The sequence below is a fragment of the Erpetoichthys calabaricus genome, chromosome 2 (assembly GCF_900747795.2).
Source record: "Erpetoichthys calabaricus chromosome 2, fErpCal1.3, whole genome shotgun sequence".
Taxonomy (NCBI): Eukaryota; Metazoa; Chordata; class Cladistia; order Polypteriformes; family Polypteridae; genus Erpetoichthys; species Erpetoichthys calabaricus.
In genome coordinates, this window is record NC_041395.2 from 38,549,235 (window position 1) to 38,658,250 (window position 109,016).

Consider the following 109,016-nt stretch of genomic DNA (forward strand, 5'->3'; position numbering starts at 1 on the left):
TGCACAGAAACATTTCATCCATCCATCCATCCATCCATTTTCCAACCCGCTGAATCCGAACACAGGGTCACGGGGGTCTGCTGGAGCCAATCCCAGCCAACACAGGGCACAAGGCAGGGAACCAATCCTGGGCAGGGTGCCAACCCACCGCAGGACACACACAAACACACACACACACCAAGCACACACTAGGGCCAATTTAGAATCGCGAATCCACCTAACCTGCATGTCTTTGGACTGTGGGAGGAAACCGGAGCGCCTGGAGGAAACCCACGCAGACACGGGGAGAACATGCAAACTCCACAAAGGGAGGACCCGGGAAGCGAACCCGGGTCTCCTAACTGCGAGGCAGCAGCGCTACCACTGCGCCACCGTGCCGCCCAGAAACATTTCAAATCCCCATAAAAACAATTACATATGTAAAGAAGCCTTCCCAGAATGAAAAGGTTCTTTGTAAAGCAATGGTTCTACATGGAACTGCTTGACAAAGTACCACTAAGGAGCAGCATGATTTCTTACAAGTGTACAAAAAGTCTGTGTTTATAATCCTGCAAATTCAAGTGGCGAAACTGTACCAGCAGGTTAATGTTTTATACACCATATAGTGGGTGCCACCATGGTGGAGTGGTGGCACTGCTGCATCACCGTAAGGAGACTGTAGGGATTGTGTCCAGGTTCCCCCTTGTGTGGAGTTCGCATGTTTTTTCCTATGTCAGCATGGGTTTCCTCCCACGGTCCAAAGACTTACTGGTTAGGTAGATTGACGTTTACTAAATTAGCCCTAGTGTGTGGTCGGGGTTTTTGTGTGTATGTGTGGTTTTGCCCTGGAATGGACTGGATCCCTGCCCAGGGTTTGTTCCTGCCTTGTGCCCTATGCTAGCTGGGACAGGCTCCAGCAGAATCCTGTGACACTGTTCAGCACTAGGCAGGATAGAAAATGGCTGACACTGTATAGACAGCAGCCATCTTATCATTTAAACTATCCTTATAATTCTTATTTTATTTGGTAAAATTTTGCCAAATCAAAAGTTAAATAGCTCATGTCTTAGGCTGCAGACACAAAATCTGAAATGCTGTTTTTCGCATGTCGTTCTGCTTTTATGTCCACATTCCAATGATGTGCAGTTATCTTCATTGGCAGGATCAGCTCTGAAAAAAGTTGGGAGTGTGAACAGGTTGATGGAAGGATGCTGTTGGCTTAGACTACAGCTCCCATAACCACACAGTTGGATTAAGCAGGTACTGGTAATACATGGAATTTTAAATTCGGTTTAGAAGTTTGTAGGGATAGTGCATAATTGGATGTATTTATTTTCCCAAGCCTCTTTTTCTAGCAGAGTGCAACGGGTTGTTGGAACTAATCCCAGTACCAAGGGGCACAAAACGAGAGCATAATAACCTGGACAGGACACCAGTTACATTCATTGACTTTTGACATGAAGATGCCAATGAATAGGTGCTGTTGTGTTGTAATATACTGTAGGAAAATTAGACTTAATTTTGTTTTGTGTTAGTTGTTTTCAATGATTTCTAACTTGATCAGTTTAAGATAGACTTTACCCAGGGGTAAATTTGGCTTTTAGGTAGATAAATAAAAAACATCCAAACAATGGTCTGAACACACACCAGAATGAATAAAAAGCAAGAAAAATTAAAAAATGAAAATATCTGACTTGGCTGTCCCTGTCCCAAGTGAGGCATTTTGTGGGAGTATTGCTGCTGGCATATAGGAGCCCCTGTCGCACATTTCTGCTGAATAATAGGTTGGCTGAAAGTTAGAGAGATGTGCAGCGTTGTTCATAATGGCACTGAATTTTGTTTAAATTCTCTCTTTCGCTATTACCTTCAGCAGGTTCCATTACTGAGTCTGCCCTTTTAAATTAGCTTGTTGATTCAGTAGGCCTTTCCTTAAGTGATGTTACCAGCCCAGCACATCACAATGTAGAAATTCACACTGGCCATCATGGCAATATTCAAGCACATTCTGTATGTAGAAATCTGATCTTCTTGTATTTTGAGATCATTTCATTTAAACTGCAAAAGCAGTTTAAAAATGGATGGACAGTGAAGCAGGGTGTTGGCTACTTTTGAATTTTTATTTTCTTTTGGGCATGGGTGATATTACAAAGCTGTGGTGAGCCGAAACATGTTCTGGTTATACCTTTTGCACTTTGAACGAATTAACATTATTGAATATAGTAGTAATACTTCAATATACAATACTGTAGTGGAACTACTCCCTCTTGTTCGTTTTTAGTCTTGGTTTCTGCGCTTCTGATGCTTGCACCTTATATATAGTCTTACTCCAATGTATTATAACTTGCTTTGTAAGTCCATTTTGATGCAGACGTCTGCCTAATAAATAAATAAATAATAGAAATACTTAGATCAGTCGAGGGGAAATAATCTAATGTACTGTTGAGTTAATTCTTACTGACGACATAACATTCTTACAGCAAGTGCTGTTCTTAGAAACACAACGCTTTTCAGCGGGTGGCGAATTCGGCACAGAATGTTACTAGAGTACAGATCCTTCTCTTGATATCATTTATGACACACTCTGCTACGGAAATGGAAACAATGCCATTAAATATCTTAACTTTTCTTGCGCCTCTCTGTCAAATGACTTGGCATCATCATTAGCTCAGGCTCCACTAGATAGACAGTGACAGGTTCATCCTCGGGTCACAAGGCATCTTAAAAGCCGCTCATAGTGACCGCTGTATGTGCGCATTTGATGCATGTTCCTGATATTTATTTATCATTTAACGATGCATTTAATATTATCTACTCTTTGTATTATAATAGGCTACGGTCGTAGTAGGAAATGTTAAAGTTAGAATATAATTAAGTCAAATGAAGTTTATTGTCAGATGTAAATAATTTAATACAATTCTTAAATACTTTAATGAAACTTAAAACTACTGTTAACGGCAATGCGCTGCAGTAAATATCAGGGATTGGAAGAGACATTTATCAACAGTGATGATTAAAAGGACGACAGATTTTGTTTGAGATAATTGTATTGAGATTAGTCTCGAAGGATAAAAACTCCTGCGATCAATTTCATCGGATAAAAGACTTGTACATACTTGTGAAGTATCACAAGTAATTATTTACAACTGTAGAAGAGGGGACTTTTTATTTTTATTTAACTGTTTAATACTGATTATTTTTCATTTATCGTGATATGTATCCCTGTACCACTTCGACTATAGAAGGTTTTTTCATTTCCGATTATGGGCGACGTCAGAGGTTCTGAATTCTGCGCATGCTCAGAGCCATAACTAGCTAATAACTTCATTTCCCAGAAGCCAGTGTTGCGGCTTTCGTTTTGGATCACGTCTTCGACTGAGCGGTGCTGTTTCAACAAAACCCGCCAACCTTGCCCTTTTTTTTTAGTTTGACAGCGTGACAGCAGCGTTTTTTTTATTTTATTGTAAATTAGTGTCTGAGTGTCTGGGCTTGCGAGTGTCCTGGATAAAAAGACAACATCCAGGCTTTTAATGACCTCTTGGGCACAGCCATCAGCAGTGTCTCTGTCTGCGGAGAAAGTTTCGACCTTGTCGAGAGGTTTACTTACCTTGGCAGTGACATTCATGTCTCTGGTGACTCTTCCTATGAAGTCAGTAGACGGATTGGGAGAGCATGGGGGGGGGGGGTCATGTGGTCGCTGGAAAGGGGTGTGTGGCGCTCCCGATATCTATGCAAAAGGACGAAGGTCCAAGTCTTTAGAGTCCTGGTGCTTCCTGTCTTGCTATATGGTTGCGAGACATGGACGCTATCCAGTGACCTGAGACGAAGACTGGACTCCTTTGGTACTGTGTCTCCCCGGAAAATCCTTGGGTACCGTTGGTTTGACTTTGTGTTGCTCATGGAGTCCCGAATGAGGCACATTACCTGCATTGTGAGGGAGCGTCAGTTACGGCACTACGGCATCCGGCTTTAAGATACTCATTGCTGGGGACCCGAGTGGCTGGACCAGGCCAAGGGGTCGCCTACGTAATACCTGGCTGCGGCAGATAGAGGGTCATTTCTAGAGGGTGGGATTGGACTGGGGGCTGCCAACCGGGATCTCCAGCTGTTTCGTCGTGTAGTGGGTACGGCAACGCACTTTACCAGTGCATGCACCCCAACTTGACTTGACTTGTATACTTAAAATAATTTACTGTTAGTACATTGTAGTTGTAAATGTGTGAGCGTATTGTACTCTGTGAAGAGTGCTATAAAACCAAATTGAACAGATGGACCATTGCAGGTAAATTAACACTGTGTTTATTTGTGTCTGTTCTCGAAAGAAAACTTGTGTGAATACCATAAGAACGTACAAATTCCATACAGGCTTTAATTGGGTCCAAGATGGCACCCCAATACGCTGCCTCACACAGTAGTGTTAAATTTAAAATTTTGTTTATATAGGCTAAGTCTTGAAATAACGACTTCCATAAAGAATGTAGCAATATTTTTGTTTTGAACGTTCTGAACACATTTACTGCAATTAACATAGATAGTTGTAAGAATATTAAATAAATATTTATGAATATCATTACCTCCATATGAATTACATTTCAATTACTTGTCAAATCAGATAATTAGTAAACAGAGGTACTGTAGTTCTAAGTCCAGCTTAGCTCAGATGTTAATCTCCGAGCTGTCATTGCCTCATTATTGTAGTCTGTGAACAGAGCTGTTCTGCACTGCTTTTTAAAAAATGTATTTAAAGATGTAATTCTACTAATATAGCGCTGCTGCCTTGCAGTTAGGAGACCGGTGTTCGCTTCCCAGGTTCTCCCTGCATGGAGTTTGCATGTTCTCCCCATGTCTGCGTGGGTTTCCTCCAGGTACTCCAGTTTCCTCCCACAGTCCAAAGACATGTAGGTTAGGTGCATTGGCTATCCTAAATTGTCCCTAGTGTGTGCTCAGTGTGTTTGTGTGTGCCCTGCGGTGGGCTGGCACCCTGCCCGGGGTTTGTTTCCTGCCTTGCGCCCTGTGTTGACTGGGATTGGCTCCAGCAGACCTCCGTGACCCTAAAGTTAAGATATAGCGGGTTGGTTAATGGATGGATGGAATTCTACTAATAGACATGGAGAGGCAAAATTTGGTGTATGTGCAGCATTTGTTTAATTTTCTGAGATTACATTCATTCCCAATGTGAACACTCATAAAATTATAACGGCTGGGGACTTGTGTTTTAAATCCACTCTTAGATAGGACTCCTGTCACAGGGGGGACGACATCTAACACTGCTAAGACAATTACACAGTTTGTAACCGACCACAACTTATCAGACCCCTGGAGGTTTCTAAACCCAAACTCAAGAACATATTCGTTCTACTCACCAGTGCATCATAGCTACTCAAGAATTGATTATTTCTTTATAGAAAATAATTTCTTGCCTACGATTAAATCTTGCAAATACGACACAATTGTTATCTCCAACCATGCACCTCTGGTCTTGGAGCTAAAATCATTATGCCCCCCACACTCACCTCGCTGATTGCGTCTTAACCCACTTCTATTAGCAGACAAGAACTGTACAGAATTTATATCCTCGCTGATTGCGTCTTAACCCACTTCTATTAGCAGACAAGAACTGTACAGAATTTATATCCAAACAAATCAGTTTTTTCCTAGAGACAAATACACCCTCCGAGGTCTCTACAGGAACACTCTGGGAAACTCTAAAGGCCTTCTTAAGAGGACAGATTATTTCATATATTTCCCACAGAAATAAACTAGAAACCAAGAAAGTATCAGTGCTAAGAAGCGAAATTACTAGGATAGATGAAGAACAAGCCAGGTGCCCAAGTGAGGCTCTTCATAGGAAAAGGCAGGCTCTGCATGCAGAACTCAACATCTTGACAACTAAAGAAACTGAACAACTTATTTATAAATCAAGACATCATTACTATGAACACGGAGAGAAAGCTAATAATCTTTTAGCTCAACAAATCCACAAGCAAGAAATTCGCAATGCAATCCCAGTAATCACCAACACGAACGGAGACGAAATCATTGACCATAAAAATATAATGCACACATTTAGAAACTACTATAAAACCTTATATTCTATTGAGTTTAATTTTCTGAGATTACTAGACCCACTCATGCTTGCAGGCAAAATGAAAACCATTTATTAAATCAGATTGAATTAATTTTTTGATGTTTATGCAGGTTTGTCTACTCTGCTAAAGATGTTTTCTTTGACCTGGAGGAATCCACTTCTACAGTTATGGGTTTCTACAAACTCTATTAATATGACAAACAAGGACTGCAAAATACAAGGAAAGAAAGGTAAATGTGTCAAGAGTGTGTAACAAACAATTTTTGGGCATATTGTACAAGGCAATACTCTGAAAGAATCAATGTGTGTCCGTGTCTGCAATATCATGTTACAGCAGACTTTGATGACCAAGGTCAGCTGGACCCCCTCACCTCCTGGACAATATAAATTATCATAAACAAAAACTGTAATTCACAACTGTGTTAACTGAAGTAATATAAAAACCTATAGCATTGTGTCAGTAATTGCTGAATCCTAAAGTTATCGAGTACTGTGACAGCATGATACTGAAAAAGGAAACAGAAAATAACACTTCATAATGATTTCCAAATTTTTGTTTTTAAATGAATTATAAAAAAAAAAGCTGTTGCAATATGAACAGCATTAACAACAATTCTATTTGTTATTCTAAACTAAATAAATTGGTATTTAACTTGGATTAAAATGCTCAAATGAATGGAGCACACTATAAGCAATGACAGTTTTAGGGGCCTTGTAGGTAAATATTGAATCATCCACAGTGGTTATAACTGTTCTTGCAAATTTTAGAAGATAGATAGATAGATAGATAGATAGATAGATAGATAGATAGATAGATAGATAGATAGATAGATAGATAGATAGATAGATAGATAGATAGATAGATAATTTATTAATCCCAAGGGGAAATTCACAGAAGAAGTTCACATAGAAGAAAATTCACATAGAAGGCCAGAATCTTGTCTTCATAATGATCACTCAAGGATGTATTTCTTGATAAGTTCTGTAAAGCAAAGCCAATTGAGGCTTTTGTTAATAATTAATTAGACATACTGAAATTAACAAATACGCTGAAGAAAATTATACAATAGCTTTAAAACATTACCTTCTAATTAAAATTATATTTTTCAGTTAATTTGTTATCTTTACATTTTTTTTCTGAAGTTTTCAATGGCCAAAACTCAGTTATCAAATCAATCACTCTTTTGGCAAAACCTTTTGTGTTCAAGTTAGAGTCCTGTTTGCAGTCATTTTGCCTGAAGCTGAACTCCTGTGGTCTGACGCAGCCCAAAGACAAATGCTGAGGCAGAATGAATTTCTCTTTAACCTTTGACTTTTACATTGACATTTTTGGTGTCCAGAGTACTGCATATACTGCTTACTGATTATGGCAATGTTTCTGAGTTGTAAACAAACAATGTTAAACAATACCTTTTTCTTCACTCTAGTCTTTTGTGAGTTTAGTATATAGCAAGTTTCCTATACTATAACTGTACATGCAGAGGACAATATTCACAACAAACCATTTTCTCCAATGCCATGAACACTTTTTTACTGGCAGTGTTTTCAGTTTTTTTTTTTTTTTTTGGTCAGTAGTGTTTATGTATTAACTGGTTTGTTCATCTGATAGTGCCATGTTTCAATTTGAGCAAAGATAAGTAATTTTTGAGTCCATTGTTTTATTTTGCCAGACAATTTACAGGTTTTGTGAATGTGGTGTGAAGATTTGGTTTTGTGTTTAGAGTTCTGAGAAAAGGGTGACATGTTTCAGTAAATGTGTAATTGTGAAATAATACAAATTTAAATTAAAAAAAATTATTGACACTTGAGGCTGAGCAATAACACAATATAGAAAATTATTGAATATTTTAAACTCCTTGTTAACCATAATCATATCAGTCTAGAAGGTTGCATGGGAATGATTACTTTTTTTTATTTAAAACTCCTTTCTGCCTATGTTGAAGTTTCATCCTAGCTGCTTCAACACTTCAGTTTCACTCAAAAGAATCCATTTGAAAACCTTGTGTCTCTTTCCAGAAAGTTGCTAAGTTGGTTTCTCCATCACCCAATGGAATTCAGCTAAATTAGGAGCCTATAAATGTAATTCAGATGCTGCATAAATTCAGTAAAAAAAAAACTTGGACAGAAGCAGCTATCATACAGTCAGATATTTTGACAAATAAAATACACACAGGCATATTTTTATCTGTCATTTTTGTTTTTACTGTAAATGTCACCTTGTTTTACAGAAGTGCAAGAGTGAAGTAACTTACCTATGGCTTATTGCATGCTGAAACTTAAATAGACATCACAGCACCTAAAGGACAGCTGGGTTCTTGTGTTATCAGTGGCTGATTTAAAAATACTGCCTTAAGACTGTTTTTACTTTTTATATTTTAATGGAATTAAATAGAGAGTCTGAGAGTCATTTCAAAGTTAGGTATACTTTTGATCAACCTTTGGCAACAGGCAACATCCCTCTAATCCAAATACAAGTTTCAGCAAGCCCTGAAGTCTTCTTTCTCATTTGCTGTAGTGATGCAAGATACCGAAAGCAAAGGACTGTAGTTTGAACACAGTGTTTAAGATTTATGTATCAAGTGGAAAATAGTCGGATTATTTCAACCTGGCATCTTATTTGTCATACACCTACGCCCTGTGTCGCAAAGAATTAAGCTGGGCTCAGTGAGAAGGCAGGTCCGTACCTCAGTCCATATGTATTAACAGTCAGAGTTGGTTGACAGATACTGATTATTTCAGTCTTGTGCAACACACATGGAACAAAGTAAGTAAAGAACTAAATACATCCAGTTTGGTTAACCGCATTGACTAGCAACAGAGGAGAAGTAAAGACTAAGTGCAAGCTAATTCGCTTTGTGGCACAATGTGCCCAGCCAGGAAATAAGAGTGGTGGAAAGAAAAAACTTTTAGTATCATTCATATTTCAGTAATGGCACTTTATAGTTTTGTTTCATCACACTGCATTCATTGTACTTGCAGAAAATGCACACACTATGGATTTAAAATTGCCTAGAAGTAAGGACATTTCAGATCTAGGAGAAAAAAAGGAGGTAAACCCGAAAAGCTTGACGCCTTGCATAACTAGATATCCAGACAAGTCAAAATGGGGGGGGTTTGGGGGGGTTGAGGGGAATGGGAAGAAAACTGAAATGTTTCCAAAGCATTCATAAGTAATTCTTCCAAATACAAGTTCTTCTCCCTAGTGCCTTGATTAATGAGTGTGCTGTGAATATACATCTGCTGATGTCTCTGGACAGCGACATTCCTGAGATTATCGAGTGTTTCAGGTCTTTCAACATCATATACTGTCCTCCATGTGGCCCCACCAGGGTTGATCAGACCCCAGGCTGTGGTTAGATACTACTAGCTACTCTGATCCCAAGCCTCTTCTCTCCTGAGCCATAGCCATCTTGAGGCTCTATCTGCCCTGTCGATGGTACTGTGGATGGCTCTCCTCTTCCTTTCTCCTTTGATGCCCAAACTGTTGTAGGCTCTGACCAAAGAACAGGCTGCAAATCCCCTGCACACAACCTCCACTGGGAGACACCTAGGTCTTCATCCTGACTGTTGAGACATGCTGACCAGTTCCACGTACTTGGAGGGCTTCCTTTTGAAGGTTTTGTCCAAATGATCTTCCCACGGGACTGTTAACTCCAGAAGAACGACTTGCTTGGTGAACTCAGATACTATGGGGCTCATGTATAAAGCTGTGTATAGAAATCACACTAAACATGGCGGATGGATATAAGTGGAAATGTGCATACGCTCAAAAAAATTCAGATGCACAAAAGCGTGCGTAAACCAACTTCCACGGACTCCTGTTCCATAAATCCCAGTCAGCGTGAAATGTAACGCATGTGCACGTGCCTGCTGTCCCACCACGACTCCTCACAGAATTACACCCTTTTGAATATGCAAATCAATATAAATAATCTTTTTAAGTTCAGTGTTTTGTGAAAAGACTGGCAAAAGCATGGGGGAAGAGGGAGAAGTGGAGGCAAGGAAAAACATACTATTTGTTAGCTTAAGCAGTAGTATAAACAACAAAAGGAAGTTGTTCAAGTGATAACAGAGTGGTATAGACACTCGAAAGATCAGGTTCAGAAAAGCACAGTGATATCTGACCACTTGTTTTTTATTTCGGGCACAGTCTTCTTGAAAAGGCAAGTTGTAGCCCATCGCCTGAATGTCATACGGAAGCGTATGAGGGTACAGAGAAAAGAGAAAAAATAGGAAGGGACACAGTGAAGAAACAAAAGGTTGAAATGTTGACTTTAATCTCAATTTCCACCTTAATCTCGTAGTTTATTTTGTCATTAATGTAGAACATTGTAAACTTCATTCTTAGAATCAATGTTTAATTTACTAGAGTTTCTCAAATCCCATCATAGCTAAAGTAGCACGTTAAATGCTTCATATTCTATGTGTGTGAATCACTACAGACTTTTCTTTTGTAGACAGAAGCCAGCAGGCATACAGAATACATTACATTTTATGATATTACAGCTCTCTGAACATTTTAGAATACTAAGATGTATACTTGATGTCATTTTCATGATGAAATGCATTAATTAAACCATGTATTAAAACCTGGGAGTATGGTGGCACAGTGGTAGCGATGATCAGGAGCCCCATCCAGGGATTGTTCCTGCCTCCCGCAAGATGCTTTCTGGGACGTGTGCGACCCTTGATTAAATAATTTATTGCAGCAGTACTGTCTCTGTCAAACATACCAACCCCCAATTTCTGTTCTTCTGTTTTCTTTCTCCACATAACCAATTGCCACAATATACGCTCTGTAATAATTGTCAAACCTGCTGTAAGCTTACAACGCCAATCCTCTAAAACTTTTAAGGAAGGAAAAAATCTTCATAATATGTGTTTTATTATTCCATCCATCTATCCATCCAGGGTCACACCAATCCCAGCAAGCATATAGAGCAAGACAGGAGCAATCCTGGAGCAGGGTGCCAGGTCATTGCTACCGCTGCGCCCCTACATGTTTAATTATTAACAATATACATTATTTAAATGAAGTTAACAATTTATCTGTATAATATGCATACTTTAATGGATTTCATCTTAAAAGTGATATAAAGTATAAATTCTAGTATCCAAAAAGCACACAGCTCCAAGAGGATAGCTCTTGGAAATCTAAATTAACTTAGAAGCCAGTCATCAATTCTACTGAATTGAATTTAATTCCTTTATTGTAATTGTATGTATGGTACAATGAGATTCAATATGTAAATCATCTATAACCGTATTTTCCAGTAAAATGGTAAAATAATAATAATACAATAAAAATAATGAAAAATATACAGTATGAAAGCATAAGTACAATATACATGTTCATATAGTGCAGGTCGTGCAAATGGTTTATGAAGTGGCTCAGGTTGTGCTATATTACAGCTGTAGTGCAAGTTTACAATGAGGTAATTCTAAATACAAACAGTTCTACCAGGAGCACTTGATGCACTGATTGAGTGTTTTATAGCTCTTGGAATGAAACTGTTTCTGAGTCTCGAGGTCCATGCAGGAAAGGCTCTGAAGCATTTGCCAGATGGGAGACGTTCAAATAGACTGTGTGCATGGCTGAGTGGAATCCATGTAGATGCTGGTGGCTTTCTTACACAGCATGTGCTATAAATGTCCTCAAGAGCAGGAAGATGTATGCTGATAATCCGCAGATCTTTCGACACAACCCACCGTAAAGCTTACCGATCAGCTGCTGTAGGGCTGTAATTCCACACTCTGATGCAATGGGGGATGCTCTGAGAGTAACAATGCTAAAGCAGCTGTGGTATTTGGAATAGCTTGGCCATTCTGTGCACCATTATGCTGTTACAGGTTGATTACAATCCACACAAACAGTAGCACTGCTTTGATGCTGGGTGCCACCAGTTTGCAAAACTGAGCAGAAATGTGCGAATGCAATGGGGGCGTGGGGGGTTGCGCTGCCGTGAGAATGTGTGTGGCTCTTTGCCAAATTTAGTTTTTATACATCGCGATGTGAGCATGGAAACGGGCGTACATAACATTTTTATGCATACACACAGTTTATACATGAGACACCCAGAACTATGTCTGGTCACAGGGTGGAGGCTGCAATGTGGCTGGGTCCACCAATAACTGCCAGTCACTTGCTGATTCCAGGATGCCTACAGATGATGATCTCTTGGTGGGATTTGGCTGCTTTCCAGCTCTTACAAAGGTAATGGTCATCTTGGAGGGTTGGCACCACTTCAACCCTTCAGGTCCTGTGCTGATTGCTTCAGTGATTCTCTCCAGGACCTAATCATGCCTCCATCGATACATTCCCTCTCCAAGTGCCCTTGTACAGCTGCTGAGGATGTGTTCTAAGGTTCTTCGCTTGGAACACAATGGGCATGCTGTTGACTCTGCTATGCCCAGTGTGTGCAGATTTGACAGGCTTGGTAGTACATCATATACTGCCTGGATGAGAAAACGAATGTGGTATGGCTCGGCCTTCCAGAGCTCAGACCTAGTCACTTTCCTCTCCACTGTGTTTTCCCATCTTGTCCAAGCTCCCTGCTGTTTCATTCCAATAGCCTTGCATGAGCTTATCTCCTCATGCACTAGACGGCACCCATCCTTCCCTCTGGTGGTATCTGATTCAGGAGTGGGAAAGGATCCTAATCCGGCTCGACCTCAAGCGACCACTCTGACCAGCCTCCTGTGATGTAGCCTTACCTCTGCTTCTTGAACTTCATTCTCTGCCCTCCACTTCCTGCCAGTCCTCACTTGGATCACTGTGTTGGCCACCATCGGATCAATTGAGTCTTTGTACTGTGTCACTTCTCTGGCTTTTGATATCTTAAATTCTTCCTCCATGAATTTGAAGGGCAGTTGAAGTTTGTTATTGTCATAGAATGTAATGCTGCTCAGGCACTTTGGCAGCCCCAGATATCTCCTGAGATGGCTGCTGACCTTTTCCCTCCAAGGTCTCAACAGTTGAGAGTGGGACCTCTTAGTCAAGGAGTGGCCACAGGATTCTGGGTAGAATGCTGTGCTGGTAGATCCAGGCTTTGAACTTCCATCAAATTCAGTACGAGTTGACTGGATTAATGCTGTATCCCCAATGAGCTGTTAAAAACTTTGCCCAAGCTCTTGATTGGTTTCTCTGTGATGGCTGGGATGGCTGTGCCTGTGATGGTAAACCAGAACCTGTCCTCCACCGTACCCTTTCTCAGCACCATGGATCTTGATTTGGCTGGTTTGAAACGCATACTGGCCCACTCCACCAGCTTTTCCAGCCCCTTCAGAACCCACCGGCAGCCTGGGACCAATTCTCTGGTGATTGTTAAGACTTCCATGAATGCCCAAATGGGTTGTTGCCTTTGAGCGAATTTCATTCTTGGTCCTCTGCACTCTGGTCCAGCAGACTTTGTGAGCATGTTCATCGCCAGGGAAAATAGCATCTATTATGATGACAATCTCTACTTTGTGCCAGCTTGATGTTATTGTTCCTGAAGTGGCCCTTGTTGCTGATTATTACAATAATTTCAGGATGAGTTCTCATTAAGATGTTGCTCTCTCCCAACTCCTGCTTTCTTTTCGTGTTGCTGTATGTCTGCCTCAGAAGTTGATCTATTTCTTTCTGCGAGCAGACCAGCTTCCCACTGCACTTTTGCCCTAGCAGCTCTTTGGTGACCTTGAAAGGGTTGGCAGTAAAGGTTAAATATTTAAGGTTGCTTTCGTGCTGTCGTCTCTGATACCAGTCAGTCCAACGGATGACCTTGATCTTCTTGCAAAGGCTGTGCATTGGCTGGGCCAAGCCAATGAGCTTCTGCTGCCCTGCCTCTTTGTACTGGATCTTCAGTACCTTCATCTCCTGCCTGATGTTGTGGATCTTCACTGTTCTTTTGCTCTTTCTGGAACCTTTTTTGCCCTGCAGCTATGCTGACAATAATGGTGGTCGTGGCTTGTAGCTTACCATTGGCCTTTCCCTTCACTTTTGCTTTTAGAATTTTGTTGACCTTGTTATCAAATTGTTCCCACAGTGTTGTCATGTTTGCTGCAGGATATTTGATCTGCCTCCTGTTAGACTTGATGCTAGAGGGGTTGATTCGCAACACTTCTGGGCAGTATGGGGTGACCCTAGGCCTGGCTCCTCCTGCGTCTCACTGGGTTGGACACCAGTGCGTTGCGCTGCTGCTGCTCCCACCAGACACTTCATCCTTACTTGGTGGGTCTTCAAGCTGTGATTTTTCTTGCAGACCACATACATACTGCTTGCTTGTAATCATTTGTCCATTGCTTGGGTCTACTGCTATTGTATCCATCTAACTGGGGTGCTCATCCTCCCCCTCTCTCAGGCACCCCTGGGGAGGGTATCTCTTCTTGGGTTCGTCGGTGCTTTGTTGGGGGTCCTACTCTCCAAGCTGTCACTGCCTTTCCAGTTGTCACCACACTTTTTGTGGTTGTCATCTATTCTTTCCTAGCTGTCACTAATAACTCGGGGTGTAAGCTGTGAAAATACATCTGCTGATGCCTCCGACTGAATATTTAATAAGTGATATACAAGTACCTCACCTTTAAACTTTTGCCTTTAAATGTCTGAAGTAACTGCATTACCTCAAAACATTTGACATTAACAGTGTACAATGGTGTGAGAAAAAAGGGGACACACTCTTGAATTGGATTGCATTTGTTTTGTTTGCATATGAATATTATAAATGGTTTTGTTGTACATAATATATATTTTCATTTATTTGATTAAAATAAAATGTATTCTTTTGGTGGACCTTTCTAATTCTTAATGCATTCCATTGCATTGTATTTTAATTGAAAATACATCATATTTGCTCCAGCAGACCCCCGTGAGCATGTAGTTAGGATATAGCGGGTTGGATAATGGGTGGATGGAAAAACATCTTTCTGTTTTAGTGTACAGTCATACATTATTTACTATATACTGCAATAATGATCACTTTTGTCCAAAACACTTTTCTCTTCACACTAGTTATTTTTAGCTATATGTAGCTATATTTTTCAGGGTGAGAATCCTGGCAAAATGGTGCCTAGGCATTCTTTCCACCTGATGCCCCCACAGATAGTATGAGGGTAATTAAAAAGTACAATTTTAAAATTATAGTTTGGCCATACAACATGTTCAGAATGGCTTATGGGTAGTTCAAAAATGCACCATACATCACTCTGCTGTTAGTGTAGTTCAAGCCAAGATAAAATGAACATGAACACTCGACTGTGGGATTGCACCTTCATTGAATAATAACTGTAGTGAGATTTCTTTGGGTAGAGGGAATGAAAACTGTTGAAATTCACTGAAGGATGTTGGCTCAGTAAAGAAGAGAAAACAGTACGGCTCAACAAAAAGTTGAGTACAGTATTCGCTGTTGATCGTGGTGGTGGCTGCATTTTGTTATGGTGTTGCTGCATTTCATTAGTACAGGGGTGCTGGTCAGGGCAGAGATGGGAAGATGAATAACTTTTTATAAATACATTTTTTAATGATTTTTTGGCCTAAAAAGTAAGTAAAGAATTTTGTCTTTGAAAATGACCATTATGTAGGACACATGGCCACCTCGACTAAAGGAATGCCCCAGTTGCAAGGTGAATAATCTTGAACTACCTAGTAATGAAAGTGGGATTACATTGTAAAATCCAGTTGTTCTAGTAGGTGATGGTTTGCTCTCAATTAAGGAAAAGTTGCTTCCACAAAGTATTAGTTAAGCAGTGTATACTGTGTATACTTACACTGTGAAAACATTTACTTTGTTTATTCCTAATAATGCTGATTAATTTGGTTTTGACATTAATATAGTTTGGTACAAAAGTATTATTAAAAGTGAAAATAGGTCTGACATTTTCCTAGATTCAGTATTTACATCAAGAAAAACTGTAATTTCAATTAAAAAAAAAAAAACCTGAAGTTTATATTCTAACTCATTCCACTTTGCTATTCTGCTAGTCTCTCGCTCTTTTTCCTCATGATTCCTTTTAGTTCTTGAACAAAATTAGCATAAATCTTTTTTTAGTTCCTTGTTTCTCTTCTCATCTATGGCCCTTGCCCAAAATTAGATTATTCTGGTAATTGTAAATTAGCTTTTTATGGTAGTTTAGATAACAATTTTATATACTTGTGTGTATATATACAATATACTATTAATCATGTATACATGCTTCTATATAATTACTATAACAAATAGAACCAATTGTGAATTTCTACTGTAACAATACATATAACTCTTGGAATATGTATTACCTTATATTTTTGGAATTTTTGTGTTTTGATTTATATACTGTAGCTTCTTTTGGTATTTTCTGTTTGGAATTTCTCAGATATATTCCCAAGCTTCATTTGCCTTTTGTTAGTGGCATATTTTGTTATATTTGTGTTGATTTTATTGTACTTATCATCCATCCATCCATTATCCAACCCGCTGTATCCTAACTACTGGGTCACGGGGGTCTGCTGGAGCCAATCCCAGCCAACACAGGGTGCAAGGCAGGAAACAAACCCCGGGCAGGGCACACACACCCACACACCAGGGACAATTTAGGATCGCCAATGCACCTAACCTGCTTGTCTTTGGACTGTGGGAGGAAACCGGAGCACCTGGAGGAAACCCACGCAGACGCGGGGAGAACATGCAAACTCCATGCAGGGAGGACCCGGGAAGCAAACCCTGTGAGGCAGCAGCACTACCCACTGCGCCACCATGCCGCCCTTGTACTTATCAGTTTGTGCATTTTAATACTGTACAGTATTGTAATTTTTTTTGCTCTGCAAAGCACCTTGTCAAAGTCAATGCTGTTAATGGTGCTTTGCAAAGTAGATATGTTGTTTTATATGCTTATTTTATAGGCAGTTCAGAATGTACTCAGCTTATTGATTTTGTTATTTTATGTAAAGATTTGTTTGAAGTAGTGTTTTATGATTATGTACAGCTTGGTATATCCTTTATAAAGATGGATTTGTCTGTTTTAGTGTTAGAGGCATATAATCAACAGTGTTGAAAAACTGTTCCTTAATTTTTAAAGATGCTTTAAGTTAATTGTTACAGACTAAAAGACAAATGACTTGACTTATCTGGTTACGTTTGGTCATTAAACAATAGCCTTTGTTTTAGACATCATAAAAAGTTGTCAAAGATAATTAAAATGTGGTTCCTTAGTTTACACATGCCACATATTAAAATATTTCATTTGTGTGTAGCTTAGGAAATACATATTTAGTTGTTTCTGGAGTCTTTGTATTAAAAAAAAAACACACAGTACCCTCTCAAGGAGCAAACCTTTTATATTACAGTATCTTCAATAATACTAAACAAATAAAAACTTATGTACCTATGTTTATGTCCAGTGAAAACACAAAACAATGTATTTGTTTATTCATTTAAGTTCCTAGGAAAATAACAAAAGGACCCACTGCTGTTACAACCTCCATTACATCAATGCCTGTGGAGGCCGCTGAGGAGTATTTCAGAAACATGGAGGAGCTAGTGGGCAGATCAGGGAATGAAGTGGAATTCAAGAAGCCTCCTGAAGAGAATGATAGCGAGTTTTTGAAATATCTTGATAGACTGTGTGGTGACAAAGAGTTTGTCATGCAAGTAAGTATCTGTGTAGTAAAGTAAATATTTTTGGAAAAGTAATAGTTTAAGAGACACTAAAATTTTGGATGTCTAAAGTCACTGGGTGTACATCTAGAAGAAACATTTGTGTAGTTTTGGTTTCAAATTTCAAAGGGAACGATTTCCCATTTGGTGGTTACCTTCCTTTCTAATGTAACTTTGGTGTCTTCTTCACTTGCAGGCCATTGGTGTGCTTTATCATACGTTCACTTTTAACTGCTCACCTTATGGGCTGTTGGTTGGCAGTTTAATACATCCTTGCCCCCAAAGTCTTCAAAATTAAACTAGGAAACCTTATTAAAGTCCACTCCATAGTCCATTAAAATTCTACCCTTCTTTTCTTGAACTTAATTCTTTCTCTAGATAACTTGTCCTTCCCTTGGTTTAATATGGAAGATGATCATGTTAGATTCTAAAATTGCGTTGTTTGAGCTGAAGGAGGCTCAGTACTCTGAGTTCCAGAAAATCTCTGGATTCTGATGACATGCCTGCAGAGCATCTTTGTACTTTCCAGAAACAAAAGTGCCCCTTCTACCTGCTAATGATGAGTTCCAACATCTTCTCTATCAAACTGAACCCCAAAATAAATTTGGCCAACATCATCCTCCTCAATAAGTGAGCAAAAAGCTGTAGGTTGTTCTAATTATTACTCCATATCATTGGTGAATGCTGATGTGAAGTTTCTGGCAAAGATTTACCAACATATCTGCAACTGGTGATATGCAAGTTAATGTGCCCAGGCTGGTTTCAATTGCTTCCATTATACAGCAGATAATGTCTCATCTCCTGCAGATCATAAATGTAACCCAAGCAAAGTCCCATCTGGTAGCTGTTTTATTACTTTCTTTTAATTAGTTTGCATCCCAGCCACCCCAGTTGGTACCTATTTGGACACCCAAGCCCTGTTCCATCGTCCTACTACCATCTTTCAGTATTTATAGCACGATCCCACAAAGCCCTGCATTTGCTCCTTCTCCTCGATCATGGAACAGGAGCAACATATCCCTGGAGTGCTCTTCACCTCCCCTCCCAACTGCCAAGCCTTCATCCTCCTCACTGTTTACTCACCCAATTCTCTTCACTTGCACTCTCTTGCCAGCCAGCTCTGTTCTGATTCTGCCACCGTTGTCTCTCACAGATCCCTTTTATCCTAAGTGTGAGGACAGGTGTGTCAAACAAACCAGTGCATTATACATCCTTCTCATAAGGTGTACTCTTGATTTTTCTGACCACCCATTGTGTATTCAAACCTAACATATATACTGTATATATAAAAAATAGCAGCGACCCTAGCACTGACCCCTGCTGGTCACCACTCTTAACATCAGCCAATTCTGATGAAGTTCCTTGCACCATCACCCTCTGCTTCCAGTGTCTGAGCCAATTCTGCACCCATCTAAAAACATCACCCTGAACTCCCACTTCTTTTAGTTTGATGCCCAACCTCTCATGTGGCACCTTATCAAATGCTTCCTGGAAGTCCAGATAAATAATTCCAAGGCTAAGGATCTGTGCTGGTATCCAGAAGGTTGCCGATTCGAATCCCCATCACTGCCAAAAGAGATCCTACTCTGCTGGGCCCTTGAGCAAGACACTTAACCTGTAATTGCTCCAGGGGCGCTATACAATGGCTGACCCTGTGCTCTGACCCCAAGGGGTATGCGAAAACTAACAAATTCCTAATACAAGAAATTGTAAAAGGCAAAATAAAGAGCAAAAAATAAATAAATAATATCATGAGCTCCACTTTGATCGTATCCTTTTGTTGCCTCCTCATAGAATTCCAGCATGTTAGTAAAACACGACCTCCCTCTTCTGACCCCATGCTGACTGTTCCTAATAACTCCTGGCCTTGCTAGGTGTTGCTCAATCTTATCCTTCCATTAATTTTCCTGTGTTGCATGTTAAGCTTACTGGCCTATAGTTGCTTGGATCTGCCCTGCCACCCTTTTTATATAATGGGATGATATTTGCCATTTTCCAGTACTTTGGAATATCTCCAGTGCACAGTGACTTCCTAAAAATATGTGTCAAGGGTTTATATCTGTACTCGCTAGCCTCCTTAAGAACACGAGGGTAAATATGATCTGGTCCTGGTGATTTGTGTACACTTTAATAACATGTCTAAAATCCCATACACCTAACTCCGTGATCTGGTACTTTAGCACTTCCTCCCCACTTCCCTTCTACACATGTGACCTCAGACAATTGGACAGAGAAAAGAAGCAGGCAGAAGTTAACAAATTTCGTTATGTATGTTTAATTATGTATCCTTGATAAAATGCCCAAAAATATTAAGGAAGCAGAATACTAGGTGAATATTGGCAAACCATACCATTACAGCCTAAGCAGCAGTGCATCTTGCATCCATTGGCTGCTCATGGCTTATCTTCTTCAGTCTAGCTTGCTTTGCTACCACATGTCATTTAAATGGACATGCCTGTCTCAGTATGTCTGCTGAGACAGAATTATCTTCATCATGGCCTTCTCTTCATGGCCAGATGGTGAGAGAGAGAGGTATAGGTGAGGTGACCAACTTTATACCATTCTTAAATTAAGGATGTTGTATTACGGAATGGCCTCTGATTCAAAATCAAACAGCCATACTTTAGGCCGATAGAATTAATTTTCCAGTCCTTTCTAGACCACTTATCAATGAAAGCGCTCAGGTACAACTCATCCTTCAGTTGCTTTGTTTAGTCAGTTTATGGCCTTCCTTAAGTGGATGGCTTAAATGATCATGTAAGTCCAACACAGTCACCCTTGCCTAGCTGGTCTAATGCTTCATCCCTCTTGCCATAAATTTCCCATCCTGATTCAGTCCTAAAGAAATGGGCAGTGGGGGGGTCGGGGGGTCGTAAGCAATCTGTTTAAGCAACCCTACAAACCCTTACCAATATTGTCAGTTTCTCTGTCTATCCTTCTATTGTATCCAATTTAAATATGTACAGTAGTTAATACTTTACCACCCTCCTCCTTAATTACACTGTCGTGGTGTACATTAATTTTCCACAGAAAATTTGGGGTTTTTAAGAAAAGTGTTTTGTTTTTAAATGAAAAATACTGTGGTAGTTTTTGTGGTTGTAAATGGGGTCTATGTGGCATCTGTGCAAGTGTGAAAACAAAAGCCTTAAAATTTGTCAAAAGTCTGTTTTCAAGACAAGAATGTTCTCAAGTATTGATCCTGATCTTAAGAATTTGCACATATTGAAAAAAGTTTTTTTGGTGATATTCTGCAGTTTCAAAAGACATCCAGCTGTGTGCTCTTTGCCCCATTTTTTGTCTCTTTCAACCAGGAACCGTTCACCCCCAGGGGTGTTGCTTTCTGCAGCTCATATTGTGAATGCTACATTTGCCATTGTTAAAGTAAGATTGGACTTAAATTAATAAATTGTTAATTTATCCTGACTTGTGAATTCACACAATACCAATTCTCTAAACTGTATGTCTTTTGAGATGTGGAAGGAAGCCTTGTGCTAATTTAGGAAGAATATAGAAACTCCACAGAGACCGTGCCACAGTGCCCAGGCCCAAGATTCAAACCCAGGATGCTGTATTCATGACACAGCAGTGCTATAGGCTGTGCTAACATGCTGCCATACATAAGAACAGCACATCTGTCCAATATTCAATTTGCTAGTAAACAACATGTCCAATGTTAATAATATATGGCTATATTTCACACCCGCTTCACTTTCAGCTACAGTGTAATGGATTACCTGAAAAATGTTTGGAATGGCAAAAGCTTTTAGAGAGAGGCAATTAATAACATTTTATTCTTTTCTTCTCAGGAATGTCTTCTGTAATAATTCTTTGCATTTATATAGCGCTTTTCTCACTACTCAAAGCACTCAGCAATAGCAGGTTAAGGGCCTTGCTCAAGGGCCCAACAGAGCAGATTCCCTTTTGGCATTTACAGGATTCGAACTGGCAACCTTCCGATTGCCAGTGCATATCCCTAGCCTCAGAGCCACCACTCCTTCTGTAGGTATTCATTTGGGGTGTTCACATCTCACCTAAGCCCTACAAGCCATAACTTCAAACTGGTTGATCATTTGGGGGCTCTCTTAGCTCTAGTCTGAGGAGTCTACCTGCTGTGAATCAAAAATGATGGGTTTTAGATATATTGTAATAATGTATCACTTCTCAAAAAACACAAATTTTGATGCTGGTGACCCTGATTTCAAGGCATCATGGTTGGCATAAGAGGATCTATGGAAACTGTTTCACTTAACGCTTGTTTTCATTTCATTTTCATATATCTGATATGCATATTTTCAAAGCTTTTTAGTAGAATGGGAATCAAAAGATAAGCGGCTTTAGACACGTGTGTAGTTATGCTATTGCACTTCCTTATTTATATGAAAACTCCACTCATGATGGTTGCTAAGAACAGACAAGTGAATATTGTTACCTCAAGGAAAAATACTGCCAAGAATCTCTGATAAAATCACTACTTAATATTTCCTTTTGTCATAAACATGGTTCAAATGAATGAAAGGCATATTTTCTGAAAGTGGGTGTATTTAAGTATTAAATCCTTTGTTTTCAGACTTGCACTGATGTCTGCTTAATCCCATTTTATTCTGCAAGAACAAGCAGAGTATTGTTAAAAATGTATTAAAAAATGACTTCATGTAAGAACACAATTTCCTTTGTTAAATTATTGAATACCATGACTGTGAAAAATAACTTGGATTTGAAAAATACTGAACATGCAGTATGTCTGTAGTCTGTAGTTAGAGTATGTAAAAGAAAACAGGCAGGTACACTTGTGCAGTTGTGAGAAAGATTATAATGTAAGCAATTGGCAGTGCAGTGTGGTGTAGTGGTTAAGGCTTTGGATGTCAAACCCTGAGGTTGTTGGTTTAAATCCCCCTGCTGACACTGTGTGACAATGAGCAAGTCACTTGACCTACCTGTGCTCCAACTGGAAAAACAAAAGAAATGTTGAGTAGCATTTGTGATTTCCAGGGAGAACATGGTAAGTATTGGGTCCTGTTGGTGATTTTGGAGAGAACATGTGCATGACTATGTGCTAATTAGCAGTGCTCACTTGACAGTTTTATATGATGACTTTTTAAACAGTTACAGTTTTCAGTGAGTTGTGGGAACATGTCACTGTTTTCCATATTATACATTACTCGCATGAAGAAAAAGGGTCAAATTCAGTTTTATGATAAAGTTTGAATATCTGTAGATAAGCTTCACATGCAGTAATTCTGCTCTTCTCCCTATTATCCAGATATAAAACACCTACTGTACTGTACTTCTACTTACTTACTTAAACATCTACTTACTGTACAAAATGGTATTGTTATATTTAAAGCATTTATGAACAATAAAAATTGCTCTCATTTTATGTTTCAATGAATACAGTATAATTTTATAGACATTTTACTGCCACTCAAACTTACAGACAGTACATTAAAAATACTTCTCTGTTAACTATGCAGAAGTTAATTCTGCAGTATATGTGGATAAAGAATGGTGTGTTCCACAGCAGCACAACTGTTTTTATAATGCAATATTGTGTCCAAGTATATGTATATGTGTGTGTGTGTGTGTGTGTGTATATGTATATACAGTCATATGAAAAAGTTTGGGAACCCCTCTTAATTCTTTGGATTTTTGTTTATCATTGGCTGAGCTTTCAAAGTAGCAACTTCCTTTTAATATATGACATGCCTTACAGAAACAGTACTATTTCAGCAGTGACATTAAGTTTATTGGATTAACAGAAAATATGCAATATAATAAAATTAGACAGGTGCATAAATCTGGGCACCCCAACAGAGATATTACATAAATACTTAGTTGAGCCTCCTTTTGCAAATATAACAGCCTCTAGACGCTGTCCTCCTGTAGCCTTTGATGAGTGTCTGGATTCTGGATGGACCATTCTTCCATACAAAATCTCTCCAGTTCAGTTCAATTTGATGCATGGACAGCCTGCTTCAAATCATCCCATAGATTTTCGACGATATTCAAGTCGGGGGACTGTGACAGCCATTCCAGAACATTGTACTTCTCCCTCTCTGTGTTTTGGGTCATTGTCTTGTTGGAATATCCAACCCCTGCGTAACTTTGTGACTGATGCCTGAACATTATCCTGAAGAATTTGTTGATATTGGGTTGAATTCATCTGACCCTCGACTTTAAAAAGGGCCCCAGTCCCTGAACTAGCCACACAGCCCCACAGCATGATGGAACCTCCACCAAATTTGACAGTAGATAGCAGGAGTTTTCCTAGGAATGCAGTGTTCTTTTTCTGCCATGCAAAGCACTTTTTGTTATGACCAAATAACTCAATTTTTGTCTCATCAGTTCAAAGCACTTTGTTCCAAAATGAATCTGGCTTGTCTAAATGAGCATTTGCATACAACAAGCGACTCTGTTTGTGGCTTGAGTGCAGAAAGGGCTTCTTTCTCATCACCCTGCCATACAGATGTTCTTTATGCAAATTGCTCTGAATTGTAGAACGATGTACACATACACCATCTGCAGCAAGATGTTCTTGCAGGTCTTTGGAGGTGATCTGTGGGTTGTCTGTAACCATTCTCACAATCCTGCTCATATGCCGCTCCTGTATTTTTCTTGGCCTGCCAGACATGCTGGGTTTAACAGCAACTGTGCCTGTGGCCTTCCATTTCCTGATTCCATTCCTTACAGTTGAAACTGACAGTTGAAACCTCGGAGATAGCTTTTTGTAGCCTCCCCCTAAACCATGAGATGGAACAATCTTTGTTTTCAGATCTTTTGAGAGTTGCTTTGAGGATCCCATGCTGTCACTCTTCAGAGGAGAGTCAAAGGAAGCACAACTTGCAATTGACCACCTTAAATACCTTTATATCTCATGATTGGACACACCTGTCTATGAAGTTCAAGGTTTAATGAGCTAATCCAACTAATTTGGTGTTGCAAGTAATCAGTATTGAGCAGTGACAGGCATTCAAATCAGCAAAATTACAAGGGACCCACATTTTTGCACAGCCAGTTTTTCACATTTGATTTAATTTCATAAAACTAAATACTGCTTCACTAAAAATCTTTGTTCGGAAAACACCGCAGTACTCAGATGTTCTTAGGAAATGAAAGACATACCACGGTTATCTTTTTTGTTGAAAGGAGAGTCAATTATTATGCAGGCTGAGAGGGGTTCCCAAACTTTTTCATATGACTAATATATATATATATAATAATATATGTGTATCTATCTCAGTATCATCTGAAAGATTAAGATGATTTTACATAATGCACAAGATTCATTAACTGTTAAATCTATTCATCATATTCAGTTCTGCTGGATTTTATTACAGTTTAGAGGAATTATTCAAACAGTGTAAATTACTTGAAATACTGCAGTTTAATATGAAAGAACTTCGATGTAGCATAGTAAAAAAATAGGAGAATGTAAACACATTATTTTCACACCTGATACTTAAACATTCTATATATCTTACAGAATATGTGGGCAACTCCCAGAGAAAATCAGAATCAGAAACTCAGAATATCTTTATTGTCATTGTAACAAATACAACAAAATTAGGTGCAGTTCCTGCAGTGTCAAAATATAAATAAATATAATTACAAAAGGATTAGAAGAAATAAGGTAGAACACAAACATTCAACATAAGACCTTTTTGCACAAGATGTCATCTATTGCACTGCTGCATTGGAGGTGATTAGGTGGCAATTCAGTGCCCTAATAGCAACAGGGTAGAAACTGTTATTCAGTCTATGAGTCTTTGTTTTGATAAACTCCCATTTGTGTTTGTGAACTTGAATGCACGTATTTGTATCAATCATTTCATCACAGTCACCACCAGGTCATTTATGTGGTAAATATGCCATGGCTCTGAATTCCACTGAATTGTTGTATAATCTGAGACTGAAGGAAATATTCAAAGATTATTTAAGCGCAAAAAGCTTTGCTTGGCTAGTATTGTATTCACTTTCATATTAATTCAGTCTTGGAAACATTCTTGCTCTTCATATCACATAATGTACAGTACATTTTGAGCAAGCTGTTTTTTTTTTCTGCTGATCTGATTTTCAAGACATTCTTGGAGCTGACAGAAGCCAAAGATGACTTGCAGGTTTGCTGTTTTAAACAAAATGCCCAGATTGCACTTGTTAAATGCATCTGTATAAACTCAGTTGACCTAAATAGGCAGAAAGTGTATTATTACCTTTTATTCATTAATTTAGTAACTTTTCTGAAATTGGATTTTGCCTTGCAAATTTTAGTAAGGCATCGTTTTGCTTAATGCTTTGAGAATAGTGAGTGGCTGCGTTTGTGCTACAAGCTTATTTTTATTTGATTTATATTTTGTGCTTTAAACATTTTATTTAACTCAACATAATGAGTTTTTAACCACCCCGATTAGTGCAACTCTTTAACTAAGACATTTTAGATTTTTCAAAACAGTTTTGAACATGCACTCTTAACATTTTTAACTGTGTTGGTTCTCTCTGCGTAAAGAAACAGCAGGTGTGGTGAGTTAAATGGCTGGTTACAACAACATTACGCAAAGACATTTTCTGGAATGGATTGCAAATATTCTTGAAGAGTAAACTTTTATAATGGCAGTTAAACTGTGGTGGCTGTTATTCTTGTACTGAAATGTTGATGTATTTGGCGATTCAAGTATTATGGTTATTTGAGCATATTATCTCAACATTGTAATTTTGTTTATCCCTTTTTAAGTATATTGAAAAATAAAAGATTTTCCCTAAATGAATTTCATAGCAACATAATTCTTCCATTTTGTGCAATGATTATTTTGGAACTTGGATGAAAAAAAAAATAATTATGAAAATGTCAGCCATGTTTTACATGCAGTAATACTGTCTTAATGTATGCTGAATAATACAGACTTATTATCTCAATAATATAGAAAAAATAATGCTTTAATACTTATCTAACCATGATTCTATTGTGCAATTTTTTAACATCATTATTCTTGCATTTCTGTATTTGTTACCCATCTCTAATCTTAGGTGGAAGCTGTCATTAACCCGCAGTTTGTCGATGAGCTTTTGTCCTTAGATGACAACTGTGACTTAAGTTATCTGCTGCAAGAATGGGAGCGGAAAGTGGGACTGTCTCCATATGAGGTAGTAAGAGCTTGAGTAGGAAATTTATAGAAGAAGCTTTTTCTTTTTCTGGGTTTAATATTCCTTGAAATTTGAAACTTGGGTCTAAGCATAACTAACTAAATCATGTTTAAACAATATATGTTTGAACTGAAGTCCAGTGTAATTGAAAATTTACAAAATCTCTACAGACAATAATTCCCGTGAGTGCTGAAATAATTTTTATAATGTAAGACTTTTTTTCTATAGGGCAGTATAATTAATTAAAAAATTTATAAATATTACTTTCATACATAAATACAAAGTATTAAATACTGGCATTTTTATTCCTTTGTTTTATATTTAAATTAAAACAGTAATTACTTGATTGCAATATGTAATTTACATTTATCTTTTTGTTTTAGATAGGTCCATGTATCAATAGTTTCTCTATAAAATGGTTTTGTAAGATTTTTGTATATTTTAGTCAGCTTTTAAATTTATGACCTGTATGATTTTAAAAAAAAGTGCAACGTGCTGAATGTAATTTAAAGAGTAGAAAACGAATGCCTATCACTTTATCAAATATTGTCAAATTCCTCCTTATAAGCAACTTATAGTACCCTCCCAACCCTTAATTTCTGAAAAGAATGCCCGTCTGCCCATTGAAGAGATTGTTTAAAACATTTCTTTGCACTGACAGTATCACTGAAAAATTTGACAGTGAAAATGCACTCTGAACCTTGACCTGTTGGAAAAAAAGGTAACACATAAGCAGATTGTGAGTTTCTTCCACTTTTGTTTGATACTCTGAATGTTCCCTGACATTTTAGAACTAAAAGTCATAAGTCTCAGGAGACCAGTTTGGCATTTTCTGTGCTTTCCTATACAAACTGGGCCATGCCAAGATATACAGTAAATCAATTGCATAGGTGAGCTGTGAACTGTCACTGGGCTCATTAGCCTTGTAGTGAAGGAGTGTGTGTGTGCGTGTGCATGTGTGTGTGTGTTTTAATAAACTTAGTCGTAAAGTCCTTGTGTAGATTATACCCTTTGGTCATTGCTTTGTTTCATAGGCTTTCTCACAATTTACTGTGTGGGTGTTTAAAATGTAATTGGTCAAACTGTTGAAAGCATTTGAAATACCACTGGGCTAGAAATATTAAAATGGCATTAGAACAGTGCCAAAGACATCTCAGTCCTTGAAGTGATCCTGTAAAGAAAATGTAATGACATTCAGCGTTCCCTTTTTCTAGGTTAGAGCAGGCTGAATAAAACAGTATATTGCTCTGTACTCAAATTTCCTAAAGCCTAAAAGAACATTTCCTAGCTTCTTCTGTCTTGACCCACAAAAGTCCCATTGCTGTATGAAATGACAATTCTGCATATTTATGAAATGTTCACATAACGAAAATCATCTATGGTGAAATACATTTTAAGACTAATTTCTACTTAAATTAGTAGCAATTGATATTTATAATTTTTTAACACATTTTACTGAAATATTTTAAAGTAGGCATATTCTGTGGAGAATATACCAATGTACACAAATGTTACATTTTAATAATGCACATGGCTGTACAGATGACATTATTAAATTATTTTGCTTTGTTGCTTGTAGAAAGTGACGTTGCCAATTTTAGCTGAATATAAAAAGTCTTGAATATTTTTGTTTTTATGTGAAAAAGGATATAAGGATGTCAAAATATATTGCATTTTTATTCGATATCCTAAGTTTATTTCATACAGTAATTGGTTTTAGGGATTTTATTTTGAAAATTGTAGCTCTAGAATTATTTAAGAAATACAGATTCATATGTTTTAGGTGAATTTGAGATGCTAAATTGGCCCTGTGTCAGTGTGAGTTTGTCCATGAGTGAGCCCTGCGTTCCCTCCAGAGCTGCTCCCTGACTTGCACCCAGTACTGCCAGACTAGTCTGTGGCATTTTGCAGCACTGATTTGGATTTAGCAGGCTTCAGAATGTAATGTTCGGTTATTGACTGGTGGCATAAAGCGGATTGATACATAAAGTAATATTTTAATAAAAAGCTAGACTAAAAGTATTTCCTGTAAATCGATGCATTCTAGCACATGTAATTTCAAAAAATTAATTGGCACCTTTTTTTTTTTCTTTTGTGCTAGAGAAGAAACATAGACAACAATAAGGCCTTCGCCCTTCATGAACTTTTTTACATTATGTATTGTCCCAATATGAAATCTTGATTGGTTTAACAGATCGTAGCACAAACAAAAACTTATATATTACTTTGACATCAATATATATATATATATATTTTTCCAAATATTTCAAAATGAAATTACCAGTTCTCCGAGCATGCATCCCCTTGAGTTAGTACAGTGGTGAGAAAAAATAAGTACAACCCATAAGAAGTTTCTTTTTATTTTACATTTTTAGAGAAAAGATATGTGGTGCCCATTTCAACAATATTCATAGATAAAGATTATCAAGTTTAAAAAAAATAACATTGTGAAATCACATTTTGCTCTCATTAGTAAAGTGAATATAAATACAGTTTCCTTACGTGTTTTTTTAAAACACCCTTATCTTTACTGTTACCTCAAATAATAATCCAGTGCATTGAAACAGACGCCAAAGATTACTATGTCATTGGAGACTAACTCTTTATGTAAAAACTGATCGAAAATTATGAAAAATGGAGATAAGAAGTGATCTTTGTCAAAGCGGGATAACACCAGGTTATAAGGTTCGAAGTGTGCATATTTTCCACAGTACAGTTGCATTTTAGACATTTTTATGTTGAATATATGATTGCAAAGTATGTTTATCATGGGCGGCACGGTGGCGCAGTGGGTAGTGCTGCTGCCTTGCAGTTAGGTTCACTTCCCAGGTCCTCCCAGTGTGGTGTTTGCATGTTCTCCCTGTGTCTGCGTGGGTTTCCTCCGGGTGCTCCGGTTTCCTCCCACAGTCCAAAGACGTGCAGGTTAGGTGCATTGGTGATCCTAAATTGTCCCTAATGTGTGGGTGGGTGTGTGTGTGTGTGTGTGCCCTGCGGTGGGCTGGCCCGGGGTTTGTTTCCTGCCTTGCGCCCATGACCCTATGTTAGGAGACCCTGTGTTAGGATATAGCGGGATGGATGGATGTTCATCATTATTAGATCACTTTTATTGATCAATATTGTTAAATAAAGATTATATATCTATGCATGCTAATATTTTAAAGAACATGCACTTTTTCTGAATGTGCCTACCCTTTCCTAGAATTGTATTTAGAGGATGTAGCAGATCCACATTTCACCTCGGATATCTTTTACTATGTGACGCATCCCTTCCAGCATTTAACATCCAGACCACACTAATAACCATCAATCTTCTTTTCAAAATTCAACTCTTGCTGTATAATGATGATATATTTACTGTATAGTGCCTGCCTGCAACCACATATCTTTGCTATTTTTTTGCTGGTTAATTAGTTTTCTTCCAAGGCCCAGAGTGGTTGCATACTATAGAAAATTCTCCTGAAGAATTTTTGTACAGATGTAAACAAAATGCTGATATTGCCACAGAACCTATTGTTACTTGGTCGTATAGTCTCCCGTGTGATTTTAGACAAATAATTGGTGAAAATTTATATTGGCCATCCTGAAAAAAATAATTTTATTTTGCCATTTTCTCTACACATTTATCCATTTCACAATAGTTTCCCACATCTTGGCTGTAGAGGATTTAAGTTTAATTAGAACCACAATAGACCTTACAAGAGTCCTTAGCTTGTGGCTTATGCCTTTAAGTGCCCACTTTTGGAGGACCCTTAGGTCACATCTGTACAGTATTTTCTTCATTTATTTATTATACTTTGAGAAGTTTTCAGTGCCACAGTACTTTTAATTCATTCTCCTTCTGACTGGTGGTTTCCAATAATATTATAACATATTTGTCTTCATTCTTTCACGAAGCATATTTTACTTGTGTTGAGCTACCTGTTTTATTAGAAGATCTAGATATTAAAGTTTTGTGTTCTTAACTAACAGCTGGTAAGGATGAAGAAGCAATCAGACATGTGAATAGACCTGGTAGAGGATGTTTTCTTTGGATCTACAGCAGATGAAGAAGAATTTCCCTCACGTAGAAGCCAGCTTGTGCTTCTGTCCTATTCTCTAGAGAGAGCGACCCATGAGCTGATACCATTTAAAGGAGGACTACCTCAGAGCATTCCAGAAAATGTAGTACTGATGACGTGAACCAATTACTTGGGTGGTCAAGATTACTGTTTGGAGTGCATATTATATGTGTCATTCCGTGGTCATTTTTCTGTTCTGCATAACACAGCTTATTTCTTATTTCTTTTACTGAATTGAAACTATAGGTATATAGTTTATCATTAGAGATGCAAAGAAAAACCACGAAAGGAAAACACAAGCTTGTTCCTTATGCCTGATTTAGGATTGTGATAATATCTATTGTTCATACAAGAGGCATGGGGAAAAAAGTGTACTTGCTTAAAATGACGAGGTAGGCCAGTTCAGTGCATTGGCTCCCAAGGAATGTGGAAGGATGTCTGCTTGTACTTTTACCTTCTCTTTTTTTACTTAACAGCAGAACTGGCTGTCATTTGAAGATAAATGCAAAAAGCATGACTGCAGCAAGAAAAATGAGATGGGATAATTAGTAGGCACTTTGCAGATTCCTCTGCCTACTCCTTGTAGCTTGCACAGTGCAGAGAGCTACAAATGACTTTAATAGCAGTGTCAAGTTCTCACTGAATTAATATAAAACAGAAGTCCATGTTGTAAGCATCCGTGTCTGCTCGTGAGGACTGGAGCCTGGTGTGGTAACATTTGAGCAAGGATGAAATCAAGCATGGTCAATCATAACATCAACCCACCACAGGACACACGGCCACACTCGCTAATATGGGGACCGATATTGAATTGTCAATTAACTGACAACTCGTGTTTGGGGTATAGCAGAACACCCCGAGTCTTGAGAAGAACAACTCCTGCAGGTGTGGTTGGTTCCTGTCATATGCCCAATGCTGTGCAGTGTAGACTCAAGCCCCTACCACCCTAAATCCAGCAAAATTTTGCAGAAAAAATGAATCTTTACATAAAGAATTTTCAGAGCAAAATTGTAAAACAGCACACTGACTTGAGCTGTCGCGTCTTTTTTGTTATTTGGCTGGCTGCCACCTCTTTCAGTCTGCTATGGTTGATTGTTTTTTTGATTGTAAGCTAAAAATACGGATGAAGCACAACTGGACAGGTGGTGTGACTTTGGGCAGTGGTGCTGTTTCGGCTGTTGTCTTTTTTTTTTTGTATTCTTTAACAAGTATGGGTATTTAGAATAATGTAATTTTTGCTTAGATGAATGCAGTGAATAATCATTTTGCTGTTGATTTAATAGATTGGTAGGTTAATTTTTGCCATTACAATTGGCATGACTGACTACAGAGAGTTTAAAGTTGCCTCTGCATTTTGCCTTCTGGTCTAAAGTAAGTTATGGTTGACCTACAGGAGCATTGCTGTGATATTCTGAAATGTGCTTTTGTTACTCTGATGATCGTTTACAGTAACTAATGGCAGTGAAACAACCAAAGATGGCTCTCCATAAACAAGGAGAGGCCTTCTAATGTGGCTAAACATGTTTAAATGGAGTCAATAATTTTACTTTGGCTGCTTAAATATAAGAGGACATAGGACGTGGGCAGAAAACCAGGGAGGATCTTGGGTAGCACCAAATGGTTGGAAAGGTGAGACACTGCTGTGTATTACGGAGGAAAGGCAGAGTCTAACCATTTAATAATGCCCTGAGAATATCTATAACTACCAGAAACAGTTCTGGACAGAGGTCCCCATTGTGTGGTTTAAATGTCAGACCTGCCTAGCCTTGACCCACTGAGCCAGGAGGCAGGAGGGGAGTTGTGGCAAAAGCCTGACTCGTCAGCTTGGAGGTAAGTGCGCCCAGAGTGGTGAGAATGCTGTGTTGCTTGAGGCATTGAATCTCTTTGACGGTGCGTAGGTGGGAGAGCCCACCCCTGTTATAGTAAGGGATCTAACCCACTGAGGCAGATAAGGTATGTTTTCAATGTGTTTATTTGTTAAATGTTGTATTTTCAATGTGTTTGTTAAATTTTGTCCTCTCTCTTTAATCATCTCCCCTTGTATATGTTTCTATAATGTTATCATTATTTTTTAGTAAACTTGCTCCCAGTTTGGACAGTGGTGCCCCCCATTATAACAGTTCATGATCATTATTTATTCCTGTTTTGTATTGATTCAAACATTTTCAACTGTGGTCACATAGCAGCAGCATTGTGGGAAATATAAAATATCTGAGAATATTATTCTTGAAGTAAAGCATACATCACAATCGTGTGCCAACGACATTATCTTATTTCTCATTTGTAAAAGGGTGGAATTGTTGTCCACAGTTAAATGTTTGAGACATTGCTGGCATGGTGAAGCCTGAATCCCAGCATCATATCTGTGCTGCAGCGATTATGGAAGGTGTTATATGTTGGTTACAAGGGGGCTCCGCCCCCTGTTCGCTTCGCTCGCCTACCCCCGGTGTTGGGTATCCTGAAATACATTAGTCAAGCTCGTTCGTTTTGGAGCCATGCCCGCTTTGCCCGCGGCATTTCAGACGCGCGTTGTAGGCGCCTGCGTTCATTGATTTTATCCAGGCGGGCTCGTGTTTGTATATCCGTCAGTCGAGGTCGTTCATTGATTTTATCCAGGTGGGCTCGTGTTTGTATCGTTGAGCTGTATTGTGTTTGAATTTGGTGTAAAGCGTTCAGCGGTTTGTACAATCCCAAGCAGCACATTATTCTTAACTTCATTCCACAGCAGTGCCACTCACAACATGGCGGCGACGCCTGCACCTTCACTCCGCAGTAGTGCCACTCACAATATGGCGGTGACGCCTGCGCTTTTCATACTATCTTTATGGACCTGTGGGGCCTCCGTAGCCTGTCACATTGGACTCTGGGGTGCAGCGCAGAATCCTCTTTTCTGTGTGGTTGTGTCGTTAGTGGTAACTATGGGCGCGTTGTTGCTTCATTTCTCATCCACGTTAGTTGAGCTCTTTCGTTCTTGGGCCGTGACTCCTTTGTTCGCAGTGGATACGACTTTGCTTGCGGGTTATGGAACGCGCGCCTGCGCAGTACATCTCATGGTCCCATTGCCGTGTCCCTGCGTCCATATCCGGTGTATTCTCGGTTAGTAATATGGATATGGATTATTGCGGAGTTGTTCCATCAAGAGTCACCCAATTTTGAAAAAGTAGTTGTTTGCATAATTCTGAAAAAATGTGAAACTTTGCCCAATCAGTAATATGGTTGATTGATGGCTAAAAATAATAATAAAAAAAAAAATTCCCCTGCTCTGCTCCCTGCCCTCTTCAAAGATGGTAGCCGTCACCTTTTCAGAATTTGGATTCCTTTGCAAGATGTCAACTGTTTTAACATGTGATGAATACAATTTAAAAAATGTAACGTGGCATTACAATTTAAAACAGTGTTCTGTATACAGGAGGTCCTCGGGTTACAACGTCTCGACGTATGACGTTTCTAGTTTATAACGCTCACTCCCATAAAAACTTTAAAAAATTGAGACGTGAGAAGGAATAAAGATAAGGATTTTTTTTTACACTCATTTTTTCTGTTACTACAGTACAGTGTACAGTACAGTATATTTATGTCCTTTTCCTTTTTCTGTGGCTTAGTTGTGTTTTTATGTTCTAGATTATGATTTTGCAATTGTGTTAGGATAGGTAAGTGACTTAGGCTAGGGTGTGTTTCGACTTACACCAAAATTTGGGTTACATCACTGTTGTAGGAATGGAACTGTGTTGTAACCCGATCCAGTATTTTTTCACTGACCTGTCAGGTCCCATATCTTAAAATCTGGGATGAACACAATATCCATTTTTGCGGGTGGGCTACTATCATATATGTGATGTTGAATCTTACCCCACCAGAGATTTTAGACCTCAAACCTGCAAAAATTAGATTTTTGTCAGCTTTGGAATCCATGAAGGAGTAATCATTTTCAAGATTTCAGTTGTTTTATATTTTTCATGTAACAAGGTGTAGGGCGGCACAGTGGCGCAGTGGTCGCTTCCTGGGTCCTCCCTGCGTGGAGTTTGCATGTTCTCCCTGTGTCTGCGTGGGTTTTCTCCCACAGTCCAAAGACATGCAGGTTAGGTGCATTGGCGATCCTAAATTGTTCCTAGTGTGTGCTTGGTGTGTGGGAGTGTGTGCCCTGTGGTGGGCTGGTGCCTTGCCCGGGGTTTGTTTCCTGCCTTGCGCCCTGTGCTGGCTGGGATTGGCTCCAGCAGACCCCTGTGACCCTGTAGTTAGGATATGGAGGGTTGGATAATGGATGGATGAATGTAACAAGGGTTTCCTCCCACAGTCCAAAGACATGCAGGTTAGGTGGATTGGCGATTCTCAATTGGCCCTAGTGTGTGCTTGGTGTGTGGGTGTGTTTGTGTGTGTCCTGTGGTGGGTTGGCACCCTGCCTGGGATTGGTTCCTGCCTTGTGCCCTGTGTTGGCTGGGATTGGCTCCAGCAGACCCCCATGACCCTGTGTTTGGATTCAGCGGGTTGGAAAATGGATGGATGGATGAATGTAACAAGGTCACTACAGTATGAATAACAAGTTTGTGTAGTTTTCTCTAATGCATAAAAAAAAAATCACAAAAATTGATAGCCACATATTTATTTTCTTTAAAGTGCTATAAAGAAAAATACTATTTTAGAGCATGTGATAGAATCCTCAGTTTATGCTGAGAAAAGCCTTTTTTGAATACAGTAATTTATATACTATTATTGGTTCAGGTGATATTTAACATCTTTCAAAGGCTTCTGAATGCCAAAAATGAGGAAGGCTGCCATCTTGAAGTGGGCTAGCAGCATGTAAGGAAGGGGAAGAACATTAAAAAATCAAGGAACACAAAAACAATCATGCAGCCACTACCTATGTGAAGCTCCACAGTGTGGCCCTAATAATAGAGACGTGATCATTACAAGATCAAAGTGTTCACAATGGTTTACAGACTACTTTTTAATTATTTTATTTTTAAAGTTGGAGTTGAGGTGAGTTGATCAGGATCACACAGGCAGGAATTAAGCTGATATTTGTGAGGTTTAAATGAATAAAACAAATCTGAAGCAGATTTAAATCAAAGGATTCGGCTTGCTTTAAAAATGTGAGCCACTTTATATGATCCAAGCTTAAATTATTGTCTTTAGTTATTAGCTTCCAATAAAATAAGATCAAACTTTCACAAACAAGAGGAGACTATTTATTTTGGAGGTTGGTCAGTATTGTGTCTACCAGTTCATGTTTTGTGTGTTCTTTTTATGCATCTTTTTTGTAAAGTTTATAATGGTTATTTGTTTTCTGTTCTTAAAATATATTTTTTGTGTAATTATGTTTCTAAGTGCGTATTCATGTCCTGTTTAGTGCCTTGTGCTTTGTCGGTGGTTCCACAAGAGACAGGGCCACCCGTCTGTCTGTTCTGAACTGCTATAAAGACCCACTGGTCAGACCCACTGGTCTGATGTGGTTCATTGTGGTCTGAGCTTGGTGTCAGCGAGTTCTCTTTGTGATTATTGACGCATTGTGCTTTATTCGATTCTCTGGATTTCTGACCTCTGCTCTGTTTTTTAACCATGACTCTTGGATTCTGATTTGGTTGTTTGTGTTGCTGTCAGATTGTCTTCTGGTTTATCCACTTGTTCCGTCTGTGCACTTTGGAGTATTTTGGATTTATAGAGTATTTTCAAAAATAAATCTTCTATTTTACTAGGGGGCTCAACCCCCTGCTCGCTTTGCTAGCCCACCCCCGGGTTTGGTTTACCGGATATACAATGGGAATTGTCACATATGCATTATTTTCACTTTTACTTTAAAACTTTTGTAAAAACAATACTTGTCCTTTATTTCTGGCCCCAGGCGTGGTAACATCTCTTTCTCGCAGGACGTATAACGCTGCTCGTGTTGTGAAGGGAGGGCGGCTGAACGCACGCTAAGGAGATCCAGTTGGATCATGTTGTCTTGCTGCTGCTGCTGGCGGGCTGCCTGTTATGTTTGTCACGCTGCGTGTCGATCATTTAAAAGCCTGTACAGCAGCTGTCCTTTTGCCACTTTGTGTCTCTGCCACTTGCGTTGTGAAGGGGGGTGGGGGGGGGCTGAACGCACGCTAAGGAGTTGCAGTCGGAACATCTGCTGCCTTCCTGCTGCTGGCAAGCTGCGTGTTCTGCTTGTCGCTTGTCGTTGTTTTAAGAGCTGGGAGCACATGATGTCTGACTACCAAAAGCATTCCAACAACTGCCTGGTTAGATGTCCGTGAACTTGTTTTAAATGTTGTCTCACTGCCTTGTCTCGCGTGACGTTACAGTGTCTCTCGCGGGATGTCAGATTGCAATCTCTTGGCACCAAGTCTCATGTTTAAGCTCCGTGGCCAATCTCTTTCATCTTGTGGATCTTTTAAGTGTCTTCCGAGAGAGAAGATCACGTCTCGTCTCCCTTACACTAAGACTTTTTTTTATAATAGAGAGATGACGATTCTTTGTCTGCCACTTACATACAGTCAAAGTTTGATGGTTACCCTCTCCCTGCTAATGTACTTTGGGACTTATAGCTACTGTCTGTGGCCAGTTTCTCATTTTGAAGTCTGTCAACCCCTGATGCCACTGGGTGAGATTTGGGAGCTGGCTGGATTAAGTGTGTCTCTGCTGGGTGCACCAGTGAGGATACTGGACTGCTCCCCAGCTAGTGTGGAGGTCCCAGATGAATTTGTGGTGCATCATAACAGTTAGTGTAGCTGGTTAGTTGAGTTGCCTTCACCCAGACGTATTTAGGATACTCATCTCGCTTACTTGACTCAATAGCTTGTTCCACATTCTGTGGTGTTGTGATTCAGGTTGAAGTAAATGTTTCCTTCTCTATAAAAAACTGTTATCATTAGTAATTGAGATCACTTTGTGTTGTTTGACCTTAACATCGTGTTTTTTGCATTGGTGTTGACAGTTTTTCTACATAGACCCCCTTTCAGGGCACCATAATGTTTGGGACAATTGGCGTCACAGGTGTTTGTGATCACTCGGGTGTGTTACGATGCTTCATAAGATACCCCGGCTTGATTCTGCTGCTTGAAATCTGTAGTTGCCATTGTCAAAAAGTATTGTCATTTCTGCATGGTGTGACTAATGTATGAACTACTTTTAAATGAAAATCTACAATGTGCATTTTAATCACGTCTGACTTGTTTGATTTCTAAATTTAAACTGTGGAGCAGAGGGCTAAATCAAGGGAAAATGTGTCTTTGTCCCAAATATTGTGGAGGGCCACTGTATGTGTAGCAGAAATCGGAACATTTAAAAGTATTTGGACAAGATATTGGGACAGCTCAGCTGTTAGCTAAGCAAAAAAAGTTGGATGGGCCAGATGACCTCCTCTCATTTATCAGACTTCAAACGTTTTTAATGTGTGCCGTTGTAGTTGCTGTCCCTAGTTGACATCGTACTGCTGCCACTAATCTGTGGGCGACACACAAGTAAGACCTTCATTGTATTGTGTGTACAGGACCAGAAACACGAATGACAAAAGTGTGCTTGAGAAAGTGTGGCAGGAAGAGGACTATTGTGTTGTGGTTTAGGGTTACACGTGGACCTCATCCTGAAGGAATGTAAGGTAGCAGTGAAAAACGTGGATATTCACAGTTGGATTTCACAGCAGCAGCGGTTTGTAGTTCATTGTTCTGTCTCCTTGATTATAATGGACATGCTGGATTGCTCTCGATTCCTTCTGTTTGTGCTTCAACTGTGAATGACTGAGAAGTGGTCTGTCACTTGATCACCCAAGAGCTAACACCAGGTGGCTGCAAGCCTGTAATACCCAGCGCTGTACGCCGGATCCTCCGAATTCTAGTAACTGCCTTACTTGTGCATAGTGTAGCATCTCCTACTATGCTTTGATGTTGTCGCTCATCTGCGCCCGTCTCACGTACTCCACTGTGCTACGCTGCTTCTCTGCTTCTGTCAGATAAGCATTGCTCTACACTATGCTAAAATACTCTTGTGATAAACTCCTTCACATTAAACAGTTTGTTCAGAGCAAGTGGTCAGACTGGAATGTTCTAAAATACACTGGCATTGTGCAGCACACAAACTTTGTACTTTGTGGGTCGGGTTCACCGGTAACATCTGTTAAGGAATACGCCATCCTACTAATGGCTTTGGAAGTAAGAGTGTCAGTGTGCTGAAATGACCTGTGGCTATGGATCTGTGCACAATGAGCCCTCATCAGCTAATACTGCGTTGTTTAACTCAAGATCTCTTAATGGTAAAGCATTGGCGATATCAGAATTCATTGCAGACTCCAAACTTGATGTGACCTGCTTACCAGAAGCCTGCCAAAAACCGTCTCTTACAGAAGTACCACCACCCAGCTACGTTAACTTCTCAGAGGCTCGTAGCTCAAGACGAGGCGGAGGAGTCTCAGTAATTGTTAGATACAGTACGAGTTAAACATCAAAAGAATCCCAATTAACTGCCCATTGTCTTCTTTTGAGTGTCTGGCTCTTAAATGCAAAGAATTACTAGAATTAGTTTATATAGCGTTTTTCTCACTACTCAAAGCGCTCAGCAATTGCAGGTTAAGGGCCTTGCTCAAGGGCCCAACAGAGCAGAGTCCCTATTGGCATTTACGGGATTCGAACCGGCAACCTTCCGATTGCCAGTGCAGATCTCTAACCTCAGAGCCACCACTCTGCCTGAAGTCTGGTCCTGACTTACTTATTGTTGTCTGTCGTCCTCCAGAATGCAATGTGTCTTTCTTAACTGATCTGACTGAACTTTTAACCCACTTAAGTTTGCTTTCCCGGAGACTGACTCTTCTTAGCAACTTCCAACATCCATATTGACAAATAAACTGAGGAATGAATTCCTGGACTGTTTTGACTTGGTTTGCGGTGGGTTGGCACCCTGCCCAGGATTGGTTCATGCCTTGCACCCTGTGTTGGCTGGGATTCGCTCCAGCAGACCCCCGTAACCCGGTGTTCGGATTCAGCGGGTTGGATAATGGATGGATGGATGTTCTGACTTGGTGCAGCATGTTGATTTTCCCACACTGGACCTGATCTGCACATCTGGATTATCTGTCACCAACACTTCTAGGACTGATTTAGGACACTCTGACCATAAAGCAGTGCTTTTCAGTGTCTCATCACCTCTCCCATCTCATAAAGAGCAAACAACAAATTTCTTTCAGAAACCTTAATTTTAATACTTACTAATTGCATTTCTGATCTTTTTCTGTCTTCCCCTATTCCATCAACACTAAATAGTTTTGTCGACTATTATAACTCCGCTCTTCATTCACCACTCGATAAAACAGCTCCTTTAAAACATAAGGAGGTTTCTTTGAAGCACTCAGCTCTGTGGTACAATTCAGAATGACGGTCTATGAAAGCAGCTGCCGACGCTGTGAGAGACTGGCTGGCCTCACTGGGCATCGCCAGGCTTTGTCTGACCATCAAAGGGCTGCACTAACAGACACACATTATGGCAGAATAATAGAAAGTGGCCATGAAAACCCAAGGGTTTTGTTCTCTGTAGTTAATTACTTCATCCTGCATCTGGCCCAACTACCTCCTCTACTGAAGTCTGTGATATGTCCTCCACTTTTTCCATAATTGTGGTGGGCTGGCGGCCAGCCCGGGGATTTGTTCCTGCCTTGTGCCCCGTGCTGGCTGGGATTGGCTCCAGCAGACCCCTGTGACCCTGTGTTAGGATATGGCGGGTTGGACAATGACTGACTGACTGACTGACTGACTGACTTTTTCCATAATAACATAAAAGATCTAAATAATTCAACTAACAAAAATCTGCCATCTGTTTATACCTTTCCCTGTCTTCCCACTCTATCCAGCTCCTTTTCTAAATTTTCACCAGTCACATCGGCATTTGTAAAGTGAGGCGGACTACTTGTGTACAGGACCTCAACCCCACCACACTTCTTAAATCCTGCCTTCGTGCCAAAATCCCGACTGTTACGACAATAATCAGTACATCACTCGACACTGGGTTTGTGCCAGCTACTTTGTGTGGTACATCACAAATGATGTCATTTCTTTTAGGGTTGAATTTAGTATTTTACTCTGATTTATTGTCTTTAATTCTTTGTATATCCTGTACTGTATACATCTGTTTTAGTGTTCTATTCAGGAGACGTCTCGATCTAATGTTACATATACCCTCCTGTTTAAATAAGCGCCTTGAGCATGGCGCTTATTTATTATATAAATAATATGTATTATTATTATATTACTATTATTATTATTGGTGAATAAGCCCCCTCTCTACATTTGTAGTTTGGATTAAGCCTGTTCACAACCTTTTGACAGTCCCTTTATTTAATTCTCGATGACTAGGAGTAAGTGACAAGCTTATTGAGTTGTGTTTTTTTAGTATAGCGACAACTCAAGCAAAATGAGACCTTTTATTGGCTAACTAAAAAGATTACAATATGCAGGCTTAAGAGGGCCTCTACATTTTGCCTGATGAAGGGGCCTGAGTCGCCCTCTTAAGCCTGCATATTGTAATCTTTTTAGTTAGCCAATAAAAGGTCTCATTTTGCTTGACTTCTCGCTACATTCATAATGGTTAACACGGTACAACACCCAGTACTACATACTCTTCCATCCATCCATTATCCAACCCGCTATATCCTAACTACAGGGTCACGGGGGTCTGCTGGAGCCAATCCCAGCCAACACAGGGTGCAAGGCAGGAAACAAACCCCGGGCAGGGCGCCAGCCCACCACAGGGCACACACACACACACCAAGCACACAGTAGGGACAATTTTAGAATGGCCAGTGCACCTAACCTGCATGTCTTTGGACTGTAGGAGGAAACTCATGCAGACACGGGGAGAACATGCAAACTCCATGCAGGGAGGACCTGGGAAGCGAACCCAGGTCTCCTAACTGCGAGGCAGCAGCACTACCACTGTGCCACCGTGCCGCCCCACTACATACTCTTAGTACAGTAAAATATGAAAGTCCCATAAAACATTTCAGTGTCTTTAACATTAAAAATGCGTTTCTCAACCTATATTTGCGACCCGAGTTTTAATCGCGCCCCCCTAATGTTTTTTTTGAAACCCTAATAAAATGTATTCCTATTTTTTTTGCTGCCGATACCCCGCTACAAGTTTAAAATTTTCCTACGAATAGTGAAATTACGCCATATATGGCAACATGCAGCGCCCCCTTTTTTGTTAGTTTGAGAACCGCTGTGCTTAACCTTTCGCTGACTTTTACAAAATTCACCGTGTTTTTTCCACAGAGTAATCTTGCCATCCATTGTCTGGCAGCGTGGGGTTCAAGGCAGGGACCCCCCCAGATGGCACGCCAGTTAGCAAAATGTTTTCACTGATCATTTCCAGTGGGATTCCATGTGCTTCTGTGAGTTTGACTCTGCAGGGTTGCGTGTGCACTGACCGTGGTTGCTCATATCTTCCTCACTTCCTCCTCTGTGGTCAGCTGTCATGTGCCTTCAGATTTGGCTTCTCTTCTTTATTTTGTAGCCCATGTTTGTGTAGTTCTGAAGAGTACAAATCACGGCACATTTCAGTTCATGACGGCCGATCCCTGCCTTGAGTCAGACCGCAGTCCCTCGGAGTCTCTGAAGTGGACTTGTGGCTTTGAGAACAGTTGCAGAGTTCGACTTCGTTCTTAGTAAAAATTCAAATTGCACAAGATTTTATTTTCCACATCTTCTCCTTCTGCCATGTTTCACACCGTGGTGCGCCTGAACAGGTTTTCCTCTCTTTACCAAAGAAACGCTGCTTTGATTGACTGGCGATGCCACTTTGTCACGCGCGTGTGTGCCAGGAGGACTTCATGACATCATGGTGTGTGATGTTTCCAGTAATCTGGTACTTTGTCACTTTGATACACACTTTTGCCCCTCACAGTTTCCTTAGCTCTGCCCCACTTTTGTTTTCTCCTCTTCACGTTGTCTCTCCAGAGATGTATTGGCTTATCCACCTCGGCTCAATCTCTGACATTCTGAAATGATATTTTTATGGATTTAGGCCTGAATGATAATAACCTGCAGGCAGTCTCGCCATTGATCCACCACTTACTGGGTCATTTTTTAAAGAGCTGATTCCCCAGACTGCCGCCTCCCTCCACTCCGAGTCAAGTCATTTCACAGATCGTAATCCATCACCTTGTGGGCATTCAGCCGTCCACCCTGCTCATCAAGAGCGGAGGCTGTTGGTGGATATCACGTTTGCAGCTGTGACCAATGATCAATGCCAAGTGCCATCGTGTGATGATGACTGTCACTGAACCCACAATGCCAAGGAAGGCCAATGTAGCAGTCTGCTCAGACTCACCTCAGAATGAAAGCCGCTGTGATGGATGGATTTCATTTTTACATTTTTTGACTGTGTGTCTTCTGTGTGCCCTCACAATCTGTAATCGTGTTTTCACCCTGTGGTCATGGACTGACTGGTAAACTTGACACATTGCACTAATTGGCCCCATCTGGGCTGATTGGCATCCCACCCAGGGTTAAGCCCAATGTTGTGGGGAGAGTCTTTGAACCCCTGTAACCCTGAATTGGACTAAGCAGGTTTGTCTCCAGTCCTGCTCATGATTTTTGCTAGGCACAGCCAAAGGGTGGAGAGGGTCCAGTTGAGTGACTTGGGGGAGTCACATGTCTGCGTAGATGATGTGGTCTTGTTGGCTCAGGTGGTGACCTCAGGGGTGCACTGGGATGGTGTCCATCAGAGTGTGAAGTTGGTTGGGCTGAGGATCAGCACCTCCCAGTCTGAGGTCATGCTTTTCAGACAGAAATGGCCCTCTCCGCGTTGGGAAGGAGGTGCCACCTCAAGCAGAGGAGTTTAGGTATCTTGGATTCTTGTTCACAACTGAGGGAAGAAGGGAGTGGGAGATTGACATGAGAACGCTGCACCCATCAATCACGTCAAAAAGAACTGGAGCTAAAAGGCAAAGTTCTCGAGTCATCAGTCAGTCTGTGTTTGTACCCACAGCTATGGCCACAAAAAAAAAAAAAAAAACAGGTCATGGGTACAAGTGGCAGAAATGAGCTTCTTTTGCACAGTGGCTGGGCTCAGCCTTAGAGATTGGGTGAGGAGTGCAGACATTCAGGAGGAGCTCCATATTGAATGGAGTCAGTTGAGGTGATTGGAGCATCTGATTAGGATTGCTCCTCTGTGCCTCCCTGCTGAGGTGTTTTGGGCATGGGAGGAGACCTCAGGGTGGACCCTAAACATGCAGGAGAGATCGCTCAGCTGGCCTGGGAACACCATAATATCCCCAATAGACGAGTCGGTGGGGAAAAGGGACTTAAGCCCCCCTCAACCGATAAACTGGATGAGCAGCAGAAAATGGATGGAAGGTAAGATGGACAGTGTAGTGGTTAGTGCTGCTGCACAGCTTCAGAGTCCAGGCCTGGGCACTACGGGTGTGCAGTGTACAGGTTGTCTTCATGCGAGTTTCCTCCAGCACCTGATGCCGCCGGTGACCGACTCCAGTCCCATATCTGAATTACAGTGGCTTGATGTATAAATTAGATAAGTCCAGTTTCCTATCTTTGAAGAAACTAATAGTGTCAGCTTGCCATGTCTTCATTATTGGATCAGAGCTACGTCCTGCCCAGAGGCCAGTGCTTAGTGTGGACTGTCCTCATGCTTCATATGACCCATCAGGAAAGCATCAATACTGACCACAAGTTCTCAAGCCAAGTAAGTCAATTGCCTGGTGTGATGGGGTGGTGATGCCCACACTGCCAAGAGTGTGCCACAACCTCAGGACGCTGGTCTGCTGAGCACAATACAAGCAGGCAGAGCCTCAACTAGAGGGGACCTCAGAATTTTAGGGCACTGTGGCACAGTGGTTAAGGCTTTGGCCTTCAAACACTGAGGTGGTGGGTTCAAATCCCACTACTGCCACTGTCTGTGCTCTAACTAGCAAAACAAATGTAACCAACTGCTTTGGATAAAGGGGTCAAGTAAATGTAGACAGCCCCAAAGCCTGGGTTGCTGCATCTACCTGATAATGGAGAAGTCCTGCGGTTAGTGCAGCACACTCTTTCATCACTGAGACGGTTTTACTATTTAATAACCAGTTAAGTTTTCCTGTTGTCTTTCTCTCATCAGCGTCCTATGATGCCACTCCCCGGCCCTTGGATTGCCAGCAATGGACCCATTGCCAGACCTCTGGAGGATCCGCTCAGACCGCCACCCGTTACCTATGCTGCGACACACTGCAGGGTCCTCATCGTGAAGCTGAGCAGCAACATGGCCTCAGACCACTGAGATCTGGATGCTTCAGAAAGTGTGACTACATGAACATACTGGGCTCCTGGACATGTGCGGTTTTTCTTTCTCATATACAATGCTGATGATTAATGTGTGATTGCATCTGGATATACAAACTTTTTTTTTTTGCTGAACCTTCCCCAAAAGTGTGACAGTAGTTAAAAAAAAAAATAAAATATGAGAACTAAATGTTATGGATACAAATGTAAAGATTACACCAACAGGTACAGTAAAATAAGGTTAACTCGGTGCCACACGAGGGTGAAGCTTTACACATGGCTTCTCAGTCAGCAATACTGGGGGCAGGTGATGAAAATCCTAATTACTCCTCCATTTAAACGACTGTCCAAAGTAAACCTTACTGCTAAACCAGCAAGACCAGCCTTTGTACTGTGGAGACAAACCCACGCCAACTCCACAGTGCCAGCTGAGGCTTTGAGCTCAGGAAGGTGCTAACCACGTGGAGGGCACTGGGCTGGCTACCTGTTAAAAACAAGCGTTGTAGGCAGAAGGTGCAACAAGCAGGAAGCTGGAGTTGGAGACGTGGATATGGTGTGCTGTGAATGTCTTTCAAAACACATTTACTATGTCAAGAGATGCTAGAACTGGAAGAAATCTCCGCAACTATCATGAATTTAAACTTCATACTGCAATAACACAGCGGTCACATGACCCCTTTAGTGTAAATACAGTAATCCCTCCTCCATCGCGGGGGTTGCGTTCCAGAGCCACCCGCGAAATAAGAAAATCCACGAAGTAGAAACCATATGTGTATATAGTTATTTTTATATTGTCATGCTTGGGTCACAGATTTGCGCAGAAACACAGGAGGTTGTAGAGAGACAGGAACGTTATTCAAACACTGCAAACAAACATTTGTCTCTTTTTCAAAAGTTTAAACTGTGCTCCATGACAAGACAGAGATGACAGTTCAGTCTCACAATTAAAAGAATGCAAACATATCTTCCTCTTCAAAGGAGTGCGCGTCAGGAGCAGTGACTGTCAGAGAGATAGAGAGGAAAGCAAACAAATCAATAGGGCTGTTTGGCTTTTTAGTATGAGAAGCACCGCGGCACAAAGCTGTTGAAGGCGACAGCTCACACCCCCTCCGTCAGGAGCAGACAGAGAGAGAGAAAAACAAACAAAATCAATACGTGCCCTTCGAGCTTTTAAGTATGCGAAGCACCGTGCAGCATGTCGTTTCACGAAGCAGCTGCACAGAAGGTAGCAACGTGAAGATAATCTTTCAGCATTTTTAGACGAGCGTCTGTATCGTCTAGGTGTGTGAACAGCCCCCCTGCTCACACCCCCTATGTCAGGATAAGAGAAAGTCAGCGCAAGAGAGAGAGAAAAGTAAGCTGGGTAGCTTCTCAGCCAAATGCCAATATCGTCCCTTGTATGAAATCAACTGGGCAAACCAACTGAGGAAGCATGTACCAGAAATTAAAAGACCCATTGTCCGCAGAAATCCACGAACCAGCAAAAAATCTGCGATATATATTTAAATATGCTTACATATAAAATCCGCGATGGAGTGAAGCCGCGAAAGGCGAAGCGCGATACAGCGAGGGATTACTGTACTGTACTCAATTCTGTCATTGGCTACATTAACATTAACTTCAAAGTAGTCACTCATCACAATCCTAGAGATAAACACGGACCATCCACCTCTGTCTTGTAAATAAAACACGTTTATTGTAGGAATTCACACTTCACGGAGATGTAAACCAACAGCAATTCATTTCAGCGATGTCTGGGTAGACAATGTATTGTCTTTTAACGTCCACTACATGTGAGAACAATGGGCAGCACAAATCCAGCCCAACTGGTGAAGTCCTCCTTATGCTGCTCCAATCCTCTGTGCCATCACGATCCTTCGGAAAAGAGAATAGGACGTGTGTAGAATAAAGTCTTTAAATGTCTGGATCTGTGCCATCGCTGGCTTCATAACACTGGGCGAGGCTGCTGAGTGAGGAGCTGACCAAAGCGCTTCTTCAAGATGATGCGGTGACGAGAGTACTTGTCGTCTGGAGAGAAGCGCGCTGGATGTGCCGAACTTGTGGGGTGCCCATTAGCATCCACCTTCTACAGGGGAAACAAAAAATAAAACACCATTATTTAATATACTGAGCTGTACATAGAGGGAGAAAGAAGCAGACAGAAGAAATGCATCAGAAGTTTACCAAATCATTTATTAAAAAAACCAAATGTTCATGTGGAAGATTGTTCCTCCCTGTGTGGATAGCGCTTTGAGTACTGAGAAAAGCGCTATATAAATATAATGAATTATTATTAAATACAACAAGGGTGTTGTTGGAAGGCATCTTCAAATATCTAGTAAGGAGTTGCTTTGTGTAGCGCAGGGGGTTAGCAGGCAATGCCCTGAAGTACAAACGACCCCCGAGTCAATGGAGCACAAGCAGGACCATGTTGTGCTTTGACCTGCTCCAAGTCAAACTTGTTAATAGCAGGATTTGAACCCACAGCCTCCAAATGGCTTAACCACTACGCCACCCTTCCTGCCCGAGGTGTATTTTTCAATCAAACAACCGCACGGGGATGGACTGCTGTCCCATCCAGGGAGGTCCGGGTGTTGGCCAGTAGCAGGTAAAGCCACTCTGCACACCTCCTGTGTTCTAAACAACTGGGTTTCAGTCCGTACAATCGTATAGTACACACAATGTAAAGGCGCGGAGTGAAATACCAGTTTCTAGTTTGAAAACTACCCGATTTCACGAAAATTACAAGACATACAAAGGCAATCAGGGAAAATAAATAAATAAGGACCAATTAGCTGCTGACGGGGACAACTACCGGTACTATGGCACGAAGCCCCCAAGTGTTGTGATACAGGAACCCATCGCGATTACCAGATACCGGCTGTGGAAGGTACGCGTTGGGCCCCAGCTCGCTCGATATAGATAAATACATCTTTATTGTCATTCTCACTTTTGTAAAGGAACAATGAAATTGAAGGTGCAGTCAACTCAGTGTGAGGCATTTGAGTTAAAAAGTCAAGATGAGAGAAAAATAACAAACCGAATAGTAATAAAAGTACTTTACAAAATATACAAACTGCACTGGTTGACTTAAGGTCTATATTGCTCCATATCATTCTCTCGGTTTTATTTGAGTTCAGGGCCATGATTGCTTTCGGATAAAAGCTGTCTTTAAGGTGGTTTGTTCTTGTTTTCATTGCTCTGTATCTCTTGCCCGATGGCAAAACCTGGAAGAGGCAATGACCGGAATGTGATGAATCCTGTGAAATGTACACCTCCCGATGCCGCAAAAAAGCAATAGACATTTGTTCCAGGGTAGGGAGAGTACAACCAATTGATAATGGCGGAAAAGTTGAACTCATATTGCCTTTAAACACGCCAGCATAATAGCGGGACTTCAGGAGTATTTCGCGAACTGTAAAATACACTCTTCATAAATAATAACAGTTAAGACGAATGCCATGGTCAGCTTGGACAATGTACAGTTATTTGTGTGGATCACTCGATGAAGCCTCAAGGGAGGAAATCCCGTCCACTCACACCGGGGCCAGGACCCTTTTTACACATACACCCCACTCCCTTACAGAAAATGTGGACCCAAACATCTCCAAACTTAACGCCTTTGGGTAATAAAGAAGGAAAACAGAGCACCCAGGAGAAAACACGCATGACCGAGTAAGCAGTCGCAGGACTTGAACCCCGGACACAGGTCGTACATCGTTTTTATTCGCGTCATTCACTTTGCCATGCCAGCTGACCTTAACGATGACCCAAAACTGCAGAAATAGCAAATTAAAAGTAACAAATCCGTGAAATATGAAAAATAGCCGATAGCAGAAACGGGAACAAGGTTGCGCGTGCTCTTCGGCGGGCACGCGGAACTGGCAAAGAGCACACGACGTTAAAAAAAAGCAATCTAAGGCTTTTGTCTGCACAGGTCACGAATAAAAGTAAACTTACTTTCAAAGTATACACCCGATCCCCGTTTTCATTGAAATAAATCTGCAAAAACATGACTTCTTTAAAAGATTTACACGAGACACAACCCACGAGTCCGCACGTTCTTCTACACAATAGTGCGAGTCGCCAAATCTGCCGTCACATCGGCGGCTCAAGAAATATACGTCACTTCCGGTTGTCGTAATGCTCCTTGGGAGAGTGTGTCGCTTTATTTTCTATCAGCTCGGCGGGTAATTTGGCATTTAGTTTAAACAGCAAGAGTATCAAAACGCCTATAAAACTTAAGATGCTGTTTAAGGAATGTGTGCGAAAAAGTGTCAGGCCTTCTCTCATTGTTACCCACTTTGTGGTGTTTTCAGTGTGTTTATCCTTTTTTTTTTTGCTTACTAAAATTGGTGTTATCCCGGACACTTAGGCCGAGGTGTTTTCACACTTCTAGTCCGTTTGCTTTGTTTTGAATCGGGATGGTTCGTTACTTTGTTTGAATTTCCATTTAGTTTGTCTGCGTTTCACATTGCACGTTTTCATGCGAATTGAAACCACCAAATAAATACCTCGCGTGGGACGAGGCAGAAGTCGGCTTATTCTGATTTTCTTCTTTTACTGGGTAGAATATTTTTTCGAAGTTAAAAAAGAACCGAGAAAGTCGACAACAGTCATGTTTGCGCGCCGCCACATTTTTCGTGTTTATTTGGTAAACACTTAACACTCGTGAAGACAAAGAATTGTGGGAAGTCGAGATGCAAAGCCCCGCCCATTGACCCACACTATTTGCATATTGAGAACATGAAAATGCAAAGTGGAAAATGAAAATTCAATGAGCGGCAGGTGGCGCCAGTGCTCATTTGCGTTTTATTTTTAATTTTTGCAGCATTCTTGCAATGTTCTTTCATTTTATGTTCAATTTTTATAGCGTTCTTGCGTGTAGACTTTGAAAATTAAATTGCAAATGGTGTTATTTTATTTTTAATTTTTGGAGCATTCTTGCATGTAGACTTAATTGCATTTTCATTCTGATTTTTATTTTGATTTCCTTTTTTTGCAGAAAAAACCTCATATGTACCGCACCGAGTCCCCCCATTCTAACGCGTCTCTGCCATATTGGCGACTGGCATACATACATCTGCCCAAACGAAGCAGGCTTAAGGGGAAATCCCTCCCAAAGAACTGGGTGGGAAGGCATCTTTCGCGCTATTATTAGGGTCTATGTTTATAGGGTCTTTATTGTCACATGTATAGGATACACTGAAATTCTCGATTGCCTATGCTAATCAACACGCAACACGTCTTCACTCTGGTGCCATGATTAGTGGGATGAGAACTGCAATATACTGTAACTTATTAATAGATAATATAAACGTGAATATAGACAAACCCAAATGTGTTTGTGGTCAATATGAAACTCGCTACGGCACATAGAACAGTAGCTGAACACACTCCATCAGTCATTCCATAAAAAAACAGCAAATGCATCTCTGGTAGGGCTTCAGAATTCCCTTCTGCCAAGTCAGTGTTTTTGTAAGAACTTAACTTGTGTTCTCCCTCATGGGTGATCCAAAAATAAGCCTGTTTCAGATTCTGAGGATAGCTTCAAGTACTCTATGAGGCGCTATGGCCTGGCAGTTGCTCTGCTCTTTTTTGGCCTTTCTAACATTTGCACTGCCCACTCCAAATCTAAACTTTGTGAGAGCTCTCTGTCCGTGAGTGCTTCATGCCTTGAGGAGTATAAGTGGAGTAACTTGCCTTGTGTAGTTTTCCTCTGGATGTCTGATATAATCCCGTTTTCCTGTTCCATACCCTTAACCTTTGCTGAAAAGGATTTGCCTAACCTCCTTGATCCTTCCTCAGTGCCCGCACTTGAACATAATTTTGCTAGTAATGCAGTGTGGTGTGACAGTTCAGACTTTGGTCTTCAAACTCTGATGGGTTCAAAATCCCACTTCTGACACCGTGTGACCACGAGCTGGTCACGTCGCCTGGCTGTGCTCCAAAACCAAGTGTATCTCACATGCTGCAAGTCGTCGGCCAAATGAATGACTGTGGGAATGAGGAGCATCTTGGAGGATGTCCAGACTTTATCAGACACTGTCACAGTGTGCACTGCTAGGTTTGTTTTACTTACCTCTCTCTCTGTCGATATCTCAGATAAGGAGTGGAATTTGTGTTTCCACAGCATTCAAAGCAGGCCGTCATTCATCTTTGACTTGAACATCATGCACAGATATTTTTGATCCTCTCTTATATTCATTGGGATTAATAACGTATCTATCTATCTATCTATCTATCTATCTATCTATCTATCTATCTATCTATCTATCTATCTATCTATTCATATTATTTGGGATTTGACCCTGGTTGTGGCTGTGGCCTCACTTTCGTTATGTTTTGGGCCTGCCCCGACTTAGTGCTTACCTCTCAGTTACTGTTGGGTTCAGTTATTCCTAATCTTTGCACAGTAGCATTTGGAGTATTATTGGATGGGATTCGACTATGTAGTGATGAACTTACTGGGACTGTTAGGACTGATCAGCTCTTAGTACTGGGAAGGATGGGTTTAGTCCTCGTTAAATTAATGAGTTTTAACAGTTCATGTGATTTACAGCAGGGGTCGCCAACTCCAGTCCTGGAGGACCACCATGGCTGCAGGTTTTCATTCTAACCCTTTTCTTAATGAGTGTCCTGTTTTTACTGCTAATTAACTTCTTTTGAACTCATTTGAATTGATTTGCTCTTGAAGACTCGGAGCCCTTAATTGTTTCTTTTTCCTTAATTAGCAGCCAAAAAATAATGGGATACAAAATGAGCCAAAACAACTGGTGACCATCATACAATATCTGAAAATAAATCAGGAATGTTGGTCTGCTCAGGTCCCCAAAACCAGTGCTCTTAGAAAAGAGAAAATCAACAATTTCCGAAATGTCTGCTAATGCACCACGAGAGCAGCGCCAAGCCATGGGATTAAAGAACGGGTTTAATGAATGACAAGAATTGGGACCTCATTAAGCAGCTGGTTGGAGTGAAAATGGTTGGAGTTTGAGGCCCTGACTTAGTTGGCCTTCTGTTGGCTCACTTAATTCACATTTCACTTCTGTTAGGGTGCCATTTAAGGAAAGAAATGAAGCAATTCAGAGGAACGATGAAGAAATCTTAAAAAAGCAATTCAATTTAAGTGAATTCACAAGAAGTTAATTAGCAGCACAAACAAGGCACTCCTTAAAAAAAGGGTTAGAATGAAAACCTGCAGCCATGGTGGTCCTCCAGGACCGGAGTTGGCGACCCCTGATTTACAGGATTGATTGTATTTTTGATTGGAATTAACTTATTTTTTGATTTGGGTAATGGATGTTGAATTGTATTAAACTCTTACATATATCTGGAAACAGATAAAACATCTGTTACAAAAAAAGACATGAAATGCTGTGCTGCCTGCCTGCTTCCAGTGTTGCCAGACTAGGCCTCGGCTCCATGACACCCTAAAATGGAGGAAGTGTAACTTGAGAATCGTACTTTAGGATACGCACCGGATTTAAATATAGAAGAGCCTGCGGCCTTTTTTATGATAACAAACTGAATATCAGCTGTGGCAGATCTCCACACACATAAGACAACCCGATACAACATGGCGTCTTTGACTAAAAATGAAGACAGAGAGGAGTCCACAAAGTACACCTGAACAGGCCTTGAACCTGCGTCTCCAAGGTAAGGGGACTCGACCACCAAAGAGCCGCACCAGCCTCTCACTTCGTCTCCTGCCTCTCTCCAGACTCGGGCATCTCTTCTACCAGGTTAAAGAAAGACATGTGGATAAATAAAAAATTACATGGTAGGGGCACTTCTAAAGACGGTATATTAATTGGATTATAATTCCAGGTTATAAATACAAGCAATCTAAACGGTAAATAAAGTGTCGGATTACACTGTGAAAAGCATTAAATGTAAACGGCGCGACTCCCTGGCAGATGTCTGTGGCTGGCTGCCTGCTTTCTGTTATCGCCTCCCTCCACGTTGTCAGCTGCTGTTCTGTGCGGTTTTTGTTTCTTTTCATTTTGTGTTATTACTTCTTCATTATTTTTCTCTGTGTGGGTTGTAGTGATGTAATATCATCTTCCGATTTAAGGGTAAAAAGAAGCTAACCTTTGGAGTTTTTGTCTTTTGCTTGTTTTGTATTTGTACCCGTCTCATTTCTGCATTCTGCAGTTATTTTAGATAACAGTTACATTTATTTGCTTAGCAGATACTTTCATCCAAAGTGACTCACAAAAGAGGTCCACATAGCCGAGTTAACATCAATCTGGAGGGCTGTGTGAGAACAAGGATACAGAAGATCACAACAAACAACATTCCATTAGGTTTGTGTTTTCCTTGATTTCTCAATTTACAATCTCTACTGGAAGTATCAGTGACTATTAATAAAGTTGGATTTCTCTTCACCCTTCCCCTTGGCTCAGCTTTGCCCCAGAAACTTAACAAATGGCTTTGTAACCCTTGCAGACCTCGCCATCCCTGGCAGTTTTCAGGACTTTCTTTTCCCCACGGCGTGATGTGCCTCAGCTCCGGAGTACTCACTTCTGTCCACCACCTGCATCTTCTTTGTCTCTTTTGATCTTCTTGGCAGATTCACACTCCGTGGTGCACTGCTGGCACCTTCAGGTCTGGAGTTGTCAACTCGTGCTTCACTAATGTGTGGCTTCAAATGCTCACTTCCCCCCCATTAGGTTTTTTTCTCTTAATTTCTAATAGCGGCTATTTCTGTTTCTCCCTTACTGACTAGGGTGTTGTACCACGTTAGCCAATTACTATTACACAATTACTTTTGAGCCCCTGAAATGAAGGGATTGTGTTAAAAAATGCTTTAGTTGCCTCACATTTTTATGCAATCATTTTGTTCACCCCACTGAATTAAAGCTGAAAGTCTGCACTTCAACTGCATCGGAGTTGTTTCATTTAAAATTCATTGTGGTAATGTACAGAACCAAAATTAGAAAAAAGTTGTCTCTGTCCAAATATTTATGGACCTAACTGTAGTTCCGATGCATGCTCAATAATCCAGGTAAGGAAATCCTAGAAATTTGATTCTGTTCATCTGGACAAAGTTTTTAAGTGGGAGAAATATTTCGAGACTTATCCAAGTCTCTTCCTCAGTCTCAATTGACTGCAGGTTTCCCCAACCTTATAAACAGTACCTATGAGAGAGGAAGGACATCCACTGCCTAAGCGAAAACCCTTAGTGATCCCGTATGTGTCAGGAGTATCGGAACAGCTGAGGCGCATTTTCTCGAAACACCAGGTCTCAGTGGCTTTCAAACCCCAAAACACGCTACGCCAAAGATTGGTCCATCCCAAGGATCGGGTCCCACGGCACAAACAGAGTAACATAGTTTACGCAGTTAAGTGCCAGGAGGAGTGCCGTGAATTGTACATCGGGGAAACCAAGCAGCCACTGGCTAAGCGCATGTCACAACACAGAAGAGCTTCCTCGTCAGGCCAGGACTCCGCAGTCTATTTACACCTACAGGATAGTGGTCACTCCTTTAAAGATGAAGAGGTGCACATCCTGGACAGGGAGGAGCGCTGGTTTGATAGAGGAATCAAGGAGGCCATTTACGTGAAAAAGGAACGACCATCTCTGAACAGAGTAGGGGGCCTAAGGGTACATCTGTCGCCATCTTACAATGCTGTGATTGCAGCCATTCCTCAACCCTCTATGAATGGTTCACACGTCTACTAATCAGTGGACAATTTGCATATCACTGATCAACTGGCCCTTTGTCAATGGTGCTAGTCTCTGTGATTAAGCAAAGGTACTGTTTATAAGGTTGGGGAAACCTGCAGTCAATTGAGACTGAGGAAGAGACTTGGATAAGTCTCGAAATATTTCTCCCACTTAAAAACTTTGTCCAGATGAACAGAATCAAATTTCTAGGATAACTGTAGTTCCCCATCTTAGAAACAGATCTCCTAATAACTTTACTTATTTTAATATACTTTTGTTGTCCTTTCTTTGATAAAAGTTTCTTTATTTGAATCTCATCGTCAGTGTCCATTTCTTACGGCCGCTCATTTCCATTTCCTCTTATTGTGTCCTCCCATTCCATCCTCACCGGCTCATCTCCTAATGTTCCCATCATCCACTTCTTTACACTGATGGTGAGGGTCTAAATTAGTCAAATTTATATTTGGAAGGACCGGACTCAGTCCAGCTTGCTTGTTCTAAAGCTGATTGTTCCACTTAGCAGCCCTGGGACTGTGAAACTGTGAGGTAGCAATGATGGCCAACATGGCAGAGGAGTCTTTCAAAGGATACAGTGGAGTCTTAAGAATTGCTGTTTTGCCCCTGATGATAAATTTGAATACCATATATACTCGCGCTTAAGTTCTCCCGCAGATGCATCAGGGCTTGATTTTACCGTATAATTTCCAGTATTTTATAATGTCGGTTGTATGTGGAAAACTCGCGCTATTGGTCCAAGAGATTATGATATGCTAACACCCACCTGAGAGTCACCATGGAGCACATGGCCTTTTTTTCTATGTATTGTGCCTACGTGACCACACAGTGATACCCGAACTATTAAGAAGTGACGTTTGCACTGTTTTGTGTTTTTTGTATCTCACGCCCTCATACACCTTTATCGTAAAAGCATCCCTCATCTACGATGGAGCGTTCAATCAGAAGAAAATATGAAGCTGGCTTTAAATTAAACGTCATTGAAGTGGCGAAGGAAATTGGTAACTGCACTGCTGCAACAAAATTCAATGTGTCTGAGAAACTGATGAGAGGTTGAAGGAGGCAAGAAGATGTAAAAAAAAAATAAAAATAATTTATCGTATTTTTTAACGGGCGTGTAAGTTTGGGTCTGATTTTTATGATCAATTTTTCAGGTCTCCAAGTGGATATGGTAACTTGAATTTTGTGCTTGTACCCTCATGACAGCAGGTGTGTGAGCTAAAGGGGGGTCTTGGACTGTTCAGCCCCCTCCTATAGTCACTTAACCTACACTGTGTGCCTTCACAACGTATTCAGCCTCCTCAATGCTTTTTTCACATAATTGACTGTCGCAACCTGAGATTTTGAACCATTTGACAGGGAATTTGTAAACCAGACACTCTGCTGTTACTGCCATGTGGTGTAGTGCCTAAGGATTTGGACTTCAAACCCCGAGGCTGTGGATTCAAATCCCACTACTGAGACTGTGTGACCGCGAGCAAGTCACTTGACCTGCTTGTTCTCCAATTGCAAGACCAAAAGAAATGTCACCAGTCGTATCATGAATGTTGTAAGTTGCCTGAGCTAAAGGCCTCGGCCAAATAATTAAATGTTACAAGTCGTGTCTTGGCTTGTTTTCTTGGGTCAGTGTCTTTGTTTTTTTTGTTTTGTACCATTCTGCTGCAAACAAACTTCCCTCTTGGAGAATAATGTCTCCCTCACCTAAAAAAGAAAGAAAATTAGAAACCATCCATCCATCCATCCATTTTCCAACCCGCTGAATCCGAACACAGGGTCACGGGGGTCTGCTGGAGCCAATCCCAGCCAACACAGGGCACAAGGCAGGGAACCAATCCTGGGCAGGGTGCCAACCCACCGCAGGACAGAAAATTAGAAACCATTGAATTAAATTTTTTTTTAAACTAACATGTCAACACTTTGGAAATATTCCAGTACTTGGCTGAGGAACCTCTCGCAGCTCTCACAATAAGTGTTTATTAATGTTGCACAATGGGGTGCAGCCAGACATTTCCACTCCTACCAGCTATGCCAGGTTAGATGGGGAGCAGCGGCGGGCAACCATTTTGAGATCTCGCCACAGATGTTCAATGGGACTGTGAGTGGGCCACTCCAGGACCCTCCACTGCACTGTTCCTCTGGAAGTGTGTTCTGCCTTCTTGTCCTGTCAACAAACTTTCTGCCCAGTCTACTGGCAGAGGGGAACAGCACTTCCTCCAATTGCCATGCCCACTCAACAGCATTCGTCTTCCCATCAATCCTGACCACACTGCCAGTTCTTTGTCTCCACCACCTGGTGCTGCCCAACTGCACTTTACAGTACATTTACTCCTCTCACACTCTTTAATGTCCAAGCCAACAACTTCCACTTTAGCCTCATCAGACCACAAGACTTTGTGCCACCTCTTTGCAGACTCTTTCCAGTGATATTTGACATTCTTTACAAGCCTGGTCACTTTCTTTCCCAGTGAGGGCTTCTTCCTTCCTATCTTCCATCGAGGACCTTACTGTGGAATGTCTTGGTGATTACTGAGCCATGAATGTCCTCACCTGTCGATGTCACCGACTTATGCAGCTCAGTCAGGGTGACGATTGGCATCACAGTGGCCCCTTCAGAGATGTGGCCTGGCCTTGGCGGTGTGGCTGTACTTTCATATTCTGTCTCCTTCTGTATGATGGACTGACCTCTGACCTCTGAGGTATGTTCTGTGCCTTTAAGATTGCTTTATATCCTTCCCCATATTTATATTCCTATCTATAATTACACCTAACTTGTTTTGAACTCTTTTTTTGCCTTTATTTTAGTTTGCTTTGTTGCTACAGTTGAACCCTGCCTGGAGACAGGGGGATTAATCATCATAAATGAATTGAGAACAAATGACCCCCCCATTTCTTACACAGTTAGAGATCATCAGCAGTTGGGGCGAGTTGGTTGGGTAAAACACGACACCTGAGCAAAGTTAGCCTTATAGGGTTGGAAAACTCATTGGATCAAACAGTTTAGATTTTTCCCTTTTTTGCAAATTGTTGAACAGTCTTCAGTTTGTTTTGGCATAATGTACACTGTTTTGTAGATCACCTTTAAAGTCTGACACATTAAAACGTGAAAATATTTTTGCAAGGCACTGTATGTGCTCCAGTTGTAACTGAACATCCAACATTTTATACCGAAGCATAATGATTAGGGGGTCAGAACGACTAGACCAGGGGTCTCCAACTTCAGTCCTGGAGGGTCCCAGTGGCTGTAGGTTTTCATTCTAACCCTTTTCTTAATTTGTGACCTGTTTTTGTTGCTAATTGACTTCTTTTGAATTCACTGTAATTGACTCTTTTTTTTTAAGATTTGTTCCTCTGTATTCCTTCACTTCTTTCCTTAAATGGCACCCAAACAGAAATGAAATGTGAAGTGAGTGAGCCAGCAGAAGACCAACTCAGTCAGGGCCTCAAACTGCAACCAATTGCTTAATTAGGCTCTGATTCTTGTTGTTAATTAAACCCGTTCTTTAATCCCATGGCTTGTTGCAATATTCTGCAATAGCATAAAGTTCCAAAATTGTTGATTTTCTCTTTTCTAAGACCACTGTTAAAATATTTTGGGGACCTGAGCAGATCAACATTCCTGAGACCTTCATCTTTCTTTATTTTCAGATATTGTATGATGGACACCAGTTGTTTTGGCTCATTTTGTATCTCATTATTGTTTGGCTGCTAATTAAAGGAAAAAAAACAACGAAGGGGTCCGAGTCTTCAAGAGCAAAGCAATTAAAATTAGTTCAAAAGAGATTAATTAGCAGCAAAAACAGGTCACTAATTAAGAAAAGGGTTAAAATGAAAACCTGCAACCACAGGGACCCTCCAGGACTGGAGTTGGGGGCCTCTGGACTAGACCATGGTGGGCAATTTAGCCTGGACATCGGGATACACCCTGCTCTTTCTGAAGGATGCCGAGGAATCTTTTATGTCCACAGAGAGTCAGGACCTCGGTTTTACGTCTCTTCTGCCATGTTTACAGCACAGTGTCCCCGTCACTGCACTGGGGCATTGTGCTGCAAATTCAGAGTGCCCCCTACTGGTCTCACCAACACCTCATCCAGCAGCAGCCCAAGTTTTCCTAGATAGTCTCCCATCCAAATACTGGCTGGGCTCGAACATACTGTACTTAGCTTCAGGTGGACAACATGTTCTGAAATAAACAAAATAGTTCAAAATGGCTATGCTACAACAGCACAAGCATATTTACTCACACTTTGCCAAGTCAAACATGTGGACAAAACCCAGTGTAGGTATAAACATCAAATTAGACTGATACCACGTTAAAAACACCCAAACTGCGGCTCTGGTCAGATTTGGTCACTTTTGGACAGACATGTCATATCATTAATGGAGGTGCTGGTAATGTATGGTAGTTATAGGTTCAAAAGAAGAAATGAACAAGCCAGGGACAAACACAGGTCAAGGACTACCAAAAGTACAAGGAGATACGCAAGCCCCCTGTCTCCCATTCTCACCATGTTTTACAGAGACGCCATCGAGAGTGTTCTGACCAGCTGCATTATGGTCTGGTACGCCAACTGCTGCATGTCTAGCTGTGAGAGAAGAGAGGATAGCGAGGTCAACTGAGAGGATTACCAGGGTGCCACTCCCTTCTCTGAAAGACACATTCTCCAAGTGCTGTGTCCGTAAGGCCTGCTGCACTGTCCAGGACCCTTCTCACCTCGTCATGGATTCTTCATTATTTTGCCATCTGGAAAACAATAAATCCTGCAGAAACAGAGCCAGGTCTGTGTGGTTATGTGACAGTTCTCCCCCCCAAACCGGGGCTATCAGACTTCTCAATACAATGTGGCCCCCCATGTTCTCCCACTATGACGAAATCGGTCTCTGCACTGATCTGTGAACATTGCATTTGACGTGTCTGCGTGTAACAATGTCACTCAACTGTGTTCTCATATTGTCTGTTTAAATGTGTACACATGCTGCGTGGTGTTATCTGTCTGTGCACACTGTCCTGTCACTGTCCTGGCTTTGCCATTTTGTTTCTGTATGTGATAATAAAGTATGGTCTGAAATTCCACAAGACACAAGAGGAACAAGGAACAGAAGAGCGTGACAGTTCAACAAACAAACCCTGAGGGGACTTAACAATAAAAAATGAGATGAATTATGGAAGGAGACTCAGATGTCAGCATGGTGGTTGGTGTCACCTAACAATGAGGGTGCCTTATGTTTATGGGGTATGTCAACCTGTTCTTTTAATTCCATTTGACACAGCACTTGCCCCAGGCTTTTAAAACAAAAAGGCTGCAGATCACAATGGATGTGTGCCACTTTATGCAGGTTTGATTATTATTTTTAGCTGTCTTTTGACTTTCTTGTTGGACTAGTTGCACTGACAGTTTGAAGGCAAGTCTCAGCAGTATGTGGTATTTGTAGGGTGTGACAAGATGCACAGAAACATACAAGCAAGGCCTGAGAAGAAGTAACACAACACCAACTGTTATTCAGTGCTGAGGACACTGACTATGACAAGGCCCAATCGAGAATCACCATTCAGCTCAAGTAACAAGACTTTGGGGATGTGTGAGGAAACCAGTGTACCCAAAAGAAGACCCCAAGAGACACAGGGAGAGCATGCAAATGGCATACAGACATCGACTGGGCGCAGGATTTGAACCAGGATATGGAATCTGTGAGGCAGCAGGGCTGACAAAGCGTGCGATTTATAGGTTTGACCTTTTACAGAGCAGACCTGTGCTGCTTTGTGGAGGCTGACTAAGTACTCTTCATCATTCCTCAAAAGTCCATATGTTTTATTCTGTGGTGCTTCACAAAGAACTGTAGACACACAGGATAAATAAGCAAGCAGTGTGGTAGCAAGGAGGCCCTTCTAATCTCGACTTGATGCCGTTTTTCTAAATATTATTTTGAAAGGCTTTTGCTTTACCCTCAAATTTAGCCCTCATCGATCTTCTTTTCTTGTACTACAGGGGCTCTGCCTCCTCCTCGCTTTGCTCGACAACCGCTGGGTGGGCGCTACACGCTAGCCACTTTGCGGCTCTGCCACTCGCATATGGAGAAGCGGATGTACAATTTAAACAGATTGATACTTTCATGGGAATTGTTACATATGCATAATAGAACTAACTATTTTACATTACAGCGAGTAATTAACCAAAAATAGTAAAACATAATAAACTGAAAGAAATTATGTTTCATGTTGCGTTAAGAGTTATTCGTTGCGTTATACGTTTCATTCTGTTTGGCTTTGAAATTAACACACAAATACTTTTTAAACTTACACTTTTACTGTAAAACCTCAATAACAATCATTTTTTGAATTAACTTTGTCAAAATTGCATTGAATTTTGATTCTGTGTTTGGACTTTACAATGCAACGTATAACTGCCCGTGATTGAATTTTGTTTCTTTCTCTCTATTAAATAAAATTATTTTTTTGAACGTTTGACTCTGAGATTTGTTAATTGTTTTTGCAAAAGCTATTGTAACGGGACTCTGTAAACGTTTTAATACGAATGGCATATCAAGATCTCCTTTGTTGTCTAATGTTATCCCCTGAAGACGTACTGCATTACTTTTCTTGGATACATCCTTCTTTCTACAGTAATTCGTGTGGTGGAAGACCAGACAGTGTTAAGGGTTGTAGATATTCTTCATGATATTGTAAGTTGATGTTTTCATCTTCCATACAATCACCACCAACTGTTTCAGCATAGTCTATTGATACGCATTTAACAAATTTGCCGTGTAACCAATCGTCGTTTTTGCAGTTAATTTGTTTGACTTCATCGTTTCTTGGTGCTAGGATTGCCCGTGTACTCATTTCTTCTGTTAATAACCCTTTGTGATGAAATTCTTCAATTAGATTTGGACATAACACGTTTTCTTTAATTGGGAACTTAAGTGAGGAAAACATTAAAATTTATAAGAGCTGAGAGAGAGCAGGAATTGTGTCTGTCAAAAGCGTTCACACGAATGAGAGGTGAGAGTACCGTGTGCATGGCTGAAAATCTCTTCCAAAAAGTCTTGTCTCGTCGCATGATTATTTTCTATAATAGAGAGATTTCATATTATACAAAAGCTTTTACAGTAAACCTCATCACATGGTACAAGTCTGCATACACTAAAGAATTGTCCTGAGACCTCAAGATGTTGGCCTTCAACTGTCCAGACTCCAAATCACAATTTAAAACAATCAGCAACATGCACCAAGCAGTAGATTAGAAGTCTTCATGTACAAGGTAGTGAGACAGAGGAAGCAAAGCTAGAAACTTTTATAGGAATTATTTAAGCAGAACTATGAACTTAACAGCAGGCAGAGTGGTGGCTCTGAGGATAGGGATCTGCACCACCAATCCGAAAGTTGAGGCTGGAGTCCCGTAAAAGCCAGAAGTGACTCTACTCCATTGGGCCCTTGAGCAAGGCCTGCAATTGCTTCGTCGTGGGTATGACATTAATCTGCAAGCGAAGGTCCTCCAACTTACATGGAAGACTTGGGGGTTGGTGGTAGCACTGGTGAACTCAGCAACGCAAAAAGACCTGGACGTTCACGGAAGACAACAGTGGTGGATGATCGCAGAATCATTTCCATGGTGAAGAGAAACCCCTTCACAACAGCCAACCAAGTGCACAACACTCTCCAGGGGGTAGGCGTATCGATATCCAAGTCTACCATAAAGAGAAGACTGCATGAAAGTAAATACAGAGGGTGCACTGCAAGGTGCAAGCCACTCATAAGCCTCAAGAATAGAAAGGCTAGATTGGACTTTGCTAAAGAACATCTAAAAAAGCCAGCACAGTTCTGGAAAAACATTCTTTGGACAGATGAAACCAAGATCAACGTCTACCAGAATGATGGCAAGAAAAAAGAATGGAGAAGGCGTGGAACAGCTCATTATCCAAAGCATACCACATCATCTGTAAAACACGGTGGAGGCAGTGTGGTGGCTTGGGTGTGCATGGCTGCCAGTGGCACTGGGACACTAGTGTTTATTGATGATGTGACACAGGACAGAAGCAGCCGAATGAATTCTGAGGTGTTCAGAGACATACTGTCTGCTCAAATCCAGCTAAATGCAGTCAAATTGATTGGGCGGCGTTTCATGATACAGATGGACAATGACCCAAGACATACAGCCAAAGCAACCCAGGAGTTTATTAAAGCAAAGAAGTGGAAAATTCTTGAATGGCCAAGTCAGTCACCTGATCTTAACCCAATTGAGCAGGCATTTCACTTGTTGAAGACTAAACTTCAGACAGAAAGGCCCACAAACAAACAGCAACTGAAAGCCGCTGCAGTAAAGGCCTGGCAGAGCATTAAAAAGGAGAAAACCCAACATCTGGTGATGTCCATGAGTTCAAGACTTCAGGCTGTCATTGCCAGCAAAGGGTTTTCAACCTAGTATTAGAAATGAACATTTTATTTCCAGTTATTTAATTTGTCCAATTACTTTTGAGCCTCTGAAATGAAGGGATTGTGTTAAAAAAATGCTTTAGTTGCCTCACATTTTTATGCAATCATTTTTGTTCATCCCACTGAATTAAAGCTGAAAGTCTGCACTTCAACTGCATCGGAGTTGTTTCATTTAAAATTCATTGTGGTAATGTACAGAACCAAAGTTAGAAAAAAGTTGTCTCTGTCCAAAAATTTATGGACCTAACTGTAAGTGTAGCATCTGTTTAGTTGTGTTCACTAAGAGTAACAAAGAGCCCACCTTGAGCTCTGGTGCTCAACACTCTGTGAACAATCTGGTCAACTCATTGACATTTTTAAGAAGGAAATATTTTGAAAACAGAAACACACTGAAATGGGCGTACAGCGTGGTATTAATTACAGTGATTTTCCAACTTTCACAGAATGTTTCGACTTATACAAGATGTGCTTACCTGCAGATGACGTACACCAAGTCTTAAGTAACAACACGTCTTTGCCACGAGTCGGACACCGAAGGCAGACTGCGCCGTCTGTGATGTCTGCGCCAGATCACCTCGATTCCTGAGGACAACTCGGATTAAAACAAAACATCAATGTCAGTGAGAGGAATTTTAAAAAGGTAGCGCACTGTATCTGTCAATAGCTGGACTTCTTTCCATTCAAGAGTACAAATTTGGAATATTCATAGTTGATGGGGGGGTTGGGTTATTAGAGGACCTTGCCAATAAATTAAAAATATTTTAATATACTATAAAAGGTAAGCTGTCTATGATACAAAACTGTAATAAGTGACTTGCTCGAAAGTATTTACAGGTTCGTGACAAAATAGGAGTATTGTGATGGATGGGCTAGGGCCCTTTCTTGGCTGGGAGGCCATTGTGAAGGAAGGACCAGGGGAGCAGATTGGTACAGGGCACTGCCCCACCCCAGGAGCACTAGATGGCAGCCTCCGGGGTTGCAGAGACACATTGGATTTCTGCAGGGCTCCAGGGCAGTTGGAGTTTGGCTCAGCCCTGTTGGGTTCTGTGGGAGCCCCCAGGGGGAGCTGCAGGGTCTTACTTTGGGTTTCTATCACACCTGGGAGTACTTACAGACAATGCTGATGAGCCACCTGAAGTGCTCCCAGGTGCAGCATAAAAAGGACCACCAGACCTCACTAAGGGAGCCGAGTCGGGAAACAGAAATAGTTTGCTAGAGGAGGTTGAGGTTGAGGTTGAGGTTGAGGGAGAAGAAGAAGAAGAAGAAAGAAGGCAGAGTGCTGTTTATTTGCTGTGCTTTGTACCGTGTTGTGGTTTGGGAAACGATTGGGACACCTTCACCCTGTAAATATACGTGTGTGCTGGACTTGTGCTAACGTCTGTCTGTGTCGGATGTTGTGAAACCAGAGAGCCGCTGGTGATCACGGTAAGCAAAACAGAAATACGGTTTACTTTGAGGTTCTGAAAACTCCAAAGTCATTATAATCTTAAAGTATCTCCAATAAATTATTGTGCACCATTCTTCAATAATGATTATCAAAAACCAACCCAACCTTATATAAGTACAGTTACCAGACATCCTGCATGTCCCAGGCAGTGACATATTTCTTGCCTAATTTTGGTTTATTGTCTACAAATCCTCATTTGTCGAGTTCTTTAAACAGGACTCATTTCACCGACAGAGCAGTAATGCAAGTTGGCGCTGGCAGGTCCGTTTGAGGCGTTCATCCTTCAATGCGTTACAAATCACCAATCATATCAAGTTTATTCCAAACAGACCAATCAGATATTCTGTGTCTATGAAGGGGCGTGGGAACTGCACATGTGCGATAATATCAAGGTGCTTAGTTCTGCGATGGCTTGTTTTGGCCACGTGCTTAATCCATCACTGTAGCGATGCATTGATGAAGAACTTTACAGAGAACTGAAGATTGTGGAAAAAGATGTATTTGTTTCTGAGAACAACAGACTGATATGCTTAAAATACGGAGGAAGCAGAGATATTGCTCAGCATACCGATATCAAAAAACATACAGATGCCAAAACGACTAAGCGCATCAGGGAGGCCAATTTGTTCAGGCGTAGCGCTATTCACATATCCCTCGACAGCATAAATAAATCACAACCTGAGTGGCTCTCCAGGGCTTTCTAACTCAGTGGAGGTATCACATGTGACAGCAGCATCAAAAGTGGATGAAGACAGCAGTGTAACATAGCAAGACGCCCCCAGCGAGTGTGTAAGGTGCTGTTTAAGGTACACAGTGATAAAGCTTATTCTTATTTGAAGGCTTGATTTGTTTGGTTTGATTCTTTAGAGGGGGCGTATGAGCTGCGCCATTAGAGTCCAGCTGCAGAAGAGACAGACTGAAGCCTCGGACAGATTCAGCGACCCGAGACATTCTGAGGCCTGTAAGCTGACGGCCCCATCAGCAGCATCTATTTTGACTCCGCCCACTTGCCAGGAGCCACCCCCCTGACACGTATATTAGACGCACCTCTTAGCTCCTGTTCTCAAACCAGTGGACTCGCTAGTTTTGAGGCCTCTTTATCTTTGCATTTACTAATCTTCTGAACTATCTGCAGCCGAAGCACAATCACAGAACGTATGTGTCTTTTCTTATTGGTTTTATATATATATATAGATATATAAGTGATTTCAGAAGTCCACTTTTTTTGTGTGAAAAAATAAAATGAATCAATTTTCTATGTAAAGCAACACAGAGCATTAAAAGTGTCCACTGAATCCAATTAGTAAATGACTTAATTGCACTTACACAAGTGATAAAAATAATGTGTTTCTCACGTGAATACAAAAAGGTTGTAAAACCACAATACCCCCAGTCTCCGCTCCCCAAACCCAACCACCACCACTTTCACAGAGGGACCGTCCATATTTTTTTAAGGAGAATCTGGTCTTCCTATCTGCACTGTCTAATATCTGTATTTAAGAAGCTAACTTGGCATTGACCGCGGTTATTCGATAGGTGCTCATTTTAAAGTTTAATTCTTGGTTTTGTACCTACAAAAAGATCAGATGGTGTGCCTTAAATCTAAATTTTTAGCACCCTGCCACAAAAATGTGCTGGCACTGCCCTAACTGGGTGGCTACTGCATAATTATAAACTCGTCTACTGTATGTGAAGTCTTTTGAGTTAGACAAACAACCTGCTGATTAAAAACAAGATGGCCTGCATATTTCTACTGTGACTACTGGCTTGGCTTTCTGGTTCTGCTGTGTTTTCAAGGCCATGACACTTAAATCCTATCCGCTTGTTTAAATTTGCTTATTGCAGGCTAGTCATTGATCAGCAGGGTTGCTGTCTGAAATGAGTGATATAAGAATGTGTCTTTTTTCAAATATATTCAGATGTGAGTTACAAAGTCTGCAGGCCACATGTAGAGCAGGGGTCTCCAACTTTAGTCCCGGAGGGCTACTGTGGCAGCAGGTTGTTATCCTCACCCTTTTCTTAATTATTGACCAGTTTTTTGCCACTAATTAACTTCTTTTGCCTTCATTTCAATGGACTTGTTTCTTAACACTCAGTCCTCTGAATTGATTCTTGTTTCCTTAAACTTCATGTGAGGCCAGTGAGCCAACAGATGACCAGCTAACTCCAACCAATTTCTTAATTAGAAGCCCATTCTTGTTGTTAATTAAACCCGTTATTCAATACCATGGCTTGCAGACATTTTCAAATTTTTTTCTAAGACCCCCATCAAAATATTTTATGGACTTGAGCTCATCAACATTACTGAGACTGTCCCCTCTCTTTATTTTCAGATATTGTATGATGGACACCGGTTAGCTGGTCATGCATTGGCTCCATTTTTTTTCAGTATTGTTTGGCTGCTAATTAATGAAGACAGTTAAGAGACCCGGATTCGCTTCCCATGTCCTCCCTGTGTGGAGTTTGCATGTTCTCCCCATGTCTGTGTGGGTTTCCTCCGGGCGCTCCAGTTTCCTCCCACAGTCCAAAGACATGCAGGTGAGGTGCATTGGCGATTCTAAATTGTCCCCCTAGTGTGTGCTTGGTGTGTGTGTGTGTGTGCCCTGCGGTGGGGTGGTGCCCTGCCCGGGGTTTGTTTCCTGCCTTGTGCCCTGTGTTGGCTGGGATTGGCTCCAGCCGACCCCCTTGACCCTGTAGTTAGGATATAGCGGGTTGGATAATGGATGGATGGATGGATCTTATGCGTGGAAGTGTGTGTGTATCCAGCCCGGAAGTGCAAGGCTACAGCGTAAAGCTCAAAGACCTGGCAAGGCAGACCCACGTTAATGATTCGGAAGAAGAAAGAAGTACGAGCTGAAAGAAAGTGACTCTGTCACCAAAGTGATACCACCAAGAAAAGACAAACGAGAGAGAAACTCGCTTAGCCACTGATAGACAAGGTGGGCAAGCACATCCACAAAACGAAACTGCTGACTCTGCATTTCACTTTTTTTTGTGACAATTTCAAGAGTTTCTAGGAGCCTGGGCTTTTTACAGCACAGGCTTACACAGCTAGTCTTATATATAAACGTCTACGCACACGTCTGTCTGTCTGACTGACTGACTGACTGACTGACTGACTGACTGACTGTCTGTCTGTCTGTCCAGCCCGGAAGTGCGAGGCTACAGCATGAAGCTCAAAGAAACAGCAAGGCGGCCCCAAGTTAACAAGTCAGAAGAAGAAAGAAGTTTGAGGCTGCAGCATGAAGCTGAAAGAAAGCGACTCTGTCACCAAAGTGCAACTGCCGAGGAAAGACAAATGAGAGAGAAACTCAGCCGCTGATAGACAAGGTGGGCAAGCACATCCACAAAACGAAACTGCTGACTCTGCATTTCAGTTTTCTTTTACAGCACGGACTTACACAGCTAGTAAATAATAATAAAGGAGTCTGAGCCTTCAAGTCAATTAAAATTTAGGCAAAAGAAGTTAATTAGCATAATAAACTGGTCAATAATTAAGAAAAGGGTTAGAATGAAAACCTACAGATGCAGTAGCAGGGCCATCTTAACAGCATTATAGGCCCCCGGGGCAAAGCAGTGCACTGGGACCCCTACCTACACAACCACTCACAGGAATAAAAATGTAAATGGTCGATAAAATTAAAACATATACTTATTGTATTGGTACTTCCAACAAAATTAGTGTTTAAACATTAAAAAACATGCTGCACAGCAAAGATTAATCAACCAATCACAACATACATAGATTAGCATGGGGCCACCGGGCAACTGCCCAGTGTGCCCACGCGTTAAGACGGCCCTGCACAGCAGAGCCTCAGGACCACAGCTGGAGACCCCTGATGTAGAGTGTGTTTCCCTACGTGGTGTGCACAACTTCAAAGAGAGCACTGATGAGCTGTTTTTATAATAAATAATAAATACCTATTTATAATAATTTTATAATTTATAATAAATACCTACTTAATTTCATACTTCATGTCATAGAACTAATGTTAAAGAAGCCATACCATTAAAATCACATCCCATGAGGAAGGCTTGTGCTGACAGGCCATCGCTTACATTGCTGATGGACTTTCCTTTGCCGACGATTAAACGGATTATAAATGCCCACTTTACACTGGGCACATGCATCCTGACTGTATACGACTAGGCTGTACATACATTGCATTTATAGTTGAAACTTTATTAAACTAAATTAACGGAAAGATACAAATCCATCCATCCATCCATCCATTTTCCAACCTGCTGAATCCGAACACAGGGTCACGGGGGTCTGCTGGAGCCAATCCCAGCCAACACAGGGCACAAGGCAGGAACCAATCCCGGGCAGGGTGCCAACCCACCGCAGGACACACACAACACCCACACACCAAGCACACACTAGGGCCAATTTAGATTCACCAATCCACCTAACCTGCATGTCTTATGGACTGTGGGAGGAAACCGGAGCGCCCGGAGGAAACCCATGCAGACACGGGGTGAACATGCAAACTCCACGCAGGGAGGATCTAGGAAGCGAATCTGGGTCTCCTAACTGCGAGGCAGCAGCGCCACCCACTGCGCCACCATGCCGCCAAAATACAAATCTGTTTACAATTTCTCTCTATTATAATAAAAAAATCCTGGGACGAGACATGACTTTTTCAGAGAGATAATTTCATGTCCCGCGAGATGAGACTTTGTGCCAAGAGATTTAACCAGGCCCAGGGCTGGAAATAAAAGACAAAGAGTAGATGACAAAGTAGAATGTCATAAAGAATTAGAAAACGTTTGCGCGATACACATGCAGAGCAGGTTAGAGATAATGAAAGTACTAAAATTCAAAAGTCTCAAAAAAAATGATAGTAAAGATCACATTAGCCCAAATAAACAGAAATTATTACTCAGTGAAATAACGGAACACAGAAAAGAGATCAAATATATTGTTCGTTTTTAAACTTTAAGTCAGAGACTTGTAGATCATCTTATTCATGTTGCCATCAGGGGAAAAGTTTCTTCCTAATAAATAGGCGTATCCGTAAGAATTAAAAGATTTGTTGTTTGGTGAAAGTGAAATCCACATACATGAACGGCAGAAACGCAAAGTGATGGGTACATCGGGCAGGCCAGAGGGGTTGCCAAACAAAGCGAGCAGGGGGTGAAGCCCCCTAGTCAATTCATAAAATTCAAATTAGCCAACTGACATCCTCCTCCTTCATTGAGTACTGCAGTAATGGTGGGTATGCTGTTCTGTATGCTTTACACTTTCACTAAAAATGGAGGCCCACAGAAGACGCTATCTGCAGCACGTGATTAACAGCAGACAAGGGAGGCAGACGAAGTCCTGTATAGTTGGGCAGCAGTCAGTCTGAAGGTGTGAATCAAGGCTGGTGAGACTCGTTACTGCTGCCCACTATTTGTCAAAGACTGCAACCTCTCTGGCTGTCCAACAAAAAAGAAAGGAGATTTTGAAAATGTACTCCTGTCAAAAGGTGCGTCCCAGCCGGCGTTATAATAATAAATAATAATACATTTTTATTTATTTGTAAGCGCCTTTCTAAACACTCCAGGACACCAAACAATAGATAAAACACACATTATAAACAAAACTAAAAATACAAAAATTAAAATCAGAGCAATAATAATCAAAGAGAAAAAGCAGTCTTAAACAGACGAGTTTATGATATCTCACCGCTTATTCCAGTCTTTTAAATGAACAAACTATCAGTCAGGTTGTGCTTTTGGCTCAGCTCGGCAGGAGACATACACCAGGCTCCCACTAGAGAAGTGACGGCGCAGTGGGGCATTCAATGGCTCACACATCGGTCACTGCCTCGAAATGTACGTAACATGGGTTATTAAAACAGAAAGGGATGGCACTTCATTGATGTCCAGGCTATAACTGACTATCTTCTGTCCAGGTGTGTCATTCTGGACGAGTTGTAGGCTGACTGACGTATGTGGCTTAGCAAGATAAACACTGGTGCTTTAAAACGACACTTTGGAGATGATGAATAACACAAACGTTTTTTCACAAATAACATGGAGTGTCTGTGGTACTTTTATGCCCATCTTGCACTGGACGGCTTATATTCTGTGCTGTTTTTAAATTCCTGCAGCACCAATAATTAACATCCAGTGAGACGAACCTTAAATGCTTGTGCAAGCAACACTCTTGAGTTGGTTGTGAAATGTTTGTATTTGCAACAATCACTTTTCTACTTAGTCAAAAATAACTTGGGGTAAATTTTTCTGTTCTCATGCTTATTTATATTGAAGGTAAAATGTTGCCAAGTAGGCATGGGGGTTCTTCTTAGCCACCCATTCACCCATTTGTGCTTTTCCATATGAAACAAGGTACTGTATTTGTTAATAGCCCTACATTCAAACAATGACAACAATTGAATATTACAGGAATTACAGAAAAGCGACGTTGGCTTACTCGGATAACATGGTGATGCTGAATCCCCCTAAGCTGCTCTCCCTTCTCCATCTCCCCTCTGAAAAGCTATTGGCGATGTTTAAGGGGACAATCGATCCACTTGAGAATTTTGCACATCACCCCATGCTACTTCTGGATGAGCCAAAAAGTACCACATTTCAAACATTTATAATACTAGGGGGCTCTGCCACCTGCTCGCTTCGCTCGGCCACCCCTGTGTTTGGTTTACCGGATATACAGGTGCTGGTTATAAAATTAGAATATCATGACAAAGTTGATTTATTTCAGTAATTCCATTCAAAAAGTGAAACTTGTATATTAGATTCATTCATTACACACAGACTGATGTATTTCAAATGTTTATTTCTTTTAATGTTGATGATTATAACTGACAACTAATGAAAGTCCCAAATTCAGTATCTCGGTAAATTAGAATATTGTGAAAAGGTTCAATATTGAAGACACCTGGTGCCACACTCTAATCAGCTAATTAACTCAGAACACCTGCAAAAGCCTTTAAATGGTCTCTCAGTCTCGTTCTGTAGGCTACACAATCATGGGGAAGACTGCTGACTTGACAGTTGTCCAAAAGACGACCATTGACACCTTGCACAAGGAGGGCAAGACACAAAAGGTCATTGCTAAAGAGGCTGGCTGTTCACAGAGCTCTGTGTCCAAGCACATTAATAGAGAGGCGAAGGGAAGGACAAGATGTGGTAGAAAAAAGTGTACAAGCAATAGGGATAACCGCACCCTGGAGAGGATTGTGAAACAAAACCCGTTCAAAAATGTGGGGGAGATTCACAAAGAGTGGACTGCAGCTGGAGTCAGTGCTTCAAGAACCACCAGCACAGACGTATGCAAGACATGGGTTTCAGCTGTCGCTTTCCTTGTGTCAAGCCACTCTTGAACAAGAGACAGCGTCAGAAGCGTCTCGCCTTTGGACTGCTGCTGAGTGGTCCAAAGTTATGTTCTCTGATGAAAGTAAATTTTGCATTTCCTTTGGAAATCAAGGTCCCAGAGTCTGGAGGAAGAGAGGAGAGGCACAGAATCCACATTGCGTGAGGTCCAATGTAAAGTTTCCACAGTCAGTGATGGTTTGAGGTGCAATGTCATCTGCTGGTGTTGGTTCATTGTGTTTTCTGAGGTCCAAGGTCAACGCAGCCGTCTACCAGGAAGTTTTAGAGCACTTCATGCTTCCTGCTGCTGACAAACTTTATGGAGATGCAGATTTCATTTTCCAACAGGACCTGGCACCTGCACACAGTGCCAAAGCTACCAGTACCTGGTTTAAGGACCATGGTATCCCTGTTCTTGATTGGCCAGCAAACTCGCCTGACCTTAACCCCATAGAAAATCTATGGGGTATTGTGAAGAGGAAGATGCAATACGCCAGACCCAACAATTCAGAAGAGCTGAAGGCCACTATCAGAGCAACATGGGCTCTCATAACACCTGAGCAGTGCCACAGACTGATCGACTCCATGCCACGCCGCATTGCTGCAGTAATCCAGGCCAAAGGAGCCCCCAACTAAATATTGAGTGCTGTACATGCTCATACTTTTCATGTTCATACCTTTCAGTTGGCCAACATTTCTAAAAATCCTTTTTATGCATTGGTCTTAATTGATATTCTAATTTTCCGAGATACTGAATTTGGGACTTTCATTAGTTGTCAGTTATAATCATCAACATTAAAAGAAATAAACATTTGAAATACATCAGTCTGTGTGTAATGAATGAATCTAACATACAAGTTTCACTTTTTGAATGGAATTACTGAAATAAATCAACTTTGTCATGATATTCTAATTTTATGACCAGCACCTGTACAATTTAAAGAGATTGTTATTTTCTTGTGAAGTGTTACATATACATTATTTCCACTTTTACTTTAAAAACTTTTGTAAAAACAATACTTGTCCTTTATTTCTGACCCCGGGCATGGTTACATCTCTTTCTCGCCTGACGTATAACGCTGCTCGCGTTGTGAAGGGGGGGCAGCTGAACGCACGCTAAGGAGATGCCGTCGGATCATCTGCTGTCTTTTTGCTGCTTGCAAGCTGCCTGTTCTGCTTGTCGTTGTTTTAAGAGCTGGGAGCACATGATGCTTGTCTGCCAACAGCAATCCAACAACTGCTTGGTTAGATGTCTGTGAACTTGTTTTAAATGATGGCTCACTGCCTCATCTCGCATGACGTTGTAAAAACAATACTTGTCTGTTATTTTCGGCCCCGGGTGTGGTTACATCTCTTTCTCGCAAGATGTATGAGGTGCGATCCAAAAGTTCCCGGAATGCATTTATTTAAAAGCATACACACCAAATAACAATTAATGGTGAACAGTTCCTTCAAAATAGTCACCCGCTGAGTTGATACACCAATCCCAGCGAGATTTCAACCTTTCGAAGCACCTCTGGAAGTCATTTTTTGTCAGTGTGTTCAAGACGTCAGTTGTTACCACTTGGATCTCCTCCACCGTCTCAAATCTGCATCCCTTGAGCGTCATCCTCATATTACGAAATAAAAAAAAAATCAGACAGTGCTAAATCAGAGGAGTATGGAGGGAGGGGAATGGCAGTAAACTTTGTAGAAACCAAAAATTTGCGCACAATCAGAGATGTGTGAGCTGGTGCATTGTCATAATGCAAAAGAAATGACTTGTCAGCCCACATCTGAGGACGTGTTCGGCGAATTCGATTTCGCAAACGCCTTAGAACATTCCTGTAGAATGCTTGTTGCAACATTTCATGGCTTTCTTTTGCTGTTTTTCCCAGTTTAAAACAGAATTTAACACACACTCTTTGCTCTTTCAAATCACTCATTTTCACGAACAACCCTTCACAGACACAACCGAAGTTTAAACGAGAACTGCAACTTGAAAAACAACTGCGCTGACGTTATAACGCGTGATAACAGCTCTCAAGGACAACTTGAACTGCTATCTAGCGGTGATTGATATAACCAAACCCTTCTGGCTGCAGAATAAATGCATTCCGGGAACTTTTGGATCGCACCTCGTATATATAACGCCGCTCGTGTTGTGAAGGGGGGTGCAGCGGAACGGCCGCTAAGGATATGCTGTCGGATCATCTGCTGTCTTTCTGCTGCTGGCGAACTGCCTGTTCTGCTTGTCGCATATCGATGTTTTAAGAGCTGGGAGCACATGATGCTTGTCTGTCAAAAGCAATCCAACAACTGCTTGGTTAGATGTCTGTGGACTTGTTGTAAATGATGGTTCACTGCCTTGTCTCACGTGACATTGTAAAAACAATAATTGTCCTTTATTTCTGGCCCCGGGCGTGGTTAAATCTCTTTCTTGCAGGACGTATAATGCTGCTTGCGTTGTGAAATTGGGGGGGGGTCTTACTGTTGTGCTGCCCATTGATCATTTTAAAGCCTGTATAGCCGCTGTCCTTTTTCCCACTTCGTGTCTCTGCTGTTTGCGTTGTGATCGCTTCTCCGTGATCATAAATATACACCTGACCGAATTGTGTTTTCTTTGAAATTAAACTTGTCATTGCTTTAACTGTTGCGGGACCACAGATTCTCATAGCGTATGGTCCATTATTGTGTAAATCTACGTTTTGTACATTGAATGATGTGAAGGTGAAAAGACTTTGTTTTCTGCTCTTTGCCTTTTATTTCTGACCTCGCTTTGTCCTGCTACTTTTTCAATTCCACCTGGTCCTGATGATTCATTTCCTTTTGTTTGCGCTAATGTGATCTTTTAGTCGTCGATGTTTCATTTATAACGTATTGTCCTTTATACGCTTTATATGCACTGAGACCCCTGGATCTGTGTGTGCTGCGTGCCTTTACACTACTGATTTTTTTGCTGGCCATGCTCTGATATTGCTTGTAAGTAGGGCATGTCTTGCAAGAATCTCATGTTCTATATCTCCGTGAGACGCTCAGTGGCCATTCTCTTTCATCTTGCGTGTCTTTTATTTGTCTTCCGTGATCTTGACGTGAAGATCACGTATCGTCTCCTAGACATTCCCTTCCACAGGTTTTTTTTTTTTTTATAATAGAGAGACAAAGACGCTACAAGATAAAATCAATTTCATTACAACACAAGAAAGGGTATACAAAACAGACTTTTTTCACTTTGTTTAAAAAATGATGTCTTAAAGGTGGAGGCCATCAATAGCAATACACTCTTCAAGATGATTTCTGAACGCTTGTATGACTCGTTTGGCCATTTCATGGGGAATAGCGGCGATGTCGTGGCAAATAGCATCCCAGAGGGCTTCAAGGTTTTGAGGTCAGTGTGTGTATATCTTCGACTAGAGATAGCCCCACAAGAAGAAATTGCATAGAGCAAGGTGAGGCAAACGTGAAGGCCACCCGACTGCTCAGGGAGATCAGCTTCGCCGGGAACATCTCCTAGAAAACTTGCATGGATCTCCACGCCATATGAGCTGTTGCTCCATCCTGTTCAAACCAGGCATCCACCACATCCATTTCTTCTAGTTGGGGTCCGCAAAACATTTCTCTAGTATTTCAATGTAACGTTTTGAAGTGATGGTGACCTTTGCTCCCCCTCCTCAAAAAAGTAAGGGCCTACAATGCCAAATTCTGCAATGGTGCACCAAATTGTAACACACTCGTTGTGCAGGGTCTCTGATGAAGTTCACAAGGGTTGGTTTCAGCCCAGTAACGAAAGTTTTGCTTATTTACGCAACCATTCAAATGGAGATGTGTATCGTCGCTGCACAGAATGATGGCATCTTGATGAACGGTTTGCAGAAATCTTCACATACAACTCTCAACGGCTCTCCCAGTGAGTTCCTGCACTACCATCATTTTGTATGGATTGAAATTAAGGTCCTCATGCAAAATCCTCCTCAACGACGTGCAGTGTGCTACATGTCTAGGAGACTGCAAAATTGATGCCCTTACAGCGTGGATGTTTTCAGGCGTTCGTACAGTCCGAGGACGGTCTGGAAATTTTCTGTTCAATGTTATACCCGTCTGTCTATCTATCTAAATTTAGCCAACCACTGAAGAATTGTTTTCCAATTTGGGACATCACTGTTAGGATGAATACTTAAGTGTGTTTGGAAGGCATGTTGCGTAGTGATGATGGATTTGTTGTTTTTGAAGAACACAGCAACAGTGAAGGCACGGAGAGCACCGGACCAAGGCATGTGGCCAACTGAAAACTACAAGGGATCGCCTATCGAAGGACCCCCACCCTACCCCACACGGCGGCCTCTACCTCGCGCAATGACCTCGAGAACTGTGGTACTTGATTTTGGCTCACACTGTATAATATTTTGCAGCCCTGGCGTGTTTCTGGGTGCACTCTTTGGTTGATAATTTTGTTGAAGGTCAGAGCTGTTCCTTCTCCACAGGGTACACAAATGAAGAAGTGCTTTTACTTCACAGGCCTTTACTTCTAGGATGTGCATAAAACACTGCTGCTGTCGGACAAATGTAACACATGGAATAAACATTGAAAACGCAAACCACTGCATTCTGAGATCTGTCACCGTGTTTCCAGAATTTTTACCTCCATTGACCCCATTACGCAGGCGAGTTTTTTTTAGAAGTGCTAATTTTAATTTGGACTTTGAAATAACTGCACTGCTAGGTGTCCAATACTTTACTTTAAAGATAGGTCTTGTCTTTTTTATTACATTTTGAGTTTGTCTGCTAATGGCTTAAAAGTTTTTGTATTAATTACTGTGTTTTTTTGAGTAGAGGCGTCTGCAAAATATAATATTAAGGGAAACAAAAACAGGACAGCTGCTGCTTCACATATCCAGTGTCCTGGCTCTGAATCTCATGTCTGCTTACTGCACATCCTCTCCATGTCTGCATGCGTTTTCCTCCCACATCCCAAAGATGTGCAGACCCAAGTTGGCTGTGTGCGGGTGTGCAAACAAATGGTCTGTGTAATGAACTGGCAACCCTGTCCAAAAATAATTCCTACCTTACACCCAATTATGCCAGGATAGACTTTCGCCCCTGCTGCCCACAACACCCGAATGGGCTAAGGTTGAGGACATTAGTTACTAATAAAGTAATAAATAGTGTGATATTTAGTACATTCAATTGTTCCATGTATAAAAAAGGTTAACAGTTCACCCCTGTTCATACAGAAGAGAGTGGCAAATATATTATGGGCTTTAACCCCAGTGGGCAGAAACACCTTGAAGAAGCTAACTTAACAGCTTTGTTACAAAGTGTTAGCGCAATCAGCAGTAATTTAACTAAGGATTCTACCTGCGTGACAGAAAGAGACCCACAGTACAAAGTGTGTACTTCTCTGCTACACACGCGATACTTTGAAGTTTGTACTTTTACAGCCACGTGCCAGACGGTTCTTTCAGCTGAAAGGAAAAGTGGAGGTACCCACAACGATGCTCCACGTAGCACTTTACAGCTGACGTTTCTCACTGGGCACAATGCTCATTTTATTAACGACAACAGCAACACGAATGAGTGAATACGATATGAACATCCCACAATGGTGTACAGCGAAACATTCAAGGTTTAATTTAGTTGTGACTATTCAGACTACAAAACACAATCAAAGACATTCAAAGTGGTATTTGAATGTAACAGCCCTATTGCACAGTATGACCGCTTGAAAATAAACGTGCTGCTGAACATTGCTCTTAATTCCATCATAATGTTGTCTTTAATAGAAAGATTCTAGAAATGAGCAGCATTATAACATGTATTTTTAAAAGGACATATTTCTATAAAATGTATTTTTAATAAATCAAATTTCTTTTGCAGCACCATAAAAATAACATATAACACATTTTACACAATAAAAAACATTAGAAAAAAAAAGAAAATCAAATATAAAAGAATGCTACTATACCTGTATGCACCCGTAAGTTAACCCTGAGAATATTGTTCCTTTGCAAAAGTAGAAAATTTCTTTTAAAAAATAAAAAATTTAAATATGTACAAAATTAGAAAATACTGTTTGTGCACAAATCTCTGTATTTTGTGGCTTACATTCTAGCAGCTTTAACAATTTCGTAGAGGCTGTGAATATTTCAGTGTCCCTTTTTATCAGCTGAGACACCGCCACTTGATTCACCTCTACTGGATACGGCCTTCACTGTTTGTGATCCGTCACTTTCCAGAGCTGTCATATGTTTCAGAGAGGAGCTCGACTTCTCTGGCATTGTAGACAATGGCCTCAGGTAACATGTAAAAAGTCTCCGGTACTGCTGAGACTTAAATAACTCCTTGACTTCTTCTGCAAATAAATAGAAAGAATGTTAGCAACTAATGAGCATTCTATACAGGTGGATAACAGAACACTAAAAGGGAAATATTTGTTATGACCACAGATCGTTGGTTTTGTCTCTGTATAAGTCATGATTATCCTTTAAGTTTTTTGTGGCATAAATATAACAAGGCACAACATGTTTACTAACATTTACTTAGCTTTACTGAAATACATTGACAACAGTGTAATTTACAGAACAAATATTTGTTCTTCCTGTTAAAAGATACAGATTAAAAAAATGACTGAAACATGATTTTAAAGTCATTATACCCATCACTTATGCTGGAAAGAGCATCTTTAAAATGTGGAGAACCGTATCCAGCAGAAATTGAAAAGATCACAACATGCATACAAATTGATTGAATGGACAAGGATGAAGCTTATCTGAGGCCAACTGCAACATGAAGGGAGTTTTTGGAGATAGCAGGCATATCACAGTCATACTTCGTGAGCCTGAACTATGGGGTACACTACAAGCCATTTCACACTGTAAAGGACACCCAAGTTTAAATTCTCAGTCAATCTTCCAAAAACCATGTTGGAAGACAGGAAGGAGTCTATGACAGAAATGGAAAGCTTTAATTCTAAAGTATGTGCTTGGCACAAAGGCAAAGCAACTCATCAACCAAACAACACTACACCTAACTATTAAGTATGGTGGTAGCAGAAAATGATTCTCTTCCTTGGGGACAGGCTCTGATCACAATAGAGGGGAAAATGAATAGCACTAAGACATTGCTTCCTTCCAGCACGCTAAAGTAAAAAAAAAATTCACCTTTCAACACAAAAGTGATTTGAATCACACGGACGAGCCAAACACGGAATGATTCAAAAGGCAAGGAAGGTCCATGGCCAGCAATGACCCAGTCAGAGTCTGAGATTTACTCCCATTGGAAATCTGTGGACTCTCTAAACAGAGCAGTGCACAGGACAGCACTTTACTATTTGACTTTGCTTGTTCTTTGCAAAAAAGAGTGATAAAATTGTCAGAAATACTATAATCAAAACTTTCACAAAGTATTAAAGGGCAATACCCTCATGCAAGCAAGGCATAAGTTTTTAATTCTTAATATTTTTTTCTAAAATGGATCTATTTTTCATTTAAATGTTTTTTACTAGATAATAATACTTTGCATTTATATAGCGCTTTTCTCACTACTCAAAATGCTCAGCAATTGCAGGTTAAGGGCCTGCTCAAGGGCCCAGCAGAGCAGAGTCCCTATTGGCATTTACGGGATTCGAACCGGCAACCTTCCGATTGCCAGTGCAGATCCCTAACCTCAGAGCCACCACTCCACTCCTCTTACACAAGGTTAATAAAAAGTTGCACATGATGTGTGTTCATTTCAACTTGAACAAAAATGTTTATTTCAATAATGGTAGGTGGAAATGTGATACTAATTTTACTTAAAAAGTCAATTTTGCCCATATAGTATTTTAGGATTAAATTGTGTGGCTTTTTGTTTATTTGTATGTGTTCTATAAAACAGGAGTCCCTGCCCTGTGATCACTGCTGCCCAGGCTCCTGTTCTTGGCAGTTATGTTCAGGATAAACAGGTTTTGGAAATGAATTGGAAAATATGTATATACTGTACTTTCACAATTCTGATAGCAGGTTTTCACTTGCTAGCAGAACACTTCCATGACGGTTATGTTTCTTGATGTATATGAAATATTTCTCACATTAATTAAGGTGTTCAACATTAACTGTGTGAATGCAAAAAAAAATGTCAATCTACATTTCCATATCTGTTTCCATTTACAGTATATTAAAACAATATAATGAGAATATGTCAGCTCACAACAATAAATAAACTGTACTGTGCTTAATCTTCTTGCTAAATTAATTTCAGAGCTGATATGATACAGCAGCAAATGGGCATTCTATAGTTCAAACACAAGTGCAAAATCCTTCTCACAGAAATTCAGTCGAGTTTAAAATATCCACATTCCAGCATAATTGAATATCTCACCCAAGGTCAGCCTGGATTGCTGTTTCTTGTAAGTCTCCTGAAATATTTCTGTGGAGTGTAGGTCAGGGCAGATCAGTAAAGACTGCAGAAATGAGACAAACTCATCTTCTGACAGGTAGCCTTTTCTACCACCATCAAAAAGCTGAAGTAAAAGAAAAATTATGTTAGTACTTTGAACATCAGCAGTATGAATTTTAGACATGGATGCTGGACCATTTATAAATAGAAAAAGCCATTAGTTTTCTGCAGCATTAGGTGTTAGTTAAGCCTTGAAAGGTACAAACAATTCCTGCAAGATTTCTGAGTTTTGTTTATTACTTACAAACTCTCAGTCTGTATAAAAGCAGCTGTAAGTTGGTTCCCTGAAAAAAGGCCTTTTTGTATGACTTTCCAAATTACATTATTATTCTGTATTTGGTATCCTAAACTTTTTTTTTAACCTCTGAAAGTTTCTTCCTTTTCATTGTACAATTTCAGGCTAAATGCAATTTAAATTGTGCTTAAATTTCAGTAAACATTTTGAAAAATGGGGGTGTTTAATAACATCTGACTGGTAGTATGTGTATATAGTGGAACCTCGGTTTGCGAGTAACTTGGTTTACGAGTGTTTTGCAAGACGAGCTAAAATTTGCAATAAATTTTGACTTGATAAACGAGAGAGGTCTTGCAATACGAATAGTATGTATACGCTTTGTCTGCTGAGAGTCATGTGATCACAACTGAGCTGATAGTTCTTCTCTCTCTCTCTCGCTGAGGGATTGTGGGCAATCGTCTCCTATTCTCCGTTTGAGTCAACGTGCCTCACTCATATAGTCAACATCGGTACGAGCGTATACTGTTTACTACAGCATCGTGACTGTGTGTGCGTGTGTTTGTGCTGTGACGTGCGAGTCCCTGTCATGTGCCTCAAAACACTAGGCTGAGTCTCAGTACTTTAGCGACACCAGCTTTATTCAGCTTGAAACAGCAACAGTGCAGTTATTTATTGTAGCGGGATCTGCCACTCTCCTATACACAGACACAGCCAAGTAATACTGTGCCCTGTGCATTTATAATGTTCCTTGTTCCTTATATCACCCATCGATGGCAGGCGCTTATAGCATGTCCACGAACTTTTCGGATTCACTTTTACGGCAAACTGCTACAACGCTGGGAGACTGCGATTGCTTTGGGACGCTCTTCCACGTGTCGTCCCGTTGGGTGGAATCCCACAAGAGTTTAGAAACTCACTCACACCAGCCATGATTCTTTTCAAAGATAAAGTGCAGGTTAATTTGTTTTATGTATTTTTACTTTAGATTTTGTATTAATCATTTTTATATGAATAGTTTTGGGTTGTGGAACGAATCATCTGAGTTTCCATTATTTCTTATGGGGAAATTCACTTTGATATACGAGTGCTTTGGACTGCGAGCACGTTTCCGGAAAGAATTATGCTCGCGAACCAAGGTTTCACTGTATATAGTGTGTTTGTGTAGATGAGGACTGCCGGGTGAGACTGGCCTAACAACCCTCCTTTAAATGGATGAACAGGGGAATAACGGCTATCGGAACTGTTTCCTCCCCCAAGCTGCCAGGTAGCAAAATCCTGGGGCTAAGAACACCCACATGCATACCAGTAGGGCAACTTGTCAACTGAAGTCTTTATGTACAACCCTGATGGACACCATGGGTGTGACCAGGGGGCCCTACTCCTAATAAGCATCCCTATCTGGACCGGGGTCTGCTTGACCCAGAGGCACTTCCTCAGTGGGTGGTCGTGCCTCCAGAAATGCTCACCAGGTCCAGCATAAAAGGAGCCACCTCCTTTAACTCAAGGGTTTGATTGGAGTCAATGGACAATCCTGAAGAGGAGTGGAGTAGAAACTGCCATTAACCTGGAACTATTGTGGGAAGTGGTGTCTGAGGGATATGGGGTATAGGGGCACACTCTGGTGGCGACAATATCAATTCACCTCAATAAAAGTGTGTCTGCCCAGTTGCTATGTCTCTGACATTCCAAAAGATGGTGCCTCACAAACATTTTTAGTAATAAAATGTATTTGTCATTCTAATAGATGGCGCACCACAAACATTAACACTGCTTTTATGAATCCCATGCCAAATGGCATATAACAGACATATGCATTACATGGTGCACTGCAAATGTAAACGCTGAGGTCTAGGTTGATTACCATTCTTTACACAAGACGCCATTGTAAAATCCACTAAATCAGCTCTACAGTGCAATTTCAGAGAAGTTTATTTACAAAACAGCAGCACAGCCACGTTAAGCCAAATCTCAATGGGAAATCTCAAACATGAGGCAACGTGGCTGTAGATTTTTATTACAGTCAGATGTGTTAATAAGTGAGTACTGAGTATGTATAAATGGTCTTCTTGGTTAATTATATAACTAATGCACTGGTGCTTTGTGTACTGCCATGTTTTACTTTTTTAAGTAGGAGAGGTATTATAACTTTACAAATGCCTTCCTTGCCTCCATAGGTGCTGTCTGTGGGGAGTATTAAGTCTATTACATCATCATACTGGATGGGTGGGAGTCTACGTATTGCTACTGGCTACTTATAAAGGTGGACCTGGGTTTGACATGTCAGCCTAGCCGTTAGCCTACAGTGACAGGGCCAGATAAACCACAATCGTATCATAACAGCCCCATAAACCATAAACAGACAAATTGAATTTAGGTCCCTGAAGCAAATCGACCTGCCCAATATAATCCAAAATTTGATACAACTGAAATATGACAATCATCTTTAAACATCTATCATGGTTCCTGTTTACTGTGTTCATGTCAGGGTATGCAGACAACACAGTATCATCTCTCAAAGCACAAGGTCAGAGAGTTCATCAAATGAGAAGCCGCCTAAATCTTTCAATAAAAATTACTAATTTCTGAACTCAAGCAGATAGTTTGTTGAATGTGGCCAAACTGAATTATTATTCATGTTGTAGCCTATAATATTTTGCCCCCCAATGTTTATGACAACTTGGTGCATATGCCTGTCTCTTCAGTATGAAGACAATTACTGTTCTAAGAATACTACTTAGACGAGAACTAATGGAAGTCTTAATTGGACACATGCTCCCTCAAGCGGCACCAGACACTGTTTAACTCTGATGAACTCTTCTGGGTATCTTCTTGGCTTACATCCAACTTGACCTCCATATTGGCACTTTTAAAAAGCACAATTGCGGTTGCATCATCCTCAAAGGGTAAATTAATGGATGAAATTTGATTGATCATTCTTTGCTAAATTATGTGCTTGAAATGCTATTTTGAACAACAGGGACAGTCTCACACCGTCTTCTATATTTTATCTTATTATATCTTCTTAACATCCTAGAAATTCTTTTAGCATAAGACAGGCCATTACCAACACTCTCCTTAGCTAGTAGCTCTTAAAGTAATCAATCACATTCAATAGCCACAAACTTAATAGCAGCTTTGTTAATCTCTGGCTATGTATAAAGTGTTACCTTGAGGCATGAGGTCATGGAAATCATGCATTTATTTTTTATAAAACACTTGGCAACAAAGACTTACTGAACTATGAAAATTCCACTTCCCCTACAAAACAATGACAGTTGCTTGTTTAATCTAATTACAGTGTGATTTCAGAAATAAAAAATATATGTTTTGTGCATATTTTGTAAACCTCTAAGCTACACTCCTGTCTCTTATGTATGCTCAAGCCTTACTTTAAAAGCCAGTTCCAGCACTTCGTCCACAGCCCATCTTCGATCTGTGATAGCCAAGCAAACAACAAATGCTCTTAAGTCGAGATGTTCTTCAGGACCCTGAAATATACATTGGGACAACAACAATAAAAAAATGACTCGCCAAATATTGAGAGAAGTAAGGACGGATTATGTCTGTCAACCCACTGCAGTGATTACTAATGTCAGTTTTGCAACTGCAAACAATATGCTTGCATAAAGTCAGCAAAGGTTTGATTAACATTCAGTGAAGCATGTTAAAAAATGAATTTAATTTATACAGCTTCTAGCGCATTCTGAAATGGCAGCTGGCCAGTTGGAAAAAAACATCTCAAAGCATAATTAAAATTCAAACCATGTTATCTACAAAAGAATTACAAATTAACAGACCAACAATCATTTGACTTTTCTTCTAAATTTCAGTCGTGAATTTCACTCATTTTGATCAAGTTATGATCTAAAGATAACAGGAAAAAAGAAGAATAAATCTTAGTATAATAATAAAAAGTCACTACAAAAGCAAAGAACATCTTTTACAGCCACAAGGCAGAGGCAGTTAGATAAATAGGTCAGTCTCAACAGTGTAAGAATTATAATCGTACCTTGCCAAAAATGCTGAATATTTGCTGGATGACATTTTCTGGTAGTGTGTTTACCAAGGAACTGAACTGCTCCATTCTCAGCCACGGGCCCACACCTTTATGACACTTTTCAATCAGCTCTTCTAAGTTCATTTGTAAATTATGTTGCCCCTGGCTGTGAAATATTAATCACAAGATAATTAAATATATTCTGCTAAAAGTCAAAATGCAAGAAACATGCAAATAATAGAAGATTGTTCCATTTGATTTAAACAGCTAGGAGTTAGTTTTTGAAATGCATTTTCCTTTAATGGACCTTGAAACATACAGTAGTCATTAACATTTTGAAATAATTAAACACACAATTTGTTTTTACACTTTAATTTTTCTTTTTTTCTGTTTCCACCTCACAAGTCTGCGCTCCTGGGTTTATTATTGTTCCAGGTGCAAAGTCAATCTGTGATATTTTGCATGTTCCCTATAAGACTTCATGGGTTTTCTGCAGATCTGCGGTCCACTCCAAAGGCATGCCTGTGAGCTTAAATAATTACTCTAAATTGTCCAAGTGTTAGTGAAGGAGAGTGCTGGAGTGTGTGATGATGATGATGATGATGATGATGAAGAAGAACTTGGATCCTGTCTGTGGATGGTTCTAGCCCTGCACACACCGCCCACAGGACAGGATTCAGTTCCCAGTGATTTTCTTCTACAGCTTAATTCAGCTTACATTTCAACTTTAAATCTCTTTAATTTTTAGGTTTAACAGCATTATAGTAATGTATTAAATCTGTAATATGACAAAATAACAGTAGTTTCCCATTCTGATATGTTATGTCCAATAAATCCCCCCCCCCCCCCCCCCCCCTTATTAGAAAGACCCACCTAGACTCAGGTAGTCATTTGTTTCTCAAACATCCTGAATTTGTTATGCCATGGATGCCATCACTAGCCTGCAAAACTAATACAAGATAAGAAGGATCCATGGATTCAAGCAGTTTATACCAAATTCTGACCCTATCCTTTGGATATCACAGCAGAAAGAGACATGTCAGACCAATTTCCATTCTTCAAATGTAAAGTTTTCATGATTACTTGCCCATCTGCATCTCATCTTCCTCTACACACAAATTGAATACTGTATGGTCTTCTGGCGCACTAGCTGCTTTAAGGTCTGCATGATTGTGTATTTAAAGAATCACTTCTGATAACTGGTGTAGTAAAAAGATGAGTATTTGTGGTCTTTTGGTTCATTTAAACGAGTCTGGTTATTATTCTCAGATGCTTCTGCCTAAAGTAGTGCAGCCTTCTGATTACTGTACTATTCTCTGTAGTGTTGTTGTAGTGTATACAACTTCCAGGAAGACAGGTGTTATTCTGAGATGCTAGAAGCAAAATGTTTCGCATGAAAAACGACAGACAAAATCACTTACATTATGCACCTTGTGCACTTTAGTGTTCATAAGCATTTTATGTATTTTTGAAAACACGTAATCCCATTTGGAGGAGCAGGCTATTTGTGTTAATGGGTAAGTGGGACAAATAAAGTGGCTATTGAGCATATAAGCTTCTCTCTGTCAATGATATATTAAGCCATGAGACAGAGCAAACGCTCACACACAAGGAAGAACGGCACAAGTTTGTGAACATGGCCTATTTTGGTACCCAGAAAGGTGGGATTGTAGAAAAGCCAACCTATATGCCTGTAACTATGTACTGTATATACTGCCTATATTTTTACGGTAAAAGAGGCTGTTCGCTCATGTTTGTTTTTTTGTTTATTTCATACTTTGTGATTTTCATTTGTTCATACCACCCTGTTTATGTATTTAATAAAACCACTTGATTAATGATAAAATCTTGAAGCTTTCTTTTACAGTTTACAACTGGCTGAAGTGACCGCTGCTGGCATTCCAGATAATTCATATTGAATATAAGAGTCTACCGCCACAAAATATTTTGAATGCAACAGGATTCTACTGTTGAAGTGAAATGTCTGTGGTTTTACCTGGAAAACTGAAGCACAGACTCCAACTCCCTTACTTTTGGCTCAAGGGGCAGTTTTAGCTTTCCAATGCAAAAGACTGGTCTTTTGGATTCAAATTCAAATTCTGTTGCAGGAACTCCCAAAGACCTACAAATAGCAGAGAACTGATTTTATAAAATGCAAACTGCATATTAAAAGTCATAATGAAATAGTAAATTCTTAAACTATCACTGCGCCTTGATGACTTATGATTTACAGGCATGCAAGTAATTCACTTTCTTTTTGGAAACAGCATTTAAACTATAGTGCCCAATTACGTTAACAAAATTTACTTACTTACAAGTAGAATAATTAAGGCATACAATAAAATGTATATAACCAAGAAAGAGATTACAATACAAATGCTTACTTTCCCATTAACCTTTGAACATTGCTTGCAAAGAGAACAGGGTTGGCCTTTTCATCTTCATCTGGGTAATAGACAGGCAAAAACTATAGTAACAAAAAAAAAAGATTTTTCTATGAAGTTGTTCTTCACATATTAATCATAAAGATTATGTACATATATAATATCATCACTTCACTCAACATATACATGTATGTAGCAATACATTCACTGAATATATATATACAGTACAGTGTATATTTTATATGTGAATTTCCCATTGGGATTAATAAAGTATCTATCTATCTATCTTATTTATATATATATATATATATATATGTGTGTGTGTGTGTGTGTGTGTATGGATGGTTGAGGTTTTCTTTCTCTAATGTATCAATCTTTTTTCCTGTCTCCTGTTTTGAAACATGTATGGATGCATTTTAGGAAGCACACCTTTTCCCCAGCAAAATGCACACTACTCACGTTATTGTACTTCCACACAATAACATAATACAAGGTAAATATACATCTTAATTAGAGCTGGGCAAGTTAATGCGTTATTAAGTGACAATACCAATTAACCATTTTTCTTTTTCATCTCTAGCCAGGAAGACTAAGACCTAGACGAATAACAGTGAAATAACTCACCTCCATCTACATCCTTCTGGTTCCCATTTCTTAAAACCATTCAACATGATAGATAGATAGATAGATAGATAGATAGATAGATAGATAGATAGATAGATAGATAGATAGATAGATAGATAGATAGATAGATAGATAGATAGATAGATAGATAGATAGATAGATAGATAGATAGATAGATAGATAGATAGATAGATAGATAGATAGATAATTTTGCAATTTTTGTGTTTAGAGGAAATACTTACCTCAATCTCAACATTTGTGTAAAACTGGGACAAGGTGTAAAGTAGAACTTGCAAGCTAAACAAAAACAAAAGGATACAATAAAAATCTGCCAGTAAAACCTTACGGCAACAAATGATTACATAGTCTTACTTATAGCAGTGTTACAACGGTTAAATCTATACTTTAAAACTGGATTTCTTGCACACTTCACAGTTACAGCAGGTCGGTAATATAGAGTTGTTGCCCACCAATGCTAAATGTTATGTTTCAGTAAAGGTTGTTGCCCTGGCTATGTTTAATGTTTGTGTACTCAGTATTTCTGTTGTTTTTAAAATGTCATTCTGCATAGTCTTATGTTTTTCTATAATATGATTTTATTTGATATTTTGTATTGTTGCATTAAATTCTTACATATATGTAGTTCTGTCAGTTGTCTGCCCAATGGAGGTGGGGCCACCTAATCATACAGATCGGATACTGGCCTGAGTGGTATTTGTCAGAGTCTTCAATTTTGAATATATTTTACATTTAATTAAGATTTAAGGAATCTACTAGCTTTAATTATTTTTGAATTATAATTATAGTTTTTATTTTGCTTGTTATATCGCTGCCATTTTAAAGGCACTATTGTTGATTCCTTTGGCCAGGAACATCCGGAAGTGGGCATGTCATCAGAGGTCGTGGCTCTGTCATTCACAATGCAACAGGATAAAAGTTCATCTAAAGGTATACTTCCTCATCTGACTACACAGATTAGAAAACCCTTCAAATCTTTTTAAATGTTTTTTCCTCTGGTTTTTGAACTCTCTGCAACTCTTCTGACTTTTCTTATTTTGTCGTTGGTAGCTGATTGTTGTACTTCTAGTTCTGACCCTCACTTCAGTTTTTCAACTACATCCTTTCTTCCACTCTCCCACTGAAATCTCAGGCTTGCTATGCATAATAGTATTTAAAGAGTAACGATGCACTGGAGATTCAGCATTGGATTTGTTTTGTGATTGTTTGCTTTGTTTGGATTTACTGACTAAAAACTCAGCTTTGCTCTAAAGGTACCTGTGTGTTGGCTTCTCTTGTATTTGCCTATTTTAACCTTTTTATTTCCTTGCCTTTTTGTTTTTTTAATAAATAAAGGAACTTGGAGGTAGAGGACCATGACTTGCCTCTCTCATCCTTTTTGGACATCTTTGTACTTTTGATATTTAAAAGCCTTAGCCCCATTTTTGGACCTGAACAGGCAGGAAGCCTGCCTTTTGAGGTTGGGGCTATGCTGCCGGGGGGAGGTCTGTCAAGTGGACCTACACCGGTAAAGAAAGCACATCTGGCAATTTATTTGTTTATGTTTAAGGCCTACACTGTTATTTTTTTAGCTGTGTGTGTGACATTATTCACAACAAATGTATACTCACTGATAATGTAGAAAGAATGTAATGCTTATTTTGTATAATGCTTTATTAAGACATCAAATCTTGTCCCCTTTGAAAGAATCCATTTTGAATGAAATTTGGTAGGTTTATCCTTGGATAACATTTGTATCTCCATTATTACGCTACTTATATATTCACCACTATAGTAATTAATCAGTCTTCCATCTTACCAGTTAATTCCTTTCCATGTCCACCTCACTGTATCCTAAAAACAAAGATAATTATAAAAATATCAAACAGAGGTATTATTTGATCACAGTATTCCTTGTAACTCTTCTATAATAATGTCTTATTTGTTTTTTCTCATAAAGAAAAAAAAACACCAATTAGTATTTTACATAGACTGATTACCTGGGAAAACAATGAATGTGTGAGGTGCCATGGAAACATAATTATAAATAAAATGGTTATAAATATCTTTAATGGGCTGGCACATTGTGCAGGGACTGTTCCTGCCTTGAGTCTGGTGCCTGCTGGGATCATTTTACATAGAAGTTATATTTTTTTTTTTACCATTAACCAAATTTACAATGATTTCAAGCAAGTGCACAAAATACACATTTGAATTCAGAACATTACTGGTGTAGGACATGAACAGCTATAATGGAGGAAGTGGAACATAAGAAGACATTAACACTTACCAGTTTGTTTGTATAACGAATGAGCACCGGTTGAATAGGCACACCAGTGATAAAGGCCCCTAAAATAAAAATGTGAGATGTACTAGAGAAAAGCCAAGCAAAATGACACCTTTTATTGGCTAACTAGAAAGATTACAAAAAGATTACTGAGATGTACTAGAAATGCTCATGATTACATTTTCCATTCCCTGTCTGGCAATATTAGGGCAGTCAACTCAGTCACTCACTCACTCCATTTCTTTTCTCTGTAACTTCACAAAATCCCTCTATAATTCAGAATCTAATGATTAGCGACTAGCGCTGGCCTCACTTCAAATGGCAATTGACAAAACTAGTAAAAACAGGGGTCAAATCCTAATTCTCCTCTTTTAAGTCAGTGGGTAACTGATGTTTTATATTGTTTGAAATTGGAAAAAATCGAATTCTCACTTAGAGGATCTGTGCAGAACTTTTTCAAAACCTGGCAGGATCTGATCAATTATATTTTAGAATAAGCTCTTAAAGCACTGAGGAAGCAGATTCTCTTCCCATTTCTTTTTCTTCTCCATTTATCTTTATCCGCCTATTAAACTCATCAATTTATTTATTTTTACTAGCTTTAAGTTTAACTCCATTGGCCTTGCTTTATTTCTCAGGGGTGGGGGTGGATTTGTTTTCAATCCTAATTTTTTGTAAAAATTGACTATTTGTATAGAATGACAATAAAATCAATAAAATTTAAAGGAAAAAAAAAATGGGTCAACGCTTCCTTCTCTGGCCCCATGCAACAAAAATAAGTCATTAGTTCAGATTATTTACAGACATAAAAACTACTAAATGGATAAAGAACTTGGAAAAAACAGTCAAATGAAATGCCACTGATAGAGAACTTTAAGGACAGTTATCCATGTCAAGTAACACATAATTGTTTGCCAAAGTGACCAGCAAAACCATGCATCTAGGCAATTACAGGTGATAAAGTGGGGCTTAAATATATGAAACATCAATTTATATTGCTTACTGTAATTATGGAAAGTCCAATTTCTATTGCAGTACTGCAGTATAGCAGAATATGCAATTTTAGTACATTTGTTTACTTAAACTGATATTTTGTATTTTGCTTTAATCAGAAATGTGTTTGTTCCATTAACCTGAGACTTGAAGACATTTCATTCACTTTATAAACCTCATATTTTTCTAGACAGGGTGTGATGAAACTAGAATTTGGCAGCAATGGGTGCAGCTACTACATCACAAGTACACTTGTGCACAACTTCACCCAACCTAGTTTGGAGTAGCCAGTTCAGGCAAAAGCAGGTTTTTGGAATGAAAGAGAAACATGCACATTCAATGCAGAAGCTACTCCAGCTGGAATTCAAATTAGGGTCAAATGTTGTTTAGCTGGAAATAAAATTAGGGCACCACCATATTACCTTTCTATTTTTGATTTGAAAAACAATTCTGTGTAATAAATTGAGTACGCTACTGTTCATTATCCCTCAAACTCACTGTACTGAAAAACACCTATGAAAAGCTGAAGTCTGAATAGATTAAACTTAGCTATCTATTAAATAGCAGAACAGTGTGAAATTGGAGCAGACTGATGAAGCTGTCAAAGACACTAGCTTGCCACTACACAAACTTTCCAAGTTTACATAAGAAAGGGAAACATATTTATTAGTACATTCTTACATCTTTGTTTTCCCACTTCTATGTGTGATCCAATATTTATTACTACATTAACAGAATAAAAATCAAAAGCACTTTTGCTACTTAACATGTTAAAAACAAAAAATCTTGTTAAAAAAACTGGTGGAAATAAACTTAAATACAATTCTGAAGCTATTAAGAAAACAGAAACATACCAGGTTTAAATTTAATAAGAGACTTCCCATTGGTTGTGGTTCCCTCTGGAAAAATAAGGATCTGTAAACAATAGTGGAAACAGAGGTTAAAGAAAAATTTTCCATTATATAAATTTGTAAGAATGGCTGAAGTTACATACATTAAATAAACCATCAACCATGGTGGACCCACTGGATGTGCACTTACTTGAGACCACCGGCCAGCAGAGCAGACTCTTCTTTTGAGCTCCTCTACACCTTTCCTTCGTGACTCTGGATCTTGCCGTGACACCATAATAGACTGGCTGAAGCGCAGCAGTGCTGAAAACAAATGTTGAACCGTAATAAGAGATTACATTTTCATGCTGGAAACAGCCGAGACTGAGTTTCAGGTTTATTTAATTGAGGGAATATTTTGTGTCTTGAAGTTTGGCTGTTCTCTCAGGGTTTTTAAATGAAAAGAATACACATTCAGTATCTTATTATAACTTTTTTACAATTAATCTGTAAAGGTCTTTAGAAACAATGATATTAAAGTGGTGACATGTAACATGTTAATTAGCACATGCACATAAGAAATTCACTATACTCTGTACACGTCGATAATAACCTTATAAACCAATTATGAATAAAAAATAACTACTATGCTGATCATATATCATACTAATATGCTTATCATATACTGTAACACAGATTTTATGCACTAAATTAAACGCTGGAATTTAGAGGCAATGTTTGCTGATTCAGTCTTTGCTTTAGACTTTTCTCCAATTCTCCCTTACGGAGTTGCTTCCTGCAGTAAGGCTTTAGGGCCTAATTTTAGGCTATGGAAACTAAAGGAGTGCTTAATGCTTCATTCACAAAGTCTCAATAATAACACTTTGACCATCTAATTCTGTAACATGGTAGATTCAATTTAAGTCACTTATTTACTAGAGCAAATTGGTGGCTTGTACAAAATATATAGGGGATGAATAAAAAATTGTAACTATTGTGTAAATTTTGATACAATCATCAATGATGGTTGGATCAGTGCTTACATCATAAGCTAAAGTAGTCTAATAAAAAATAAAATGTCAAGACTGTGGTTTGGAGAAGAGAATATCAGCATTCCACTCAACAGCTTATTTCTATGTGCACTCCAAATGTACAGTGCCATCCATAATATTTGGGACAAAGACACATTTTTCCTTGACTTACCCCTCTGCTCCACATTTTAAAATTACAAATCAAACAATTCAGATGCGATTAAACTACACATTGCAAAGATTCATTTAAGAATACTTGCATATATTTCGGTCACACCATGTAGAAGTGACAGCGCTTTTTATACATTCCTATCCCACTGTTCACCCTCAAATTCTTTTATCTGAGCATGATGTAGGACTTCAGGCTTTTGGAATTTACAACACACAATTGCAATTTCAATCACAGCATTTTATTTAATGTGTGACACTTATCAATTCACTCAACCTATTGTAGAAAGCATATATTCAAACAACTGGGATATATCCTGATCCTACAGTGGTTAAATGCATCTGCCAAATAACTATTCAACCCTTCAGCCATCCATTTTCTACCTCCAATTTTTCAATTACAGCGAGCCACCTAAGCAGTATTAGGTTTAATGTAGGAAACAGTCTTCTATATCTGAAATGACCTGTACATTTCCTACCAGTCTTTTCAGAGGAGATAACATGATGTACTGTTCTTTAGTCTCAACGTTTTGACTTGGTTTTATCCGGCCTTCAGGTAACATTTGATAACAAAAATATTTTACTTTACTATATTATAAGCCAAGGCATTGGTAATATGACTTTGCTATTTTTTTGCCTATTTTCCCAGTCAGAATCTCACTAATTCTCTAGGGTTTACTAGCTGCAGACAGAGACATTCAATCCACATTGTTGTGCTCATGAAAAGTGCTCACCTCCCAGCACAGGAATACTGAGATTCTCTGAGCGTGACATTACACTGGCAAGGTCACACGGTATTTCCACAACAGCATCCATGAAACTTGAATGAGGTGCTGCTACAAGAATGGGAGCTTCTGCCGACGAAGCCCGTTGGCCTTTCACTTTTATTCTGATAAAGCCCAAGAAAAAAAACAAAATTCGACACAAGATCTTCACTGCCATATGTGTGAATGACCTATTGCAGAAAGAGAAGTGAGAATGAATGAGTTTAAAAATCATTTTTACAATATACAACACTTTATTTTTAATGACAATGAACCTAATGTCACTCTAGTTTTCATTTCTCATAACACATAATATTACCTTTAAAACCATCCATAGTTATCTGTGTTTAATACATGTCACTTACTAAAATGCACATGTATTTTATACTTCTAAAGCTTCTATGACTTTACATTTTTTTAAATAAAAGGAAACATTGCATTCAAGGCATGATACTGTGGGGGTTTGACCCTTTAGTTCCATTCCTAACAAAAAAATAAAAATGGTTGGATAGACATGTTTGAGAAAAAGCAAGAAACTGTTTTATTTGCTTGAATTTTCAAAAATGTTTAAATGAGATTCAGCATTACATTATCATGTATTATTGATACAACAATTTCTATCTTTCAGCACAAATGTATAGAGAAGATCATTTGTAATTTTTTAGCTGTTTTATGTGAAATGTTAAAGATGACTAAATTGAATATACAGTATGTCAATATTTAAAAAAAAAAAACAACATAACATTCTCAAATTTGCTCAATCCAATTCAGAGTTACAGCATAGGCCAGCATCCAGCTGGCAGGGCTGGGCACAAGGCAAGAAATTCAAGGCCCATAAACAAACTTGTTTACAAGCTAGTTGTAGTAGAATCTAGTTATATTTTGTATCCTCGCTTTTTTCTATACTGAAATTCTTTGAAGTGTTTGTTTCTGATGTGCATCAGAATCACTTTTACACTCTAGTACCCAATGTACAAGAATTTAATTTGGTACGCTTGGAGCTGCTTATAACAGAAAACATTACATATAAATAACAAAAGTTAGACAACATACATTATAAACAGTTATAGAACAGTGCAATTATAAAGATGTGTAAAGGAGAGTGTGTGTATAGCGTGTATACATGCACATGTACACACATACAGTACATACATTGTACATACACACATACTCTCTCACCTTTTCATACAGTCTATTAAAGAACACCATGAATAAGCAAAGAATACAGGTGAAATTGCTGGTTTACAAGGGCTATGGTGCTGGGAAAGAAACTGTCTAGGTGTCTATTAGTTTTAGTTTTAATTGACCTAAAGTGTTTACCAGTGGGGAGTTTTTGTAACAAGTGATGACCTGGGTGACATCAGTCAGTGATGATCCTTTTGGCATGGTTTATGATACTAGATTCATGCAGTTCTGCCACAGATGGAAGTGCACAGCAAATTATTTTCTTAGCTGACCTCACAACGTGCTGTAATTTATTTCTGGGTGGACCATATGACAAGGTACTCTAATATACAGCAATTAAGTGGTATACGCTTTTCATAAGTTATTATGTGCAGCTGCTTTTCAAAAACTGGTCATGTTAACAGAGCCATTTTTGGAAAAATTAAAGTTGCTATCACCAAATATGTTTACAAAATGTTACTGTAAATGCAAGAATGACATATATTTATGAAATGAATAATTATCAGGAAGGATATGTGGCCATAAAAAATTACTCCTAAGATTTATTATAACTGGTCAAAGTGGGTGAGTCTGAAAAATGGTTGTTAAATTGGCAGGGAGAGATTAATTGAAATGTAGGTCTAATAAAGAAAACAGGGCATGAATGCAATTTTCCTTTTATTAAAAAATGTAAAGTCATAAGAGACAGGTAGCTGACAACAAACACTTTATAGAGTTCACAATGACTCGATACACAGTGACTAGAAATGCATCCCTCCCACACACAATCTTTGCATAAAACAAAACCTGTTTTATGGTATTCAGTGTGTACATATCAATAAGCAATGGAACTTTAAGCGCTACACTCTGAAGTTATATTTTAACTTGGAACAAAAACTGAAAAAATTTCTAACGCAACAGAGTCTAACAATAATATGCGTTTATACCAAATTACAGACATCAACATTCTGTTTTAGGTGAGATGCAATTGACAAAAATTTAAGTGTGAAAAAAACACCAGAACTAAGAAAGCTGTTGGCTCCTGCACTTTTAGTTCATACAGCCTAAATCTGTGCCAAAAACTAATGACCCTGACCTGTCCTTTACATCTCTAAATTGACAAAAGGAAAAGGTGAGTTGAATAAGATAAGAATTTTAATTAGAATGAAAAATTACAGGCTTGTGGTACATAGCCACAACAATATAGACTGAATTTGACAATCTATGCAAAGGATCCCTGACATGATTTATTAATAGTGTATTTATTATATCATACGATATTTGAACCGGCAATTCAACCTAACACGCTCGTCCATACTATTTACCAAAATAACATCAAGTTGAGACTTGAAGGTCCCTAAAGTCGTACTCTCAATCACACTACTTGGTAATTTATTCCATGTGTCTATGGTTGTTTGTGTGAAGAAAAATTTTCTAACATTTGTGTGAAATCTTCAACTAGTTTCCAGTCATGCCCCTGTGTTCTTGTTGAAGTTTTTTAAAGCACCAGCTGTGATTTACTGAATAACTGAAGTGCAGTATTGGTGACTTCCTGTTGCAGCAGAGTGAGCAAAGTAAGAGAGATATACAGTATTCCACTACTAATTTAAGTGCTACAAATTTAATACCCTTCTTGCAGTGAAATTCGACGACCCATATCACTAGCTTCAAAAAATACTTTACTTTTCTTTCCACTTGCATTACCTTCTCCAGCCAGTGATAGGTGAAGACATCTGTTCTGGACTTAAACCCCAAATCCTCAGCAGACAAAAAGGCCACAGCAGTAAAAAGCATATGGAAGACAGTACTGCCCTGACTGGAACAAGCACCAGGCCCAGCAGTACCATCTGCAGGAGGGGAGAAAATTATTTAAATTAATATTCCTTAAAATTCCCACACTGTACCACATTAGCGTTCAAAGGAAGCTTACCTTTACTTTCTGACAGAAAGATAAGTGAACGTAATGCACAAATGGGTTGACATAATCATGATCCATTGCCTCTGTGCTGGTGTCAGGTCCAGAATCTGGTAAATTGAGAACTTCCATTTTAGTGTGACTAAATTTGACAAAATGTTTACAAACTACACGGTGTCCTGGTTTGAAAAGTAACAAAAAAAAATAAATAAATAAAAACTAGAAAATATAAATTCAGAAATATCAGTGCGCAACACTTACATTAACAAAAAAACAGAATGTGTGCCAATACTGGCTCTCATCAGCAGTTATTATCATATAAAAACATATTAAAATCTGGAAGAGTGCAAAATTAGGAAGGAAAAGTCAATGCTGCCTCCTGATTACGGTGATTTCAACTCTATAAATAAAAAAATCCTTTCATATTGGGTAGAGAACAACCAGGTGGTGTTGTGTTAGGCAGAAGGCTGTGTTAATACTTTAGAAAGCAGAAACATCCAGGAGCCTGTTGTCTGTCCCACATGCAGCTAAAACTGAGAGTTAGGAATTCTCTCTCTCTCTCTTTCACTCATTCAGCCACTCATTCTTTCACGCATAATTACAGACACACCCCCTTTCAGAGGGGCCTGTGCCTAAATCATTCCTGCAAAAGAGACAGGCTGCCTAGGAGTAATGCTGACCTGACTTAAAAGGAAACTACTCAATGACTAAACTGCTCACGCTCAGGCTGGCAATATGACTGGAATGTCTATTTCAATTATTTTTCATTTAAAAAAATAAATAAAAGACATCCAACACCACAGACAATTCAAATAAAAGGAAAATATCTCACAAAGGTCCTGAGATGTTACTAAATATTTTTAACAAATATTATCAGTTCACCTTTACTTTTACTTGCCAGATTAGATAGCTCTGATTTGGACTATTAAAATCCACATTATAATACAGACTGAAAATTCTGAGTGCTCCCCCTGATCCTGTGATATTTCATAGAAATGCTGATTCGAGGCCAATACCGCTTCCTAATCAGGTTCAAACTGCTAGCTGTTGAAGGCTTTCAGAGTGATTGCTCTTTTTCATGCTACACTGTTGCTTACTGAGGACGGGCGGGAGGTCACGCGTTGCCGTGCGCTAGGGGGGTGTTTGCTAACGCTTACTGGTGGGGCCTGCCTGCAATGTCACTGAACAGGTGTGGCTCGTTTCTCTTGCCTTTTCAGGTCCTGGAATCTCAGTGGACGGCAGGGTGTGGAGCGCAATGCCTGCATGATGCATTTAACCCCTGAAGAGCAAGAAGCTAAAATAAGCTTTTAACACTATATTTGGAATATATGTGGCTTCAGGGCTGGACGCAGTTTACACTAAAAGGAGCTGTGTCTTGATACCTACCTTGTGAAATACTGAGTGAAATGCCAAATACAGGCTGTTTTAAGGCGTTTGTACAATTTTGCCTGAAGGTGTTATTAATTCAGCCTCAATGACATTGTTTTTTTAAAATGACCTGTTGAACTATTTTACTTAAAAGTAGGATCACGCATTATAGTAGCAAACTAAATGTCATTGTAGGCATAGAAGAAAGGAAACTGGAGCATTACTATCAAGTTTATATAAAGCAACAAAGGAAAACTGTAATACACAACACTTCCTGGAGCAAATCCCTGCCTTTCTCAGACCCGCCTCTTCTCTTAACTCATTTCGCTTCCTGGTTATCCTCAACCAACCCTGTGCTTTTACTATATTCAGTTGATGTGTTTTAGTAATTTTTATGATTTCATATATTGCTTAATCCATGTTGGTTGTACGATTGATTTAAAAAATGCTTTTAAAGGTTTTAAATAAAAATTTTAAATTAAATATTATACATTTTCACATTAGGTACCAATTAACCCCCTCCCAGATGCTTGTTTATTTTTTATATCAATTAAACACTTTAATTTTAAATTAGACAAATCAACCACGGTGTAATATACAGTAGCTAATTAAATAACAGATAACATGTCCATATAATATCATATGCATTACTAACAAGAACAGCAAAGCTGGCAGTCCAACTGATTAAGATTAGAACTTGGGGCCTTGAGGTTTTAAGATCATTAGAGCCACAAGCTGTTAATGCTTATTTATAATTCTCACTGTATCTATAAAATACATCTATAAAACAACACATAAAATGTTGAAAAATTTCTGCGTTACAGTTTTGATGCCAAAAAATGAACCTGTTTTATCTATGTGTGAGAGTGACTCTAAATTGCAAGAAATTAACTACCATCCACTTTGTGAAGCTAGGTTCTACAGTGGTGTGAAAAAGTATTTGCCCCCTTCCTGATTTCTTATTCTTTTGCATGTTTGTCACACAAAATGTTTCTGATCATCAAACACATTTAACCATTAGTCAAATATAACACAAGTAAACACAAAATGCAGTTTGTAAATGGTGGTTTTTATTATTTAGGGAGAAAAAAAAAATCCAAACCTACATGGCCCTGAGTGAAAAAGTAATTGCCCCCTGAACCTAATAACTGGTTGGGCCACCCTTAGCAGCAATAACTGCAATCAAGCATTTGCGATAACTTGCAATGAGTCTTTTATAGCGCTCTGGAGGAATTTTGGCCCACTCATCTTTGCAAAATTGTTGTAATTCAGCTTTATTTGAGGGTTTTCTAGCATGAACCGCCTTTTTAAGGTCATGCCATAGCATCTCAATTGGATTCAGGTCAGGACTTTGACTAGGCCACTCCAAAGTCTTCATTTTGTTTTTCTTCAGCCATTCAGAGGTGGATTTGCTGGTGTGTTTTGGGTCATTGTCCTGTTGCAGCACCCAAGATCGCTTCAGCTTGAGTTGACGAACAGATGGCCGGACATTCTCCTTCAGGATTTTTTGGTAGACAGTAGAATTCATGGTTCCATCTATCACAGCAAGCCTTCCAGGTCCTGAAGCAGCAAAACAACCCCAGACCATCACACTACCACCACCATATTTTACTGTTGGTATGATGTTCTTTTTCTGAAATGCTGTGTTCCTTTTACGCCAGATGTAACGGGACATTTGCCTTCCAAAAAGTTCAACTTTTGACTCATCAGTCCACAAGGTATTTTCCCAAAAGTCTTGGCAATCATTGAGATGTTTCTTAGCAAAATTGAGACGAGCCCTAATGTTCTTTTTTGCTTAACAGTGGTTTGCGTCTTGGAAATCTGCCATGCAGGCCGTTTTTGCCCAGTCTCTTTCTTATGGTGGAGTCGTGAACACTGACCTTAATTGAGGCAAGTGAGGCCTGCAGTTCTTTAGACGTTGTCCTGGGGTCTTTTGTGACCTCTCGGATGAGTCGTCTCTGCGCTCTTGGGGTAATTTTGGTCGGCCGGCCACTCCTGGGAAGGTTCACCACTGTTCCATGTTTTTGCCATTTGTGGATAATGGCTCTCACTGTGGTTCGCTGGAGTCCCAAAGCTTTAGAAATGGCTTTATAACCTTTACCAGACTGATAGATCTCAATTACTTCTGTTCTCATTTGTTCCTGAATTTCTTTGGATCTTGGCATGATGTCTAGTTTTTGAGGTGCTTTTGGTCTACTTCTCTGTGTCAGGCAGCTCCTATTTAAGTGATTTCTTGATTGAAACAGGTGTGGCAGTAATCAGGCCTGGGGATGGCTACGGAAATTGAACTCAGGTGTGATACACCACAGTTAGGTTATTTTTTAACAAGGGGGCAATTACTTTTTCACACAGGGCCATGTAGGTTTGGATTTTTTTTCTCCCTAAATAATAAACACCATCATTTAAAAACTGCATTTTGTGTTTACTTGTGTTATATTTGACTAATGGTTAAATGTGTTTGATGATCAGAAACATTTTGTGTGACAAACATGCAAAAGAATAAGAAATCAGGAAGGGGGCAAATAGTTTTTCACACCACTGTATGTGTCATCCATAAGAATTAAAAAATTATATATACAGGTAGACCTTCACTAGTCCAGCACCACTGAGACCTAAGAAAAAGCAAGTGAATTCAAGTTGCACATATCTGATCAGGTTTAGGGGCCTCAACATTACTATACATGTCCATGATGTAATGTAACATGCCCAGTCATTCATGCTATATAATTTGTGGCTACAAGTTAGGCCAAATGTATTTTGAGACTTTTCAGGTAAGGAAGGCATTAGATTTGAGCTAAAGTAAAGTGGTGACGTGTTGATTATGATTAGCACATGCAAATATGAATTACACTGTGCACTGTATTGGCTTGGACTGGCTCCAACAGACCCCTGTGACCGTGTGTTAGGATATAGTGGGTTGGATAATGACTGACTGACTGAAACCATGATAAAAATGACCCTATAAATCTATATGTGTATATATATATATATATATATATATATATACATAAAAGCCAAATACCACTGACACACTCATCACAAAATCTCCCGAATCACGAGGACTTGGGACTTGAAATTTGGAATGTAGGTTATGCTTGGCCCATAGCTGCTCACTAAGAAACGGTTTTAAAAATTTCATGGTCCAAGCGTGAAATTTCTTATAGTTTTTTAGATCCGTCTGTATGTCTGTCTGCTTTTCACGAGAGAACTACTTAATGGATTTAGATCGGGTTTTTTTCTATGATTTGCTTGAACATTCCATTGATTTTGCAACATTCTCATCACGCTTAAAATCATAGTTCATTAGCGAACAAGAGAACTACTTAACGGATTTATATCTTTTTTTTTTTCTATAATTTGCTTGAACATTCCGGTTGATTTTGAGACTTCTCTCATTGTGCTAAGAATCATAGTTCGCTTGCAGGAGCAATATATTCGCTCTAATCGAGACAGAGGCTGCGGGCCGAGGGCAGGGGAAAGAGTGACATCAGGAATAGAGAGCTGGGTGGGGCCCTCCTCACTGTCCTGTTTCATTAATACACGGACGAAGCTGCGGGGGGATGGCTAGTAAACCTAGAAGAGAAAGCTTATACACAATGGTCACTTGGGACAGTTAGCAACCACACATTTACCTAGTTATGTCCAATGTAATTCTCTTTGATTGCTGAGTCTGCTATTGCAATAGCTAGAATGTGCAATAAAAAATGATCTATTAAAATTGTTCCTCCTTCCCACTACAGACATCACGAGTTGACATTCCATTTAAGTGTACTATATGTTATGCCAAAAGCCTACCTCCTCCTAGCTCTTGGAGTCTATCATCATGCAGTCCTAATTAAACAGATGTCCAGATCACACTGTATAAAAAGGTTTCAAAATGAACTTGATTGGGGTCATGACACACCTGCATTAGGCATCACTGCAGTTTTCTGTAAAAAGTAAGAAGTGCATCATGTTACAAAGCAAAACATTTATGAGTTAAGCTCCTTTCATAGAGCATTCCATAACAAAGCATGGAAAATATTAATATATAAAGTCCAGTTAAAAGTTACAGTAACATAAATGAATGATCACAGGGATATCAGCAATGAATGTGCATAGAAGATAACAGGAGGGTAAAAGTAAAAAAATACAGAACAAGACTAGAAAAACAGTGCCAATGATAAAGCACTGATGTTTGTAAAATAAACTTTTTATTGACTAAAACACACAAAAGGAGGAAGACAATCAAAGGAAGAACACAAAATGGTAAACCAAACTGTATTAATTCTGTATTCTTGTCCTGACTCACCCACTACCCAAGTCAAACACTGTACTTGAAATTCCAAATGCTCACTAGTACCATCATGCTGTCTTCTGGTCAAATATTCTACCTGTCAGCAACTCCATTAAGATCAGCAGTTCACTGGAATCAAGCAATTACTAAATCCATCCACTGCAGGCAGTGTGGGTAGTGGCTAAAGCTATGGACTTGAGATCCTGCTATTGACACTTTGTGATCACGATCAAATCACCTCACCTCACTGTGCTATGATTGTAAAAACAAAAGAAAAGTAATCAAATGTATTCCTCAAATGTTATAAAGTTGTCTTGGATGAAGGTGTCAGGTAGCCAAATAAAAGCAAGCAAAGGTTAAAATCTTTGCAATCTGACAAAAGGCTTCTGGGGTCAGGAATGCCATTTGAATGGCTCAAAACTAAGGAAAAGAAGAAATATATTGTTAATTATAATATGAGAGGTAGAATGTCAACAGTTTTCAATAATGCAGTTCTATGAAATAAGGTGATAATTCATCCCAATAATTTTAATTGTCACAAAAAGAAAAAAAGACAATGCTAGGAGGGGGAAAAACATGCACAAAGCAGATTACTCCACACACATACTGTATACTTAAAAGACTTCCGAATCCACCACATGCCAATGGACTAGTTACTGAATCTATATAACCTATTTCCTAATTAATCTTGTTTAGATATCTCCAGAGGCACTTTGCATTTTCCAATATTTGAATCCCAGAACCTCCAATATACAGTGGTGTGAAAAACTATTTGCCCCCTTCCTGATTTCTTATTCTTTTGCATGTTTGTCACACAAAATGTTTCTGATCATCAAACACATTTAACCATTAGTCAAATATAACACAAGTAAACACAAAATGCAGTTTGTAAATGGTGGTTTTTATTATTTAGGGAGAAAAAAAAATCCAAACCTACATGGCCCTGTGTGAAAAAGTAATTGCCCCTGAACCTAATAACTGGTTGGGCCACCCTTAGCAGCAATAACTGCAATCAAGCGTTTGCGATAACTTGCAATGAGTCTTTTACAGCGCTCTGGAGGAATTTTGGCCCACTCATCTTTGCAAAATTGTTGTAATTCAGCTTTATTTGAGGGTTTTCTAGCATGAACCGCCTTTTTAAGGTCATGCCATAGCATCTCAATTGGATTCAGGTCAGGACTTTGACTAGGCCACTCCAAAGTCTTCATTTTGTTTTTCTTCAGCCATTCAGAGGTGGATTTGCTGGTGTGTTTTGGGTCATTGTCCTGTTGCAGCACCCAAGATCGCTTCAGCTTGAGTTGACGAACAGATGGCCGGACATTCTCCTTCAGGATTTTTTGGTAGACAGTAGAATTCATGGTTCCATCTATCACAGCAAGCCTTCCAGGTCCTGAAGCAGCAAAACAACCCCAGACCATCACACTACCACCACCATATTTTACTGTTGGTATGATGTTCTTTTTCTGAAATGCTGTGTTCCTTTTACGCCAGATGTAACGGGACATTTGCCTTCCAAAAAGTTCAACTTTTGACTCATCAGTCCACAAGGTATTTTCCCAAAAGTCTTGGCAATCATTGAGATGTTTCTTAGCAAAATTGAGACGAGCCCTAATGTTCTTTTTTGCTTAACAGTGGTTTGCGTCTTGGAAATCTGCCATGCAGGCCGTTTTTGCCCAGTCTCTTTCTTATGGTGGAGTCGTGAACACTGACCTTAATTGAGGCAAGTGAGGCCTGCAGTTCTTTAGACGTTGTCCTGGGGTCTTTTGTGACCTCTCGGATGAGTCGTCTCTGCGCTCTTGGGGTAATTTTGGTTGGCCGGCCACTCCTGGGAAGGTTCACCACTGTTCCATGTTTTTGCCATTTGTGGATAATGGCTCTCACTGTGGTTCGCTGGAGTCCCAAAGCTTTAGAAATGGCTTTATAACCTTTACCAGACTGATAGATCTCAATTACTTCTGTTCTCATTTGTTCCTGAATTTCTTTGGATCTTGGCATGATGTCTAGCTTTTGAGGTGCTTTTGGTCTACTTTTCTGTGTCAGGCAGCTCCTATTTAAGTGATTTCTTGATTGAAACAGGTGTGGCAGTAATCAGGCCTGGGGGTGGCTACGGAAATTGAACTCAGGTGTGATACACCACAGTTAGGTTATTTTTTAACAAGGGGGCAATTACTTTTTCACACAGGGCCATGTAGGTTTGGATTTTTTTTCTCCCTAAATAATAAAAACCATCATTTAAAAACTGCATTTTGTGTTTACTTGTGTTATATTTGACTAATGGTTAAATGTGTTTGATGATCAGAAACATTTTGTGTGACAAACATGCAAAAGAATAAGAAATCAGGAAGGGGGCAAATAGTTTTTCACACCACTGTATAAAGATTTAATCAAATACGGAACAGTGCACTTGGTCTCATGTACTTTAGTCACTAATAGATGTTTGCCAATTGGGAAGTGTTTTCTTTGACAACCCTATTAATTGAGAGTGGAACTGTATATAATCAAGAATTTGGTCTGTTCACCACCCCATTGCAAGCCTTCATTTTGTCATGAATTATCCCTGACACATACAAAAAGCTACACTGTTTGGTTTTCTTTTAAGCTATCTAAACCATCCTGCCACCGAGCCGTTTTATTTATTTCTTCTCAAAACGGACAACTGTCCTAGCAATATCAAAGGATATGGCTCAGCAGTCTACCAATTTTCTGCCAGGATTCCCTGTAACCATGCAAGTCAGGGAAGGATTTCTGCAAGGTATCTCTAGGCATATCATCTTCCACAATCAAACAACCCATCCTAGCAGATGGCAACATGTTAAATTAAAATATGATGTCCCTTTACTATCTTTACATGTAGTGTTCCTAATCAGCCGACATCTTTTTTAACTTAACTAACACAGAATGGGCATGGTATTATCATGCTTATGGTCATCTCTTGTAGTAGGTGGTGCGGTACAGTGTAGTGATTAAGACTTTGAACATCAAATACTGAAGTTGTATTACAATCCTGCTAATGACACTGTGTGACCATGAGCAAGTCACTTCACCCACTTGTGATGCAAATGGAAAGACAAAATAAACCTAATCAATTGTATCTTAAATGTTTTAAGTCGCCTGGGATAAAGGCATCAACCAAATAAGTTAATAATTAGTATTACTACTTATTATTTTGAGTTAGCGCGAAGTTATGCAATCAAGGCCTATAACACTTAGAGAGTGAAGTAGTTACAGTACATGTGTTTTTGGCTTTATGCAATACTGCAATCCCAGCATAAATTGTGACTCCACCTGTAATTGCTGCCAGTATATGGGTAATGACTCACCTAAGGCTGTGATAGCATGTCTTACTTTCTCTCCATTCCTAGTATGTCCCGCCTTCATATTTAAACTTACTGATTTAAACTGCATTGTTAACTCGGCCATTGACGTTTCTTTCTCAACAACTGCTTTTCTAAGTCTGCCCTAGTGATCCAAACAATGTCTTAGTTATTTTTACATTCATACTCAAGTGAGTACTCATCTTGCTTCTCTAGTTTTTCACCATTCACAAAATTAATTTCTTACTGAAAATTGTATACTGTACTGTCATCTGTGAAGCAGTATGATTATGGAGCTACTGCAATTTCTGCCCACACTCCATTTATTATGGAAACAGCCGCAACACACTAACATCTCCTAACATATAATCAATTTCTGTAAATCTTCTTATAAATCTTTCTTCCAATGCTGCCTTTTCACCTCTGTGGTAATCTCACAAAATACACCCGTGAGGTCAAATTATATCACACTTCTCAAATTAGAAGAAGCAACACCCTAGGCTTCTACAAATTGCACAAATTCACACTTTTTTTCCTAATAGATATGGCAAGGGACACAAAGATGCTCCTTTCCACCATTGCCACTGGGTTGCTCACCATCAGCTTATGTGATAATATCGATGTTATCTGGAAAAAAAACAAAGGACCAAAGGTTTCCCTGCTAACAATATGAAATTCCACGTTTCTTACCCAGATCATTCAATTCCACATTAATTATAGTATAGAAAATACAGGAATATTTAAAAATATCAGTGTTCAACTTAAATAAAATGTATTATTTCATGAAAATTTTAATGTGTGATGGTCTAAATTTGGACAGTTTCCATTTACTGCATCACACAAATTAATATATTGAAGTGTTTTTATTATATAAATGTTTTCAAAGACTTAATCAAGGAAACTTTTACTTTCCTTCTTGTGGGAATCTAACAAAACCTCTACAATTATTCCAGGACATAATTCTTTAAGTCAGGAACAAATAACTCGGTTAAAATAAACATTACCACAAAACATTGACAGCGTCTCTCTTTTACAGAAAGTTAAAATATTGTGCAAAGTCATTTTTGAGAATGTAAACAGAGTTATATCATTATTAATATGGAATAAGAAATGTCCCTTACCTGAGGCAGTTGCTTCTCATAAGTAAGGCTTGGTCTCTCCAGGCTTTCAGATGTCTTAATGTGCAGCGAATGCTACAGAAATGAGATTTTGGTATGAACCATATCCCACACTACTGGTCCCAAAATGTATATACACTGATAAATAAAAAAAGTCATTCACTGATAATCATCCAGCAAAACTTGTGCACTTTTAAATATGTTTCAGTACTGTTGATTGCATAATCAAACTATACTATATTCCCCCCTTCTTTGAAATATTAATTCTTCTACTATTGCATCATTTACTGAAAAAATACACCTTTCCATAGTATCACTTCAAGTCAGAGATTTCTTAACTAATAAATAGTAAATGTTATTAACCAATTGTATACACAGTTGTGCTAGTTTTAAATCATATCAATGCCTACAACTAGTTAACACTTAGTTTAGTTAAATGGACTAATATGATTCAAAATTGTATGCAATGCACCAGCCTCATACTCTTTAAAAAAATGTACATATAATTAGATCTAATGAGCGAGAGTAACTGCCAAGCACTGGCCTCATTTCTTTTTTTATTCTCCACTTCACTCAAATCTTCTTGGTGATTCGTTTTCCTCGTGCTGCAAGAATTCATTCAAACCTAAACAAACCCTCCTTCACTAATTGACTTAACACTGATTCTTAAAATACTAACCTACTGGTTTTTAGCAAGTCATACAATTCTGTCAGTTTGAAAAATCACACATAAACCTCCACCTTGTACTAGTTAAAATAATACTGTATGTCATACAATCTGAAAATGGACTAAACTAAAGCTTATTAAAATTGGGTGTGTCCAGCTATTCTGTAATTCACCAAGGCCCTTACTGAATTGTTCTCTCCTTTTTTAACTATCACAGCAATCTTAGATAATAGAAATCAGACATTTTCTATCTCTTCATAGTGTGCTTATTACATTTAGGTGAGAATGTGGAGAGGACCGGATAAATCAGGCGGCAGAAAAGCCTTATTACATATAGTATCATATTAATGACATGGTGAATTAATTTAATGTTACCAGAAAACTAAACAGTGAGATTTATAATCAAACTGTATTGGGGTAGGTGGTGTGGTGATAAGCACTGCTGCCTCATCACTTCATATTCCCTTCCTGGGTGATACAGTATGTATGGAGTTTGCATGTTCCAGTTGCTTTCTGTATACTCCTAGTTTTCCTCAAACAGATTTTTTATGATGGGCTCAGCTATTCCTACATTCTTCTGTCTTATTTGATGCCTACAATGTAGCTTGCATTACGTAAACCACTAGTTAATGCACAATGCAGTGATATGTTACAGTACATATGTACTGCAATAAGCAGGAAGCTGTTGCTCCTACCTGTCAATCTGCTGCAATTCTCCCGCAAGTATCCTCATGACCTCTACACAATTTCAGCATATGCTGAACAATTCTTCAAACATAAAGATGTCAAACAAGCAAGAGGACACCATTCAGTCCATCTAGCTCAGTTATGTAATATCTAGTTGCCCCAGTATTTCATCTGGATTATATTTAAACATTGCCAAAGAGTTGTGCTTCAGCTACATGGCTATATAGTTTTCGCCTGTCACAATGAAAAGGGTTTTTTGGCTGAACTCTTAAATTAATTTCAAATTTATTTCTACTGGTGTTCTTGAGAGTGCAACCCATTATTTAACTGAAATAATTCTGCTAAATCAACTCCATCGATGCCTCTGTGAAGTCTGAATCCCAGGATTAGGGCACCATGCAGCTGTCTCTTCTTAAGATTACAGAAATGAATTTCCATTAGCCTATATCAGTGAAACATGCCTTTAAGTTTCAAGATACACTTGGCTGGTATTTGCTCTGCATTTTCTAGGTGCTGCTTTGTCTTTTTTGTAGGATAGTGCCCTGAAATGTACAAAAGACCTCAGATGCATTCTCACTAGTATATTATACAGTCTGACCATAACAGTTCTTTAATCAGTTTTTACATTTTTTTTTTGTCTTTTCATTGCTTGTGCATATTGTCTACACAATGAACATTTTGCATCAATGCAAACCCCTAAATGATTTACAGAGATAATGCTGATATCACCCATCTTGTATTTATAATTAAGATTTCTTTGGCCTACTTATAATTCTCCGAAGTGTTTGCTCAGTTT

The 109,016-nt window shown here is 39.7% G+C and overlaps 3 protein-coding genes across 7 annotated transcripts; 1 reads left to right on the plus strand and 2 right to left on the minus strand.

The window, feature by feature from the left end:
- Positions 1-4,161: 4,161 nt before the first annotated feature.
- Positions 4,162-45,289, plus strand: LOC114642299 (uncharacterized). The gene is made up of 5 exons (XM_028791254.2): positions 4,162-4,258; positions 6,175-6,294; positions 17,453-17,664; positions 26,689-26,805; positions 44,946-45,289. Exons 1-5 carry the CDS (start codon positions 4,192-4,194, stop codon positions 45,102-45,104), a joined length of 675 nt encoding a protein of 224 aa, XP_028647087.2. The 5' UTR covers positions 4,162-4,191; the 3' UTR covers positions 45,105-45,289.
- Positions 45,290-46,785: 1,496 nt separating this feature from the next.
- nop10 (NOP10 ribonucleoprotein homolog (yeast)) lies at positions 46,786-49,256 on the minus strand. Its single transcript, XM_028791256.2, has 2 exons — positions 49,067-49,256; positions 46,786-47,192 (listed from the first exon to the last, which is right to left on the minus strand). Exons 1-2 carry the CDS (start codon positions 49,118-49,120, stop codon positions 47,052-47,054), a joined length of 195 nt encoding a protein of 64 aa, XP_028647089.1. The 5' UTR covers positions 49,121-49,256; the 3' UTR covers positions 46,786-47,051.
- Positions 49,257-77,573: 28,317 nt separating this feature from the next.
- On the minus strand, positions 77,574-97,889 carry lpcat4 (lysophosphatidylcholine acyltransferase 4). 5 transcript variants are annotated; one of them, XM_028793619.2, is made up of 15 exons: positions 97,673-97,889; positions 96,806-96,900; positions 96,580-96,722; positions 93,682-93,902; positions 91,960-92,072; positions 91,773-91,833; positions 89,929-89,987; positions 89,458-89,492; positions 87,884-87,938; positions 87,018-87,100; positions 86,630-86,755; positions 84,646-84,799; positions 84,026-84,124; positions 80,324-80,465; positions 77,574-78,317 (listed from the first exon to the last, which is right to left on the minus strand). In XM_028793619.2, exons 2-15 carry the CDS (start codon positions 96,869-96,871, stop codon positions 78,112-78,114), a joined length of 1,563 nt encoding a protein of 520 aa, XP_028649452.2. In that variant the 5' UTR covers positions 96,872-96,900; positions 97,673-97,889; the 3' UTR covers positions 77,574-78,111. The 5 variants fall into 5 exon arrangements, 3 of the variants coding, with proteins under 3 accessions (XP_028649452.2, XP_028649450.2, XP_028649449.2); XM_028793617.2 differs by lacking the exon at positions 97,673-97,889 and adding an exon at positions 97,052-97,420; XM_028793616.2 differs by lacking the exon at positions 97,673-97,889 and having other exon boundaries at positions 96,806-97,422.
- Between the last annotated feature and the right edge of the window lie 11,127 nt (positions 97,890-109,016).

Bases quoted from the DNA above. Each gene is read 5' to 3' on its own strand.
- LOC114642299 (XM_028791254.2), top strand. From the start codon at position 4,192: ATGTGTGAGCGTATTGTACTCTGTGAAGAGTGCTATAAAACCAAATTG. The intron at 6,295-17,452 runs GTAAATGTGTCA...TATTCATTTAAG, and splicing joins CAAAATACAAGGAAAGAAAG to TTCCTAGGAAAATAACAAAA. The intron at 26,806-44,945 runs GTAGTAAGAGCT...TTCTCTCATCAG, and splicing joins TGGGACTGTCTCCATATGAG to CGTCCTATGATGCCACTCCC.
- nop10 (XM_028791256.2), bottom strand. From the start codon at position 49,120: ATGTTTTTGCAGATTTATTTCAATGAAAACGGGGATCGGGTGTATACT. The intron at 47,193-49,066 runs GTAAGTTTACTT...TTTCCCCTGTAG, and splicing joins ATCGGGTGTATACTTTGAAA to AAGGTGGATGCTAATGGGCA.
- lpcat4 (XM_028793616.2), bottom strand. From the start codon at position 96,922: ATGGAAGTTCTCAATTTACCAGATTCTGGACCTGACACCAGCACAGAG. The intron at 89,493-89,928 runs GTAAGTGTTAAT...CTTTGTTTTTAG, and splicing joins TTCGTTATACAAACAAACTG to GATACAGTGAGGTGGACATG. The intron at 80,466-84,025 runs GTAAGGCTTGAG...CTTTTACTTCAG, and splicing joins TGCTGGAACTGGCTTTTAAA to CTTTTTGATGGTGGTAGAAA.